Below are 124855 nucleotides of genomic sequence, written 5' to 3'. Positions count from 1 at the left end.
TCCCTTCGCACCCCCTCCCCTCCTCAGCCCTCAACACCCATCGCTCAGAACTCAGAATCCTTAACTTACGGAATCTTGCACGTTGCAACTCAGACTAAGGGGAGAGCAGGTCTGTGCAGTCTGGATGGCGGGCTCTGCCTCCCAGCTCCTTGCAGTTCCTGCCCTTTCTGAGCCTCAGTTTCCTCCACTGGAAAATCAGATGAAAAGCCATTGGCCTGGCAAAAATTCAAATTTTGGGGTACGCCAAGTGTTGACGAGGAGCCGATGGGAGCGTGAACGGACAAATGATGTTGGAGAGCAGTTTGACCGCATCCGTCGAATCTTCGACGGGGCAAGCCCATTGCCAGCTCCATCCTTCAGAGCCGTGGCCTGTAAACACTTCAGCTCGCATTGGAACTTCATGCACCCAGAACAAAGTTTCCCAGGGCAATCCTTACCCCGACTATACGCATGCGCTCTAATATCTCCTGTCTAATAGGGTTTCATTGAAGGGAAGAATATGCTTGCAACCTCGAAATTGATTTCACAACCCGCTAATGGACGTTCGGACAGTTTGAAGAATACTCCGGGACACGTTTAGGGATGTGAAGTGCAGCCTTGTCGGAAAGGGACAAACCTGGAAACAAGGTGAGCGTCCATTAGCAGGAAGAGGGATGAATAAATTGCGGTCTTCCCTCAGCAAGGACGCCCACGCAGCAGTTCAAATGAATGAACTGGAGGAACATACCAAGGGCGTGAATGGTGAAAACGTGATGATGAGTCTGCTGGGTTCAACAGTGCCTCCTTCCACCCCCCGCCCCATTCATGTGTGCTGCACCTGTGAATGTGGCCTTATTTAGAAATAGTTTCACAGGTGTGACCAAGTTAAGATGAGGTCATGCCGAAGGAGGGTGGGCCCTAAATTCAATAGGAATGGGAATTTGGACACAGATGCAGGAACGCCCACAGGGGAGAAAGCCATGTGATGGCGGAGGCAGCGACGGGAGTGATGCCTCCGGAAGCTGAGGAGTGCCAAGGATTCCTGGCAAAGCCTGGAAGCTGGGAGAAGCGAGGAAGGATTCTCTCCCAGAGCCTTCCAGGAGAGCACAGCCCTGCCCACACTTTGTGGTTGGGCTCCTAGTCTCCAGGGTTGTGAGAAAGAATTTTCTTTGTTTTAAGCCACTCGGTTTGTGGTCCTTGGTTACATCAGCCACAAGAAACAAACACAATGAGCTCAAAAGGCAAGGACAGAAGGATTAGAACAGCACAAAGCCGTTTATACCAAGTTTGCAAACCTGCAGACCCAATGCTCTGTTATTTGGGGATGCATCTGCATAGGATAATAGGATAAACACACGGGTGGTCATGCTGAGGGTTAAATGCGGATGTGGAGGAGGAAAAGGACTCTGAAGAGGATACACTGGGACTTAATGCTTTAATTTTAAAAATCTGGATCAAATACAGCAAAATGGTTAAAAGTTCCAATAGTTGCATACAAAAGAAGTGGATGAGGCCAGCCCTGGTGGCCTAGTGGTTAAGTTCAGTGTGCTCCACTCCCACAGCCTGGGTTCAGTTCCCGGGTGTGGACCTGCACCGCTCATCTGTCAGGGGTCATGCTGCGGTGGTGGCTCACATACAAAAAGAGGAAGATTAGCAGTGGATGTTAGCTCAGGGCGAATCTTCCTCAGCAAAAAAAAAAAAAAAAAAAAAAAAAGTGGATAATCTGAAAAGATACTCAACATCATTATCAGATAGGGAAATGAAAATCAAAACCACAATAAGACCTTACTTCACACCCACTAGGATGGCTATAACCAAAAAGAGAGACAATAACAAGTGCTGGAGAGGCTGTGGAGAAATTGGAACCCTCATACACTGCTGGTGGGAATGTGAAATGGTGCAGCTGCTTTGGAAAACAGTGTCCAGGTCCTCGAAATGTTAAACATAGAGTTGCCATATGACCCAGCAATTCCACTCCTATGAATGGATATCCCAGAGAATTGAAAACATATATCCATGCAAATAGTTGTGGAAAAAACCTAAATGTCCATCAGTTGATGAATGGATAAATTCAATGCAGTATGCCCAGACAGTGGAATATTATTCAGCCACAAAAAGGAATGCAGTACTAGGGCTGCCCCACATCTGAGTGGGTTAAGTTTGCACGTTCCGCTTTGGTGGCCCAGGGGTTCACAGGTTCGGATCCTGGGCGTGGACCTAGCACTGCTCATTAGGCCATGCTGTGGTGGCATCCCACACAGCTGAGCCAGAAGGACCTACAACTAGAATATACAACTATGGACTGGGGGGTCTGGGGAGAAGAAGAAAAAAACAAAAGATTGGCAACAGATGTTAGCTCAGGGCCGATCTTTAAAAAAAAAAATGAAGTACTGATCCATGCTGTGACTGAGTGAACCCCAAAAACATTATGCTGAGTGAAAGAAGCCAGTCACAAAAGACCACATATTGTAAGATTCCATTTATAAAAAATGTCCAGAATTGGGGCTGGCCCCGTGGCCAAGTGGTTAAGTTCGCGCGCTCCGCTGCAGGTGGCCCACTGTCTCGTTGGTTCGAATCCTGGGCGCGGACATGGCACTGCTCATCAAGCCACGCTGGGGCAGCGTCCCACATGCCACAACTAGAAGGACCCACACGAAGAATATACAACTATGTACCAGGGGGCTTTGGGGAGAAAAAGGAAAAAAATAAAATCTTAAAAAAAAAAAAAGTCCAGAATAGGCAAATCTATAGAGATAGAAAGTATATTAGGGATTATCTAGGGTTGAAGGGAGCTGGAACAAAATAGAAGTGGCTGCTAATGGGTAGAGGGTTTCTTTTTGGGGTTAGGGAATTTTTTTAAGCTGTTTTGGTTTTATTGTCACTCAGGGTTTTTTGTTTTTGTTTTTAATTTTTTCCCGCCAAGGAAGATTCGCCCTGAGCTTACGTCCCTTGCGAATCCTCCTTTTTTTGCTGAGGAAGACTGGCCCTGAGCTAACACCCATGCCCATCTTCCTCTATTTTATATGTGGGACACCTACCACAGCCTGGCTTGATAAGCAGTGCATAGGTCCGTGCCCGGGATCCAAACTGCTGAAACCCTGGGCCGCGAAAGCAGAGCGTGCGAACTTAACCACTACGCCACTGGGGCCGGCCCCGTGAAATGTTTTAAAATTGACTATGGCGATGATTGCACTTTGAATTTAATAAAACCGTTGAATGACACACTAAATAGTTGAATTGTAGGATATATGCATTATAACTCAATAGAGCTATTTTTTTAAAAAGAAAGTGGACGCCAGGCCCCAGGGTGACCACGAGAGGGCGCTCTAAGCACAGACTTACCTCCTCCCTTGGGAACAGAATTTCTCAGGCCCCGTCCCAGACCCTGGCCACGCCCCAGGCTCTGACCACGCCCCCAGAACCTGGCCACGCCCCGGCTCTGACCACGCCCCCACACCCTGGCCACGCCCCCGGCGCTGGCCACGCCCCCAGAACCTGGCCACGCCCAGGACATGGCCTGCCCCTCATCCCAGCCACGCCTCTAAGACTCCGGCCACACCCCCAAGGCCCCTGGCCTCTCTCCTGGGCCTTTACGACACCCTAGGGCCCTGGTCACACCCTGAGGCAGCGTCCTCAGCCGCTTCCCAACTTCCCAAACTCTGACTTCAGCGGCATGCACAGACTGACACCCTTACAGACACAGGGCCTCAAACCCATAGACTTTGAAACCACGCTTTTCGTTTGCAATCGTTTTTTTTCTTTTTTGAAATCCTTTTAAACTTACAGAAAAGGTGCAAGAATAGGACACAGACTTCTTGGATACCCCTCATGCGGGTTCCCCAACTGTGAAGCAAATCTCCCAATTGGCTTTACTGGGGGCTCTCTCTGGCTTCCACTCTCCCCCAACCCTCTGACAGTAGGTTCCAGACATTATGCTCCTGCGCCCCCGAACGTTTTGGTGTGTATCTCCACATAGAAGGACAGTGTCTTACTCGGTCACAGGACAGGCATCAAAATCAGGACATTTAGCAGTGACACAAAACTAGTATCCAACAGTGCAGTCTATAGTCAAATCACGCACTGTCTCCAAACTACTTTTAAAATTTTTTTTGGTGAGGAAGATTGGCCGTGAGCTGTCATCTGTTGCCAATCCTCCTCTTTTTGCTTGAGGAAAATTGGCCCTGAGCTAACCTCTGTGCCAGTCCTCCTCTGATTTGTATGTGGGACGTGTCCACGGCGTGGCATTCTGAGCCGTGTGAAGGTCTGTACCTGGGATGGGAACCAGCAAACCCCAGTACTCTTGCTCACCCTTTCTTTGCGTCTCACGAAGTTGACATATTTGAACCTCCCAGGCCAGTTCCTTTGTAAGACGTCCCCCTAGATTTGGGTTTGTCTGAGATTTCCTTGAGATTGGATCCCGGTGGAGGAATATCACAGAAGTGATGTCTTGTCCTTCTCGGTGCATCGGATCAGAAGTCGCACGATGGTGGTCGTCCCGTCGTTGCTGAATTCCATCCTGGGGTTCAGGTCCGTCATGGAATCCCGGACTCAGAGACTCACCAGGTGAGTTTCTTCCCTTTCTGGGTCTCAGTCTCCCTGTCTGTAAAATGGGGGCGTGGCTCTCATGAGGGTGCGCAAACACACTTAACCGGGGGGTGTGTCCTGTGTGGGACTCATACTTTTAAAACCATTTTTTTGGGGGGGAGGAAGGGCACCCATGGTTACGACTGGGCGGGTTCTGTGCGTGCACCTGGGAGAGAGGTTCTCTGACTGGGTGTCTGGTTCACCCAGGGCGGTGAGGACTAGGGAAACTTTGCAACGGGGGCGGGGGCCCCGAGAAATGCAATGGGAGGGTGACTTCTGGCTTCAGAGCACCAGGACTGTTGCAAACGAGGCAGTGGGGGAGAGATACGTGTTGAATCTGCAAGGCCTTGTTGGGTGGGGGGGGGGGGGGCGGAGACCCTGTGGCTGGCCCTCCTCCCCCTCCTCGGAGTCTGTCTCTCCGGGGGGAGGGGTGCGTGTGGAGGCGCACGCGCCCAGTCCCAAGGTCAGGAGGCTGAGAGGGGATTTCCATGTGTGGAGAAGCCAGATCCTTTGTTTTAGAGAAGTGACTTACCAGGGTCAGGGCCGCGTTCAGCTCTCGAACTCGGCGGTAGTTTCTCACACACGGAGAGGGACATCACCCACGGCCTGGACCCACAGGTCTGAGAAGACCCCCAGCACACACTCCAGCCTGCTAAGGGGCCAGGCCCGGTGCTCAGCGCCCGACACTGACACTCTCATTAAACCCTCATCAACCCCAAGAGGTGGGTATTATTCCCATTATACAGATGGGGAAACTGAGGCTCAGGGCGGCAACATCACTTTGCACAAGGATCACCTAGCCATTTGGCAACAGAGCCCCGGTGTGACAGATATACTCATTGCCCCACAATAACCTTTCCCACCTCCTACTTTTGTAGTGGAACCTTAGAGTTTTAGCTGGGTACGTGCTGCCCAGATCAAACTACATTTTCCAGCCTCCCTCATGGCAGGTGTGGCCACATGACTAAATTCCAACCAACTGAATGTGATGGATAGGACTTCTGAGTTGTAGCCTTAAAGGGCAGAGGCACACATTTGACTCTTACATTTTGTCTTCTTCCCAGTGGTTGCAAGGTGGATGTGATGGTGGGAGCTGGAGCAGCCATTTTGGACCATGTGGCAAGAGCAAAAGGCAACAGAGCAACTAGGTAGAAGGAACCTGGGTCTCTGACATTTTTAAGCTGTTGTTCTAGTCCTGAGCGTTAACTGGACCATTTTTACCGATGAAAAAACTGAGGCTCAGGGCCGTGAAGTCACTGGATCAAAGTCACACAGCTAGGAAGCGGAAGGGCAGGACTCGAACTCAGTTCTGATGCCAGGGCCGTGCTCTTAATGACACACCCGTTGTCTTACACCCTCTCCAGAAGCACACATGTGTGCACACGCACACACTCAAAATAACAGACACAACCACACATGACTTTCCTGCGAGGTAAGAGGGGGCCCCGCAATTATGAGCACGGGCTTTGGGAACAGCAGACCTGGGCTAGGACAGGAGACCCGCTCCCTCTGAGGCTCAGTTTTCTCATCCGGAATATGGGCGCCGTCATGTCGATAAATGACTGCTAAAATTTGTATCTCTCTTCATACCTTCCAGTCGCTCAGGCAGTGTAACACGAGACCAGACGCAGCCACAACGAATCGCAGACACCCTAACACAAGGGGGAGTAGCGAGGCTCCCTCACTCCCCCATCACTTCTCGGCGGTCTGCTCCGTGCCAGGTGGCGCGCTGGCTGCTGTGGGAAGGGTGGTGAGGGGGCCTGGCCGTCCCTGAGCTCTCAATCCACTGGGGAGACAGTCATCGTACACGACCTCACACGTGTGGCAGGATTTTCACATGGGAGGTTAGTACACAAGGCCGATTGCAGTGCCCAACGGTCACCCTCTGTAGAGGGTTGAACGGTGGCCCCCCAATGAAGACACATCCCCATCTGAACCCCCAGAACCAGTGAATGTGGCCTTATTTGGAAAAAGGGTCTTTGCACGTGTGATTAAGTTAAGGATCTTGAGATGAGGTCATCCTGGTCTATTTGGAGGGCCCTAAACCCGACGACTATTGTCCTTATAAGAGACAGAAGAGAAGAAATGGACACACAGAAGAGAAGGTGAAGACAGGCAGAGATCGGAGCGAGGCAGCCGGGGCCAAGTGCCACCAGAAGGTGGGAGAGGAAGGGAAGAGTTGTCCCTTAGAGGCTTCAGAGCGAGTGTGGCCCTGTCGACACCTTGCTGTGGATTTCCAGCCTCCAGAGCTGGAGAGTACACATTTCTGCCTTAAGCCACCTCATTTGTGGCTGTCGATGATGGCAGCTTTCGGAAACCAACGTCCTCTTCATGTCAGGCAGCTACAGGGACTCCGTAGCCCAGAGGCAGGTCAGAAACACTGGCACACGGTCACAGACATGCACAAAGACACATGGCCGCCTTGGAGGATGGCCAGGCGAAGACGGGTCACCCAGTCCGAGGTCGCAGGAAGAGCGTGTGCATGGATGTGTGCACGTGCACACGCACGCCTAGACCCCCAGCCATTCACGGAACCAACAGTGTCCCCCAGGAAGACATTAAGGCAGTGGCCCCACAGGCACAACATGTCACGGAGTGGTGGCAGCAGAAACGACCCCAATTGCCAAGACATTCGAAGACCCAGAGGCCGAGGGAGGCACACACAGATTCAGAAACCAGCCTTTACTTACCGTCCCTCAGAAACACAGGAACACGTGGTCCCTCATGAGGACCTGTAGTATGGAACCAAGGTCGCCAGCTGCTCCCGCAGGACGCCCTTCCGTCACGGCTGGAGGCGATGGGCACCGACGTGGGTCCCAGTCCTTCCTCGGGGGTTCCAGCTTGTCCTTGCTCTCCTGCACTCCGCCCATCATCCCTTCCTGAGACTCAAGTCCCTGTGACATCTCTCTTCTCCATGCGCCTCCTCCTAGTGCTGTTGCTTCTTGGATGGAAGCCTGGGGTGGGCTGAACAGAGGCTCCCACGGGTACCCGCATCCTCGTCTCCAGAACTCGAGAATGTTACTTTGTATGGCAAAGGGGACTTTGCAGCTGTGATGAAGGCAAGCATCTTGAGATGGACAGATGGTGCTGGATTATCCAGGTGGGCCCTGTGTGACCTCAGGGTCCTTCCAGGAGGGAGGCAAGAGATGAGAATAGGAGATGAGCAGATGGAAGAGGTTGGAGAGATGATACAGGGGCCACGAGCCAAGGGATACAGGCGGCCTCTAGAAGCTGGAAAGTCCAAGGGAACAGATGCTCCACCAGAGCTTCCAGAAGGAACCAGCCCTGCTGACGCCTTGACTTTGGCCCCAGGGAAACTGATTTCAGACTTCTGATCTCCAGAACTATAACAGGATAAAACAGGTCGCTTTAAGCCATTGACTTTCTAGAGCTTTGTTACAGTGGCAATAGGAAGGGAATGCAAACCCTGATCCATACATAAGAGTCAAAACACAGACGTTGTTTGTCAGGGGAACCTGGAGGCACTGAGTAAAATGTGACACCCTGGGGCCGGCCCGGTGGTGTAGTGGTTAAGTTTGGGCACGCTGCTTCAGTGGCCCAGGGTTCGTGGGTTTGCATCCTGGTTGTGAACCTACACACTGCTCATCAAACTATGCTGTGTCGGCCTCCCATATATGAAATAGAGGAAGATTGGCACACATGTTAGCTCAGGGCCAATCTTCCTCACCAAAAAAAAAAAAGGGGGACATGCCAAGTGAGACAGTCACAAAGAAACAATCACAATGACTGTGGGTCTCCATATTAGGAACACTCACAAGTGTTATCCACACATTGACCCAGAGACAATCGCAGCCACACATCGGTCAGCCATGGTACCACAGGGACCCAAACACCACAGAACCCCCCAGAAACACACACACAGGTGCACACACTCAGGGTCACTAGGGAATCCCACAGGGCCCCCTGGAAAGATGTCATACACCACGTCATCCCTGGGAACAACAGCACGGTGACACAGTGACAGAACATTTATCACCAAACACAGTGGAAGTCCCAGGGTCACCCACACGTCCTTGTCAGTGTGAGACCCTCAGGCCACTCATGGAGTCAGCTGGATACAGCGTACAGGTGTGCACACGCGCGTGCACACACACACACACGAACACGCTCCCTCCAGGACTCACGAAAGAGATGCAGCCAAGCCAGGAATATGGTACAAAAATAGTTTATTACAAAAGAAATCCAACCAAAATGCCAATAATTTACATTGTTTTCAGTGTCCGGCTACAGCCGTCTCTCCCCGCTCGGCGATGGGGCAGAGGGAATGGCTATTTCCTGGTTCCACCTGCTCCGGCAGAGGAGAAGGAAGGAGACATTGGGGGACAATTCCAGACAGGGACCGGGGCCTGAGGGTAACGAGAGGAAGAGCCCTGCGTGGGGCTGAGGGGGGGGCCTATCTGTTCCGAAGAGGGGACTTCTTGGGGGACTTGTGCGCGGCTGTGCAAATCCTGGTCCCAAAGATTTGGGGGGGGGGCAGAGTGAGGTCTTCACAGTTTCCAGGAGGGCTGACCCCACAGGGCAGGGAGGTCCCTCCTCATGAGTCCAAGATCTGCCCCCCCCATCCCTCTCAGCTGCCTCCTGGAGCTGGAGAGGGGGGCACGGGCCGGCCAGGGGCTCGGAGGACCCCCGCAAAGGGCAGGAAGGCAGGTGGAGAGGAGGGAGGAAGGAAGAAACTGGGGGGAGCCATGGGGAATCCTGGGGGGTCCTTGGGGGGAGATTGGGAGGGTGAGGAGGATGGCGATGCAGAAAGAAGACCTGTGGAAAAAGAGGGAGGAGGGCGGAGCAGTGAGGGGCCAGATCTCGAGATGGGGGGTGGGGGGGCTGGGGGCTCCCCTTGGCCCCTCCCCTTGGCCCCGAGGGGATCTGACGGAGGAGAGGGCTGAGAGCCAGCTTCTCACCATTGGAGCTGAGGCGGCTGCTGCTTTCGGGGGACGTGGTGGCACTCCGGTCCGGGGAGGGCTCTGGCTGGGACGCAGGAGCAGGCCGCGTGGCCTTGCCCCTCAGGATGTCGATGACCTGGAGGAAGATTGCGGGGGTGGGGGGGGCTCACCAGAGGCCACTAGGGCCCACACCGGCCTCCCTCTCTCCATCTCTCCTTGCTCATGGGGTCTGTCTCAGTGTGTGAAGGTGGGCGAGTCACTTCCTTTCTCTGTGCCTCAGTTTCTCCTCCTGTCTAGAATCCACGCACCCGGAGGCTCACCCGCTCCCCTCCCCGCCCTGGCACAGACACGCACGCCCTCACCTGTCACACCCCAGCGCGCCGGCGGTCCAGGACCGCCCCCATCCCCACAGCCCGCGCGCGCGCGCACACTCACCCGGCGGCTGCGCGCCACCATGAGCGGCGTGTCGTTGTGACAGTTCTTGAGGCCGCTGTCGGCGCCGCTGCGGACCAGCGTGCGCACGAGCGGGAGGAGCCCGCGGCCCGACGCCGAGTGCAGCGCCGAGCTGCCTGAGTACATCTGGGCGTTCACGTTGGCGCCGTGCTGAGGGGCGGGAGGGCGGGTCAGGGCCGGACCGGGGCAAGGTCCGGGGGATGGGGGTGGGGGGGCCCGCGGGACAGAGGCCAGAAGCTGGGACGGGACCAGATCCCGCCTCTGGGGTGGGGTGATCGAAGGGTGGGAGCTAGAACCAAGGGCGGGCGGCGTAGAAGCCACGGGACCTGGACTCCACGGCCCCGGCTGGAGCAGGGGCAGAGCCAGACAAGGGGAGGGTCCGGGGTCGCGTGGGGCGGAAGGCCAGCGCCGGGACAGGGCCAAAGCCGGAAGGCAGAGTCAGCCAGGCTATCTTGGGGCGGGAAAGGAATGGGAGAGGGCCCTGGATGAGTTCGAAGCCTGGAGGGTGAAGTCACAAAAGGGGTCAGAGCTGGAAGAGGGGCGAGAGCTGGAAGGCAGCGTCCGAGCCAGGGCCGGCGGGAGGTAGCTGGTTGGTGCCAGGGGCCAGGGTGGGCGAGAGGCGGGGGGCAGGGGTCGGACCCACCTGCAGCAGCAGCTGCACCATGCTGAGACTGTTGCTTTCCACGGCGTGGATGAGCGGGGAGCGGCCACTCTTGATGTCCTGCGGCAGCGAGGCAAGGGCTTGGGTCTCCCCGCTGGGCCCAAACAGCCGGCGCCCGCATCGCATCCCGCGGGATACCTCAAGCCCCACCCACTTGCCCATCCCGCAGGGCCCGCCCTCTTTGGCCCCCCGCCGCTCACCACCGCGTCGATGTCGGCACCGCGCTCCAGCAGGAGCAGCACGGCCTCGTGGCACTCGGTGTTCACGGCCACGTGCAGGGCAGTGAGCCCTGGAGGGAGAGAGCTCAGTTAGACCCGGGCCCGGGGCGCTGCAGCCCCAGAAGGATCCAGGTCCCGCCAAACAACCCCGCCCTGGGCCCGGACAGGTGCTCACCGTCGTAATTGCGGGCCTCCAGGTCCACCGTGCCAGGGGCCGCGCTGTCCAGCAGGGCCCGCAGGCAGGTGGGGCTGCGGTGCTCGCACGCCAGGTGGGCTGCCGTCTGGCCATGGCGGTCCAGGGCCATGGGGCTGGCACCAGCCATCACCAGGAGACGGACCACAGAAGGCAATGTGGTGATCACGGCCAGGTGGAGCGGGGTCTGGGGAACAGAGACCTTGAGGGACCCTGCTCTGTGTCCCAGTCCTGCCTCCCTCGGAGATTCCCACTCCTGACCCCCGCTGCAGTCCAACTCAAGAACCGGAAATCTGGGTCACCTCCTCCCTCAGATTCAGGAGTCCAGGCCCCCAGCCCCTCCTCCCTCAGACCCAGGGGTCCAGGCCCAGCCCCTCCTCCCTCAGACTCAGGAGTCCAGGCTCCCAGCCCCTCCTCCCTCAGACCAGGGGTCCAGGCTCCCAGCCCCTCCTCCCTCAGACCCAGGGGTCCAGGCCCAGCCCCTCCTCCCTCAGACTCAGGGGTCCAGGCTCCCAGCCCCTCCTCCCTCAGACTCAGGGGTCCAGGCTCCCAGCCCCTCCTCCCTCAGATCCAGGGATCCAGGCTCCCAGCTCCTCCTCCCTCAGACCAGGAGTCCAGGCCCCCAGCCCCTCCTCCCCCAGACCCAGGAGCCCAGCCCCTCCTCCCTCAGACCCAGGGGTCCAGGCCCCCAGCCCCTCCTCCCTCAGACCCAGGGGTCCAGGCCCCCAGCCCCTCCTCCCTCAGACCAGGGGTCCAGGCTCCCAGCCCCTCCTCCCTCAGACCCAGGGATCCAGGCTCCCAGCTCCTCCTCCCTCAGACCCAGGGGTCCAGGCTCCCAGCCCCTCCTCCCTCAGACCCAGGGGTCCAGGCCCCCAGCCCCTCCTCCCTCAGACCCAGGGGTCCAGGCCCCCAGCCCCTCCTCCCTCAGACCAGGAGTCCAGGCTCCCAGCCCCTCCTCCCTCAGACCCAGGGGTCCAGGCTCCCAGCCCCTCCTCCCTCAGATCCAGGGATCCAGGCTCCCAGCTCCTCCTCCCTCAGACCCAGGGGTCCAGGCCCCCAGCCCCTCCTCCCTCAGTCCCAGGGCTCCTGGCGCCTAGGCCCAGCCTCACCTGCCGGAGGTTGTTGTAGATGTCCAGCTCCCGGCCCCCATGCTGGAAGAGGTTGACTAGCCGATGCACAGCGGGCAGGTTGGCCTGCACCACGGCGATGTGGAGTGGCCTGGGGATGGGGGTCAGAGGCATTAGGGGCTGGTCACCTCTCACGCACTCTCTTAGCATCCCTAACTCCCATATGTGCTGGATACTCTGGAAGGATCTCCAGGATCCAGCCACTTCTCCCCACCCCCACTCCTTCCCTCCTGGTTCGGCCACCATCACCTCCCTCCTGGACTGTGTCCTCTCCGCTGGCCTGCTTGCTCCCACCCCCACCCCACTCTCTCCCCGCCCCACAGCAGCCTGAAGGACTCCTCAGGGCCAAAGTCCTCCCCACAGCTCACGGGCCCTAGGGGACCTTGTCTCCCCCTCTTCCACCCCTTTTGACCTCATCCCCGCCTACTCTCCTCACTCCGCTCTGGCCACTGGCCTCCTTGCTGTTCCTTGCACATACAGAGCCTGCTTGCCGCCTGTGCATGGGCTGTTCCCTGGGCCTGGAACAGCCTCCCGCCAGATGGCTGTGGGGCTCGCTCCCCTCACCCAGGCGCTGCGAAAGTGGTACTGCCTCCCCTGCTCCTCCCCCTGCTTTCTTTCCCTCCACATCATCACCTGATGTCATGCAGTTACTTGTTTCCTGTCTGAATCTCCCTGCTAGCACATAGTCTCCACCAGGGCAGGGCATTTGTCTGACTGACCACTGCCCCGTGTGTGGACAGGGCTGGCGCTGGGCAAGCACTCCCCAAATATACACCGAATAAATGACGCCATCTCTATGATCCCTGGCCATCCTTGAAGCTGGTGACCATGTCACCCACCCCCCCCCCCCCGGCCCCGCCACGGGCCAGTTTCTTATCTGTGGCATGAGGGGGCATGAACTAGATGCCCTTAGGCTCTCCATCCATTATGACTGTACGTCACGTTCAGCCTCTAACCCCAGAGAGCCACGGGTGGGGTACCTACGTGGAGAGAGTTTTGCCTGAAGGCAGGCGGGATAACCTGGAATGGGGGTCATTGTTCTGGACAACACAGATCCCCCTGCTCCCAGACTGGAGGACACATTCCCCCAGCTTCTGGGGAGGTTGCCAGCCCTCAGCTCTCTCTGGGGATCACCCTCGCTGAAAAGAGCAGCTGGTCCAGGTCATGAGCGGGGCCGTCGCCAACCAACCAACGGCAGCCAGTGACTGGTCAGGATGGGCATCGAAGGCCCAGCCTTCTGGCCCCAACTCTGAAGGCCACTGCAGCTTCAAGGTTCCCCGTGGGACAGCTGAGGCCCTGCAGAGACCACCCAGCAGCCCAGCTCCTCCCTCTGCCTGGTCCTGCTTCCTCCGTCCCCACAGGCCTTGATCCCAGAGCACACTGCAATAAACTTCCTGCCTGCTTCCCAGGGCCCCTAACCTGGAGGAGCCACTTAGAGCTCAGGGCCACGTGGGGTGACTGTCCCGGGTCAGGGGACTTTAGCACTGAGCACAAAGTTGACTGCATGGACCCAGGCGGCACAACCTTTCCTTCAATCCATTTATTTGCAAGGGCAACCAGGTTCCCACCCACGCCCGTCTGCTCGAAAACTGGGCCTTGCTAAGGCAGGCGAACAGCAGGTCTCCCAATCCTGGAATGTGCATCAGAATCCACATTTTAAACCAGCTCCCTAAGTGCTGCGGGCGGAGGCAGAGAAATCCTGCAGCCCACGAGGCTTTGGGGGCGCTGAGCAGGCCAGGGTTGCAAATTGGGCTGCAATCCCGCTAGCGGTGCGCGCCAGGGCAAAGTCATGTGGCCCCCTCGGGGCCTCGGTTTTTTCCTTTATAGTGCCCCCAATAACGCCCACCTCCCAGGAGGAGACTATGCAGGCGAAACCCGGCTCCTGAGCCGCGAAAGCCCAATTTAAAAAGCCAGTGTTGGGGGAGGGGAGGGACCTGGGCAGGAGGCCCCTGAGACGGGCTCCCCTCTCGCCCCGCGCCTCTCTGGACGCCCAGCCCAGGTCCCTCTCTCAGGCCGAGCGGGGTTAAGTGAGGGCAGAGGGAGCGATGATTTCAGAGAAACCGTCCAGGCCTGAGTTCCCATAAACGCGCGGGCCGCAGGGGGTGGGGCGGGGCTGGAGGAAGTGGGGACGGGAGGGGCGGCCCAGCCCTCGGACTTCCAGTAACAGGTCTGCGGGGCGGGGCTCCGCTTCCTGCTCCCGGGGGAGGGAAGCCGGTCCCGCCGGGGATCTACCCCGGCCACCCCCGGCACCCCAACTTCCATCCTCGAATGGGGCGGGGGAGGAGGGAGCCCAGCGCCAGAAGACCTAGCTTTCCTGGGAGGAGGGGGCGGGGGCGGGAAGGACCCCAAGTCCTCCAGCCCGGGGCCCCTCTGGAACTCCACGGCGCAGACTCCAGCTGGCTCCCTATCCACCCCCCATATCCCGGCATCCACTCCCAGGATCTCATGGGACCCACGAATACGGTGCCCTAACTCTGCACAGAGCGACCTCTCCGGTCCCTCTAAGTTCTAGATCCCCAAACGGCCCTGCGCCCTGTTCCTTACCCCCTCGTGGGTCAAGGAATGCAGGACCCCAACGTCTGCTCTCTGGGAGCCAGAATACGTTCCCCCCTCTCTTAGAGACCCAGATTCCAGCTCCCCAGTGCCCGAACTCTTGGGGGAGAGGGGGTCCAGGTGCCCTGGGGTTCTTGCTCCCCTGGGACCCTAGAAGTCCAGCCTCCCCACCCAGCTTTGCTGCTCTGGGGACTTGGCGTGTCCCCCTCCCCCGCCCCCAGGCTGCGCCGCTGCCCCATTCCGGTAAAGTCGGCCCCCAGCGGAAGGGGTTAAGGTTGGAGGGAGCGCCAGGAGGGGGAGGCTGCGAGTGAGTGACGGCTGCTGACGTGGGGGAGGCAGAGCAGCTGGGCTGCGGTCAAGTTTTGCGGGAAGGGATTTCCCCCACAGGCAGCTGAGGCAGAAGTGTTTGCTTTGGGGGAGAGGGGGGCGGCGCGGGGGAGGGCGGGTGGGGCGCGGGGCTGGAGGCCGGGGTGCCGCGTCGCCTTCTGCACCCTGCTCGCACAGGCTGCAAACAGCTCACCCCTGGGGACAGACACAAATGAAATCGATTTCACAGATGACCCCGGAGCTACCCAGGGCGGGAGGGAACTAGCTCGATCGAGCCTTTTAGACGTCTCGGGCACTTTCTCCTGTTTGGGCTCACACCCGTGGCCCATAACCACTCGGGAGGCAAGCTCTGTTCCAACACCGCCCCCCCCCCATTCCTGTGTATTGAGCACCGACTATATGCCCAGCCCTGTTCTAGGCACCATATGTGTGCAGATCATTGCACTGAATCCTCATTGTGATAGGTGCTATTCCAAGCCTCGATTTCCATATAGGGAAACTGAGGCTCGGGGATGCGAAGTCATCCAGCTGGTGGTCAGGCCTGTTTATCCCACCCCTCCCTGTGCTTTCCAGTCCCCAGTCCCGCAGATAAGCGCTTTACGGAAATCATCTCATTTCTGCCTCAGAGACCCTGGCAAACTGTGTGGTTCCTGTTTTTACAGGGGAAACTGAGGCAGAGAGGGGTGAGAAGCTGGCCAGCTGAGAGTCAGACCGAGGTGGACAGAATCATCGTAATCGTGATGGTCCAGCGTGTTGAGCGCTTCCCCACGTGCTGGACACGGGGCTAGACCCCTGGGGCAGGATTTCTCAGCAGCTTCAAGAGAATTTTCTTCAAACTGCAGATCAACCGTCGGATTTGCGAAATCAATTTACGGGATCCTGAAATTAACTGAGTGTGCTATGATCATGGAACGAGGAAACAGGCTCGAAAACACCAAAGTGGACCCCAGGTAGTAAGGATATTGTTTTGTTATGTGCAATTTTTATTTAAAGTTTCTAACTCTGTCTATGTGCTGGGCTTAATATAAAGTAGTAATGATAATAGTTAATCCTTATTGAGCACTTATAATCTGCCAGGCTCAGGGTTAGGAGCTTAGCGTGTATCATTCATATAATCAACCAATCAATGAAATTGGTTGCTCATTTTGGGATTGTGAGAAAAAACTTGAAGCCCCCAAAACAGTCCTAGGAGGTAGGTTCTCTCAGGGTGCCCATTTTTCAGAAGAGGAAACTGAGGCTCAGAGAGGGAAAGGACCTTGCTCAAAGTCACACAGCTGGCGGTGGAGACAGGATTCTAACTGGGGTGGATGGAACTCAAAAGCCCAAGCTGAGTGCCCCTGTGTGGTGGTGGGCGAGGTGGGGGGAGGGCTGGCTTCCCCACCCGCCATCAGTGGGGGCCTGTTACTCACGTGTCTCCGTCCTCATCTGCACGGGTTGCCATGGCGATGTCAGCCGACAGGGGATGTTCCATGGGGCACACCATGGGGTACAGGGGTGTAGGCAGGTTCAGCAGAGGAAAGGGGGGGCCCATGGCTTGGGTGGGGTACAGGGGCAGTATAGGTCCTAGGCAGAGAAAGGACACGGGTGAGGCCAAGCCCACAGACCCTCAACCCGCCCACCCTGCCTCCAGGTCTTTGCTCCTGCCGTGTCACCTGCTCTTTTTCCACGTCCCTTTTGCATCTCATACTGGGTCCTCAAGGGCCAGGATAATCTCCCTTCCACATCTATCATCTGGGCTCTAGCAGCTTCCCCCCCACCCCATCCCCTGCAGCCCTGGTCACTCTCACTGTCATTTAGCTTTTCTTGCATCCGACCCCATCTCCTACCAGGCCAAGAGACCCCCATTATCCCGCAGCAGGGGACCCCAGGGCCTGTTTGCTGAGTGAATTTGTGGCTGAGCGAGGTAAGAATGGATGAAGCACTGGGTGTAGGGTGTGGGGTGCATGCATAGAGAGTCCAGGGCGAAGGGTGGGACAGAAGGTGAGCGGGGCTAGTGCCAGGAACCTGCTCAGATCAAACTGCTGGAGGAGACCCTGGCGGCCATCCCATTCGTATCCACCCATCACAGGGATGGGAAAACTGAGGCCAGGTTCTCACCCAGGGAACGGGAGGGGGAGGAGGCAGTGGCAGCCCCTGATGCACAGCTCGGGGGCTCTCCAGCTCTGCTCTGATGGGCTGGAAGGGGCAGAAACTGAGCAGGGGTCTGCAGGCCCTGGGCATGGGCGCTCTGCAGCTCTGCAGCTCTGGGGGTCACTCGGGGTTGGTGAGGTGGGCACAACTGTGGGATGGAATGCCCCCTCCTTGAGATCAGGGGTGAAGATAGGATGGCAGGAGGTGTTTGGCCTTTGCTGTCATCTCCTGATCTTTGGGGGACCCCCTTCCTGAACCCCCAAGTTGCCAGGTCCCTGGATGGGCCTTCTGTTTGGAGACCCCTGAATCCTTCATCCTGGCCCCAAATCCTTGAGTCCTAGAACCCCCTAGTCCTGGCCACCATCCCTTTAACCCTCGGTCCCCAAGCCCCCTAGGGCCACCCGAGTTTGTGACCTCAGATGAGACCCTGACCCCCTGGGGCCACACATAGCCAGCTCTGTCCCGCTGGCTCCTCAGGACTCCCAGTACCTGGGTCTATTTCCTTGGATCCTGTGACCCTGGATATTGGGGTGCTCAGAACTCCAACTCTGTTCTCATTCCCACTGTTCCCCAATATCTTGGTTCCTGAGATCTTGACATCCTGAGGTCCCTATTATCTATCTCCTTAGAACCCCGGTCTCTCTTCCCCTGTCTCCTTGACCCCTCATATCTGGATGCCGAGAACCCCAGTTTCTTGGGCCCAAGTGCTAATTGCTCATAACCCTGGATATCTGGGTCCTTAGGAGCTTATAATTCTGGGTTCCTGGACTACGGCCTCTGCTCCCTTAATCCCATGAGACCCCATATCTATCCTGCTGGGCACTGACCCCTGGGTCCTCATATCTGTGGCATTCGGACCCTGGGCTCTGTCCCCACGGCCTCCTAATGCCCACTGCCTAGGACCCCCATCCCAAGACACCACTCTCCTCAATGCTCCCATATCTGGGCCCCTGGGACCTCAGCCTCTGCCCCTAGCTCCCCAGGAACCCCATATCTGTGTCCTTGGGACCTTGGATTCTGTCCCCGTGCCCCTCAGCTCCCTGTGACACCATATATTTGTGTCTGATCTTTGCCCCGGGCACTGGTAACCCTGTGCCCTGTCCGGCCCCCACCTGGCCCTGACCCGCAGGAGCCACTCACCCTGGTAGTAAAGCGCCTCTGGCCGGGCCAGGCCATGCGGGGGCGCGGGGACGGCCGGCGCGTCGGAGCCGCCGCGCAGGGGATCCGGGGGATCGAGCGGGCCCGCGGCGCCGCTGGGGGCGGCGGGCTCCGGGGAGGGCGCGCGGAGCGGGCGCTTGCGGAGCGGCAGCGCGGCGCCCGGGGGTGCGGCGGCCTTGGGCCGGGTGCGCAGGTCCACGGGCCCCTCGTCCATGGCCCCCGCGGGGCATCGGGGCATGGGGCCGCCGGGGACGGCGGCCGAGCGGGCGGCCGGAGCGCGGCTCGGCTCGGCGCACGGGCGGGTGGTTGCGCAGGGCGCCGGGACTTCCCCTGCCGCCGGCTGAACTGAAGGGACTTTTGTCGGCCGGGGCGGTGCCGGCCGCCCGCCTCCCCGCCCCCGGCCCCCCCGGGGCCACCCGTCCGCCCCAGGGGTTTCCTGGACCCGCCGCCGCTGCCGCCGCCGTGCGCCCCGCCCGCCCCGCGCCCCGCGCGCCCCCTCCCGCCCCGAGCGCCCGGGCGCCTGGGCCTCTGCGGGGGGCGGGGGCGGGGTGGGAAGGAGGCGGGGTCGGGGAGGGGGTCCCACCCCTGCGGTGCGGCCTCTCTCGGTCGCTGTCTGTTTTTCTGGCTCTGTCTCTACCTCTGAGTTTCCAACTTTGTCTCTGAGCCTGCTGTCTGGATGGATGTCTCTCTGAACCTGTCTCTGTGTCTCTGTTCTCACGGTCTCTGTATTGTCTCTGTGTGTCTCTCCATGTCTCTGTCTCTCGAATGCTGTCTGCTTCTCAGCCTCTCCCCCAGGGAGGCACTTCCAGGAAGCCCTGGGGTCGCTGGGACGCGGGGTCGAGTCCCGACTCCCACTTCCTCGCCGGGTGACCTTGACCAGGCACTTCCCTTCTCGGAGCCGCTTCCTCCAGTGCGAGGGCAGGGACTGCCCTGGCAGGCGCCCTGGCACCGTCCCTCTGCCTGCCCTGCCCCCACCTCTGCCCCCTCCGTGTGCCTCCAGCGTGGCCCGAACTTCGCTGGGGTGGGGGGCGGTGGGGAGTGCGCGGAGGAGCCGAGCGTGTCTCCCCGCGCGGGGTCCCTGCGCCACCGGGTGGGTGCTCTGTGCATCTTGGATGCACCGAGAGAAAGAGACGTGGCGACACAGCCATGCAGATCGTGAGAGACCAAGGACAAGAGAGACGGAGAGATAGCAAGAGACGCAGAGACACAGATCAGAGCCGGGCGACAGGAGCCTGGGCCGGGGGGGGGGGGGGTGCGCAGTGTGGCTCCCCCCGCTTCCCCCTCCCGTCCCGGGCGGGGTTGAGGGTGGGGAACAGGCCGGGCGGGTTAGGGGCATGACTCAGAGGCGGGCTGGAGCTGGAGTGGGGCGGCTGGAGGGGCAGAGGCGGGCCTCTCGCCGGCCCCTCCCCTCGCGCCCCTCTCCCCGCCCCGGGGAGGGGCGCCGGCGCGCGGGGCTTTCCCGGATTTCCCTGGAGGCGGGGCCGTCGCTGGGGTTGAGTCCCGGTCACCGAGTTACCGGAGGCGGAGGGGGAGGCTTTGGGGCCCTCGGGGATCGGGGGCTTGGGGGCTGCACCCCGGGTCTGTCCAGGCGGCGCGCAGCGTCTCCCTGGTCCTCTCTCTGCGTCGCCCCGGCCTCTGTCCCTCCATCCCTGGCCTCCCTCTCGTCGTCTCCGGCCCCGCCCCCTTTCTCGTTGGTCTCCCGCTCTCTGTGTGTCTGTCTCCCCGGCAGCGTCTCTCCGGGACCCTGAAAGTGGGTGTGGGACCCAGGTCCCCAGGAAGGGACTTTGCCCCGGGCTCGGGCCCCACCCCAGTGGATCGTTAACCCGGGATGTGGGCAGAAAGAGGCCTTACCCCTTTCCCCCCAAGCTCTCCTTTCTGCCTCTCCCCTGCAGCCCCCTGGATGGGGAAGTCGCTGGGGGCACACCCGGGTTCGAGTCCCGCCTGCACCCCTTGCTCCCTGCGGGACCTCAGACAAGTCTTCTCTCTGGAGACTCAGTTTGTTCTTCTGGCCAGTGGGGCTGCTGTCCACCCGTGTCCCAGCGCCGTGAGGAAGACGAGCAGGAATCCGGGTGGGAAGTCTGGGTGCCTGGCCTCTGGGGACAGTGACCACAGGGGAGGGGAGGGGTGGGACGCCGAGCGCCCGCTGTACAGAGAAGGAAGCTGAGCCTCAGGGGCTTGTCCAGGCCGGGACCCTGGGAGGTAGCGTTGGGAGGACACCGAGGTCCTCCCTCTCCCCATCTCCTCGTGGCGGGTGGAGCAATGGCTGTGGGCCCGGGCAGCACCAGGGAGGGGGAGTCTGCACTTGGCCCAGAGGGGACTTGGAAGGACTGAGGGAGAGGGCATGGTGGTTCCAAGTCCGAGCATGGAGGAGGGATGAAATTCTGAAGGAGGAGGATCTGAAAGAGGAAGACAGGTCTGAGAGGGAAGTAGACGGTCTGAGGGAGGAGGTGAGGGCCTGAGGGAGGAGGTGAAGGCCTGAGGGAGGAGGTGAGGGTCTGAGACAGAAGTAGATAGTCTGAGGGAAGGAAGAAGGTCTGAGGGAGATGAACAGGTCTGAGGAAGGAGGTGGGGGCCTGAGGGAGGAGGTGAGGGTCTGAGGGTGGAGGTGAGGGCCTGAGGGAGGAGAGAGGGCCTGAGGGAGGAGGTGAGGGCCTGAGGGAGGAGAGAGGGTCTGAGGGAGGAGGTGAGGGTCTGAGGGAGGAGAGAGGGCCTGAGGGAGGAGGTGAGGGCCTGAGGGAGGAGGTGAGGGCCTGAGGGAGGAGGTGAGGGTCTGAGGGAGGAGAGAGGGTCTGAGGGAGGAGGAGAGGGCCTGAGGGAGGAGGTGAGGGCCTGAGGGAGGAGGTGAGGGCCTGAGGGAGGAGAGAGGGTCTGAGGGTGGAGGTGAGGGCCTGAGGGAGGAGGTGAGGGCCTGAGGGAGGAGGTGAGGGTCTGAGGGAGGAGAGAGGGTCTGAGGGAGGAGGAGAGGGCCTGAGGGAGGAGGTGAGGGCCTGAGGGAGGAGGTGAGGGCCTGAGGGAGGAGGTGAGGGTCTGAGGGAGGAGAGAGGGTCTGAGGGAGGAGGAGAGGGCCTGAGGGAGGAGGTGAGGGCCTGAGGGAGGAGGTGAGGGCCTGAGGGAGGAGAGAGGGTCTGAGGGAGGAGGAGAGGGCCTGAGGGAGGAGGTGAGGGCCTGAGGGAGGAGGTGAGGGCCTGAGGGAGGAGGTGAGGGTCTGAGGGAGGAGAGAGGGTCTGAGGGAGGAGGAGAGGGCCTGAGGGAGGAGGTGAGGGCCTGAGGGAGGAGGTGAGGGCCTGAGGGAAGAGGTGAGGGTCTGAGGGAGGAGGAGAGGGCCTGAGGGAGGAGGTGAGGGCCTGAGGGAGGAGGTGAGGGCCTGAGGGAGGAGGTGAGGGTCTGAGGGAGGAGAGAGGGTCTGAGGGAGGAGGAGAGGGCCTGAGGGAGGAGGTGAGGGCCTGAGGGAGGAGGTGAGGGTCTGAGGGTGGAGGTGAGGGCCTGAGGGAGGAGGTGAGGGCCTGAGGGAGGAGGTGAGGGTCTGAGGGAGGAGGTGAGGGCGGAGTTGAGCATCTGAGGGTGGAGGTGAGGATCTGAGGGAGGAGGTGAGGGCCTGAGGGAGGATGTGAGGGCTTGAGGGAGGAGGTGAGCATCTGAGGGAGGGAGGAGAAAGTTGGGGGGAAAAGAAGGGCCTGAGGGAAGAGGAATTTTGGAAAGGGTCTGAGAGTGGGGGTGAATTCTGAGGGGGGAGGAGACTTGAGGGAGAAGATCCGAGGGTCTGAGGGCGGAGGGCATGGTCTGAGGGAGGAGGAGCAGTGGGAGGAGGCTTCCTTGGGGTTGAGGGGAGAGAGGCTGCCAGGGAAGCAGCGGGGCCTGAGGGAGGGGAGAGAAGGGAGGCCTGGAGTCAGCCCCGCCCCACAGCTGCCTCTAATTTCCCAGAATCTCCTGCTGCCCAGGAAAGTCCCAGCTCCCACAGCCGCCTCCCTCGAGTGTCGGGAACGGAGGATGTGGAACCAGGATGGCTGCCCCCTCCCTCCCCCCGGCTCCCTGTGCCCCGGCCAGGAGCACCAGGGTCTCTCCTCTCTGGGCCCTGAGCGCTGGAGGCCCCTGCCGGCCGGGGCAGCCCCTGGATGAGTCCCAGAAACTTCCCAGAGAAGGCCCGGAAGGCCTGCCTGGTGTCTAGCCACTTTCCCTCGCGCAGGCCGCCCTTGGTACCTGCTCACGTCTTCTCCCTTCCACTGCTTCTCCCCCCCTCACCCCCAAACCCCCTGGGGAAGGAAGGGCCAAGATTGGACCCGTTCAAGGTCCTGAGAGGGAAATGGAGTCCTGGCTAGAAGGCTGTGGGCCTCCGGCAGCTTTCTTGCTTTGGGGGGCCTCAGTTTCCCCTTCTTAGAGATGATAGGGCTGGTCAGACCCTGAGCCCCATCGGCTTCACTCCTGGTTCCTCGTCCTGCTTTGCTTCCGGCTGAGGCCTCCGTGCCATCCTGTCTCCCGCTTTGTGACTTGCAGGCAGGTTTCTTAACTTCGTGGATCCCCAGCTTCCTCACAGATGAAACAGACTAAATCAAGAACATCACGCTTCCAGCACAGAGGGGCCTGCTGTATAGAAAGTGCCCGATGCAATGTGGCTGCTATTATTAGCATTCCTATTATAACCATAGGAATCATCATAATTACCATGGTCATCAATTAACCCCAATTTCCAGCAGTGGGACCCATTTCATTGAGGAAATTAGGATTCGACATGCTGGGCTTAGAGATGTGGCTTTGAGCCCTGGCTCTGCCGTGTGTTAGCTGTGTGACACTGGGGAGGTGGCTTTCCCTCTCTGTGCCTTGGTTGCAACATTAGCGTTGGGGATGGTGACAGCTCCTGCCTCGCAGCGTTGCTGAGCAGATTAAGTGAGAAGTGTGCAGAACGAAAGAAGGAAGGAATGAATGATGCCCATTCTTGTCTCCATAATGCCTGCTTTAACCCATCAGGCCAGGCCGTCCTCGTCACTCTTTTCCCCACAGGCACGAGACGGGACAGGCCCATTCACTCCGAGCCGAGCTTCCACTGGAAATTAGCCCACTTGATGCTCTTGACACCTTGTGAGGAAAAATTCAACTAAAAATCCCCATTTTACAGAGAAGGAAATAGGCACAGAGGAGTGGGGTCACTGCCCAGGGTCATATGATGAGGAACAGTGGGAGTCAAGATTTTAACCCAGGTCCCCTGGTTGCTGGACCCACTGCCCTGGGAAGGGTGGTCATCAGTCCCAGAGACCCCAGACCCCCCCTCAGCTCTAAGCTAGACCCTTACTCCCTGGGAAGGAATGGTGTTGATGGGGAAACTGAGGCACAGAGTCGCAAAGTCCTGCAGCCAAGGGCACCCGGGCGGATGAGCACAGTTTCCACTCTCTGCCATTCTCCAGCACAGGGAGGGTGGAGCCGATGGAGAGAAGGTCGCCTTGCAGCAGGAAGGAATCAAGTTAGCTTTCAAAGAGGCTCAGGGAGAGCGAGTGAATTTTGCAGACGGAGGAAAACAGGCTGTGAGCACGAGAAGGGACTTGCCCAAGGTCACGCCGCCTGGCGGGGCTCTGGGCTGGAAGTCCATGCTGGGTCTGCAGACGGCTCTGCTCCCCGAGGCTGCCCGGCCCCCCCCCCCAACCCCAGGGCTGAATGCAGGCCAGCTTCCTGAAGCACGGTTGGCACCTCTTTGTCCCTCCCCACCCTGGAGCCTTGGCAGCTGCTGGAACCCCTGGCACCGGGCGGGATCAGCCCATCCGGGGCCTAGGCCAAGACTTAATCTTCCCTTTTCTCCCTCTTGCTGGGTCTGCACGCACGACGCTGAGTCAGAGGATTGCGACATTCCCTCTTGGCAGGCTGGACAGCCTCCCCCCAGCCCCGTGCCCTGCCTTCACCAGACGGCCTGAGTGGCTGGGAGGGCTCTGTGGACGTCAGCATCTGCCCTGGGGTATCTGGGAAGGTCAGGTGTAGGGCAGAGGGGCCCTAGCGAGGTGATGGGGGATGGTCAGGCAGTGCATTGCTGAGCTTCAGTGTCCTCATCTGTAAATGGAGCTCACTGTCTGGTTGTTTGAGGTTGCATCCCAGCTTTGCCACTTAGAGGCTGTGTGACCCTGAGCAAGTGACTTACCGTCTCTGAGCCTCAGTTTCCTCCTATATAAAATGGGGGCCAAAAAAGTGCCTGGCACACGGGATGGTTGTGAGGGTCGAAGGAGCCAACGCATGTTGGCACAGGCCAGCACAGAGCAAGTTCCCAGTAAATGCAAGATATTATTTTTAAGTGACAGCTATTATTAATAGAGATTATGGGAGTGGCTGCCACAGAGACATGCTGCCTGGATCCCCCTTCAAGAGAAGACCAGTGGCCCAGCTGGGGATGGCGGACAGCCGCCCACGGTTGTCTCCATCGAGGTCCCTCTCAGCTTGCCAGTCGGGGACACGGCCTCCTGGGCAGCCTCCAGCCATTGACCGAGCAGGCGGGGTGGGAGGTTCTGGCCATTTCTGGCCACTGTGGGATCCCTCTCATGGGCAGTCTTTGCTTCAGGGGCTCCCCCTGGGGCTGGCATCATGGCCGAATGGTTCCCCCTACCCAATCCTGCCCCCTTTCTCATGTGTGGTCCCCCCTAAACCTTTTGCCCTCCTGACTCAAAGTTTCTGCTTTCTGGGGGACCCACTGCGTGACACCGGGCTCTGGAATCAGACGCCCTGAGTGTGGGTCTCTCGGCTCTGCCTTTGTGGCTTTGGAGTGGCCTCTGATCTCTCTGGGCCTCGGTTTCCCCCTGTGAGTCATGAGAGGCAGAAAGGACCCGATGAGTCAGCTGTGAAGCCTCTGGCACAGTTGCCTGGCATGGGTCCCTCGTCCTCATCCATCAGGAGCGAGTCGAATCTGGGTCTACCTGCCAGGGGGCCAGTTTCCGGCTGTGTGGCCGCCAGCAAGAGCTTTGCCCCAGGGGAGCCTGGGCTGTAAGGTGGGGACGCGCCCCTCCCTCCTTCCTAGGGTGGGGCCCTGGTGAGGTCAGGCCTGGAAAATCCCCCAGGAGCCTGGCACCCAGGGATGCTCAGGAGCCAGGTTTGTCACCACTGTGACCTCCTGGTCAGGGGTGGGAGGTGAGCCTGGGGGTGGGGGGGTGGGGTGGGATCTGCAGGGCAGGAGCGAGGCTGCATGTGTCCCTGGTCTTGAGCGGACAAAGAAAGGGAAGTCCTGGGCTGGGAAACCGTGGTGCCCTGTAGCAGTTGCCTGATTCTAGAACGCACCGCAGAGGTGCCCGGGGAAGCCCCTCGTCCTGCTCGCTCAGTCAGCAGGAAGGAGGGAGGATGGGCGAGAAAGAAGGCTGGTGGTCCGGGGCGGGGCGGGGGGAGGGGCGACGCGCGTGGGGGGCTGCCTCCCTCATCAGACTAGAGGCCCCAAGAGTGTGAAGAAGGCCTCTGCCATCAGACTGGGAGGTCCCCAGGGGTGGGAACAGGTTCTCCATCCGTGTGGGAGTGCCTTGCGGGTTTGAACGGCACACTTCCTCCTCCATCAGATCAGGGTGTCCCTGGGAACCAGGGTGTGACTTGTTCGCAGACGCTGTCTCTCCAAGAGTGGGCGAAGCCTCTCCCGTCAGACTCGGAACTCCGTCCCGGGGTGAGTGGCTGGGGCGCACCTCCTGTGAGACTAGGAGTTCCCTGGAGGTGAGGTGGGCGTGCCTCCCTCCTCTGCGTAGGACAGGGGTTCTCCATCGGGCTGGGGGGCGGTTTTGCCCCCTCCCAGGGGACCCTTGGATGAATATTAGACTGAAGATAGTGGGCATGCCTCCACCATCAGACTAGAGCTCCCCGAGGCTGGGGCTGGGTCCGCCCTCCTCCATCAGACCAGCTCACCGAGTTGGGTACCTTGAATGGGTCATGGTGCTGGAAGTGCGTGTGAGTGAGATTGTCTTGTCCCCAGAATTAAACTACGACTTATGAGTTACCATAACTGCCTCCGCCATCAGCCTAGCCACTCCTGGAGGTGGATGAGCTAGGAGGCCCCCTTCCCAGGCAGCCCCCTGCTCCGGGCAGCGCCCTGAGCCCAGCCAGCAGGACACGGGGACAGCCCCTTCCCTGAAAAGCCAACCTTATCCCTGGAAGTCGGCACCTCCCTAGCTTGAGGCCACCACATCCCCTGCAACCACCGGGACCTCAAAATACAGATGCAAAAGTCCCCAGGGCTCCTGGGAAAGCTGAGGTCAAGCCAAGCCCTTCCTCCTTGAGCCGTGGATTCACCTCCCTTGTCCCCAACCGCCGTCCCAGTCGGGGCCACCCCAGCCCTCCCACACTTTCCCAGGAGAGTCAGGACTGGGAGGGTGTGTCCCCACCACCGCACCCCATGGAATCAGGTCACCAGGGAGCAGAGCCCTCCGCTGCAGCGTGCCAGCTGTGCAACCCTGGGCAGGCCAGTTTCCACCTCTGAGAACCGTGGGGCTGGGGAGAGCCGGGAGAAATGGGACGGCTTACTGTCACACTCTGCAGGAGGTGGGGGTGGGGAGGGGGTTGGCTGGTGGCACTTACTTTGGACATTACCCACCTCTGGACTTGTCACTTCAGTCTCCTGTGGTCACACACAGTCACAGTACTTTTTTCTTTTTGCTGAGGAAGATTAGCCCTGAGCTAACATCCACCGCCAATCCTCCTCTTTTTGCTGAGGAAGACTGGCCCTGAGCTAACATCCGTGCCTATCTTCCTCTACTTTATATCTGGGACGCCTACCACAGCATGGCTTGATGAGCAATGCATTGGCACCCAGATCCAAACCGAACTTAACCGCTGCGCCACTGGGCCGGCCCCTCTTACACTCAATTTTAAGTCTGCGAGGTTCGTTCATATTCTTACGTCTATTGGCATGCCTTCATTTGCATTGCTGTGTACTATTCTCTTGAGTGGATATACCACAATTCATTAATCCATTCTCCTGTTGGTGGGCCTGCGAGTGGTCTTCAGTTTCCTACTCTTTTTTTTAATGCTTTTTGTTGAGGAAGATTGGCTCTGAGCTAACATCTGTTGCCAATCTTCCTCTTTTTTTTTCCTCCCCAAAGCCCCAGTACATAGTTGTATATTCTAGTTGTAGATCCTTCTAGTTCTTCTATGTGAGACGCCACCACAGCATGGCTTGATGAGTAGTGTGTAGGTCCACACCCAGGATCTGAACCAGTGAACCCCAGGCCACTGAAGCGGAGCTTGCAAACTCAACCACTCGGCCGCGGGGCTGGCCCCCCTCTGGCTCTTTTGACCAATGCTACATGCGTCTCCCGGTGCCCATGAGCACACGTGTTTTTGCCTTATCCAAGAGTGGGGTGGTCGGGGCGGGGGGTGTGCCTACGTCCAGCCCTGGATCCCGCCAGACTCATAAAATACAAATCATCCTGGTGTGCGTCTGTGTGTGCACGTGTGTGCGTGTGTGAATCTCACAGTGGTCCTCATTTGCGGTTCCCGGCTCAATAACCAGGTTGAGCACTTTTTCCCGTGTCCATTGTGCACTTGAGTCCTGGCAGAACAGAATCTTCAGGACAGAATATTCTAGAGCCCTAGAATCTTAGGGACAATCAGTTCTAGAGTCCCAGACTTTTAGGAACGAGGTGTTCCAGGATCTGGGCCCCGGCTTCCTCAGTTTGCACTGGCGATCCCGCAGGTCTCTAACTCCCAGGGTTGCTGGCCCGACGGCATGAAACCGCCTGTTCACAGTGAGCGCTCAGTAAGTGTGCTTTCCCCTAAGGCAGGAATTTCATCCATTTTGTTGCCTTCTGTGCCCTTGGCACCTCCAACAGGATAGAGGCTTAATAAATATTTACTGAACGAATGAATTCTAGACTCAAAGGATCAAAGGATCAAAGAACTTGCAATTGTATGACTTTAGGAGCAACGACGAACAGAATGGCAGGGATGAAGTTTAGCAGAGCATCTTAGGGAGTCAAGAAGGAGGACAATGCCTCCTTGGCAAAGCCGAGACCCACTGGCTTCAAGTTTTAGAGACAAGGAAGCTCCATGGGCAAAGGCCTCCTCGCTCAGGGTCCGAAAGGTCCCTCCCTCTGCTTGTTGCCCCTTCGCCACGTGCCTCTCACCACCATCCCTTGCTCCCCTTGCTTTCCCTCGGCCTCCTGGCCTCCTCCCATCTCATCCTCCCCGCACCGCAGATGGATGCTGAGGAAGCCACTCCCGCCAGGGTCATCAGCAGGAGAAAGTCCAGGGTCCCGCCGTGAAGGCCCCGCCACCAGGCACCACCTCCCTCCCGCCTTATCTTCCACCACTCTGCCCTTCCTCCCCACACCCCTGCTTTTAGTGGCCTCTCCCTCCTCCTTCCTGCCCACACAGGTCCCTTTCACAACGGCCTCAAGCGTGTGCTTCTTCCTCTAAGATTCAAACCAGGGCACACAGTAGGCATTCAATAAACACATCAGGGGTCAGCGCCTGCAACCTCTCCTCCAGGAAGCCCTCTCTGATTTCTCTCCATAGGCTGGGTCAGAAGCCCCTACCAAAGCCCCAACCATCCTGGGATGTCACTGTCTGGGGGCAGCCTAGTCCCCCTCTGGGAGTGTGCTTTGTGGACCCCAACGCTGTCCCCAACAGCCGAGACTTCAGGGAGCAGGTCTGCCAGGCCCACATGACTGTTGAAAAAGACTTTTAACAAACTCTGAATTGTGTCCCTGTGATGCCATCGCTCTGGGCCCTGGGGATGGCTCTACTCACTTTTCTAGGTCAACAAAGGAGTGTCCAGTGGTTCAAAGGGACTCAGGTAAGGCCTGACAGTGCAGCCAGGACCTGGCCTCCCGGGACACAGCAGCCATTGTCACCCGCCCAGGTCTCTGTTGCCAGTTCCACCCTAAAGGCTCATAAAGCCCTTCTGTTTTGTTTGTAAACGTTTCTTGCGTGTACCCAACGGTGAGATCTGAGGCCTCAGCATCCACCCCGGGCGCGCTTTCCTCTGTTCCCCATCTCCCTCTTCCTCCACTGGAAGCACAGAGAGGTTAGGGACTTTCCCTGAGGTCACACAGCCAGGGAAGGCGAAGGGAAGATAAGGTGTTTAAAATCAACTTTATTGAGGTGTAGTTTACACACAATAAAACGCACCCATTTTAAGTGTACACACTGGATGGCTTCTGATTAAAGTTTATAGCCGTATAATCATATCACCATCAGGATATAGAAGATTGCCAGTGACCTCAGACTATCCCTGTGCCCCTTTGCCATCATTCCTCCCTTCATCCCCAGGCCCCGGCAGCCACTGATGTGTTTTTAATCCCAATCGTTTTGCTTTCCCAGAGCGTCGTATCAGTGGGATCCTACAACATGTAGCCTTTAACAAAAATTCATTGAAAATTTGCACACGGTGAAATTCGCTCGCTTGGGTGCACGGTCCTAGAAGCTTTGTGACATGCATGTAGTCGGGTGGCCGCCACCAGAATGGAAAATACAGATGATTTCCATCAGCCCCAGGTCCCCTCATGCTGGCCCTCTGTGATCACACCCTCCCCCCACAACGCCCCCGGCAGCCACCTGTCTGTTTTCTGTCCCCATTGTGCAGCCTTTTTCATAAAGTCTTAAAAATGGAATCACAGAGCCTTTGGCTCTAGCTTCGTCCCCTCCGCTCAATGCCGTTTGAGATTCACTCGTGGAACGTGTCGCCCTTCTGAGCCGCGTGCTACTCCACGGCGTGGCTGGACCACAGGTTGCTTTTCCATCTCCGGCGAAGGCCATCTGGGTTGTGTCCCGTCGCCGGCGGTCGTAAACCGAGCTGCTATAAACAGGCACAGACAGGTTTGGGAGCGACCGTCGGTTTCCATTTCTCTTGGGTAAACACTCAGGACTGAAATCGCTGGGTCATCTCCGAAGTGTGTACTTAGCCTCAGGGCGAGATGGGCCGACAGTTTTCTGAGGTGGCCGCTGGGGCCGCCTTCCCACCAGCGCGACCCAGCAAATCCGGGGCTGGGAGACGAGGCCGCTCTTGAGCACCGAGCCACCAGCCTCCCGAAAAGTCACGATGGCGCCCAAAGTCCTCTCTGCCTTGGGCACCGTGCATATAGGGGCTTAAAAAAAAAAAAAAAGAACCAGGAAGCCTTTTCTGAGCGGATGCGGTGTGACCTCCCAGCTGTATCGCTCGGGGGAAAACAGAACCGGGATCGGTGCTCGCGCCCTGGGCGCGGAGAGGGGACGGGGAGAGACATGTAGGTACATATTTTCTTGGCGCACAGACTATCAAAGAAACTGGTAAAAGCGAAACTGGGAGGCGGGAACAAGACTCGGGGAAGGGGACGGGGTCACGGTGGGTGAGCGACTTCTCACTTCCATCTTGTGCCTTTTGGATTTTGAAACTTGGAATGTCTTACCTTTTGAAAACAAACACACGCAGCACATTCACTCCACCAACAGGTATTTTGGGCCTTGCTCGGGTCCGAAGCAAATAACTTCCAGGCCTTGGGGAGTCAGTCTAGGCCCCAAGATGGAGTGTCAATAAGACAGGGAGGATAGAGGCAATGGCAGGTATTTGCTGTAGAGAAAAATAAAGCTGGCAAGGGCTGGGGGGAGGTTAGGGGGTGGTTTAAAGTGTTTTTAAGTCCAGAGGCCAAGGGAGGCCCCTATAAGGACTGATATTTGGGCAACGACCTGAAGGAGCCACGTGGGAACATCTGGGGAAGAGTGTTCCAGGCCGAGGGCACAGCTAGTGCAAAGGCCCTGAGGTAGTCTGTACTGTGTTTGAGACCAGAGAGGCTGGAGCAGAGTGAGCGAGGGCGAGACAGTGGAAGTGAGTGGCGGGGGCTGGGGAGACAGGGGCATGTCAAGCAGGTGGCTTGGGTCTGGTGGGCGACGACAAGGACTCTGGCTTTTACTCAGAGGGAGATGGGAGCCGTGGGAGGGTTCTGAGCAGGTGGGACGTGAACTGACTTAGGTTTCAACAGGGTCCCTCTGGCTGCATGTTGGGGCGAAGGACGGAGGCAGGGAGCCCAGCAAGGTGTAGACTGTGATGGTCCAGGCGGGAGGTGATGCGATAGAGGCTGGACCAGGAAGGGGGCGTCGAGATGGGGAGAAGGGGCGGGAGTCAGAGGCTGTTTTGAAGGTGCCCCCCCCCACCCCCGTCCATCCTACTTCTCCCTGTGGTCGGGGCTGTGCAGAGCGGTACAGGGAACCGTGAGAGGGAGGAAGAGCACATTCTGGGGCCTGGATGTTTCAGCTGAGACCTTAAGCGGGTGGGGAGATGTCTGGAGGAAAAGAGCACAAGGATCTTTTAGAGAAACAGACAGGAGAGCGGAGATGAGCAGAGGTCAGGTCACACAGCGCCCAGTGGGCCTGTAGCCCTGGTGCAGCCCTGGGGCATTCTCCCGAGGGCACTGGGGAGCCATAGCAGGTTCTGAGCAGGGGGCAGCATTGGGTTTGGAAAGACCCCTCTGGCGGCGGTGGGGACCAGCCCTGGCTGTGGGGAGACAGCTGTGCTGCTGAACAGCAGGTGGCTGGGGTTAGGAGGGCGGGTGAGAGAGGAGCGAAGAGGATCAAGTCCACAGATTTAGGAGGAAACCTGGCAAAGAGGGATGGGGGGGGGGGCATCCAGGCTGCCTTCCGGTGCCACTCTTGGCCACAGTGGCAGAGGTTTCTCGGGCATGAACTCAAGAGTCTTCACCACCACCCAGACAAGGCTCCCCTTTCACAGCTGGGGAAACTGAGGCTGGGAGAGGCTGCAAAGGTCCCGGGCCGAGGTCGCCTGGTCGGAAACTACAGCGGAGAGATTTGAACCCACCGCCCACCTCCCTCTGCGAGGACGGACGCAGCCCTGTCCATCCCCCACCCTCCCCGCCTGAGGTCTCGACCTCCCGGGGAGTCCCGGGGTGGGGCCAGCCGCCATCCCTCCCTCTGGACTTTAACCCCAGGCCGCCACCCTGCCGATTAAGGCTGGCCGGCGGGCGAAATTCCCCTGCTCCCTGTGCCAGGGGAGTTACCCAGGGCGCGGGGAGGGCGGAGGGCGGGTGTGGAGAAGGGGGCAGACGGGGGAGGGAGCATCCGCAGCCCCACAGGGCCGTGCTGCTCCGTGCCTCAGTTTCCCCCTTGGTAAAACTGGCGCAGCTGCTTCTAGGCACGGAAGAAGGGCCTTCGAAAGCTTTGCAAGGGCCGAGGAATCTTCCCCTCGGGTCTGATGGGGAGACAAAGGTTCCCCCAGGCTGAGGGGGAGACAAGGGGCTCCAGCCCGACGGGGAAAGTAAGGACCCCTCCTCAAGTCTGAGGAGGGAGGCAGGATTTCCCGCATCCCGTAGAGATGATGCATGCGGGTTCCGCGGATGGAGGACCAGTGTCTGGTCTGGACTTCCGGTCTGTTGGGGGAGGTGCAAAGGAACCAGGCCGGGGTGTGAGATGAGTTTCTGATCTGACGGAGGAGACAGTGGCCCCAGTCTGTTGGTGGAGGTCAGACACACACACACACACACACACACACGTGCGCGCACACACACACCCCAGCTTCCGATGGGATGGGAGAGCTCAGCCGGCTCTTTCCCGAGCCTGGGAGTCTGAGCAAGCCCCGTCCCCTTGAAACCCCACCGTTGCATGTTCCAGCCCTGGAGGGGCCGGGACCCAGGGACAGAGGGCACAGGGCGCTGGGACGTGCATCCGGGCCCAGGGGCAGCTCTGCGGAGCTCCGTCCAGCCTGCCTCCCCTTGGCCGGCTCAGCCCGGGCTGGCGGTGTGTGGGCACCACCTAGCGGTGGCTCTGGATCAGGCCTCCCATCCGGGGCTGGAGGAGAGCTGAGATCCGCCCCGGACAATCTGGACCCTCTCTCCAGGACCTGGGCACCAGTCCCAAGCCCTCCCACCAAAAAAAAAAAAAAAAAAAAAAAAAATCCACAAAAACCAAAGCCTGTGCTTCTGTGGCTTCACTACGTTCATCCTTCATGTGGCAGCCAGGAGAGATCCTCGTGACTTCCAAGCCCACCCCTGCCTCTCCTCTGCTCACAACTTTTCCGTGGCTCCCCAGTGCCTTGGAAGGAAGGCACACATGGGCTGCCAGGCTGGCCTCTCCAGGCTCTCCACAACCGCCCTATGCTTCACGAGCCATGAGCAGCTTCTGGAGCATGTCATACTCAGAACATACCTCCTGGCCTTTGCACAGGCTGTTCCCTCTGCCTGGAACACTGTTCCCTGCCTCTTGCCTAGCATCTCTCGTACTCCTCCTTCAGGTCGTGGAGCTGATGTCTCCTCCTCCAGGAGCCCCTCGCCAACCTCCTAGGTCACGGTTGCAGTCCCGCGGGGTTGTGTGGTCCCTGCTATGTCCCCACAGGGCCTGACACTAACTACATCCCCTTGGGAATGTTTGAATGAATGAATGAATGAATGAATGAATGAATGCCAGGCTAAAGAGTTGGCGAGGGCAGCCACAGGAAAGTTTGCTCAGGGGAGGGACACAGTCACATTTGGAAGCCTGCAGGTTCTCTCTTCACCCCGGGCCTTTGCACATGCTGTTCCTGCTCCCTGGAATATTTGCACCGTTGCCTCCTGCTCATCCTTCAGGTCTCGATGAGCTGCCCCTCCTGCAGGAAGCCCTTCTTAACCCCCACTGGGTCGGGCCTCCTGGGGTCCCCCATCGCAGCCCTGACCAGTGCTGGGATGTCACCGTCTGTGACAGCTCCGTCTCCACCACTGGGCCCTGGAGGACGGGGCTGGGTTCTGTTCGCCCTTCGCCGTCTCCTCAGACCTTTCAACAGAGACGTCCTTCTGTCAGGACCTGGGTTTAAGGCCCGGCTCCCCGGTTCTCGGAGGTGAGAGTTCTTAGGGGAGCGGGGTCTCTCCTGGACCCTCGGTTTTCTCCTGTGAACCGTGGCGAGAGTTGGTGGTTCCTCCCCCAGCCTCCCAGGGCCGCGGTGTGGGGCATCAGGGAGATGAGCGCCTGGAGTGCTGAGGGGACCGCATGCCGGGTGACTGCGGGTGACCCACTTCCCCTTTCGGGGCCCATCTGGGCTGGATGAATGGGTGGCAGGGGCCCCGTCCTGCCGGGACATTTTAGGAGGCTGGCCCGGGGCTTCCCGAGGCGGGAGGGTCAGGGACGGGCAGAGGGAAGAGGTGTCTGCTGGGTTCGGGGAAAACCAGGCTTCCCCATCCTCTAACGGATGACAAGAGGGAAACAAACACGGCTGGCTCCACCCGGGCGTGAGGGGAAGTTGGGGAGAGGATGAGGGCCCCTCGAGGCGGGTGGAAACCACAGTCCGCAACTGGTTCCGACTTCCCTCCCGGGGCCTCCGGGCCTCGGGGTCCAGGCCGGCTCCCCACGCGCTGGCCTCTTTCCAGCCTCCCATCCCACTCCCCCCGCGGCCTTCCAGCCTTGAGCCCGGCAGATCCGTCCTCCGCCTGCTCGGGCCCCGAGCTCCGAGACCCCTCAGGTCCTCGCTTCCCTCACCCCATGTCCAGTCCCTCGGCAAATGCTGCCCCTGCCACTTTCAATGTCTCTCCCCACCTCCACGGCCACCACCCTGGTCCAGCTGCCATCACCTCCCGTCATCACTATCTGCCTCCAACCGTCTCTTCTAACATGTGGCCAGAGGGACTCAGCTAGGACCGAGACAGAGTCTGTCCAGCCTCTGCTCAGCGCCCTCCTGGGGCTCCTACCTCGCTCAAGGTGCCAGGCGAAGTCCTGGCTGTGGCCCACAAGGCCCTGCGCCATCCCTGTTCCCCTTCCACCGTCTCCTCCTCCGCTCTCCCCTCACTTACTCCGCTCCCGCCACGCTGGCCTGAACCCGCTCTCCTGCCTCCTGGCCTTTGCACGTTCTGTGCCCTCTGTTGGAAATGCTTTTCCCTGCCAACTTTGCATGCAGCTCCTCTGATGTTTCAGGTCTCACTCCCACCCCCCAAAGGTATCCAGGTCTGAATTCCTGGAAACTGCGGCTGTTACAACGTATGACGAAAGGGACCTCACAGCCATGATGAAGTTCTGGATCGCGTGACTGGGAGATCAACCTGCATGATCTGGGTGGGCCCTATGGGGGTCGCGGCATCCTTACGAGGAGGCAGAGGGAGGTCTGACTGCTCAAGACAAGGGGAGGTGAAGATAGAAGCAGAGCCCAGAGATGCGGCCCCGAGCAAGGAAGGCTGGCAGCCACCAGAAACCGGAGGAGGCAAGGGATGGATTTTTTCCTGGAGCCTCCGGAAGGAACCAGCCCTGTTGACACCTGAGTTTAGCCCTGTAAGACTCATTTCAGACTTCCGACCTCCAGAACAGAGAATGCATTTCTGCTGTTTTAAGCTGCTAAATTTGTGGCAATTTGTTATAGCAGCTGCAGGAAACTAATACACACTGTAAATGTCACCCCTCCGGGAGGCTGGTTGGAGCCTCCACCAAAATTACAGCCTCTGGTGTTTCTCTCCCAGAACGCACACTTTTCTGTCAGAGCTGCATGACACTTTTTTTTTTTTTTTTTTTGGTGAGGAAGATTGGCCCTGAGCTAACATCTGTGCCAATCTTCCTCTCTTTTGTATGTGGGATGCTGCCACAGCCTGGCTGGACAAGCGGTATGTAGGTTCATACCAGGATCTGAATCTGCCAATCCCGGACCGCCAAAGTATTCTGGCAAATAGAATATGGCAGAAGGGACGGCGTGTGATTTCCGAGACCAAGTCATAACAGGGATGTGGCTTCCTCCTTGCCCCCCCCCCCATTGGATCCCCTGCTCTGGGACGACCCAGCCACCACGTCATGAGTTCTCCGTGGAGGGGTCCATGTGGAAGGAGCTGAGGCCTCCTGCCAACAGCCACGTGAGCGAGCCGGGAAGCAGACCCTCCAGCCCCAGTCGAGCCCTCGGATGACTGAAGCCCAGACAACGTCTGAACGGTACCCTCACGAGACCCTGAGGCAGAACCGTCCGGCCGAGCCACCCGCAGCGTCTCGACTCACAGAAGTTGTGAGATAATAAAGCTGCTGAGTGTTGGGGCCGTTTCTTACACAGCGATGAATGTGTAGTACAGGTCTCCTTATCATTACTACCACGGCTCCTGTTTATTGAGCACCCACTGTATGCCAAGCACTGACTGAGGTGACAGACACACCATAGTGAACAAAAGAGAGAAAGTTCTTGCCTCCTAGAGCTCACAGTCTGCTGGGGAAGACAGATAGTGAACAAGATAATGAACAAAGAAATACGTAGCATAAAGTTGGGTGTGTGTGTCGTAAAGGCCATGGAGAACAAAGCTAGACAACACCGGGTGTTCTGGGGGTCCCTCTGAGGAGGAGACATTTGAGCAGACACCTGCGTGGAGTGTGATTCAGGTATCTGGGGGGAAGAACATTCCTGGGCGGGGGCAAGGCCAGTGCAAAGGCCCTGAGGCAGGATGTTGTATGGTTTGTTCAAACAATAGCCAGGAGGCCAGAATGGCCAGAGCGGAGTGAGAGGCGGAGGGACTGTGATCCCAAGGGGAGATGATTCCAGAAATGTGACCTTACCTCTAGGGGCCCCTGTTTCCTCTTCTGAGGAATGGGCCGGCTGACACCTGCTTCTGACGGTCCCTGTGGGAGCTCAGGGAGCTCCTGCCTGTGGCTGCTCTGATCCTGTGCAACCTCGGAGGGCCAGAATGCCCTCTCTAGACTTTGCATTGGGCTTCAGGATGGGCTGGAGCCGACCAGACCTTTTGCTCAGTTCCCAAAGTCGGGGTGCCGAGGCACCCCCCCTTCCTCCTCCCCCTCTCCCTCCTCCCCCCTCCCTCTCACCCACCTCCCCTCTCTCCATCCAGAGTCAACATTCCAGCCCAGGGGAGAAAAATAGGGCAGGTTTCCTTCCTCCCCCTGGCGGGCCTCCAGGCAGTGACTGGGCCATTGTGTGTTCTGGCCTCAAGGTCATTCCGCCCCCACCCCTGCCCTCCCCACCGCAGAAAGGTTACTTGAGAAAAGGCTTCTTGGGGGATGGGAGAGGAATTCAGGCAGAGAAAGGCCGAGGCTGCCCTGGAGGCCGGCCCTGGCCCTCCACCACCCCCCCACCCCCCCCCACCCCCCCCCACCCCCCCCACCCCCCCCACCCCCCCCACCCCCCCTCCCGTCCGCGGCTGGTGGAGCACTGTCCACCCCATCCGGGATTTGTGGCTCTGTTGGGGAGCTGGGGAGCCGCATTCAACCTCCTGGGGCAAAGGAGGGCCCCAGCCTCAGCCTTCAGTCTGAAACCTGCTGTGTGATCCTGGGCTGGTTCCTGCCCCTCTCTGGGCCAATTCCTGGCCCTGCTCCTGGAGTAACTTTGAGCAAATCTCCTCCATCTCTTGGTGCCTCGCTTCCTTTTTTTGGTCAAACAGTCCTCGCATCTGGATCCCCCAACTTCCCAGCTGACAAAAATCACCCCGGCTATTGATTTAAAAAATTCAGCTTCCAGGTCCCTTTCCCGGAGACGCAGATTTCCCGGGCCCAGGCGGGGGCCTGGGATGTGTATTTTTAACAAACAGCCAGGAGATTGGGGAAACGTGGTCCCATTTCCAAGGGGGCCTGTGAGGAGCGGATCGGAGAACCTGTGCTGAGGGCATGTCACCCCGGAACCCACGACCACCAGCGTCGCGACTCTCCAAGCTCATACGCATTTAGGATATTTTCTTATAAGCCATTTTCAGTGCTTCCAGTTTTCAAGAGCATCACGTGGAACAAGGCAAACCCGTGCAGCAGGGTGACTTAAGTGCCCCACGACGAAGGCATTGCAGAAAAACGGCTATTGGCGGCTTTTCCAACTGCCTCTTGCCAAAAGCTAACACCTTCGTGGGGGCCGAAAGTATTGATCAAGAACTTACGTACCACAGGCTGAAATCCTATCGACTCATTTAATCTTTTCAGCCATCCGAGGAGGGGGACACTGTTATTTTCTCCATTTTACACGGCGGGAGAAGCAACGTGCCCACAGCCCGCAGCTCAAAGCGGCCGACTGACTCTGTTCGAGCCCTCGACCTGCTGAGGACGGGAGGGGACTCACCAGCCAGCGCCCCCACCCCGCAGCCATGGGAACTGCAGGACCCCAAGCCGGGTTTCCGGTTGTCTCCCTGCCTCAGTTTCCCCACCTGTAAACTGGAGGGACTGGCAGGCACCCCTCATCAGGGTTGTCGGAGGAATTCATCGGGCGTGCATGCAAAAGGGCAAAAACGGGAGCTATTATTATTTTCTGGTCATCGTTGTTGTTGGTCTTTCTCTGGCTGTTAAAGAAGGCAATTGGACTGCGTAGAGGATGCAGTCAGTGAGCCCAGAGATGCCGAAAAGGACGAAAGACTTGGTCCTGGGGACATCTGAGCCCCCACGCCCTGAGGATATGGGATCTGGCTTGACCTAAAAACCTGAGCTGCCTCCTCCCCACCTACCCCTCCCGCTGGCCTCATTCTGCTTCGCACAAAGGCAGCCCGAGTGGAACACAACCCCAGTCTTTCCCAAACTCTTGCTACTGTGGCTCTTTCCTTTGGGGGCTTAAGTGAGAGAGGCCATTCTGTCCAGCTCGGGCGGTCGTAGTTCCAAGTCCTGGTGTGGCAGAGCCCGCCAGCTGCCCACCTGGAACCCACTCTCCCTCTCTTCCTTGAGACCAGAAGCCTGATGTTCTCTCTGGGGCAGCAATATGCCGGGGAAAAGACTACGCATCCCAGCGTCCCTTGCAGCTAGAGTGGTCACATGACTAAGAGCCAGCCAATCAGCTATATGTGAAAGTCACAGGATGGGACTTTGGGGGAGGCTTCCTTAAAAAGGGACACAATCCATTAAGTGGTATGGGGCTGTTTTTGCCCTTTGTCCCCTTCTTTCTGCTTCCTGCCTGGAAGATGGATGAGGCAGCTGCTGCTCCAGCAGCCATCTTGGACCACGAGGTGATTGAGAGGATGGAAGCCCCAAGCTGAGAATGATGGAGCAGAAAGAGCTGTGTCCCTGAAGACACGTGGAGCCACCATTGCAGCTCTGAACAATCTGCTAATGGGCGCTTTTGATGTGAGAGAGAAATAATCTTCTCTCCGTGTAAGCTACTCTTACACATGCCAGTTTCTCTATCACATATGTTAGGCTCTTCTCTCTTTGTTTTTTTGTATTTTTTATGTTATTTCTGGTCTCTCTTACTAGCCTCTGAAGAGAAATTCTAACCAATATACTGAAGCTCTAACCCTATCTATGTCACTGACTCTTATGTGACTTGGAGGGGTGGGGAGAATATGGATGCCATTTCTCCTTTTGGGGCTGGATAGTGTTGGGGTTAACAGTATGGGCTCAAATCCACCCTCACTTCCTAGCTGTGCCATTGCCCAGAAATCTCGTACTGATGCCGCTGATTTAGGTAATGGCTTTGAAACTCTATGGAGCTCTCTGAGCAGCCCCTCAGGTGGGGCGGAGTCAGTGGCCACGACTTTTGGGTTATATCTTTGGTTCATTGGCGAGAATGGGTCGCAGGGCCACCTGTAGCTGCAAAGCAGTCTGGGAAAGTGATTACTTGACATTTTCAGCTCCTTTCCTGGGAGGCATTTCCCACCACCATGGAAGAGGAGAGGGGAGTGGCTGCTGACGAGCTATCCACAGGGTCCACCACACCCTCTTCCCTCAAAATAGAAATTTATTGAGCATCTGACTCAGGATGAACCCTCTACTTCAATCGGACCAGTTTCTCTTTTATTTTATATATTGGTCTCCTCTGTCACTCGTTTGCAAAAACTTATCTATTTCATTGGCATTTTCAAAGAGCCAGCTTTAGGTTTTATCGACTAACTCTATTTTTGTTTTGTATTTCATCTATTTCTGCTTTTACCTTTCTTAATTCCTTACCTTTTTCCTTTAGTTTATTTTGTGGGCTTTTTCTAGTTTCTTGAGTGGAAAGCTGGTTTTGCTCATCTTCAGATCTTTTCTTTCCCTACTTTCAATGCGTCTAAGCCTTTAAGGCTATTATTCTCCCTTCAAGTGCGGCTTTGGCCATATCCCGCAGATTTCTATACATGGTGTTTTCATTTTCCTTTGATTCTGGTTGGTATTTTGCATTTTCATTGCCTCTGTAATCCAAGCATTATTTAAATTTAAGGAATTTTTTTTTTCAAGTGTGTAGACATATCGGGGGAGAGAAGGCTATAGCTTTTTTTTGAATTGATATCTACTTTGGTTGCATCGCTATTTAAAATAATACATTGGCCTGCCACATAAGCTTGCATTTGAAGAAAAGGGCTCTGAGGCTAATGAAACTGAGGCTGGGTACCTGAGGGTTACAGTAAATATTCAATAAGATTACCTTTCAACCTTGTTATGAAAAGAAGTTGATCTTGTGGATTTGCTATTTTCCTGTTCAACCTGAGGGGTGACTCAAGAGTCACAAGGGTTTAAGAGCTTGTTTCACAGAAAAAAGAGAACGCCTTCAAGGAAGTCACCATCAACAGACAACCAGCCCCCAGCTGCCCTTGACGCCCAGAAGTCAGACTGCCCGGGGACTTACCAGGAGTGAGAGAAACATGGATTATGCCTTTGTTTCTCAGAAACTCCTCCTGCCACACCCCTTAGCTTTATAAAACCCCCTGCTTTCTTCTCTTGTTAAGGCAGGTTGGAGAGAAACCATGCTGCCACCTTCTCGTCTTGGCCAATCCAAATAAACTTCTTGCCATCTGCAAGCGCTGATGTCTCAGTGTTTGGCTCACTGGGCACTGGGCACACAAACTTGAGATTAAGAGGTTTGGTATCAAAATGGTTTGGAAAACTCTAGTCTACTCTAAATCCAAACCTTGTTACCGAAGGTCTAGTCAATCCAAGGCAAATATAGGATTATAACCCAGCTTTTATAACCTTTCACCACCCATCAATCCCAACTCAACATGGCCATGCCAAGGAAGGCTCTATGTTGAAAGTTTCTGGGAAATCTCTCTTTCTACCCCAAGCCTGGAGTTTGCCATCACCACTGCTGACCAACACCAAGAGTCTCTCTCTGGTAGGGTACCTGGGCTGGGTGGGGCCTGTGGCTCAGACTCTGCTAGTGAGAGGAATTAGAAGACTCATTCTCTCTGAGTCCCACCCCTCCGCTCTCCACCCCTCACCCACACCCCTGCTCCATTTGCATTCATTTATTCCCAGGGCCTTTTCTGTGGCCAGAGGAGGAGGGAGATATTTTTAAGGTTGTGCAGATCATGTTTGCGAGAGACCCAGGCTAGGGGGGAAATCCCAGGACAGTGGAGGACACACAGGGGCATCTGTGGTTAAATGGATGAGGGCCAGAAGTGCTGGAACTCTTCTTGAGAAATTTGGTCATTCCCTGTCCTATGTACAAGCAACTTTGCTTCAGGGCTCCAGGGATGGCATGAGGGGCTGCGTAGGGGTGGGCCACGTCCCACAGCTGTTTGGTGCCCCAGGGAGGGCACCACTTGACCCACTGGAATCAGGACCTCAGATGTAAGCTGGGGAGACGTGGGAGGGTCCAGGCCCTGACATTAGGCAGTGGGGGCTTGCAGCACTGTGATTTGGGTGTCCCTGTGCATGCTCGCACCCAGACTGAGAATAGCCTTGGGTGGGAAATGAAGCCAACGTGGCCGCTAGGAAACGGCAGGGCTGGCGGTCGGGGAAGGAGAGGCTGACACACAGGTGTGTTAACCAGGATGTTTATGGCCTCTGACGCTCCGACAGCTCAGCCAAGCAGTAGGGCCCTGTCATCTCTAAGTCTAGCGAGGAAGCAGGAGCACAGCAGACCACGGTCCAGCATCCTCGCCGGAAGCCAGTGGTCCTCCACTCGGGAGGAGGAGACGGGGAGGAGGGCGTGAAGAGCTCGTCTCTCTGGAGGGCTCCGGGGCACGCTGCTGCTCCAGGGCTGTGGGGAGGATGGGGCAGAGGGGCGGGGGAGGCCGTCAGGCAGGTGGAGGACCAACTCCCCAGTACCCCCACCCCTTCTGCTCCCCCACCCACCCCCGGCCTCCAGGCGGGCCCACCCGCCCCACGCTCAGCCTGTGCCAGGGTCAGGATCAGGAAGCTGGCGTTCGTCCTCACGCGAGGGAGGGAGCTGGACTGTGAGAAGAGAGACAGGGTGAAAAGGAATTCCGAGGGGTCTTCGGGGGCGGCCTGCTGTCATTGAACACCCCTCTCCCCCCGACGCTGACCCAGAAAACCAGGGTTTGATGAGTGAAGAGCTGAAGGACAGTATCTAGGGGTGGCTGGCAGTGATAGGGCCCCTGATTCTGGAAGCTTCAAGTCTGAGGGAGGAGGACACTGTCCTTGCCTCAGGGACATGACCTCTCAGATCTCTGGGGATGCTCAGTCTGATGGAGGAGACATGGTCCCTGACTCTGGGCACCCCCAGTCTGATGGAGGAGACATGGTCCCTGACTCTGGGAGCTCCCAGTCTGATGGAGGAGACATGGTCCCTGACTCTGGGAGCTCCCAGTCTGATGGAGGAGACATGGTCCCTGACTCTGGGAGCTCCCAGTCTGATGGAGGAGACATGGTCCCTGACTCTGGGAGCCCCCAGTCTGATGGAGGAGACATGGTCCCTGACTCTGGGCACCCCCAGTCTGATGGAGGAGACATGGTCCCTGACTCTGGGAGCTCCCAGTCTGATGGAGGAGACATGGTCCCTGACTCTGGGAGCTCCCAGTCTGGTGGAGGAGACATGGTCCCTGACTCTGGGAGCTCCCAGTCTGATGGAGGAGACATGGTCCCTGACTCTGGGAGCTCCCAGTCTGATGGAGGAGACATGGTCCCTGACTCTGGGAGCTCCCAGTCTGGTGGAGGAGACATGGTCCCTGACTCTGGGAGCTCCCAGTCTGATGGAGGAGACATGGTCCCTGACTCTGGGAGTTCCCAGTCTGATGGAGGAGACATGGTCCCTGACTCTGGGAGCTCCCAGTCTGGTGGAGGAGACATGGTCCCTGACTCTGGGAGCTCCCAATCTGGTGGAGGAGACATGGTCCCTGACTCTGGGAGCTCCCAGTCTGGTGGAGGAGACACAATTCCCACCACCTAGAAACCTTCATCCTATTGGAGGAGATTGTCTCTATTTCAATTTGAGAGAGAAATTACAGCCTCTGATGGTAGAAATTCTGTCCTCACTCTTACTGGGATGCACCCCCATTGTCTGGGATGACAGTGTGAAGAGAGGGGAGTGATCCACCCTCACTCTATACCTCTAGTCTGATGGGGGAGGTCAGCTCCCCTCGTTAGCCCATTCCCCCAATATGGTAGCAGGGGGAAATCTCCTGCGTCTCAGGGTCCACCCATCTGCATGGAAAAGGATGCCCTACCCTCACACTATGTGTCCTTGTCTAAAATGTTCAGTCTGGTGGACCCCATATGGTCCCATCTTGGGACCCCCTAGTCAGATGGAGGAGGCAAGGCTGATGGGTAGGCATATCCATCCTTGATCTGTGTCTCCTGGGAGGAGGCAGAGCCCCTTGGGGAGCCCCTGTCTGAACCAAGGCGCACGCCCCCGGCCCCTGCATACTCACGGGCCACCTGCAGCTCCACTTCCAGCGTCTCGGTCTTTCCCTGCAGGGTGACCGTCTTGAGAGTGTAGCGGCCGGCGTCGGTGACATTCAGCTTCTGCACCAGCAGCGAGCAGTTGGGGAAGCCCGCCTCCCGGCCTGTGTGTGCCGGGCCTGCAATCCAGGTCCCCGATGGCAGCTGGCTCAGCAGCCGGTTGGGCTCGGAGGCGGGCCCGCGGTACCAGGCATAGACCAGCAGATCCTTGGGGTAGCCCAGGACGGTCAGTGTCACGTCCTGGCCCTCCATTGGCCTGGCAGGCACGGGCACGATGGTCATGGCCACAGCTGCCGCTGGGGAGAGCATGAGGGAGCTGGGTCAGCTGGACCTGCCTGGGGCATAGCGTCCCCCTGCCACCCCCAGCCAGCTTGTCTATGCCTCCCACCAACCGGCTGGTGCTCCCCTGTGCAGGCTGCTGGGGAGGAGACAGAGGAAGGAGGTGACTTGAGTGGCCGTGGACGTGGGTTTTGTGTCCTGACAATACTTGCCAGAGAGCTGTGTGTCCCCCTGTTAGACGGGGAGATCCCAGGGGCTGGGGGCCATCTCTCCCCCACTAGACTAGGAATTTCCAGCTGTCGGGGGCTATCTCTCTCATGAAACTGGAAGACCCTAGAGAGTCAAGTCATGTCTCCTCCATCAGATTGGAAATTTCCAAAATATAGGGGCAATGTCTCCCCCATCAGATTGGAAATTCTACAATATGGGGGCCTTGTTTCCCCCATCAGATTGGAAATTCTGGATAATTGGGCTGGGTCTTTCCAATCAGGCTTGGGACCTCAGAAGTTGGATGGGGGCGTGTTTAACCCATCAGACTGGAAATTCCTAGAAAGTAGGGGGCTGGTACTCCCCCATCAGATTGGGAGTACTCCAAAGGTGGTAACTGTGTCTCCCCCATTAGGCTAGGAATTCTCAAAAAAAAAAATGGGGGGGCCATATCTCCTGAAGACCATGTCTCCTCCATCAGAACAGAAATCTCCCCAAGTATAGCCGGAGGCTCCTCCATCTGACTGGAAGCTCTCTAAGGGTGGGTGTCATGTCTCCTCCATCACTGCTTGGAAGTCCATGGAGTAGGAGGTGTTGCCTCTTCTCTCTGACTGGCAGCTCCTTGAGTAAGGGGGCCAGGCTTCCCTGTTCCAGGACCCTCTCTCCAAGGGCAGAGACGTATCTACACCATCGGATCAGAGTCTCCCCTGGGGGGGGGGTGTCTCCTTTTCCTCTGTCTCTCCCCTGACACCTGCCCCAGGGTTGCTGACAGTTCAGGAGGCCCTGGGGGGCGCTGTCCGCACTCTCTGCACATACCTGCAGACCTCGGACACCCCCCATGTCGGCCTGCACAGGCAGTGGGTCACCTGGTCCACTCCCGCGTCTCCTGCCAAGACCAGCTGCCACGGCCCCCGGTGGGGTGGGGCAGGAGGTACACTTACCTCTGGGCATGCCATTTCTGCTTTGGGTGAAAGAGTGTCCACCCTTTTAGGATGAGACCCAGCCTGTTAGTAGGAGGGAGGGTGGAGGAGGGGAGGGAAGGACTGATGCCTCTGTCCCCAGGGGATGGTGACCACTTGGGAAGAAACCAAGGCAGAGTTAATGAGGCCCTCATGTTCAAAGCCACCATCCCCAGGGGACCAGAGAATGTCCCCTGAGGATCCTGACGGCTCTGAAAACACCAGCTGTGTCTGCACTGCCCCCGCCCCTGGGTCGTTCAAGGACAGAGGCAAGACAATGCTTTCCTGGCTGTGTTTTTCCACTTGCCAAAAATTGGCTGTGGTTTCCCGCGTATGTGTGCACTCGTGTGTGCGCAGGGACACGCCGTCATCCGGGCCAGATAACCGGGTAATCTAGTGGGTGGCACAGAAGCTCAGCTGTCTGCGTGGCAAGGAACGGGTCAAGCCCCTGGGCAGCTGGTGACCGAATTTAGAACAGGGGCACCCACGTGGAGGACCATCTCAACGCTCTCCCACTCTGCTGCCACACGACGTGGGACACGGGACCCGTTTCTCACTCTGCCACCCCTCAAGGAAGAGAGTCTGATTTGTTGTTTGTTTTCCAGGTGACATGGTATGGACTGTCTCCCTTTGCCACCCGGATGAAGAGGGGTCCACCCAATATGCCATTGGCCCTTGGCCGATCAATGGATCGAGAATCTTTGACCTTCCCCTTATCTGTTGGGCAGAGGGTGACCTAACTGGTGATGGAGCAGCCAAACCATCACGGTCCGACTGGGCCTCCAAGGGGAGGGGGTGGTGGCCAGGGTCGGGGCAACTCACCAGAGAGCTTGACCACCACTGAGGCGGACCCAGAAAGCAGGGTCTTGGGGTTCTTAGCAATACACGTGTACGTGCCCTCCTGGGCCGCCGTCATGCTGCTGATGTTTAGGTGGTCTTGCCCGTTCTTTAGGGCCCGCCCGTTGAAGGCCCACATGTACTCGGGCTCCGGGCAGGAGCGGGACGCGCACCACAGGGTGAGGGACGTGTTGAAGTCCACTTTGATGGTGCAGCCCGTGCGGGTGGTGGAATCCTGGAGGATGGCCACGCGTTCTGGGCCAACTGTGGGGCAGGAGGGAGAGAAGCGGGGTGGTCGAGGGAGAGGAGAGGCGAGGTGGGGGGGAACCCCGGGCTTTCTCTCCATCAGGCTGGGGGCCCTGAGAACATCTGGACCCAGCAGAGGGAGAGACAGCTCTGGCCTTTTCGAATCCCACATGGATCTCTAACTCGATCTAAGATCTTGAGAGTCACTTTCCCTTCTCACGGGATCTGTTTTTCTCTTCTGCAAAAAGAGGGTGTTGGGCCAGACAAGACTTCAAGCTATTTTTGAAATCTATGGCCCCGTTAAAGAAAAAGAAAAAAGAAGTCTAAACGATTGGTTTCTAACAAGCTGTTCTAAGAGTCTAGAATTCTAGGGCTCCGAGAGTCTAGGTTCTAGGAGTCTAAGATTCTAGAAAGCTATGGTTCTAAGATTCTAGAGTTGAGCAGCTCTAAGAGTTTAGAATTACATTCTAGGATTCTAAGAATCTCTGCTTCTAGAGCTCCTAGGATTCTCAGTCTAGAATTCGGTGCTTCCTAAAGCCAGAATTCTCTGGCGGGAGGATTCTAGGCTCTAAGTTTTTCTACGTTGCCAGCCCTCGCGTACCTCTGCTTTATTTCCCCGGCTTCCACACTGCGTGTCTGCTGCCCCTGGGAGTGACTCCACGCTTTGGTTAATGGCTTTTATTGTGTCTCCCCTCCCAGTCCGCCTCTCGCTTCCAGCCAGTCCCGTGTCCCTTCCCTGTAGGTTTTGCTTCAAACCGAAGGATTATTCCATTTCGAAGGTGGTCTTTAGTCCTTAGGAGATGGGCCCCGTGCATTTAAAGAGGGATCCCTGGTTCCTAACCCCAGCTCGCCTATGATTCCCTGGGTGCCCTTGGGTGACCTCTCCCGGCCTCAGTTTCCCCATCTATGAGGTTTGGGCGCTGAGTATCTGGCGGGACCAGGAGGACTCACAGTACACCGTCAGGTTGACGGGCTCGCTGCGGCTGACACTGACCGGGTTCCAGACCTCACACTGGTAGGCTCCGGCCTCTTCCCTACGGATGCCGTGCCGGGTCAGCACCCGGCCGTCGGGGGACAGGCCGAGGCGCACGGCGATGGGCAGTGCATTGCCGTTGAAGAACCAGCGGACCTCGGCGGGGCTGGGGCTGCTGCACGTCAGGCGCAGAGTGTCCCGTCGCTCCACCAGCGCCGTGTCATTGGCCATGACCACAGGCTGGGTCAGGATCTCTGTGGGGCAAGAGGCAGAGGGGAGGGGGCCGGGCACCACCTGCTCCCGGGGCCTCCCTCTCCCCAGGCCAGGGGCACGGCTGGATCGTGGCGGTGCCCTTGTACCCTCAGCCGGAGGGGCTAACGAATGGAATAGGAGGCAGGTCTAATCCTGGAAGCCACCCTGAAGGAGGTGACCCCTTTAATGTTATTTTAGGTCTTTTGGAGGATGGTTTCAAAATATTTTAGTTGTTTTTTTTTAAGAGGGATGGGAAGGGAGGTGGAACAGCCCAACTGGGGTCGAGGGGGTTTCAGGGGGTTCTCTCACCATAGACCTGCAGGTGTCCGTAGCCCACCTCCGTCTGGAACTGCCTGTTGAGAGTCTGCAGGATGTAGGTGCCCGAGTGCCCGGGCACGACGCCCCAGATGTCCAGGCTGCCGTCGGGGCGCACAGCCTCCCGTCCCGAGTGGGCCGGGCCGGGGGTCTCGTCACCCGTGCTGACGATGTAGCTGACCACCAGGTAAGTCAGGCTGAGCGTGGGCCCCGCGTACCAGTTGTAAGCAAGCAGCTCCCCCGCGAGCCCCTGGACAGCCAGGGTGACGTTGTCGCCCTCGGCGGGCTTGGCGGGCTGGGGGGTGATGGAGATCTCGGCCCCTGCGCTCAGGAACGTGGCTGAGGACAAGGAGCCAGAGTGGGTGGGATGAGTAGGGCCTGACTGCTGCCCCCACTGGTGGAGGGGAATACGTGGGCCCCTGGCATACGTGTTCCTGGTATACAGTAAGTTCTCAATACATGTTAGCCAGGTGCAGGGTCTCAGTCTGGGGAGGGCAGGGGGTGTTCCAAGGGTCAAATCAGTGGGCTGTGCCAAAGATCTACATAAGGCCTTGCACGTAAGGTCCCGTGGGACCTCGGGATTTCGTGGGACCTGGAGGGTTTTCTGTGTGTTATAGTCACCAATCGACGCTCACAGAGCAGGCTGGCCCGTCCAGCCCCTGAGCCCGGCTCCCAGTCCAGTGCTCCTCCTCGGCCCCCGCAGCTCGACCACAGCAGTGAGGAGCATCATGACTAAGACACCCTACCCCTTTTCTTTGCAACCCCACAGATGAGCCCCAAACCTGATGAGCTGGTCGGGGCTGCCGGGGTTGACTCGAGTGTGGTTGCCTAGAATGGGTGGCCGTGGCCGCGCTCACGTAAGAAGCACTTACATGCCTGGCCCAGTTTCCGGTACTTTCCAGGCTGACAGAGCACCGCCGGGAGTGAGGGCTCTGGGGCTAGCCCTCAGCCCTGCCACTTTCTGGCTGTGTGACCCAGGCCAGAGACTTCACCTCTCTGGGCCTCAGGTTTCTCGTCTATGAAGTGGGGGTCGGGAGTGGTGGGTGACACACAGAGAGCACTAAGGCCGGCTCCCGGGGCACAGGAAGAGCTGCTTATTACTGGCTTTCCGACAGCCGTGGGGGTTCGGCCCATTTCATAGATGAGGAAACTGAGGCTGAGAAGGGGGAGGTCAAGACGTGGCCCTAGGCCACATCCTCAGGGAGGGGGAGAGCTGCTGGTCAGAATGAAGGAGCAGCAGTGGCTCCCTCGCCCCAGCCCACACCCTGGTCTTAGAAATCTCTGCGGTCTACCCCACAGAACTTTCTGGAAGGCTGTCCCCAGCCCGACACACGCTGGTACCTCTTGCAGGAGCAAACGATGTCAGCGTGAGACACATCTGCCCTCTCTACACAGCCTGCTGGACCTCTGGCTCACACCTTCCCTCCCCGGGCTGGGGGGTCCCCCTTCCCTGCGGCCATGGGGGGCTGAGGTTCCCAGGGGGGCACCATTCTCGCTCACCGCTGAGGAGGAGCCAGCCGCACCGGGTCAGTGCCATCTTTCGCCCCAAGCCCGGGTCTCGGGGACAGCGGCGTTGGCGTCCCGACGCTCCGAGGCGCTCCCTGGTCGGGACCCGGCTCTGTCTGGCGCGGGAACTGAGAGGGTTCAGCGATCTGGAGCGGGGGGAGATCACCTGAATTTGGAGGGATCGGGTCACCGAGGATCTGGGGCCCAGAGCGGGTGTGGCAGGCACGGGCCAGGGGCCACGACCCGGTCAGGCCTCCTGGGGCGCTGCCTAACCTTCTTTGTGCCGAGGGCCCAGGTTTGGTACCAGGAGGAGAACCAGGTCGCGGGGGAGGAGGGAGGAGGGCGGGGGGAGGTTCGAGGGCTTGGGCCCCCTGGTCAGCTTGGGGTCACGGAGGAATAAAACCCATAAGCAACCATCGCCCTTTCCCAGCCTCAACGAGGGGGGTGACCTTCGGGTGTCATCTCCATGGACGTCCTGTGAGGTGGGCACTGTCAGAACCCCTGTTCGCAGATGGGGAAACTGAGGCACCAGCAGGAGCTCTGACTTGCCCGAGTTCCTGCAGTGGGAGGGGATCCCCAGACCTGTTTCCAGAGCCACAGGGAAGGGAAGGAGGCAGGGGCTGCACGCCTTCATCGGGCTCCGCTCCTTGTTGGCCCCGTGCACCGGCCAAGAAAGCCACGATCTCTGTCGTGCCCTCTCAAGGCCTCGTTTCTCCCGTCTGCCAAATGGGCGCGTGCGAACAGTTCGCGGCCAGAGGGAGTCCAGCGTGGACCTTGGCTCTGCACTGCCCCGCAGTGGGGCCGGGGACGGCTCCTTGCTGAGTCTCCATTCACTGCTCTGGAGAACCCAGATGGTGTAGACCTACCCTGGGTCGTGAGGCAGGGGGATGCCACGTGTTAGGAACCCAGACAGCGCCGGGCAGAGCTGGGCCCCAAAAGCCCGGCCTGGTGGGTGTTACTCTTGTTAAAAGTGAAAGCACCGGACCGCGCTCCACTGTTCCTTACTTCCGTGACCCTGGGCAAGGGTCGGAGCCCGCTGGGCCACCGTTTCCTCATTTGCGAAATGGAAACGATGGGGGTACCCACCTCGTGGGGCTGTTGTAAGGCTTAAATGAGTAACTTGTGTGACATTCTTACAACAATGCCTGGCACGGAGTGAAGGCTCCGTAAGTCACTCATTCATCTATTCAACAAGTAGGGAATGAGCATCTACTACCTGCCAGGTGCGGTTCTCGGGGCTGGTAAATAAAATCCGTGCTCTTGAGGGGCTGACAGCTGACATTCAGAGGGAGATAAATACTGTTGGAGGGAAAAAATAAAGCCAGGAAGGGCGTTTGGGAATTTTAAATTGGGGGTGGGGGAGGGCCTCAGGGGAGGCGAGGGGGGCTCTGGGTGAACAATGGTCCTGACAGACGTGTGATTCTCGCCTTCTTACTGGTTTCTGGGTCCTGGTCCCTGTGAGGCCCTGGCAGCCTGCTTCTGGGCAGGAAGCCATAGCTGTGGCTCACCTGTCCTCGTTTGCTCCTCAGCACCGTGTCCTGAGCTGCCCTGGCAGGGCGGGGCTCTGAGCGGGGGTGGTGAGGAGGGGCTCAGGTGGCCTGGGGCTTGCTGCTCCCCACACCCCGCTTTCGACCTCACCTCACTCTCCTCCATCCTGGCCCAGCCCTCCCCTGGGAGCCCTGGGACCTTGCCCAGTGTCAGCAGGATGCCACCCCGGATGGCCCTGCTCAATCACCTCGTCCCAAACTGACCTGGGCATCTTCCCCCAGCCCCGCTCCTCCTCCTGGTCCTCTTATCAGGGATGGCACCACCATCCACCCGTCACTGAGACTGAGAGACCCAGGCCTCGTCCCCGACTGACGCCTCCCCGGCTCCCAGCACACAGCACCCGGTGGCGTCTGCCTCTTAGCTGTCTCTTCTGCGAGTGCCTTTCTCTCCCTCCCTGGGGCCCCCACCGTGGTCCAGGTGCCCCCCTGCCCCATGTCTAGATGCTCTCACAACTCCTCCTGGTCTCTGGCCCTGGTCTCGTCCCTCCGCCACTCATGGCATCCAGAACCTGCCATGGCTCCCAAGTGCCCTCAGGAGACAGCCCAGCTCCCCACAGTTGGCCCACGAGGCCCTGCCGGCTGGCCCGGCCTCAACGACTCCCTTTCCTCCTGGGAACCCTCGGCTCCAGTCATTCTGTCTCCCTTACGCTCACTCCGCCCAGCGTATCCCCTGCTCCCCTCTGCTCTGTTTCATCACCGGTCCAACAACTCCTCCTCCTTTAGGAAGCCCTCCTGGACTCTCAGGCTGGGTTCGACGTGCCCTGGGGTCCCCAGTCCCAGCCCTGGCCACCCTGGGTCCTCACTGGCAGGGAGTGGGTCTGTCTCCCCGTGACCATGAGTCCTGGGAGGGCAGCACCAGGGCATCTGTGGTCACCACCGTGTCCCCAGCACCGGGGCCCAGAGGGTGTTTGTGGAACTGGACACCGGGTGTGGATGACACAGAAAGAGGAGTCTCCAGGGAGGGCCTGTGATTTGCTGTCCGGCTGAGGAGCGGGCTGGGCTGGGGCTCCAAGGGGTGTAGGGGTGGGGGTGGGGGCAGATCCCGGCTCTTGTCCGGACCCCGAGGGGGCTCCACCCCCACAGTGTCACACTGTCCCTTCTCTGTTGTCCTTGCGCTTCCCCGTCCGCCCCCATCCCTCCCGCCCCTCCTCTGGTGCTCCCCGATCCTGGGTCCCATCGACACCTCCAGTTCCTCAAGCACCTACTGTGCGCTGAGCGCTGTGCTCGGTGCTGGGTGACCACCGTGAATGGGACAAAACCCCCTGCCCCAGGGAGCTGGCCTTTCATTTGGGGAGACGGTCAATAGGCGCATGAACACAGACACGCACAGTATGACAGCAGGTGGACAATGCTGGGGGAAGATAAAGCAGGGGAGGAACGGAGGCCCCGGGGCGGCGACAGTGGAGTAGAGACTCAGGAAGGGAGCTGTGCTGACTCCGGGGGAAGAGTATTCCAGGAGAGGGAACAGAGAGTGCAGAGGCCCCGAGGCAGCCGTGTTTTGGTGAATTAGAGAAGGAGCAAAGGGGCCAGCGTGGCCGGAACAGAGTCAGCGAGGGCAGAGAGGGGAGAGGGGCGGGTCCAGCAGGGCCTCCTGGTCCTCGGAGGGCTGTGGCTTTTCCTCTGAGAGGGGAGCCAGGGGTGGGCCTCGCTCGAGCTGAGACTGGATGGGATCTGACAGTGTTAACAGGATCTCCTGGCCGCGGGTGGGGAACAGACGTGGGAAGGGAGGGTAGATGCTGGGCGGCTGTGAGGAGGCGGCTGCGATGGCTTACTGTGCTGCCCAGCACGGTCGCCGCGAGCCACTGGCGTGTCCGAACTGAGATGAGCTGTGAGGGAAAAACACACCAAATATTGAAGACTGACTGCAGCCCCCCAAAAAGAATGCAAAACAGGTCATTCATCTTTTCTATCAATTCCACGTTGAGACAGCATGTGTGGGGTTAGACACATTCCTTGCACCTGCTTCTCTTTACTTTTCTCCATGTGATTCTAGAACATTTGGAACTGTAGACACAGCTCCCATCACATTTTTACGGGCTGGCGCTGGGCCCACAGGAGGGGGCGGTGGCTGGACCAGGGAGGAGAGAAGACCTTGGACGGGGGATGTATTTTACCAATGATGCTGCGATGCATTTTGACATTGTCGGCTTTACCTGTTTTCTCATCCAGCACCACCTCCCTCCCCGAGGACCCATTTTGCAGACGGGGAAACTGAGGCACGGGGCCATTGTCTGGGGAGGTAAGAGGGGGTGAGTCTTATCTTCTCTGCACAGCTAGCCGAGGGCAGGGGTCTCTGATCTTGTTTTGTCTGCTCTGTCCCCCACCGCCAGCCCTGTTATTTCACCAGCCACGTGGTTTGCCACTAGGGAGCAGCTCTTTCTGTCTCATTGCTAAGACCCTGCCCGCTACTGACCTAATGGGCATTTGTTAGATGGGAACCTTGGCCTGGGCCCCGTGGCTGAGACCTCGAAGCTGAGGGGCTGGCCAGAGGGAATTGCTTCCTGGGCTGAAGCAGGTTTGTGACCGACCCCCCTCCCCGCCCCCCACCACCACCCTGACCTTTATCTCGCTGGGCGAGGCCAAGGGTGCTGCAGTATTTACTCATGGGATCAGCAGGGTGTGGCTTCCTGTGGCAGTGTGGCCAGCCCTGGGCTCGGCCCTGGGAAGGCTGTTCCTGGGGAGAAAGTACCCCGTGTCCCCTTAATGCCTCACCCTGGGAAGAGGACCTGGGCTACCGTGCAGGAGGGGACGGCCGATCGGAGGAGGGAGCCTCAGACCTTCACACAGCCTGTTCCCTTTGCCTGGATACTCCACCCCACTCATTCATCTGGGTTTTTCCAAGCCATTGAGTCATTTAACAAATATTTGTTGAGCACTGACTATCTGCCAGGCTACGTTGGGGATACAGGCAACGTCCCTTCCCTGGTGGGGCTAAATCCTGTTGGAGGGAGATGAGCTGTAATCAAAAAACTGATATAGCAGGAGAGATAAGTGCTACCAAAACCCAAAACAGCGTGAGAGGAGAGGGAGGGACAGGGGCTTCAGCTGGGGAGGTCGAGGAGGGTCTTTCTGACAAGGTGACGTTGGGGCTGAGACCTGAAGGAGGCGACCCAGGGGGTGTGTGAACATCTGAGGGAGGAGTGTTTTTTGCAGAAGGCACAGCAAGTGCAAAGGCCCTGAGGCAGGAAGATCTTTGATGAGTGCGAGGACAGCAAGGAGGCTGGTGTGGCTGGAACCAAGTGAGGGAGGGGATGGGGGAGGAGGTGGTCGCAGAGGGGTCAGAGGACCCAGAGGGCAGGGCTTTGGAGACAAGATGACCCATTATAGACATTCGGGTGATAGTAAGGCCAAGCTTGGGGGAGCCAGTGAGGGAGAGAAAGGAAGGGTCTAGATAGGAGCTGCAGGGGCTGGGTTGGTGAGTGTGAGGGGCTGGGCTTTTTCTGGAAAGTGGTCCACGGGCAGGAATTGAAGGGAGCTAGGGAGATGGAGGGGCACAGAGAGAGTGCCAGGCTTCTTTGGGGACCCCAGGAGGTCCAGAAGGGTCTGGGAGGGGGGACCTGGCTAAGTGCCCTTCCTTCTCTGGGCCCCTTTTTATCCATCAGGAATATGCAAAGGGGTTAGACTTGGATTTAGAACTATGGTTCAAAACAATTCAAAACCTGCTTTGCCTTCGGGGAAACTGGCAAATTTCACACACTGGTCAAAAGCAGAGGGAAAAGCAGCGTCCTCTCCCGTCCCCACCGCCCAGCTTGGGGCCCCCCAAGCCCTCTCCCATATCATTTGAAAGCAAATTCCAGCCACCATATCACTGTGTTCATAGATGCTTCAGCCTGTCTTTCCCAAAGACGAGGACTCATTAAAAAAAGTACAATGTCATTATTTCACAGTTAATGAGAGTAAAATGAACAACCAAAAATTCCTCAGTATCTTCAAACACCCAGTGTTCAAATTCCCCATCATCCCAGAAATGTCATAAGCTCTTTCTCAGCTCCACTGGGGCATACAGTGGTCCCTCGGGATCCGGGGCATTGGCTCCAGGACCCCCTTCTATCAAGTCCCTTATAGAAAATGGCCTAGGATTTGCATATAACCTATACATCTCTTTCCGTATTCTTTTTTTTTTTTTGAGGAAGGTTAGCCCTGAGCTAACATCTGCTGCCAATCCTCCTCTTTTTGCTGAGGAAGACTGGCCCTGAGCTAACATCCGTGCCCATCTTCCTCTGCTTTATACATGGGACGCCTCCCACAGCATGGCTTTTGCCAAGGGGTGCCATGAAATTTTTGCTGTGACGGTGGACCGCTTTCCTACAGCTGAATCTCCCGTGACACCGCGCTGCAGACTCGTCCCCTCCTGCAGGCTCGGGCAAACGCCTGCACCCCGTCAATGGCATGGAGGGGTGGGGAGGGAGCACCTCCACCTCTCCTGCCCATCTACCCTGCGACCTGCCACTTTTCGGGAGAGTGAAGACCTTTGGTGCGTCAAGGAGCTGCAGTGCGGAGGGAAGGGTTTTCCCCATGAATCATAATCACTCTTGGTCGCGGCCCAGCACACTTCCTTCCACGGGCAGCCACTTCCTCGTTGGCGCTGCAGGCAGCCCTGAGAACCCGGGGTGGGGGGGCGGTGCTGGGCTGGACTGTAGGGAGCAGGTGGTGGTGGCAGGCAGTGACCCCTGCTGAGCAGAGTTTAGGACGATAGAGCAACGGAGCCTGGGGGGCCTCCTCCCAAGGATATTAGTCTCTTCCAAATTGGGCTGAACACTGGACCTGGTGCCCAAGATTCCACCATCAGCAACACTCGGGTGATAGTAAGGCGGAGCTTGATAGTAAGGCAGACCCCTCTGTTTGACTGCACAGACCCCACCATCCTCGTCAGCGTGGATTTCATCTCCTTCTTCCTTTCAGACTGGAACGAGCAGAGGAGAAAGTCTGGCTGTTGGAAAGACTTCGGTTCCTTTCCCAGTGGCCCATTTAGGCCCCGTGTGACCCGACCGGTCTTAGTCTCGGGTTCCTCATCTGTAAACCGGATGTAACCACAGAACTCCCCTCACGACACTGTTGTGAGGATGAAAGAAGTGAATAAATGCAAACTTCTGGTTTATCTTCCCGTCTCCGGTGCCCAGTTGAGTTCATTCAATGGAGCTTGGTATACAGTAGTTGCTCAATAAATGTCTGTCAATGGATGAATGGAGACTGTTAGTACAGGAAGGGGAGGATACGTATTATGAGAATCCGCATACATTCCCTGAGCCCCTGCCCTGTGCCTGCCCCATGCTGGGTGGTGGTGGGACCTGTCGGTGACCAAGACAGCCCGCGTCCTGCCCTCCTGGGGCTCAGGGTCCAGCGGGGAGAGAAACCCGTCTCCAGACAGTGATGACCCAGAGTGGGCAGGGCTGAGGTGGATGAAGCCAGAGGGGGACATGACCCAGCTTGAGGTCAGGGAGGGCTTCCTGGAGGAAGAGGTGTGTGAGCTGAGACCCGGAGGGTGGATGCGGGTGAGGGAGGTACAGTGAGGCATGCTCCAGGCAGAGAGAACAGAACGTGCAAGGGCCTGGCAGAAGTTCAGGCCAGTGGACCATAGACCACGGGGGGCAGGGGCGGGGGAGGGGGGACTGCTGAGAGACCCTCAGGAGCCAGACCTCTCAGGGTATTGAAGACTATGGTGAGGAGCCTGGACGTCAAGGGCACTAGGGAGCCATAGATGGTTTTGAGCAGGGAGAGGCAGCATGAGTCTGGGCTTCGGAAGCTCCCTTGGGCTGTCTTTTGGTGGGAGGATGGGAGGGGGTTGGAGAGCAGGTGGGAGGCTGGGGAGGCAGGGGGAGAAAAAGCCCAGCTGGGACCCAGGGCTGGGCTGTAGAGACCAGGCAAGGGGGAGCTCAAGAGACCTAGGCGGCGGGTTCCTGAGCCTGCCCCAGTGAGGCCGGGGCGGGGGGAGAGGCACCCACGGACACTCTGGGTGCCCCGAATGGTAACGACAGGGGCAGGTGCAGAGGCAGGTGCATGAGGCAGGTGCACGGAGCAGGTGCAGTGCGCAGCCCGGGCGCCTGCCGGCGGGTCTGCGCGGTCCTCTGCTGCCCCCTGCTGGCGCCGCGTTGACTCCCGTCCAGCCTGCGAGTCTGGTCAAAAGGTCGGACCGGAGAAGCCCAACCCCAACCAGGGATAAAAGATGACATTTCTGGGGCGACCACTCTGCAGGGGGCACTCACGTTCGCTGTCCCCACTCCCTTACCCCCGACAGGGGTCTCCAGCCGCCTTCTCCTGCCAACGCGGCTGAACCCAACTCAAGACTGGCCTCCCAAACTCTACCCTCTTCTTTCTTTTCTTTCTTTTTTTTTCCCCCATTAATGGGAATTTCTTTAAAAATTTTTTTAAATTAATTTATTTTATCAAAAAAATTTTTTATTGAGATAACATTGGTTTATAACATATATAAATTTCGGGTGTAGATCATATATATTTCAGTTGCTGTGTGGATTACATCATGTTCACCACCCAAAGTCCAATTACAGCCCATCACCACACACGTGTGCTGATCACCCCTTTCCCCCTCCTCCCTTCCCCTCTGGGAACCACCAATCCAATCTCTGTTGCTATGTGTTTGTGCGTCATTGTTTCCATCTTCTACTTGTGAGTGAGATCATACGGTATTAGACACTCTCCCTCTGACTTATTTCACTTAGCATAATCCCCTCAAGGTCCAGCCATGTTGTCACAAATGGCTGGATTTCATCATTTCTTATGGCTGGGTAGTATTCCGTTGTGTATAGACACCACATCTTCTTTATCCATTCGTCCCTTGATGGGCACCTAGGTTGCTTCCAAGTCTTGGCTATTGTGGATAATGCTGCGATGAACATAGGGGTGCAGGTATCTTTATGCCTTTGTGTTTTCAAGTTCTTTGGAGAAATACCCAGCAGTGGGATAGCTGGATCATATGGTAGATCTATCCTTAATTTTCTGAGGAAACGCCATACTGTTTTTCGCAGTGGCTGCACCAGTTTACACTCCCACCAGCAGTGTATGAGGGTTCCCTTCCCTCCACATCCTCTCCAACATTTGTTGTTTCCTGTCTTGTTATTTATAGCCATTCTGATGTGAGGGAGGTGATATCTCATTGTAGTTTTGATTTGCGTTTCCCTGATAGTTAATCATGTTGAGCATCTTTTCATGTGCCTGTTGGCCATCTGTATATCTTCTTTGGAGAAACGTCTGTTCAGACCTTTTGCCCATTTTTTAAATTGGGTTGTTAGCTTTTTTGCTGTTGAGATGTATGAATTCTTTATGTATTTTGGATATTAACCCCTTATCAGATATATGGTTTGCAAATATCTTCTCCCAATTGCTAGATTGTCTTTTCATCTTGTGATGGTTTTCTTTGCTGTGCAGAAGATTTTTAGTTTGATGTAGTCCCATTAGTTTATCTTTTCTATTGTTTCCCTTGCCTGGTCAGACATGGGACTTGAAAATATGCTGCTAAGAGAGATGTCAAAAAGCGTGCTGCCTATGTTTTCTTCTAGAAGTTTCATGGTTTCAGGTCTTACATTCAAGTCTGTAATGTATTCTGAGCTAATTTTTGTGCATGGTGTAAGATGACGGTCTCCTTTCATTCTTTGGCATGTGGCTGTCCGGTTTTCCCAACGCCATTTACTGAGGAGACTTTCCTTTCTCCATTTTATGCTCTTGGATCTCTTGTTGAAAATTAACTGTCCATCGATGGGTGGGTTTTTTCTTGCTTTTTTACAAAACAGCTTTATTGAGATACAATTCACATACCATACAACTCAGCCATTGAAGTGCACAATTCACTGGTTTTTAGTATATTCACAGAGTTGTGCGGCCATCACCTCCACCAATTTTAGAGCCTATTCTTCATTCCTAAAAGAAACCCTGCATCTTTTGGCCGTCGCTCCTTAATTCCTCTCTCCAGCCCCCGGCAACCACGAATCTGCTTTCCGTCTCTATGAGAGTGCGGGCTCTGGTCTGAATCTTGGTGTGTCGATGGAGCTGTTCATACATATTTCGGTTCTCTCTAGTCTGGGTACCTGGTGGGATTGGACCCACGCAGCCCTCTTGACATCAGATTGTGCCATGTGACTTGCTTTGACCAATGAAACACAAGTGGGAGTGTCACGTCCCAGCCGAAGTCTTTAAAAGCCAGAGCTGGCTTTGCCCTGTTGCCTCCCTTTGCCCTGACAGTGACCGGCTCTGTCAGCCCGGCTCCTGAATGAGGAGATGTGAAGCAGAGCTCTCCTGACATTGGCCTGGAACTAGTCACCCGACCACACCCAGCTGCAAGGGAAGCTGGGAAATGTAGTTTTTTATGCAGGGCAGCCATATGCCTGGTTAAAAATCCTATTACTGAAAAAAAGGACAGGATGGATATTAGGGTTTGACAAGCAGTCGCTGGTATAGAGGAGAAGAAGGCAGGCTTGTGGGTCCTCCTCGTCTAAGTTGGGGATGCCTAACTGAGATGGACATGTAGCATGAACAAGAAATAAACCTTTCGAGGTTTTAAGACACCAAGACTGTGGGGTTGTTTGTTACTGCAGCACAACCCAGCCCATCCTGACCACGACGTTGGCCCTTCCTTGTACTTGGTGTGTGACCCTGGGACAGTCACTTCTAAATGGGAGATGATAGTTCCAGGCTCCAAGGCTATTCTGAGACTTCAGGAAGTTCACATGTGCAAAGGCACAAAGAACAGCCTCTATTCACTGGAGCTCCTGTTATTATTACTATATCATCTTGTGCCGCACAACAACGTTTCAGTCAACGATGGATGGCATATACAACTGTGGCCCCAAAGGATCAGTACCACAGAGGCGTGCAGTGGGCTCTACCATCCAGCTTTGTGTAAGTACGCTCTATGACATTTGCACAACAAAATCGCCTAATGACGCATTTCTCAGAATATATCCCCATCATTAAGCAATGCACGACCGTATTCGAATCTGGTTTTGTCGTGGTGGAGGGAGAAGACCCCTTTGGCACCCCCATTTCCTAGGGCTGGAGTAGGAGGAGCCTATATTAACGCGCTGGGGCTGCCATAACAAAATACCACACACTGGGTGTCTCAAACAACAGAAATTCATTTCTCACGGTTCTGGAGGCGGGAAGCCCAAGATCAAGGTCTCGGCAGGGCTGGTTTCTCCTGAGGCCTCTCTCTTCGGCTTTAAGACGGCTGCCTCCTCTTTGTGTCTTCCTGTGACTTCTTCCCCGTGCACGTGCATCCCTGGTGTCTCTTCCTCTTCTTATAAGGACACCAGTCCTATGGGATTAGGGCCCCACCTTTGAGCTCATTTAATCCCATTACCCCTTTAAGGGCCCTGCCTCTGAAGACAGACACATGGGGGGCCAGACTTCAACAGACAACAGTGGAGGGACACAATTCAGTCTGTATCGGTCACAGCCGGTGTCAGGTGAGCTAGAAAGCGTGCCTCTCTCTAACCTGGCTCTGTGCTGCCCTCCTCGGCGTAAGCCCACATGGCTCCCGCCACCACATCTTTTCTCCAGCCCAAGGGGAGGGCGAACCAGAAGAAGGAGGATCCTTCCCCTTTAAGGGCGTGACCTGAGGGTTGTGTCTATCACTTCTGCTCACACCCATTGGCCAGGAATCAGTCACATGACCATACCCAGCTGCAAAGGCAGCTGGGAAATGTAGTTTTTATGCTGGGTAGCCATATGGTTGGTTCAAAATCGTGTTACTAAGGAAAAGGAGAGAATGGATATTGGGGGTTGAACAGAGTCCCCCCCACCCTGCACTCTGCAGCCAGTGCTGGGGCTGAGCCCTGCCCATGTGGCTGGCCTGATTGACTTTCTCGGCAGGCAGGAGGTCAGAGGACCCTGGCCTGGGGTGTCCTGAGAGGTCTGGGGATGGCCAAATCCCTCACAGTGAGTATTTGCATCCTGAATTTCGAGAGAGGCAACTTCTCTTCCTGCCAATTCTTCCTCAGCCTCTCTAATAATTTCCTTTGGCTGCTGTAACAAATGGTCACGAACTGAGTGGCTTAAAACAACACGGATTTATTCTCTTACATGCTGGAGGTCAGAAGTCCCAAATAGGTCTCCCCGGGCCCACATCAAGGTGTCAGCCGGGCTGCATGGCTTTCTGGAGGTTCCCTGGGGACAATCTGTTTTCTTGCCTTCTCCAGCTTCTAGAAGCTTCTGCTCCTGGCCCCTTTCTGTCTTCAAAGCCAGCGAGGGCCAGTGGAATCTCTCTCACACCAGATCCCTCTGACTCTGTGCTGCCTCTGCTTCTGGTCCCTTCCTCCATCCACCCCGCCCCATCTCCCTCCCTTTCCCCTTTCCTTCCTCTGCTCTCTACCACCTTGGCCTCCTTGAACACACCAGGCACACCCCTACCCCAGGGCCTTTGCACTTGCCATTCTCTTTGCCCAGAATGCTCTCCCTGGATCCCCACATGGCTTCCTCCTCTCCTCCTTCAGGTCTTGGCTCATTGTCCCCTTCTCAGTGAGGCCTTCTCTGCCCTCCCTATTTAATAACCTCCATCCCCCAACACTCCCACCCACCTCCTCTCTTTATTTGCCCAGTGCACTTATCACTACACAACACACCACGAAGGTTATTGATTTATTTCGTTTCCTGACTCTCTCTCCTGCCAGAGTGTCCGTCTGGGAGAGCAGGAGGTTTTGTCCATTTCCTTCCCCGGCTAAGCTGTGGGATCTAGAATAGTGTGTGGCCCACAGCCTCTTTGTTGCTGACTGAATGAATAAAGTAAGGGGTGGCAGACTGGGCCCGCATTTGGGAGCAGGGGTGGGGGGAGTAGAGAAGGGATGGATCTGCCCAAGAGGGGAAGGGGTCTGGCAGCCGGGGTCACTGGCGGACCTTGACCTCTGGGGCGTGTGTGGTGGGGGCGGGGGCTGCCTCGTCCCTGGGGAAGGGGCTCTGAGGGCAACCGGCAGAGTCGGGGTGGAGTGTTGTGGGCCAACAGTCGGGAGCCCAGCCAGGTGGGCGCCTGTGAGGCCCGGCTGGAGGCAGGCCCAAGACTACCCTCCCCGCCCCGAAATAGCTGGATGCGGGGCTTTGGGGCGGGGGCGGTAAGAGCTGGCTTTTTGCAGGCACGCGGCCCAGGCCAGGGTGCTGGCAGGACCAGTCTGAAGGGCGAGTCGCACACTCAGAGGGGGAGCGAGGAGCTGGGCCCGTCACGGTCTCCTGTCCCTCACCCAGGATGCCTGCCCAGTGCCACACTGAGTCTCTGGCCGGGTCCACCTTGTCAGCCCCACAGCCCCGATGGCCTGGTCCTGTTGGGTCTGCAGTGTCACTTTTCTGCAGGTACGAGGCCACCAGGGGATGGCCGAGGCTTTGCCTGGCCCGGGACCCCTTCAGGGGGCTGGCACCAGCTGGCAGTAAGGGGCAGGGTCGGGGTTCAGCAGGTCCTGGGGGGAGAGGGAGGGGAAAGAGAGAGAGGGATTGTTACTGCGAGGGGAGAGACGGAGAGGACCCAGGTAGAGACAGGGAGAGAAACACACACCGAGGGAATGGAAGATCCAGGTGGAAAGCGAGAGGGACACTCGGAAGGACCGACAAGCCAGACAAAGGGGTGGACGCAGAGGGACAGAGATGAAGAGACAGCAGAGACAGAGACACAGAAAGGGAGACAGGATGAGAGAGACAAAGAAACAGAGATGGGAAGAGATGCAGAGAAAGAGAGAGAGAGAGAGGCGAGAGGACCTAGGGAGCCAGAGAGAGAGAGAGACCCCAGAGGGGAAGAGAGACCCACAGAGACAGGTGGACAGTGACAGACAGGGACACTGAGAGGGAGGCAGAGATCCAGGGGCAGACAGGAGGGGCGAAGCAGGGCTGAGACCCAGGCCCAGGAACGGGCCCCTGTGGTGTGATGGGGTTCAACTCGGGCCCTGACCTGCTGTGTGACCCTGGGCCCCCCCCCTCTGGGCTTCGTTTCCTGCTGTGCAAATGCACAGCCTTGGCATCCCTTTACGAGGAGGAAAGTGCATCCCCAAGAGGGGAAAGGACTTGCCCAGGGTCCCTCAGCGAGGCTGGGATGGCTCCCCGGGGAGCTGCAGACCCCGAGGGGGGTCAGTGACGACCCCTCCCGCCCCGGCTCCAAGGGGTCCCCCACCCGCCCTCCCGCCTCCCAGCTCCACACCTGGTAGTGGTGGCTCTCTGGCTCCGGTGGTGGGGGCAGGGGGACGGCTGGGGGCTGTAAAGGAAAAACACAGGTGAGCCAGGCCCCTGGCACCCCGACAACCGCCAACCTTTGACCTTTGAGGTCAGGACAGACCCGCACTCCAAGTCCCCATGGTCCATCCCTGCCCGGGAGGCCTCTGGTCAAAGGGACTTAACCTCCCTGTGCCTCAGTTTTCTCTTCCGAGAAATGGGTCTGCGGGCGCTGCATTGTGGGAGGCGCGGCCCAGGGTCAGACAGTCACTCCATTATCGCCCCACCTGCCGTCAACGCCTGTGGCTCTAAGCTTGTAGTCTCAGCTTCTTAAATTTCTCTTCTGATTTAATTCTTATTTTTATCCACCCTTGATATTATCCCCTGATGATAAGAGGAATATCTGCTCAATGCAGAACGTGCGGACACGGACAAGAGGGAAATTAAAGCCGAGATGCCTGCCGCCGCACCCAGACACAAAGGCTCTTCCTGGTGTGCTGGTCCCTTCCAGATCTTTTCCTGATGGTTTTTTGAAATAGAGAGCATCCTCGAGAGACAGTCGGTTCCCAAACTGTGTGACAAGGCACCCTGGGGCGCCCCAGCCACCTCGGAGGGGAGGCCCAGGGTGGAAGTGGGATGTAGGGCAGAGGGCCGGGGGCTCACCGTGGCCATGTTCATGAGCCCCGTGTCACTGAGGGGGGACACCAGGAGGACCGGAGACGGCATCACTTCATAGATGTTGTTGTCACCTGAAGCAGAGGACAGGAACCGGCTGACAGGTGGCTCACCGGCCCACTCTGGCTGCTGTCAACATTCACTTATTCATTCAACTAACATTTGTGCAAAGCCCTCTTCTCGGCCAGCCCCATGCTGGGCACACAGCAGGGACTGAGGGGGCGCTGGCCCTGTCATCCTGGGGCTTGCCGTCCAGGGGGGAGACAGACCCATCCCCAGGTAGGGACGGCCCAGAGTGGGCAGGGCTGGGACGGGGGAGCCCAGGAGGCTGCTGGAGAGAGTCAGGGAGGGCTTTCTGGAGGAGGGGACATCTGAGACTGGAAGGAAGTGAGAGCTGTGCAAAAGCAGGAGTGGGTGCATCCAGGGGCCTGGCGGCGGGAGAGCCGGCCGCATTTGAGGAACCATAACTTGTCGTCTGGTCTGTCCGAATCTCGTATATATAAAAGTTTCGTTTCCCAGGGTGGGAGTGTTACGTGGGAGAGATGAAGCCGGGAAAGACAGTGGGGACTAGCGGACGGGGGGGCCCTCAAGAGCCGCGTTAAGGAGCCTGCACTTTGTCCTAAGGGCGCTGGGAAGCCATGGAGGGCCTTTGAGCAGAGGAGGGCCAGGGTCAGAGCTTTAGAAGCACCGTGCCCAGGGATGGGTGGGAGGCCAGCCTGGGGGCTGAGAGATGGGCAGGCAGCTGGGTGTGGGGATCCAGCTGAGATGGAGCCCGGGGTGGGTTGTGGCCTGTTGGTGGACAAATGTCACCTGTGACTGGGGACGGGAGTGCCAGCCACTGAGAAAAGGAGGAACTGTAGGTTTGGGGTAAGCGCTGACATGCCCGCAATCTGTGGGCAAGGCCTGGGTGGGGCGGGAGATGGGGAGGCCCGGAGTGGGAGGCACCAGGGGGTCTGTGGCTTGTGGGGGGAAGAGGAGGGAGCCCCCGGGGAGGGGGCTGGGTAGTGAGACGGGGAGCGCAGGCTTACCAGGGTTACGACGGGGGCCCAGCTCCCGCTTCTCCGTTGTCGTCATCCTGGGGGCAGATGGAGGGGCCGACGTCAGGCGGGTGGAGAGAGACCGGAGCAGCTGAAAGCCCCTCAGACCCCAGAGCAAGAGATGGCCCCTGCCCTCCCATCTCCGCCTCTTCTCCCATCACGCCAGCCAGACGGCCCTTCCTCAGTTTCCCCGGCCGTCGCCTTACGCCACCTTACGTTTCCCTGCCATCACCGTTTACACAGACCATCCAGATTCTGCTCCATCCACCCGTTTCATGATTCCCTTCCTATTTCTCTTCAAGTCGGCTCTTTTGAACCCTTATTTTAAAAGGACAGAACAGCACTACAGCAAATTCGTTAATTCAGTAAATAAATATTTACAGAACCCCGACCGTGGGCATCGTTGAAGGCACTGGGGGCACAGCCGGGAACAAGGCCGACAAAGACCCCTGGGCTCCAGGAGCGGATGCTCTACTGGGGGGAGACAGAGAGAATTCGAATAAACGATGGGATGTTTATTCGAGCTTCCCCGGGAAGGTGATGTTCAAGCAAAGGCCAGAAGCAGCCAAGGGGACCAGCCGTGCAGAAATCATGGAAGAGAATTCCAGACAGAGGGAACAGCCTGTGCAAAGGCCCTGAGGCAGGAGTGGGAATAGCAAGGAGAGGAGTGTGGCTGAGGCGGAGAGTGTGAGGGGGAGAGTGGGAAGAGGTGAGGTCAGGCAGGTGGAGGGGGCAGTAGACTGAGCCGGGTCTGGTGTCCACGGTGAGGACCGTGCCCTTGACTCGGAGGGACCTGAGCTGACTGATTTTCACAGGATCTCTCCGGCTGCTGAACAGGGAAAGACTGTGGGGGCAGGAGCTGAATCCGGAGACCCGCCGGAAGCTGTTACATTGTAAATGGAAAGAGGACTCCTTCCTACAAGACATAAGCAGAAAGTCTCCGGGAAATTCAAGGAAAGTCAAACAATGGTTTCAATTTGTAACTCGATACTCTTGCCGATTTTCTCTTGGCAAAAGCTGGCGAGTCTTCAAACCTCCTTACAGGCTGGCTAGGACCAGCTGGAGACTTTCGTTTGCCACAATCAGCATAATACCAAGAGAATAAAAAAAAGGAATTTTTGCATCAGGTGATTCAAAGACTTGAAAAATATCATAACCATTAAAAAAACCTTTCTATTTGGAAGTAATTCAAACTTATAGAAACATTGCCAAAATGGTACAAAGAACATCTGTATAATATTTACTCATTGTTTTTCTTGCCCATCGTTTTTATTCCATTTACTTTATCGTTTGCTGGCTCGCTCCTTCTTTCTTTCTCCCATGCATATGTATTATTATGATTATGATTATGATTATGATTATTGTTTCGTGTGTGAGGAAGATTGTCCCTAGCTAACATCTGTGCCCATCTTTCTCTATTTTACGTGGGACGCCGACACAGCATGGCTTGATGAGCGGTGCCAGGTCCGCGCCCAGGATCTGAACCCGTGAACCCTGGGTGGCTGAAGTGGAGCCCACGAACTGAACCATTGCACCACAGGGCCGGCCCCCATATTGTTTTCCCTGAACCGTGTGAGGGTAAGTTGTGCGCATCACGGCCCTTCACCCCTAAATACTCCCACAGATTTAAATACTTCCATTTTGTGTTTTTTACACCCCAGGGCCCAGAATGCCACAGCAGGTGGCCTCCGGCTCCATCCGTGCTCGAGAATCTTCGAGATTCTTGGAGAACCCCTGGCTGCAGTGGGAAGGAAGCTGGTCAGAGGGGCGGGACACATGGAGTCTAGCTCTGGCTCTGGAGCTTACAAGTCACTCAGGTCTGGGCTTCTATCCCGGGAACCCCTTGCCATTCACGGGCCAGTTCTATGCCATCTGGCAAATGACTTCATGTCTCTAAGCCTTAGTTTTTTCTAGAGACCATGGCAAACTATGGCCCGAGGGCCAAATCCACCCCAGCACCTCTTGTTGCACCACCTGTGAGCTAAGAAGGACGTCTACCAGGGATGGCTTACGTGCCTCCACTACCTTTGATATGACCATGGCAGACATTACTAATCAATCACAGCATCTTCTCCCACCGAACTTGGACGTGACCTCCAACTCCTTTCTCACCAAGCTCTCTAGTGCCTAGAACGGTGCCTGGCACATAGTAGGCCCTCAACCAAGATGTGTTGACTGCTTTACTGATCAGAATTGGGCTGGGAGGAGGAAGCTGTTTGCCACCCCTACAATAATAGAGCATGTCAGGAGAAAGACAAGGAGAATGATGAAGGTCAAGAAACCACCGCACAAGAGCTGAAGGAGGAGACAGGATTGCTGCCTTCATTTTCCGGGGATGATGGAGTGGCAGAAAAATTAGACATCTTTTTTGCAACAGGCTCCGAACCAAGGTCAGGAGAGAACGTTCTGAAGAGGCTGGTCTCATGAGGAAGGAATTTTTCTTGAGTGGACTGTCCCTTGGGGAAACAGAGCCCCCCAATCTCCCCCCACACAGAAGTGGGCACCATCTGATGGCTCTGCCTGCCCACCATCCACCCCACTTCTTTGGGAATAGCATCTGGCTTTCCTTTGGGGAATCCCTCCCCACTCTCAATCCCTTTGGTCATGAGGAGCTGGGTCTATTTCTAGCCCCGGGGCTGCACAAATAGCCCAAGTTTGGCCAATCAGAGAATCCCAGCACCCAGCCACAGTGATTGATCCATGTGAGGACATGTGATTTAAGTTAATCCAGGGAGAGGCAGCCCCTGGGCTTTTGTTGGAATGATCAGGAACAAGGTGTAGTCTTTCCTCTGCTGTGGTAAGCTGGTGGGATAGAAGCCTGGAGGCCCTGGGAGCTATCTTGTCATATCACAAGGGGAGAACCTGCCCAAGGATGAAGCCACCATAGAGAAAAGCAGAGTTGAGAGGTGCATGGAGGACTTTCTTTATAAAATCGAGTCCCTGGATCCAGCCATACCTGAAGCTCATGCAGGATCAAAAGAACTTCCTAATTTTTTTGTCAGCCAGGTCATGGGTAGGGTTTCTGTCCCTTGAAATGCAGAATGCTGTCTAATACAGGACAGAAGTATTCTTTTCATCTCAGGAGTTCCAAGATTTGATGAGATTGTGTATGAATCAGATGATGTGACTCGTGGAAGAATCAATCAAGGAGACCCAAGACAGGAGGCGGAGGAGAAAGAAGGGAAGGAGAGAGAGGCCTGGGGCCCCTGTACCTGTGGCTCTGGCTCCTCCAGCCTCTTGTCACCAGGATGTAGGCAATGATGCCAATGAAGAGGGACCCGGCAGCAAGAGATCCAATGATGATGGCGGCCATGATCCCAGCACTCATAGGCAGTTGTGTAATGGGCAGCTCCTGATGCTTTTCTGAGGGGTACGAAAGAGAGAGAGAGAGGACTATGTGATGTCTTGGGGGCCTTGGTGAGGAAGACTGGCTCTGAGCTAACACTTTTGTTGCCAATTTTCCTCTTTTTGCTTGAGGACGACTGGCCCTGAGCTAACATCTATGCCCATCTTCCTCTATTTTGTATGTGGGACGCCTACCACAGCGTGGCTTGATGAGCGGTGTGTAGGTCCACACCCGGGATCCAAACCCGCAAACCCCGGGCCGCCAAAGCAGAGTGCACAAACTTAACCACTGCACCCCCAGGCCCGCCCCTCAATATATCTTTTTTGAGGGGACACCATTCAACATACAACACCTCCCAGGCCTGGTTCCCTGTCGTCCTGGAGAGTCTTTGAGCTCCTCAGCATCCTTTGGTCTGTTCCTTTTCTGCTTAAATCAGCCAGAACCAGCTTCTGCTGTGGCAGCAAGAACTCTTCCAATTTACATGATTAAGCATCCTCTTTTGAGGACTTGTTACATTTTCTGCTCCTTATGATAGACGGCGAGCTTGTAAAGATGGGGCCTGTCAGTCACTGCATTTTGCAAAGTTGACCTCAACAGAATCTCCCTCCCCACACGCTCCTCTGTGACGTGATCTGTCCTTCTCTGATCCAGCAGACGGGTCCGGTCCCCTCCATCGAACCTGGGCCAACCTTACTGACTCACTTGTAATCCAAAGAATGCAGTGTAGGCGACACGATGTGATGTCCAAGACCAGGTCGGGAGAAGCCATACAGTTTTTGCCTTGGTCTTTTGGGACATTCGCTCTCCACCGGCTCTCCCTCGGAACCCGGCCGCCACGTTGCGAGGAAGCCCAAACGGTCCCACTGGCGAGGCCATGTGACAATGGTCCCGTCACAGCGCCGGCCGACAGCCAGCACGAGCCGCCGGACGTGTGAGCGGAGACGCCTCTGGACGTCTGCAGCCTCCGGCATTCGAGCCAAACTCAGCCTTTCAGTCTTCTCCTCGGGGACCCCAGACATCACGAAACAGGCCAACCATCCCTGCCGTGCCCTGTCTGAATTCCTGATCCCAGAAATCCTGAATGGAGTAAAAATGGTTGTTTTCTATCACCGAGTTTGTTCCGCGGCAAGAAGTGACTAGAACAGAGCCCCAGCTTCTGTTTCTTCTTCCAGGATTGACGGTTTTCTTTCTGGCTCTTCTCTTCGCCCGTCTCTGGGGCTGCCGACACTCAGTTCGACTAATAAGCCATCCTCCGGGCTTGACCAGATTTATCCCTGTGGATCTTTGATGGGACGCAGCCACATGTGAAAAGTGCCAGACCGTGTACAAAAATAGAATTCTGACCCGCGGCCTGCAGCCAGCTGCCTGGGAAACCAACCCTCCGACACAGCGCAGGAAGCCAGGCTGCTGTAGGAAGCCGGGTGTATTTCTAGTTCAACCCAGGAAGCTAAAGGGTAATTTTGGTGACAATCAGCACCAAATGGCCAGGACTTGGTTAATAACTGATAGCTCCCCTAATTCTTGTCCCTGCTTCTAACTTAGGGCCAACCAGAGGCGGCTAAACGTGGACCCTCACGGATCACACAGGACGCCCGGCTTCTAGGCAGCCCACCTGCCCCTTCCCCACGCCGACAGCCTCCGATCAGGGCACATCTGAGCCTCCCCTTTCCCACCGTGATGATCCCATTCCCCTGCCTGCATTTAAGTCTCTCGACAACCTGCTTTGCTTTTCTCATTTGCTCGTCTTTGTCCATCTCCACAGCTTCAAAGGCAGCAGCTCCCACAGATTTGTCAAAGCCACGTGCACAACGAGCCTGTGGTGGGAGGTGTCGCTGGGGCCCCCATTTCACAGACGTGGAAACGGGGGCTCTGGGAGGTGTGGTCTTCTGCTGAAGGTTGTATTGCTGGCAAGGATGAAACCCCGCGACACCATCTGGGATGAGTTACTTAAACGCTCTGTGCCTCAGTTTCCCCACCTGTATAGTGGGGATCGTCACGCCGTGGCTGGTAGGATGCAGAAGGTAAATGCGTGTGAAGCATTCCGCACATGGTCAGTAAAGGGGAGTCGGGCTCTGTAATTAGCCGCCTCGGGTGTCAGAGGGCCCAGAAGGATTTGAGGAGCCCGTGCAGGTTGCTTGAAGGCCCCAAATCTCCCAGACCAGATTTACAGGACAATAGCCACCCGCTGTGAATGACTGCCAGGGCAGTTCCCCGCCCCCATAGCTTGCTGTTCTCCACGGGGACCCCTCGGTGCTTCCCTGGGCGTCCCTGTGAGGATCTGAGGAACAGCAAGGTGGCAGAGGGGCCAGGGGCCCAGTCCCGGCTGGAGCCTCGGCTCCCCCGGCCCAGCGGCTGCCTGCAGGGTTCCTGTGGGGATGGAACGAGGTGAGGTTGGCAAGGTGCGTAGCCTGGAGGTGCCTGGCATGTCATTCGTGCTCCCCGGATGGGAGACGGCGGGACGGACACTTAGGACGAGCACCCTGCACCGGGCACCAGGGGATTCCTGGTGAACAAAATGAGAATGAAGATCTGTTGTGGTTATAAAATAGAGACGGCAGGTGCTGAGTGCTGGCTCGTCTTCCCAGCCCTGATCCCCAGGCCCCAGCTCCCCATCCTGTGTGTCCTGCGTCCCATCCCAGTGGACAAGGGGTGGACGCTTGACACCAGGGGAGGCAAACCTCAGGCCAGGCTGGGCCAACCGGATCCTCTCTCCTTCTGTCTGTCTGTCTGCCTCTCTCTCCCTCCAGCTCCCTTTCTTTCTGTCTCTGCCTTTGGAAGAAGACATTCAGAATAGGCAAAGAATCAGCAACAATCTTCCTCAAGGACAAAGAGGAAGATTGGCAATGGATGTTAGCTCAGGGCCAATCTTCCTCACCAAGAAAAAAAGAAAAAAAAAGGAATATGCAAAGAAGCCTTGGCTGGCACCCTGCTTAGTATGGGCCTCTGAGGGTCCACAAGGTGCCCCCCACTTGGAGCCAGTTGTAAGCCAGTCCTTACAGTCTGAGCCTGTGGTGCCGGCCTCCTGGGGTGCTCCTGCTTGCTCTCCTGCCTCACTCACGCTGGCCTCCTACCAGCTCAGCTCATAGGCCCCACAGCTTCCTGCCACAGGCCCTTTGCACAGGCTGGGCCCTCAGCCCGAACACCTCCCAGACCTCCTTTCCCCTCAACTTAGCACTGCTGTCATTCAGGCTCGGTTGAAGGATCGCTTTTCCAGGGCACCCTCCCTGATTCCCCGGACGGCTCTGCTATTTACAATCTCATAATCCTGTGCTTTCCTTTCCTCCACAGTCCTGTCACTGGTCACAGTGATCTATTTTTGCGTGTGTGGTTATTTAGTTAATATCCATCTCCCCCCCTGGGCCGTGAGCCCCTGGAGGGCAGAGTCAGGGCTGCCTGGGTCCCCGCTGTGTCCCCAGCCCTGCTCAGTCCAGGCCGGACTCAGAGGAGGCTTGAGGAGGAGGCCCTTGGGGAGCATTTGCTGAAAAAATGAGTAAATGAGCAATTTAGCACCTGCAGAGCCCAGCTCTGCCACAGGTCGATGAGGCGCCGCCTGACATTCAGGAGGTGCCTTAACCACCGAGCCTCAGGTTCCTCCTGGATAAAATGGAGACTCTGCCCGTCCTGCGCCCCGTGGGTGTTAGGCTGTGAATCAGATCCTGCCCCGTTTTAAACCCTCTAGTGCCTTCTTGTTAGCTTCTCCACAGCCTACAGGCCTGGCCCCTGTGTGCCTCTCAGACCCTCCTCCTAATACCCACCTTGCTCACTGCCTGACAGCCATGGCGTCCTTCTTTCTACGCTTTGAACACATCGAGCTAATCCTGCCTCAGGGCCTTTGCACTTGCTATTTCCTCTGAAAGGAGCTCTTGCCTCACTGAAATCTGCAGGGCTCCCTTCCCTCCCTCGGCTCAGATGTCACTTCTTCAGCGAGGCCTCCTTGATGACCTTCCATCCCAGATCACATCATCCTGGTTAAATTTTTTTTTTTACTGGGCAAGTCATAACCTTCCTGTGCCTCAGTTTCCTCATCTGTAAAATGGGTCTAATAATATCACTCACCCCCGCCAAGCCTGCAATAAGGATTAAATGAGTCACTATAGGTAAAGCTGGCACATGACAAGCAGTGAATAATGTTAGCTATGACTATTATTGTCACTGTCTCTCTCTCTGAAACACGGTCTTAATTTATGATCTGCATGTTCATTGTCAGCAGCCCACATCGGAATGAAGGGAGGGAGATTTTTTCCCCCTTTCTCTGCTTTGAAAGGAAGTGGTCAAGCTCCCAGACTCTGGCACGGTGATTTCATGGCTCAAATCCCAGCTCTACCCCTTCCTTTGCCTCAGTTTCCCAATCTGTAAAATGGGGATGATGATGGCGTTTGTGTCGTGGAGCGTTTTTGTTTTTTTTAAGTTTTCATTATTTACAGTATTTGTTTATTCAACAAACATGGCTTGAGAATGTATCATGTCTCACACTGTGGCTGATGAAAGGATGTCGTTAGTTCCATGGAGTCAATTCCGACTCCTGGTGACCCGTGGACAGCAGAGCTGAGCCTGCCTGGTCCTTCTGGGCCACCCTCTCCCCTTCCAGCGCTCGATCAGACACTCCCTGCTGCTGTTTATAGGGTTTTCATGGTCAATTTTTTCGGGAGTGAGTGGCCAGGTCCTTCTTCCTGGTCCATCTTAGTCTGGAAGCTCCACTGAGACCTGTTACCACGGGGGACCCTGCTGGTGTTTGAAATCCTGGTGACACAGCTTCCAGCATCGCAGCCACACGCGGCTGCCACAGCGTGACAACCGACCGACAGAAGGGTGGTGTGGTTCCCTGACCGGGAGACGAACCCAGGTCGTGGTGGTGAGAGCCCCAAATCTGAACCATGAGCCCCCCAGGGCTGGTGATAAAAGGATGACCATGTTCTATTTCTCTCACTTTGAAGAAATACTGTTCTCATGAGACCGAACTGTGAACTGATGACTTAGATCACACTGTGGACATCACACAGGTCAAGGGCGAACAGAGTCCTCGGGGCACAGACGCGCTGAGTGACAGGTCAGCGGGGGGCGTTGAGAAGTGATGGCTCCCCCCTCGGCTTATCAAGATATAATTGGCACATAACGTTTCATGGAGTTTGTAAAGATACAGATGAGTTCACAGAGGGCAGGGGTGACATTTGGCAACGTCTGGAGACATTTTTAGTTGTCACGACTGGGAGGGACCCTGCCAGCCTCTAGAGGGCAGAGGCCAAGGATGCCGCTAAACATCCCACGGTGCACGGAACGGCCCCCTACTCAGAGGATGAGCCAGTCCAAAACGTCAATAGTGCCCGGTGGAGAAACTATGCTCCAGGGCCAGTGTTCAGAACACTTGCTAGGGGGGCCAGCCCGGTGGTACAGCAGTTAAGTTTGCACACTCTGCTTCGGTGGCTCAGGGTTCACCGGTTTGGATCCTGGGTGGGGACTACACAACGCTCATCAGGCCATGCTGTGGTGGCGTCCCACATAGAAGAACTAGAATGACCTACAACTAGAATATACAACTATGTACTGGGACTTCGGGGAGAAAAAAAAAAAAAGGAAGACCATTGGCAATTGATGTTAGCTCAGAGCCAATCTTCCTCAGCAAAAAACAAAAACAAACAAAAAAAACCACTCCCTGGTCCAAGAGATGTTGACTATTGTTCTTGTCCACCCCCTCATCTCTAGTTTCTGCCCAAAGTGGATTCATCAATAAATACTTGACTTATGAACATAAAGATTGAATGATGCAGGACCAGGCACAGCATAGGGGCTCAATAAATATTTCATTAATTAATGCAGGCAAGGAGTAAATGAGACGGCGCCTTCTCCAGGGCCGGTTTGGTGTCTGGCTCAAGGTAGGCATTCAATAACATATCATGAGTTAATGCCGGTGAGGAGTAAATGATGTCCCCGGGGCCGGCACGCAGGAAGTCCTCAAGCAAGGTGTGTTGGGGGGACGAAGGAGAGGATGGAATGGGGTGTTTGCACAGGGTCCGGCATGTCGTAGCTGCTTGCGATACGTCAGCCGCCCCACTGCCTCCCCCAGCGCCCACACTCACCGGCCACCTGAACCTCAGTCTTGGCCCGCATGGTCCAGGCGGGGTTGACGGTGACAGCGACCTGGTAGGTGCCGCTGTCACCGGGCTGGGTGCGACGCAGCAGCATGGAGCCGTTGGGGAAGCCGACGATGTCTCGTTGCCCCATGGCGCTGCCGTCCCTCTGGGGCCGCTGCAGCCCCGGGATGTAGGTGAAGAGCCTCGTGCCGCCGTAGGCGTCCTCCCCCAGGTACCAGTTGAAGTCCTGGAAGGTTTCTGGGACGCCCTGGACAGACAGGAGAAGATCCTGGTTCTTTTGAGGGTGCTCTGGAATCTTCTGGATGTGGAGGGCAGCCCAGGAGCCTTGGGGGGCCCAGAGGACCAAGATGGAGGCTGCGAGGAGTTACAGGGGAGGCCTGAGATCAGAGATGTCAGACGGGGACCACGGTGTTCTCCTCCCTATAGGTTCTCATCTGGGGGCAAGGACTCTGCATGCTGAGATTGATTAGTGATGTCTGCCCTGGGTACAGGAGTGGGAACCCAGGCACAAATGCCACAGATTTGCCATCCCCTTCCTTCAGAAGGTTTTTCTGCCCTGAGATGCCATGTGGCCCGCTTCTAAATACATGGACTCTCTGAATTCATCCATCCATTCATTCATCTAACCAACGATTATATGCATATTTATTATTTATGCCATAATATCAATTGTGTATATGATATGTCTAAAGTTTTCCAGATTTCTAGGCACTGGGGATACAGCAGGCAATCAAATACAAATAAATTCCTGCCCTCATGGTCCTTACATTCTAGAACATTCCGTAGGTAAAATGGGGATGGGATTGTGATTCTGCTGCCCCCCCTCCCCCCGCCATCTTACTCTCATAATTTTGTCTTTCCTGACAGTCCCTCTCCTCTTCCAAGAGGAGACCTCAGCGTCCTGGCTAAGTCCCACCTTCTCTCGGAGGGTAGGTTTCCTCCTTACCTGAGAGCAGGAGGCCCTTTGAGAAGCAGCACTGGGCCCCCACGGGAGTCTCCATCTTGGCGTCCTGTGGAGATACCAAGGGGTCACCTGCTGGGCACGGAGGGGGCCCGAGGGCTGGGCCCTGGCTGTCTGCAGTGGGCCAGCTCAGCGGGAACCTTGGGGGTCCCTTGGAGACATGGCCGAGGCCGGCCGAGCCCCAGCGCCCACTTTCCACAGGCTCCCGAGCTTCGCCCGTGCTGCCCGGGACGGACTCAGACACCGGCTGGACCAGTTTTCCAGGGTGGCTGTGAACTCCTTGGGGCTTCCTGGACTCCCTCAGCCTCTCCTTCCCACTCGGATGACTGGCAGTAGCAACAGCAGTAATTAGGACAACAGTCCGGGCGGCGTCTGGTTGAGCAACCCCCACAGGGCAGGCAGGCCCGACACGTGCCACCTTGTCCAGCATCCACCGTGCAGAACTGTTCCCACTTCACAGATGGGGAAGCTGAGGCTCAAGGAAAGAGGCAAGTCTCCCAGTAGGTGGAGATGGAAGTTGACCTGCGGTGGGCTCCCTCCAAAGCCCTTAGCATAGTTTTTCAAAAGCATCCCTTCATTCATTCATTCATTCATTCAGTCAGTCATTTCAACACACACTCCCTATGCGTAGCCCTGAGCTGGGAGGTGCTGGGGAGACAGTGATGATTGGGACAGCTCCATCTGGGCCCTCAGGACACAGTGGGGCTCACAGTTCTCTGTGCGGTGGTGGGGGACAGACCCATCCCCAGATAATGATGATCCAGGGTGACCAGCGCTGGGAGGGAGGAGGTGGGGGGGGCGGGGCCTGGGAGGTGTCTCACTCAGCCTGAGGGCAGGGAGGGCTTCCTGGAGGAGGGGATGTCTGAGACCTGGAGTAGGATGAGGCAGATGGTGGGGTGGGGTGGGGTGGGGTGTTCCGGGCAGCGTCAGCAGCACATGCAAAGGCCTGGAGGCAGAGACGGCCATCGAGGGGCGTTGAAGAAGCTGCAAACTCCTGGCCGAGTGGGAGGGGATGTGCGGGGGTGAGGCTGGAGAAGCAGGAGGGCTCCATTGCGGTTTTGTTGAGCCGGGGCCTGGGTGATGGAGGGTCCAAGGTTTTGCCAGTACCATAGCCATGAGCCATGTACGCCTATTAAAATACAAATTTAAGTTAATTAAAAGTCAATGCCTTAAAAACACTGACTTCCTCAAACTAGCCACTTGTGAGTGCTCAATGGGCCCCCCGTCTCGGGACCCTGCTCGAGGTTATTTTCCCTGGAGGTGTTTCCCATCCCCCACTTCCGAATGGTCCCTAACGCCTGGAAGGTTCCATGGCGGTGTTCACGGGGTCAGAATCCCTCCAGGATCTACCCTCAGTCCTTCTTGCTGCAGTTTTCAGACTTCCTCTGTCTGTCTGCCGAAGAGAGGCTGTTGCCAACCCTGCAATTATTTCCAAGAGTAGCCGCCCAGGGGAGAGAGCCTCAGTTTCCCCACACGGTCCTCGTTCTGATGGGAATTCCGTATGCGGCAGGAGCGGAGTTCAGCCCTCAAAGGGATTCTGATGGGATTCTGATGAACCCCAGGAGCAAAGGCTTTGCCAGCAGCGCGAGGCAGGGCATGGAGCAAAGCCGGTTATTCTGGATTTTCCAGTTCCTAAAGCTTCTCTCCCCCTCTCTCAAATAATGACTGATTCCTTTTGCGTTACTAAAAGAAAAGTCGAGGTTTATTAGAGAAAATTTAGACAGTGTGGACTCAAAGTAAGAGCGTAAAATTCAACCCTGTTCCAACCACGCAGAGAGAGTCACGGCTCATACCAGAGAGCCGGGCTCGCATCCTCCGACCTGCAGCCTTCATCCTCCCCAGCCCCAGAGGGCAGCCCTGATTGGTCCAGGCCTCCCAGGCGGTCCCACTCTTCTGGCCAGGGATTGGTTGAGCGATGGGCGGTGCTGGCCAATGAGACGCGAGGAGAGGCTGCTGGGGAAGCTCCCCGGGGATGCAGCGGGCTGTTTCTCTAGGTCTGGATCCGGCTGTGATGCTCAGCACGCAGCAGCCGTCTTGGCACCAGCCTGAGGAGGATGCCAACCTGTGGAGGAAAACAGAACAGCAGAGAACCAGAACCAGACCATCCAGTTTTTGGTTTTTAATCCCAGCCTGGGGAGTGGGGGTGGGAGGGGCTTTCTGCTCTTGGCCCCTGAAGCATCCTCGCCACCACGTTTTTATATACTGACGGATTCTCTCATTGACTGGACCCTGCTCAGGTTCTTCTGAATTGTTTTCCCACTACCCCCGCCTTTGAGATTTCTGTGCTCACCTCTGCGTTGTTCGATTTTAGCAAGAATCCTCCTGAGCCAGTTTAACCAGAACCCCCTACCCTTGATATGGAATCATCCTCCATATCTGATGGGATTCCTGACCCTCCACCAGGCCCCGGATGATGTCTGATCACCCTGGCCTGCCTCCAGCAAGATCCTGTTAGGTTGGTTTAGCCAGAATCCCCCCTTATCTTTGATGTGTCATCTTAGTAATTTTCCATCGACTGACTCCACTCTGCTCCTTGGCTAGACATCCCCACGCGCCCGTGCCTCTTCAGAGCTGAGCCCCAGCTCGCTCCCTCGCCCCAAGACCCCACTGCGGTGGTCCCTATACTCTGGCAATGCCCCTCCCCTCGAATAAAGCCTGCCGTCTCGTGCTTCAACAGGTGCCATTGAGTAATTTTTGTCTTTACCACTTAGAATATTATTTTTTCCTTTAACAATTCACCCATTCGTCCCTTCATGAATTTAACTGGTTCCTGAAAATCCTGCCACAGAGAGTTGGGGAAATGAAAACACTTTTTTTCTATAAAAATCTTAAATTATTTTTTTTCGTGGTGAAACACACATGCATTTACCATTTCAACCATTTTAAAGTGCACGGTTTAGTGACATTTAATACGCTCATGGTGTTGTGCAACCATCACCTCTGTCTAGTTCCAGAACATTCTTATCACGCCAAAGGGAACTTTGAACCCATTAAACAGTCACTCCCCACTCCCCCTCCCCCCAGGCCCTGGCCACGACTAGTCTGCTTTCTGTTCTATGGATTTACCTATTCTGGACATTTCATGTAAATGGACTCCTACAGTATGTGGTCTTTTGTGTCTGGCTTCTTTCACTCAGCAAAATGTTTTCAAGGCTCTTCCACATTGGAGCCTGGAGCAGCACCTCGTTCCTTTTTATGGCTGTATAATATTCCATTGTATGCACACACCCCATTTGATTTATCCGTTCACAGTGGATGGACATTTGGGTTGTTCCCACTTTTTGGTGAATTGGGCTGCCCTGAGCATTCGGGTCAAGTCTGTCCGAGTTCCTGTTTTCTGATTATCTACCAGGGAGGGGACTCCTGGGCCACTTCTTCATTTTTTACTAAGCTGGATTTCAGTAGCACAGGCATCTCCACCCCCCCAGAGCAATCTGTGGCCCGGAGGTTTCTGAGATGTTGCAGCAACTCAAGGCGGCTTGCGCCCCCCTTACTCTGGACAGCAGTGCAGGGGGAGGGTTTGGGGTGGTTTTAGCCCCTCCACCGTCTCCATCAGAGCCTCCCTCCCCATTCTCCCATATGGGTAATGGTGGTTTTCTCCACCTTATGTGAAATTTATACAACACTTGTACCAAAACTCTGTCTCCTCGCTTGGCTCCCAGCGCCATGGAATTCACAGATCCGTCCCCCCCAGACAGCTCGTCGCACCCATGGCTGGTAGGAACCGAGATGGCCAGGACTTCTCTGGGGGACCGTCTGTCAATATCCACCACAACAACAGGGGAACACGCTCTCTGATCCAGCGGCTGCACCTCCAGAGTGTGTCCCGATACCGAGGCTGGGTGTGCAAGGTCATTCACCATCACACCGTCACAGGAAAAGGGCAGAAACGGTACAGAAGTGCGTCCACAGGGACCTGGTCAAAAACGTCCTGGACGTCCCCCTCTGGAGTACCACGTGGCTCTAAAAAGACTAAAGAGACTCTCTCTGAATTTCCAGAAACCTTCAGTAACGAAAGCAAGGTGCAGAACAGTGTGTATATGTTACCTACCATGGGAGAAAAAAAATATATATATATATTTGGTGTCTGCGTCAATAAACTTGCCCGAAAGTAGTGCCACGGTTCTCCTCGGTGGAGCAGGAGCCCAGGATGGGAGAGGCAGGTGGAAGAATGGGTCCCCTAAGACATCCAGGTCCTACTCCTGGAACCTGTGAATATGTTCCCTTACATGGCAAAAGGGACTTTGCAGACATGGTTAAGTTAAGGATCTTGAGTTGGGAGGTTACCCTGCACGGTCCCGGTGGGCCCTAAATGTAATCACGTGTCCTCAAAAGGGAAAGAGGGAGGCAAGGAGGTCAAAGGAGGAACGAGGCCCTGGGATGCTGGGCTGTGAGCCAAGCAATGCAGGCAGCTTCGAGAAGCTGGAAAAGGCCAGAAAGGATTTTCCGCTGGGGCCTCCAGAAGGAACACAGTCCTGCCCACACCTTAAGTTTAGCCCTGGAAGACTCACTTCAGATTTCTTTCTTTCTTTTTTGGTGAGGAAGATTGGCCCTGAGTGACCATCTGTGCCCATCTTCTTCTATTTTGTATGTGGGATGCGACCACAGCGTGGCTTGATGAGCCGTGTGTAGGTCCGCGCTCGAGATTTGAACCCGCAAACCCCAGCCCGTGGGAGCGGAGGGCGAGAACTTAACCACCACGCCACTGGGTGGGCCCCTCACTTCCGATTTCTGATCTCCAGAACTGGAAGAGATTAATTTTGTGTTTTTCAAGCCACTAAGTTCGTGGTAGTACAATTCCCCCATCGAAAGCGTACCTTCTAATGGTTTTTGGTGTATTACATTATTAATTTTTAAAAATTGTGGGGAAACAGAGATGACAAAAAATTTGCCATCTTAGCCCATTTTTAAGTGCACAACCTAGTGGCATTAATTCCACTCAGATGCTGTGCAATTATCCCCTTGCAAAAGAACGGCGCTGGACCCTTAGCTCATATCCGATGTGCAAAGCAACTCAAAATGGGCCCCTGACAATTTTTCCTAACTTTTGACTCGGGGATGCTTATCTATTACCTAGTTAAAAAAATGAAAAAGAGAGAGAAAAATAAGATGCGCTGGGGACTCGTGTTCTCCTTGCCTTCTTGATTCAGGTTCCTGCCTCCACGGCTCTGATTCTGACCCATGAGGTGGCCAATCAGCCTCTCCCCAATTCCCCCCAAAAGACCCCCTCGCACGCAACCACTGGAGGTGTAATAAATAAAGTTTAATGGGGCGTTTGGGGGCTGAGAACAGACAAACGGTCGATGCGGCAGCTATGGTAAGTAGTACCCCCACTCATCTCCCTTGGCCTCCCGACCCCGAGGAGACCCACCGGCCTTGGCGCCCCTCCCTCCTCCTTCCCATCTCTTCCCTGTCCTTTCTGGGATCCGCAGTCTCTCATCTCTGTCCAGAGCGCATCCCAAATCCTTCTTTTTCTTGCAGAACAGCTCCTGCCTGGCTCTCCTGTCTGGCATCGTGGCCACAGCTCTTATCTTCCTAAGGCATTTCCTCCAGCAGACAGCTGTGTGAGCGGAATTCTGGCGCCTGCCCCCAAGCTCGCAGGCCGTCTTAAAGGGAACACATCAGGTGTATCTGAGCGGCTCAGCCTCCGGGTCCGGGGCCGCACCCATCCTGGTCTGAGGGCACCGTGTCCCCCACACAGCATCGCTTCCTCCTTGTTTCGGAGACGACGTCTTCCTTTCCTTGGCAGGTCCCGGCCCCCACTCTCCAGCATCGTCTCGGTCCCAGGACACTGCAGATGCTCTCCTGGGGCCCCGAGTCTCGGTGGGAGGAGGTGTCTGGAACTGACAGCCTCCAGGAGCTGCTCCTGTTCCTCCGATGGCCCTAGGCAGCTGAGTTCCAGCCTCTGGTTCTCTTTTAGTGACAAATCTCGTGACCACAGAGATTTGACAGATACAGAGATTTAGACGCTCGAAGGCCAGAGCTCAAATTCTTACAAAACTTCTCCGGCAGTTGGAACATCCCGTGTGGCCCCCACTATGCAGGAGAGGATTAACTTTTGCCCAAAGAGAGATTTCGTCCTTTGCCCCTGGCTCCCGGGAAGTAACCTTGAAGTCCCTAGAATGTTCTGGCTGCCGGGAGTCTTTGTTTACTGGGGCCATGGACCACACCAAACAGTTTACACCAACAGTGCAATTGATGGTGGTGACCTTGGGCCACACAATATCGGCTCAACCCCTGGAGATGCCGGACACTAAGGTCAGCTACGTGAATGGTCAGCCGAGTCTACCTGATTGACCCCAATGACAACTCCCGAGACTGAGGCTCAGCGGGGCTTCCCTGGCCGCTAGCAAGTCGGCAATACTCTGTGTGCTGTCACACGTCACTGCCGGGAGAAGTGAGCGCTGCCCGTATGACACCACTGGGAGTGGACACCTGGGAGCTCACGCCAGTGTCTCCTGGACCCTGCGGCCCTATGTTGGGGCCAATGAGTCGTTTTCCCCTTGCCGATCTTAATCTCATCCTTTCATTTTAATAAACCTAAATGTGTGTGTAACAGCTTTTCTGAATTCTGGGAGGCCTTCTAAGGAGGGACAGAAGCCGAGGGTGGTCTTGGGGACCCCTGAACTTGCACCCGCTCACTGCGTCGTGAGGTAGAGGGGACGTTCCTGAGGTCTGGCACTGGGAGAGTGGCCAGTGTCTTTCAAGGGAGTGAGGCTGCATCCACTGGCGTGGGGGGGTGGGTTCTCCAGCTGTGAGGCCCACGTCCCCACCAGCTCCAGTCTCTCTCCCACTCAGGCCCGATGCTGTCACCTTGTGCCCTCTGTCGGGGTTTCCTGGGGAGAGCTGGCACCACAGTTCACAGCTGAATAGGAGACAGTCTGGAAGGGGGACATTCAAACCTTAGCCTCCGGATCCTTTGGAACACAATCTTCCTGAGAAGCCCAGGGTGCAGAGAGCGCAGGCCCGGCCCCTCCCCGTCCCTAGAAGCCAAGGCAGCACTTCCCAAGGTGGGGGGGGGCGTGAGTGGGGGGAATGCAGACCCCCAGGCCCCAGGGCGGACTCCCCCCCACCCCACACACCCTCCTCAGCTCCACCATCACACTTACGCCATTAGCGGAAGGGTTGTAACTGGCCTGACCTGCGGAGACAGGAGGAGGCGTTGTCAGGAATGATGACAATACTCAGAGGCACAGGAGGAAGACACACGGGGGTGTCAGGGCCCCTCGAGCTCTAAGTCCCCACTCTGCTCCCGACGTGGGGAGCCACTTCCCTTGGTGGTTTATACACGTGTCAGACAGGACCGGGGTCTCTTCTTCCCCCACTTATTCATTCAGTTATTAAGTATAAATAAATAGTTATTGGGCACAGGCTTTGGAACCAGATGGAAGGGTTCAGGTCCCAGCTCTGTCTTTCGGGAGCTGTGTGACCTTGGCCAACTGACTTAACCTCTCTGTGCCTCAGTTTCCTCAACCATCAAACAGGGATTGATTCAGCAAACAGGGAATGTCTACTTGGCCCCGGGGGCGTTCTACGTGCTGTGGACACAGCTGTGAACACGACAGACGCAGACTCTGCTCTCATGGAGCTCATGTTCATCATCATCATCATCGTCGTCATCGTAACAACAGCAATAATAATTACAGCTGATATAGATCCAGCAAGTGTGGCTTAGAAGGTGCCAAAGGCTGCACCTGTATCACCAGGCACAGTTATTCCCCTTGCACAGATGGGGAAACTGAGTCACAGAGCGTAAGTCACCCGCCCATAGCGACATAATTAATAAGGCAGCAGAGCAGGGGCCCACATCCCCCGGAGATGACACATTCAGCAAACACTTCCTCCAGCGCCTCCTTCGAGACCGGCCCAGCGCCCCATGGTGCTGGGGACGCAGCTGTGACTGTGACGGCCGCAGCTGTACCCTCCTGGGGCTCCCAGCCCACTCGGGAGACGGGCAAGTCCCCACGTGGTGACGACCCAGAGTGGGCAAGGCTGGGGTGGGGGAGCCCAGAGTGGGCGCTTGGCTCATCCTGGGGGGTCGGGGTGGGCTTCCTGGAGGAAGGGGTCTGCAGCTGGGATGTGATGGGGCAGTTCCGTGTAGCAGGTGAGGGAACAAGCTTTGAGGTCAACAGAACTGCCTTCCACTTCTGCCTGCCCAGCTGTGCACTGGCAGGCAGGGAACTTCACCTCTCTGAGCACACACTTCCTCATGTGTAAAATGGGGTCATGTCGGGACCCGCCTTGCAGGGGGGCTAGGAGCCTTGGAAGAGCTGTGCACAGACCGTGCTGGCCTGCAGGAAGGGCTCAGCAAAATACGGCTCTTTGGGTTACAGAATGAGCCGGATGACTTCGCCAGAAGGAGCCACGGGAAGGGTGTTCCAGGCAGGGGAACAGCCTGTGCAAAGCCCCAGAGATAAGAGACCATCAGGCTCTTTTCGAGTCGGGGATCAGGGTCCCAGTCCCCACCCCGTCCTCCTTCCCGTGAGAGCAGCTGAGCGGTTACTCCCGAGCCGGGCAGGCGGAGGAGGGCTGGGCGGCTACGCTCACTCCGCCCTCCATCCATCCCGCGGGGGCATCTGTGTCGCCTGAATTAAAAGCCAAAGTCCCCACTGTGCCCTTAAGCCCTGCAGGATCCGCCCCCACTCCCTAAATATTTATAAAATGAATCAAGGATCCAAAGGACAAGACTCCCCGGTCTTGGTGTCCTCGTCTGTGAACGGGGAACCTCATGGTGTGGGGGTGAGGAGGTGGGGAGAGGCTGCCACCTGAAGGGCTTGGCACAGAGCCTGGCGCATAGTAGGTGTTCAATGATGGCGACTGTGGGGATGCTCATTCAGGACAGCCACGGGGGTGGGGGGAGATGTGCCAAAGAGGAGGGGACTCACGGGAGTTTCTGGACCACAGGAAATAAATGAGGAATGCGAGCAGGGCCACCCCAGCCACGATTACCACAGTCAGGACGGCGATTGTCGTTGGGGACCAGCTTGCTGCTGACGGCTCCCCGGAAGGTCCTGCTGGAAGAGAGGGAAGCAGGACTCAGGTTCTGAGACTTTTGGGGTTTTTCACCTGCCTCACAAACATTATCCCTCATTCCTTTACGAAGCTGCCATTCTGCCTCCCTTAGTCCCTGTGATGGACGTGTCCCCACTCTCTGGTTCCTCAGATGGGACTTTGACCCGGGTGTGGCCAGTCGGAGCACTCCATTCTCCCCGGCTGCTGTGATTGGTTCATAAGGGGCTGTGACCTAAGTTGAGCCAATGAGAGCCAGCCTTGGGACTTTGGCTAGAGCTTTTGAAAGTGGTATATTCTTTCCCCTCGGATTACTAAACTGGTGGGATGTGAGTCTGCAGATGTGGAGGGCTAGCCTGCCTTCCTGAGGGGAGAGTCTGCCTGAGAAGAAAGGCAGCTTAGAGAAAAGCAAAGACAAGAGAGGTAAAGAAAAGTTCTCGGGTTACACAGTCGGAGCACCTGGATCTAACCATACCTGAAGGTGAATTTTCAATAAAATATTGCTCTTGCTTGGACTATTTTGAGTTGTGTTTCTATCAATTGCAACTGACAGAGTTCTGTCTAATGCACTTAGAAAGGCCTTTCTGAGTCCCAGGGAAAGAGGCATTGCACAACTACCCCAGCCTGGCTTTGCAGGGGGGTGCATCCAGGCAGCTGTTCCAATGGTACAGATGTTGAGTTAACAGAGAGTAAAGCTGACCCCATGGGTCCTTTCATGAGGGGGCCTAGGGGAAGGATGGGAGTAGAGAGCATTCCTGTGGCTGAGGGACCTCCTTCACCAGGGACCTCAGACGAAATCCTGCTGCGACCTCCTCCTTTGGTCCCTCTGTTCTCCCCACCCAGGTGGCTCCTCACCTCTAACCAGGACAGTCAGTTCTGCCTGGCTAGTCCCCAGGGTGTTGGTGACACGGCAGATGAAAGTCGTGTTGATCAAATCATCCACTGTATGAATCAGGAGCCGGCTGCCCTGGGCCACAGCAGAGGGTGGCAGGGGACCCCTGGTCCTGAAAGAGACAAATGGGTGAGAAGTATCCTCTGCTGGAGGCCTAGAGTGACAGGGGGGTTGAGCAGTCACCAGATGCCAGGAACTCAGGCACCCTCACAGCACTTGCTCCATCAGAGACGACTGAGCAGGTTGTGCAAGGTGACCAAGGAGGCGGCACAGCCCAGAGGTTAAGGGGACCCAGTGTGGGGCCAGATGCTGATTCGAGAGCTGCCTGTGTGGCCTCGTGTGACCTGGGAAAATGACGGCACCTGTGTGGGCCCAACTGATCTTTGACCCGGGTGTGGCGAGAATGTTGACTGTGCCCAAGTGTGGGGACCACACGGGATGAAGGTAAGTCCTGGGCACTCAGCAGGCACATTGCAAAGAGCAGGCGTGGGCACTCGGACTAAACCACCTTGGAAACCATGTGTGCGGGTTGGGAATTTTGCTGGAGCCCAAAGACGACTACTCTCTTTCTTTCCACTTTCCTGTGCACCCCTCCTCCCTCAGACCCAGGGGTCCAGCCCCCAGCCCCTCCTCCCTCAGACCCAGGGGTCCAGGCCCCCAGCCCCTCCTCCCTCAGACCCAGGGGTCCAGGCCCCCAGCCCCTCCTCCCTCAGACCCAGGAGTCCAGGCCCCCAGCCCCTCCTCCCTCAGACCCAGGGGTCCAGGCCCCCAGCCCCTCCTCCCTCAGACCCAGGAGTCCAGGTCCACCCGGGACTCACGTGCTCCAGTCATAGCCTGTGGGCTCCGGGTTGCTGCGGACGTCACAGCTCAGGGTGGCCTCACTACGGCCGAGGTACCAGTTGTCATCATAGCCAGAGATGGAGACTTCAGGGGGGTCTGGGGGAAACAGATGCAGGGGCTCAGAGACTGGGAGCCTTCAGAGCCACCTAAAGATGTGTGAGATTCCTGTCACAGCAGGGAAAGGCCTCAGCGGGTTTCTGGAACAGCCTGAGCTGGAGAGGCCTGTGCGGCGTCTGCAGCAACGGGTTCACTCCAGGAACAGAAGCCTGGGCAGCTCGGCAGAGTGGGAGACAGCGGGGCAGAGACGGCTTCTCAGGACCTGGCTCTCTCTACTTTTCCCGGGTAGCCAGGGCCTGGTGTTCTGGGAATGTCCTCTGAGAAAAGGCCTCTTGGACCCCCGTAACACACAGGAGAACATTCAAGGCTCTTACAAGTCCCGCAGGAAAGAATTCCTGATGACCCCGCCTCAGCCTGCTGCTTAGCCATCCCAAACATGATTGACAAGGAAGACTTTCCAAAGCCCAGAGGGGGAAGGCCAGTGAGACAGTGTTTTTTTGTGGGGGGGAACCAGTGTACATCCCCTCCTCCCTCAGACCCACTGGCAATGTTGAGGGGGTCCAGTGTAGACAGTGCCTGAGGGGATCAGGGAGGGAGTATTCAGTACAGACAATGATAGGAGGACAGAGCCCCAGACAAGCCAGAGTAGACAATATTGTGGCAGAGGGGGGTGTAGACTGCATGGTGGGGACAGTGTAGACAGTTCTCCAGGGGGATCAGTGTAGACAATGAGGGGCGGAGGCAGTCTAGGAGCGGGTCCCGTCCTCGCTCACACTTTGGCACACTCACGGAGCACGGTGAGTTTCACCGGCAGCTGGACGGGCTCCTCGAAACTCTCGTGTTCCACCTGGCAGGTGACATTCTTGCCGTCCTCCTGGCTTGAGGATGTCAGGGTTAAGAGGCTGATGACAGTGGTTGTGCCGGGCAGGGGTCCCGGCACCTGGCTCTCGTTGGCCTTCTCGTTGAGGGGTGAGGGCCAGGAGATGCGGGCGGGCGGGCGGCCCCCTTTGGAGATGCAACGGGCCACGGGCACGGGCTCCGGGCTGAGCCACCGGCTGAGGGGGACCTCCAGGCTCTCAGCCTCGTTCTGGGGCTGGGCTGGGAGAGGAGCAAAAGGGACGGGTCACTCCTGGCCTGCAGTCACTCAACAAACATCTTGGCAGCCGAGGAAGGCAGCGAACGGAGGGGATGGGACGGCTAGGTTCAAACCCCAGCTCCGTCCCTGAGTGGTGGGGTGGCCTTGGGCAAGTCCGTGCCTCGGTCTCCTTGTCTATCCACTGGGGATCATGAGAGGATCCCAGGCAACGAGAAGATGCAGGCAAAGCTCTGAAAATGGGACTTGGCACAAAATAAGTCCTCACTAAATATTAGTCTTATTGGTTAATTGACAACATTGCCTGGCTCTGGGATGGGCAACGTGGGGGACCCAGGGAGGACTGAGACAGCCCAGCCCTGCCTTCACGGGGTGCACAGGCCAAGCGGAAGACAGACTTCCCCAAACAGTGATGACCCAGAGTGGGCGAGGCTGGGATGGGGGAACCCAGATGGGGTGCCTGAGTCTGGGGGTGTCAGGGAGGGCTTCACGGAGGAGAGGATGGCCGAGCCATGCCCCGGAGGTTGAGGGGGAAGTGACGGGCTCAAGGTCACAGTCATAGACGATGGAGTTGGGTTTTCACACAAGATCTGTCTGACTCCAAAACCATCTTGAGGGGCCGACACCGTGGCCGAGTGGTTAAGTTTGCCCGCTCCGCTTTGGGGGCCCAGGGTTTCACCGGTTCAGATCCTAGGCGCGGACATGGCACCGCTCGCCAGGCCATGCTGAGGTGGCGTCCCACATGCCACAACTAGAAGGACCTACAACTAAAATATACAACTATGCACTGGGGGGCTTTGGGGAGGAAAAAAAAGGAGGAGGATTGGCAACAGATTTTAGCTCGGGGCCAATCTTTCTCACCAAAAAGCACACTTTAAAAAAAAAAAAAAAAGATGATGTAATCTAATTCTTAAAGAAAAAAAAAAAACCAAAACCATCTTGACCATCTCTTGTCCACCATTCTGGGGATTCCCTTCCCCGTTATCACCTGGGCTACCGTTTACTGAAGATTTCTCTGTAACTTGACTCACTCCTTCTGTTTTCCTCTCACCCTAAACCGGAAGTCCCAGATTTGCCGAAATGACAAGAGCCGCCTCTGCTTGGGCCCCAGGTGCCCGGCACCAACCCAAGGATCCAACGTTGCGCGAGTGCCTCCCGCAGGGCCTGGAGTAGCTCTGGGCACAAGAGCAAAAGATAGATGCCAGCTCTCAGGAATCCTCGGAGTGGTCTCCATTTCACAGATGAGGAAACTGAGGCACAGAGACTTCTTAGTCTCCCAGAGGAGGGCCTGTCCCGTTCTGCCAGGATTCCGTGACAACGCCAGAGCGCATCTGGGCTCCCGGGGATCAGCGCGGCTCTCCTTCCAGCCTCAACTCTCGCTTCCTCCCCGAGGTCCCACCGACAGCCCACAGCTAGGAGGAGCCCACGCGCCCTCTGCTCCAGGCGCGTCCCCTGGATCAACCCCAGGGAGGCCCCGGACCACGTTCCCAGGGCTGCAGGTTCTTCCTGACGCTCTGATGGAGATGGGGGAACGCGGATCCGAAATGAAGCCACCTGCCCGAGCTGGGAGTGAGTGGCGGAGCTGGGATGCAAACTGCGGTGGCCCCACTTTCCAGGCGCCCCCTCATACTCAGCGCCCCCCTCGCCCCCGGGATGTCCTGCCCTCGGGCTCCAGGGTCTTTACCTCCCTCCACCATCTTCCGGGCCTCCAGCCCCTCCTCCTCTGCACCCCACGCCCCATCACTGCTCTCCCTCCTTCTTTCGTCCCCATCTCTGCAGGGCGCCCCCTCTCTCCCTCCCGGGCGCGCCCCCCTCTCGGCTCGCCCGTCCTCCCCCCACCCCCTGCGCCCTCCCCGCGCCCTCCCCGCCCCCTAGCTCACCGAGTACGCGGAGCCGGGTGCTCGCGCTCCGGCTGCCCTCCGGGAACATCGCGAACTGGCAGGTGTAGTTGGCCTCGTCCTCCGCGCGCAAGTCGCGCACGGCCAGCGACGCGTTCCGCAGCTTCTCGCCCGGCCTGGCGGCCACGAACTCCAGCCGCCCGGGCTCGGGGAAGCTGGGGCCCTGCGTGGGGTGGAAGACGGCCACGCTGCGCGCGCCCCCCGCCGGCTCCCGCCGCAGCCACGTCACCAGCGTCACCAGCGCGTCCTGCTCGGGCGGCGGCTGCAGGTGGCACGGCAGCGTCGCGGTGTCGCCCAGGAAACCGCGCACCTGCGCCGGGGCCAGCACGCCCACCGTCCCGGTCCCTGCGGGGAAGGCGAGGCCGGTCACCCCCGGGCGTCCCCGGGGCGGATGGGGCTGGGCTGGGTCTGCACTGGGGTCGCCCCCCTTCACTGGCCTGTTAGCACCCTATTTCCTCCATCTCAGCATCATCGATTTTTTTTTTTTTTTACGCGGTGGTAAATATTGTGGTTAAAAAAAAAGGAATTTGCCATTTGAACCATTTTAAAGTGCGCGGTTCAGTGGCATTAAGGACATTCACGAGGCTGTGCAACCATCTGTCTAGTTCCAGAACTTTTTCATCACAGTGGGGAGGGGGGGAGATTATAGCTCAAGGATTTTGGGTCCCTTCGGCTCTGCTGTGAAGCGTCAGGCAGGCTCCTTAACCTCTCTGATTCTTGTTCCTAGTTTGTAAAATCACACATCTCTCAGCATCTGGTCCTTAAACAGCTCCTGAAGGCCTCACTTTATAGACGGGGAAACTGAGGCACAGAGTCGTTCGCTCCAGGTCACCCAGAGGGGAAATGGCAGAGGTGGCATTTGAACCCCGGGCAGTCTGCAGCCCAGAGTCCTGACATCGGCTCCACCGGCTCCACGTGAAATCCTCCTGCCTAGAGCCCAGGCGCAGAGTAGGCCTCCATACGGGTTGGCTCTTAGTGGCGTCAATAAACACGATGCTGTGCACCCCTATTAGTAACAATAAGGGTAATGGAGAAGGTGGGAGGGGCCAAGCTCATTGAACCCAGGCCTGCCACTCACTGGCTGTGTGCCTTCAGGCAGGTGGCTTCACCCCTCTGAGCCTCAGTTTCCTCATCTGTAAAGTGGGGTGGTTGTAATTTAACAGCGTTGTTGGGAGGACTAAATGATGAAATCTAGGTGAACAGATTCCCACACGCCAGGCACTCGATATAGACGAATGATTCCTGTCCTTACGGGGAAGAGGAAGCTGGGGGGCAGCGGGCAGGGGTGCCGCGTGGCAGGAAGGCACAGTCGGCACAGGGGACTGGGGAATGGTGAACGGTGTAATCTGGGTTCGAATGCCACCTCTACCGTTGATGTGCTGTGCAGCTCTGGGCAAGTGAATCTCCTTCTCTGGTGGTTTCCTCCACAGAGGGCAAGGTCCCCTCCCAGGCAAGGCTGCCATGAGGATGAAATTGGATGAAGTGGCCTTTCTCTTGGTGGCGTGTTCCCCATGGAATAACCACACCAGGCACTGAGCTGTCCCTTATGTGTGGCCTCCTCCGACCCTCCCCACGGCCCCATGAGATCTGCACCCACATTTTCATCCCCCTTGGACACAGGGGCCAAGGGAGCCTCGGAGGGGCAAGCCACCGGCCTGGGCTAACCAGCAAGCGAGCGGCAGAGCCCGGGGTGAGCCCCAGGCCTGAGCCACTCTGTGCCCAGGCTCTCCTGCCCTGGTAGAGGGCGCTCTGCTACCGCTTCCTGCTGGGCGCCCTGGGCCAGTTACTTCCCCTCTCTGTGCCTCGGTCTCCTGGTCTGTCACAATCGGACCCAGGATGGGGATGTCCTTAAAGGGCTTTAGATTGGTGGCTCTCGGTGACCTCCTCAGCCTCGGCACCCTCTTTTCTGGAGAAGTGCCCAGCGTTCTGATGATGGCCTTTGGGGGAAGGCTGAGATGAGGGGCTCTGGCTTCATCTGGTATGGTTATCGCTCCCTTGAATTAGCACTATTATCGTCGTTGCCAAGGGCATCTGACGTTACTCAGCATCTTCCCAAGACACGGTCTTCCAAGGTAGGCAGGATCCCCACCCCCACCCCCACCCCCAGCACTTGTTACAGAACAGAGAGTTTAGGGAACTTTCCTGACCTCACACAGGAATTACAGGCTGAAAGCAGTTCTGAACCCCGGGGCCTTCTGACCTCAGAGCTGGATCCCCAGTACTCAGAACCCTGCCTGACACACAGAAGATGCTCCACAAAGTGTCTGGGATGAATGCATGCATGAATGAATAAATGAATGAATGAATGACCACGCCCTTAGGGCCAGACATTTGGGGTCAGCAGGTGAGCTGGGTTTTGTACCACTGCCCCCTTTTCCCCCCCATCCAGCACCCTCCGTGCCACAGCAGGAGGACGAGGGGAGCAGCATGAGTCAGCCTCCGCGACGTTTTTCTTGGAGCCTGACTCATCCTTCGAAAATGTCCCCAGAGAGGTTTCCAGGAGACCGACGGGAGAGTCGGTGTCCCAGATCCTTCAACCCTGGGGCGGGGTGGGGGGGGGGGGGCAGTGGGGGAGCGAAGGGCAGTGCGCCCGGCCTTGGGGAGGCCGAGGCCGAGCACGCGGCTGGCGGGGAGGGAGCGGCGAGCAGGGGCCGCCCTGGGGCGCGGGGTCACTCACCGGCTCCCGGGGTCGCCCAGCACAGCGGCGACAGCAGCGACAGCAGCAGCGGCGGCCACGCCGGGCGAGCGCGCAGGGCCATGCTCGCGGTGCTCCGCGCGCTGGGCGGCCGGGCAGGGGCGCGCCGCCGCCGCCTCCTCTTGGCTCCTGAACTTGGCTGCACGAATCCCTGTCCCCCCGGGGGCCGCGCGCCGCCGCCGCCAGAGCCCGAGGGCGGGGAGGGGACGCCCAGCTCCTCCGCCTCCTGGCTGATGGCGAAGCAGGAAGGCACCCGGCGGGAGTCCCCGGTGGTGTCTGCGCGCCCTCTGCGCCTGCGCTGGCACCTGCCTCTGACGCCGCCGCCGCCGCCGCCCCGCAGAGCTTTGTGTGTGGGCATCCCGGTTTGATGGGCGAGGAAACTGAGGCACGCGACTGAGAGAGGCGGCGACTTTCTAAAGCTCGCGGCTGGGAAGTGACAGAGGTGAGATTCGAACCCAGGATGGGGGACAGATGCTGCGTTCTCAGCCACCGGGCTGTCCTTCCCCTCAGTTTAAACCTCCGGGCTCGCCATAAGAAATGACGAAATCCGGCTATTTGTGACAACATGGACTGACCTGGAGGGGATTATGTTGAGTGAAATAAGTCAGAGGGAGAGAGTCAAATACCATATGATCTCAATCATAAGTAGAAGATAAAAAACAATGACAAAAAAAACCACACATAGCATTGGAGATTGGAGTGGTGGTTACCATAGGGGAAGGGGGGAGGGGGGAGGGCAAGGGGTGATTAGGGTCACATGCGAGGGGATGCACTATAATTAGTGTTCGGGTGGTGAACATGATGTAATGTACACAGAATTCAAAATATGATGTACATCCGGGAAAAAAAACAAAAAACAAAAAACCTCCGGACTTTGGAGCCAGACAACGGCTGGACTCATATGGGGCAAGTTGCTCATCCTCTTGGGGGGGAGCTCAGTTTCCTCATCTGAAGAAGAGACGTAATCATAGAACTCACCTCACAGGCTTAAACAAGCCGCCGCTTAGCCAATGCTGGGTGTACGGTTTCTACTCAATAAACAACAGCTGCGACAATAACAACACTAACAGCTACTATGGCGGCTTTACAGTTATCATCAAGTAAGGAGGTTGATGAGAATGGTGGTCCATTCAGTCTTCATTCAACACACAGTTAGGGAGCCAGGTGGTATCGCAGGCACAGGGGGTGCGGCAGAAAATAATACAGACAGAGGTCCCTGCCTTCATGAAGCGGTGTTCTATCCAAGGGAGATGGGCCATGAATAGATTAATACGCAGAATGCCATCGTGTTGGGAGGTGATAATGGTTAGGGAGCAACATAGAGCAGCAAGAAGGATGAGAGACAGAGAGAGACAGAGAAATGAGAGAGCAATGGAGAGAGACACACACTCAGAGATAGTGCCTGGGAGATAGAGAGAAATAGACACCAAGATGAGAGAGACAGAAACACAAAGATAGAGCGAGATGAGAGGGACACGAGAAGTGACAGATCCGGAGAACTGTAGGCTCAGGTATAAGCCTGGGAGACTTCCTGGTCCCCAGCCTTGGCCATCCTGGCTGTGCCCCCCACCTCGACCCACTAGTAGCATCCCCCTATCTTTCTAGAAAATTCCTCCTTTGGATACTGGCCAGTTTGGAGCGTCCTGTGCCCTGCTGCCCCCTCTGACATGGACCCGAGGCCCACTCAAGGCACACAGCATGGGTGCCCTGCTCTGATCTTGGCGTCTCTTGTCCTGGGTGTGTGTAGGTGGATTTCTGAATGGAAACATGGAGGCCGGTCTCTGGGAAACCTCAGAATTTTCTGGCACCCTTGTTCTGGGCAACTGAGTTCTCTGTAAATCTGGAACCTGCGGTTGCTGCTATGTTCCTCTTCTGGACCATGCCGTCACCCTCCGGGGTTTCCCCCTCTTCCCAGGGCTTCCCAGCCTCCGTGACTCCAGCAGCCTCCTCTGAGAGCTCTGGATGGTCAGAGGCTGCCCCCCTTCCCTGTTGATGCTTGGGCTTCAGATTTGGGGTCCGCCTCACCCCATACTCTGGGCATCTGACTCCTCGGTGATGGGAACAGAGCCTCTGTCTGAAAACAAACCATTGGAGCCTTGGCCCTGAACAATTTCACGTCACGGGAATGATACAGGCTGCCTGCCGCTGAAGCTCCAAAGCGGGGGTCAAGGCAGGGCCAAGGGTCAGGGATGGGGTGAAGGTTAGGGATGGAGACTGAGATGGGATTCAGAAAAGGGAGGGTCTCAGAGATGGAGCTAGGATGAGGAGAGGGTCAGAGGGAGGGGAAGGACTTCAGTGGTTGGCATTCCCGGGCCAAAAAAACCCCAAAGTTGAGTCAATAAATACTTGGGATGCTGTCAAAATTGCTGAATTAAACAAAGTGTCTTCACTCAGGTCTGCTGAGGCTGGGTGAGGACGCGATGGAAGGAGATTGGTGCCAGCTGGAAGAGGTGGGTTGAGCCAAGGTGTTGTCTGGTTCCCCTGGCATCCCCTCCGCCGGCCCTCCCCGCCTCTGAGCCCTGCTGGGTGGCCTGGGGTCTCATTGAAACCGCCCTCCTCTGGTTCCCACAGCTCCCCGGGCTCCTGCACGTGGCCCTTCGCTGCTTGTATTCATTCCATCCATGTTGAGGGGCGTTGAGCGCCCACGAGGGTCTAGGCTCTGTCCCTGGTGCTGAAGATACAGCCATGAGCCAGAGAAAAGTTCCCTTCCCGCCTGGGGGTCCTGTGCGGGATGGGAGTTGGGGAGAGAAAGATAACAAACACGTAGACAGGTGCGATGCCGGGGGATGGTAAGAGCTAGGGAGAAAAATAAGACAGGGCGAGGAGACGAGGAAGAATTTCTCCAAAATCCCACCTTTGGGGCTGCCCAACACTTCTGACTCTCCCTCTCTTTCTTCCCCAAGGCAGAAACCAAAAAACTCACCATCTTAGGGTTTCTTGCAGCACGTGCAAGAACTGGGTTTCACTAACCGACTTGCATTTGGAGGGGACAATGCGTCTGAGCAGATGTTTTACAACGGTGGCCTGGTTCATCCCATTGTTCTTCGTCTTTGGTCCCCATAACTTCCCGTCCCAGATGGAGCTGCTCCTTCAGCCATGATCGCAAAATGAAGATGATGTGTGAAGAAGAGCCACAGCCGACCTGTGGTCAATGTGTAAGGTGAGTGAGAAATTGACTATGCGAGTCCCCAAGATTGGGGGGTTGTTTGTTATCAGAGCAAAATCTACTGAAAGCTGACTGATAGAAGAATCATCTCTGAGGTGGTGAGTTTCAGCAGGGACCTAAATGAAGGCAGCTCTGCAAATGCATGGGGATACATCTTTCGGGCATGGGGAAACAGCAGTGCAAAGGCCCTGAGGCAGAAACCTGCTTGATGACTTGAGGACCAGCAAAGGGGCCAGTGTGGCTAGAGTGGAGTGATGGGATGTATAAGGAATAGTTCAGAGAGGCGTGAAGGGGCCAGATATCATTGGGACATGGTTAAGTTTCCATCTTATGGAGATGGGAAGACTTTAGAGGGTTTCCAGCTGAGGATGTGACTGGACTTGTGTTGAACAGGATCCCTCTGGCTGCCGCGGGGGAACAAGCTATAGGGGGGCGAGGGTTGACGCAGGGAGCACAGTGATGAGTGACTGTAGTGAGCCAGGGGAGGTGACAGAGAAACGTTCCAGGGTGGTGGGAGGGGAGGAGAGAGCAAGTGGTTGGATTTGAATGCATTTTGAAGGTTGGATGTGGGGCATGAGAGAAACTTCTCTTTCTCCCCGATGACCCCAAGGACCTGGCCTGAGGGAAGGAGGAGGCACCTTTGACTGAAACAGGACCAACTGCAGGAGCAGCAGGTTTGGATGGAGAAGCAAGTCTGGGTCCGGACCTAATTGCTCGCTTCTGTGTGTCTCGCGGTCAACACACTAAATTTCTTGAGAGTTGGGACCAGTTCTAGGCACTTTTTTTCACTCAAGGGCTGAAATATCTGTTGAAAGAATAAATAAGTGAATGGATAACTCCAGTAGGCCTGTTACATTTCCTTGGAGTTCATCCCATTGATGCTACGGTTTTCCAACTTCTGGATCCAAAAGAATCACCCGGAAGCTGGTATAATTCAGCCAATCTGAGTCTGTTCCTTGTTCTTCCCTCCCCCACTGAAAACATAAATAGTAGCATTGTTCTGCCTCCTTCCTGTTTTTTTTACTTTGCAAGATATCCTGGTGATCTTTCCACAGAAGGACATAGCAAGCTTCCCCACTCATTCATTCATTCATTCATTCATTCCTTCATTTATTCACAGCCGCGCAGCATTCCATTGCATGCACACACCATGAATTTTGAACCTGTCCTCAGGGCATGGGCCTTTACAGTGTTTTCACCTCTTTCTTGCAAACTGTACTGCCCTGAGTGGCTGTGTCCGTGCCACTCCCCACGTCTGTGATGGTATCAGTTCCATACATTCCTAGAAGCTGACGTGCGAGGCCAAAGGGCATGCACATTTGTGCTTTTAGGGGATGTTGCCAAATGGTCATCCAGCGCTCTTGCCAGCAAAGGAGGGTGGTGGCCGTGCTTCCTGCCCACAGACGTTCGTGGTAGTGACCTGAAGCCTTTAACATTTCAGATGCGAAGCTTTGTCCAAAAGGGTCTGATGTAGGAACCTGGGGTCTGGGGGTGGGGTGGGGAGAGGAGGGAGGGAGGGAGGGAGGGAGGTAGAAAGAGGGAGAGAGAGAAAGAAGAAGAAGCAGGAGGAGAAAAAAGAAGAGGAGAGGAGAGAAGACAGAGAGGCGAGAGGGAGGGAGAGGGAGGTTGGGAATGGTGGGGTGGGGGTGGGGGCTCCATCGTGTGACTCCCTTGGGTCAAATTCCAGTTTCACCAATTAATAGCTGGTGATTCTCAGCAACCTGCATGGATACTCTTGCCTCCTTCTTCTCATCTGTAAGATGAGGGATCATAAAAACGTGGTGATGGTTACACAAGTTATTTAGAAATAAGTTATATGGCTAAAAGTTATTTATTTTGCTACTCAACAAATGGTAGCTATTATTATTATTATTATTATCATTTTTTGGTGAGGAAGATTGGCCCTGAGCTAACATCTGTGCCCATCTTCCTCTATTTTGTATGTGGGATGCCGCCACAGCATGGCTTGATGCGTGATGTGTAGGTCTGTGCCCAGGATCCGAACCTGCAAACCCCAGGCTGCCAAAGTGGAGCACGCAAACTTACCCACTATGCCACCAGGTCCGCCCCTATTATTACTTTTTTATTGAATAAATTTGATGTGTAACATTGTGTAAGTTTAAGGTGTATAACGTGTTACTTTGATACATTGATATATTGTAATATAATTGCCGATGTAGCGAACTTTATCACATTACATCATTGTAATACAATATTATGTCTATATTCATTATACTGTGTGTTAGAGCTCTGTGGCTCATTTACTACTTGTTACAAGTTGTACCCTTAAACACCATCACTCCTATCCCCTCCCCCATCCCCTGGTGACCCCCATTTTACTCTCTGTTTTTCATAGATTTAACTTCTTTAGATTTCACATATAAGTGAGATCACACAGTACTAGTCATTCTCTCTCTGACTTATCTGGCTTAGCAGAAAGCACTCAACGTCCATCCCTCTTGTCACAAATGGGAGGATATCTTCCTTTCTCATGGCTGAATAATATTCCATTGTATATATATATAGACCACATCTTCTTTATCCATTCCTCCGTTGATGGACACGTAGGTTGTTTCCATATCTTGGCTATTGGGAATAATGCTGCGATGAACGTGGGGGTCCAGGGATCTCATTGAAATCCTGTTTTCATTTGCTTTGGATATAAACCCAGAAGTGGAATTGCTGGATCGTATGGTAGATCTATTTTTAATTTTCTGAGGAGCCTCCATATTGTTTTCCATAGCAGTTGGACCAATTTACAGTCCCACCAACAGTGCACAAGTGTTCCCCTTTCTGGACATCCTCGCCAGCCCCTGTCGTCTCTTGTCTTCCTGATGGCAGTCATTCTAACCGGTGTGAGGTGGTTTCACTGTGGTTTTGATTTGCATGTCCCTGATGATTAGCGGTGTCGAGCATCTTTTCCTGTGTCTGTTGGCCATTTCCATGTCCTCTTTGGAGAAATGTCTATTCAGGCAGTGATGTCTAATGGGCAGAGAATGCGGTGGGGGTGCTGGTGAGGGCTGAGCTCTCGTGTTCTGTGTTCTGAAGCCAGGCGGGAAAAGGCTGACGAAGAAAATCCCCGAGGCCCCACCCCAACTGCCTGTCCTTCCCTCGTAACTGCCGGGGGGGCACTTCCTCTGTCTCCTCTCCCTCCAGCCCCCACCCCACATCCCCAGTCCCACCCCTGGTGCTTCACACAGTTGTTCCCCTCCTCTAACCCCCCACTCCCAAATCCCCAGTCCTCTCAAAGCCCAAGAAAGGAAACGAAACCTGCCCTCTCCGGCCCACGTCTACACACCCAGGACTAATCAGGGAGCCACTTCCTTCTGCGGGTCCAGATTCCAGAGCCCGGTTTACCAGCTCCTGGGTGTGTCCGCCCCTGACGGCAGCACCAACCTCTCTTCCTCTCCAGCTTTGCAAGTCAGCAGACGGAAAGCCTTGCAGTCTCCCCAAACAGACCATGTTTGGTCATCTTCTGGCCAGAACACTTTTCCTCTGTTCTTTTTCTGGCTAATGACTGCTCACGCTTTGGTTCTTGGCTCAGCCATCCCCTCCTCCAGGAAGCCTTCCCAGACTCCCAGGCTGGGCCACCTTCCTCTGGTCCCCCCTGGAGCGCCCTAGGCTCTCCTGTCCCGGCCCTGCCCACTCTGCGTTGTCACACCCTCTTACACACGCCGCGCTGTGAGTTCCAATGGGCCCCGGGGCCGTGCAACTCACAGCTAGGCAGGGACAGTTCAATTTCCTCATTTGTAAAATGGAGCTAAAAATAGCTTCCACTTACCAGGGTTTGGGGAAATAAATGGAAATGATGCATTAAAGCCCTTTGATGCAACGTCTGGGAAATCTCACCTGCCAGAGACATAGCTGCTCCCCTTGTTAATCGTCTTACTGTGTTCTCCGGTTCAGTGCACCCCTCCCCCAGGAAGGCCTCCTGGACTCTCCCAGGTGGATCGAGAGCCCCCTCTGGGCTCCTACATCCGAGGTATGACTACTCCGGGTCGTCCCTATTTGGGGATGAGCCTGTCTCTCCAACTGGACCGTGAGCCCTGGGACGGCAGGGCTGCAGCTGTCATGTCACCTCTGGGTCTCTGGTACCACCCAGCAGAGGGCTCCACACAGACCAGGCGCCGGAGGAAGGCATGTTGAATGAATGAATGAATGATGAACGAATGACTTCAGCGATTATTCGATCTCTGGTTGTTATCTGTTCATTAGTCATCCTGCCCGCTCCAGCATATACTTATTACATATTTTATTATAGCATAAACGTGGATTGTTTTCTGTAAATACTGGAATTTAGAGAAAACTTACTCATGAAGCTGTGTGTGTGTGTCTATGAGAGAGAGAGAGCAAGCTCGAGAGGCAGCCTGAGAGTTTGAGGTTTGTTTGAAAGGGGTAAGAGGGGCTGCCCCATGGCCATGGTTAAGTTCACGTGCTCCACTTTGGTGGCCCAGGGTTCACTGATTCGGATCCTGGGTGGACCAGAGCACCGCTCATCAAACCATGCTATGGCGGCCTCCCATGTAGAAGAACTAGAATGACACAACTAGGATATACAACTATGTAGTGGGGCTTTGGGGAGAAAAAAAAAAGAGGAAGATTGGCAACAGATGTTAGCTCAGGGCCAATCTTCCTCATCAAAAAAAAGAAAAAGAAAGAAAGAGGGAGGAGTTGGGGGCAGGTGGGAAGCGGGGAGGGCAGAGGCCTTGGGCAAGGAACAAGCTACCCCCTGTACATGGAGTCTGTAGGCTCGGTGAGGGCAGAGACCATGTCTGTCTGGTTCACGGCTGCGTCTCCAGCATCTAGCACAGAGCCTGCCACCCAGAAGGTTCTCTGGGAATAGCTGTTGGGTGAATGAATGAACCAGACAGTGCTAAAGTAGCCCAGGGATCTTGCTGGGCCTCTATGACTGTGGATCACAGGACACTCTGAGCAGGCCTTGGACCTGGAGTAAAGTCCTTTTGGTCCCTCTCAGGGAGTAGAGAGAGAATGACACTTGGCTAATGAACAGGGGAAGCAAGTATCTGACTGTCTGGCCACCACTCTCCATTCCAAGCTCTCAGCAGACATCAATAATCGATGCAGGTGCTCCTTCCCAGCAAGAAGGCCAGCAGACATCAACAATGGATGCAGGTGCTCCTTCCCGGCAAGAAGGCCAGCAGACATCAACAATGGATGCAGGTGCTCCTTCCCGGCAAGAAGGCCAGCAGACATCAACAATGGATGCAGGTGCTCCTTCCCGGCAAGAAGGCCAGCAGACATCAATAATCGATGCAGGTGCTCCTTCCCGGCAAGAAGGCCAGCAGACATCAACAATTGATGCAGGCGCTCCTTCCTGGCAATAAGGTCAGCAGACATCCACAGTTGGTCAGGCGCTCCCTCCCGGGGAGGAGCATGGATGGGGTCCCCGAGCTCTCAATACAGCTCTTGGAGCCACGGCCAATTTATCACAAATGGCGGCTGAGAAGAAATGTATTGGTCAACCCTGGACAATGGATGTGAAAGACAAGAGTTGGGGAGAGAAATTATGGCCAGAGGTTATAGCTGGAAATCCGCTGTGCATTTGGCTTTTTGCTTATTCACCTGCCCTTAGGTTCTCGAGGCCTTGGCTCGCCCACGAGGACAGAGGGAACTAGGTCAGTGTTCCACTCCATGCTGCAGAGCTTCCAGAGCTCAGAAAGTGTTTCACTTTCTCTCTCTCTTCCATTCATTCAGTCATTCAACAAGTGTTTGTTGAGTGCACTGTTGTGGAAGGAAGACACAGTTCCTGCCCTTTGAGACGCAGAGCCTATCGGAGAGACAGACATTATCAAAAGATCACCCCAGCACTTCAAAATGCAATTTTTGATGCCTAATGAGAAGGAGAGGTTTGCTGGCTGATGAAACTCAGGCAGGTGTTCACTGAGTTGGGACTTTTAAATGAGTAGGAATTAACTGGGTGAAGAGAGGAGAGGAAAGCATTCTGGCCACAGGGGATGGCATGTGCAAATGCCCGGTGGCAGCAGAGAACTGGGTAAGCACAAAAGAACGAGGGAGACTGGCTAGCTGTTCACTAAACCCATTTCCTCTTATTTCCAGGAACTCCGCTAGATTACATTTCTTAGAAGTTCTCATATCACTGGTGATCCTGTCACCCAGAGCAGGGCAGAGACACAGGCGAGAAAGAGCGTGGGTGCCTGAATGACGACACAGAACAGAGTCTGGGTCCCCAGTGACCTCCACTGGACTGTACATGGGTGAGAAACACACTTTTACTGGGTTAAAGGTATTTATTGCAGCCGTTAGCCAACTCTGACTAAAGTGAGAGTGGCTGCCCAGGGGCAGCACGAAGCCAAATCCCCCCCCTTCTTTGCTTCCACCTGTGGTCGCCGAGCGCCTCACGACAGATACGGCCACCGGGGAGGCACAGAATGCCCGCGTGATGTAGGGAAGTTCCAGTTTTTCTTTACTTTTGTCTCCTATCTGGGTACACAGTGTGTGATGTCTGCGTGGTCACAGAACCACCAGAACAGCTGCAGGGCTCTCGGTTTTCTTATCTAATGTCTCTTACTTTTGACAAATTGGTGGAAGTTTCCCTTTTTCCCCGTGGGGGATGCTGGGACATTATTTTGTCTGTTCCCAGCTCACGCTTTCTCGGTGGTCCCATTCGTTCACGCCCACCTGTGGTCACAGGCTCCCTCCTCGCCATTGGGCCTTGGTTTGGCCAAGCGGCCTTTAAATCTTTGACTTTATGGCTTAAATCTCGGGGTTCGCTATCTCCATCAGGGCTGCAGGGAAAGCAGAACTAAGACAACAGGGGTTTAAGTAAGACAGAGCTTTGTTTCTCCTTTCATCTCGAAGGAATCCAGTGGTATTTAAGACAGGGCTGGTTGGATGGCTTCACGGAGCCTCCAGGCTCCCATTTGCCAGCGGTAAATCAGCTCTACCCCCAAAATTCCTGACTTGTAGCGTTTTCCAATGTTCACAGTGTAGACGTCACTACCACAGGTGGTTTCCAGCTATCAGTGTGTCATCATTACACGCAGACTTGGGAGAAGATGTGCACAGTGAGCTCTTGTGAGCCGGCACAAGCCGAGTGCAGCACACCTCTGTCCTCCTCCACGTGCGACGTTCACCTCATGATCTAACATGGCTGCTCAGCTCCAGCCATCACATTCCCATTCCCACCGAGAGGAAAGGACCCCCCCTCCTTTTGAGGGTACATTCTGCAAGTCACACATGGCACTTCTCACATCTTATGACGATATAGGACTTTTCCCCTTTGGACATCAGGTGCCCAGCTAAAAATCGAGGATCCGGTTACTATGGAGGGAGGAGAGAATGAGTTCTGGGGCCCTGAGGGCAATCTCTACCCCAGCTGCCGTCCACACTGGGCTGTTCTCCCGTGGTGAGATGACCATTTATCCACCAGAGGTCAGGCCAGGGGCCCCCGACGCCTGTTTTGCTGACCGAGAGAGTGAGGGGAGCTTGGGTCGAGTTATTCCAGTGAAACTCCAGCTCAGAGAAGAGTCTGGGCCGTGGCCAACGCCTCCACTTCGGACCCTCTGAGTTTTCCCCGTGGTGTGGTTTTCGTCTCTCATTCATTCACTCAACAAACATTTCTGGAGCACCTACCGTATGGCAGAGACGGGTCTTGCGCTCACGGAGCTGACAGTCTAACGGATGCGATAAAAGTTAAAATAACCCCAAATGTGAGATATTTAGGGACACGACGTGACAAGTGCTGCAAGCCTGGCAGCACCCCGACAGCGCTCAGCCCGGGGCTGGACTTGTAACCAGAGGGGCAGGAGGCATCTGGGAGGAAGTCGGCCCGGTTTACTGGAGGAGGAATATCGCGAGAATTCTCAGCCGTCCCGAAGGACGGGGGTTGCGGCTGGAGCCTCGGCCGGAGGACAGCTGGACGCTGGTTGGTGGCCGAGGCGGTGGCTGCAGTGTCACCTCTGACCCCTCTGACTGCAGGAGCCGGCTCCTCTCCTGTCACTCCCCAGGTAGAAGCGACTCACTTCCCCCAGGAGGAAAGGGCACAGCAGGACATCTCGGGGGGGGAAGGAGCTGGTTAGATATTAGGGCCTTCCGAGCAAATTGGGAGCCTTGGACAGACCAGGGCGAGGACCCCAGGACAGCCACAGAGTCAGCGATCTACACTTGGGGGTCTTTTATAATTATTATTTTTGAGAAAGATTAGCTCCAAGCTAACATCTGCTGCCAACCTCCTTTTTTTTTTTTTTTTTTTTTTTTTTTTGCTGAGGAAGATTGGCCCTGAGCTAACATCTGTGCCCATCTTCCTCTATTTTGTATACGGGACGCCTGCCACAGCATGGTGTGATGAGCAGTACGTAGGTCCGCGCCTGGGATCCGAACAAGTGAACTCCAGGCTGCCAAAGCGGAGCACGCAAACTTAACCACTGTGCCACCAGGCCAGCCCTGGGATTTATTATTTTTAACAATTTAACAATTAGGATTTAGAGTTGCACTGTCTGGTACAATAGCCTCTAGTCGCAGGTGGCAATATATATTCAAATTAATTAACTAAATTAAAAATTCAGTTCCTCAGTTACACTCTCCACATTTCAAGGACTCAAGAGCCACAGGCACTGGACGGAGCTGAGAGAGCACATTTCCACCACCACAGAGAGTTCTGCGGGACACGCTGGTCTAAGGGGTAGGCTTGGGAATTGGGCAGACTGGAGTTGGCATCACATGTGGCTGTGTGACCTTGGGCAAGTCGCTTGCCATCTCTGAGCCTCACCTGCTTCGTCTCTAAGGTGGGGCTGGCTTCTCTTTCCCTCAGTGGGTACAGTGAGGATACAACATATGAGTCCCATAAGGAACGTAGGGAGGTGGCTGGGACGCAGACAGCCCTCAGCTGAAACCTGAAGTCGGTCTACTGCTATTATTACTAATCACAGTGACGTGGTCGGTGGCTTTGTGTCAGTCACAGCAGCACTGACCGTTCCTCAACTGTTGCATAGATTCACACGGGGGTTTCATCCACGCTCGTTTCCCCATTGCCTGCCGCCCATCAGGATTCTCCAGGGAGAGGAAGCTGTTGATTTCCGGGGGTCGTGACCGCTTCTGCCACTTCTCTGTGTGTGGAAGTTCCTTTTTTTAAAGCAGCAAAACCAAGCTGCATGTGTAGAAGACATATTTTTGGGGTGTCTTCCCAGCAGGTAAGGCAAAACCTGCCCCCTGTTTTCTGAGCACTGAGCCCCCCCAGACAGGTCCGAGGCCCCCGGAGATTTGAGCAAGGGGACTGAGGCCGACACCAGACCCACTGGACGCCTTCTCCAGGGTCATCGGAAATCCAGCCACAAGGCAAAGGATTCTGGGCCAGTTGGCAGGTCCCTCGAACAGAGGTGCGGTGGACGCGGAAGCCACGGGATGGTGGACGGAGAAGCGGTGAGCGCCCATTGGCATGGAGACAGAGGGAGAGAACGGTGGGTCCCACGACCCTGGAGAAGAGGATTCCAAGGGGTGAGGGATGGGGCTGAGGGTCAGCGAGCAGGTGCCCTGGGCCCAGCAGCTTTCCTGCTCTCCGACCACACATCCAGCCTTTGGTGCCAGATGGCAGAACCAGCCATGGGTTCTTCCCCTCCCGTCCGTGGGTGCAGTCAGCGTCCCTACCCCCTTGCCTCTGGCTGGCCGTGTGACACACTTTGGCCGACTGAATGTGGCAGAAGTGATCACGACCTTGGCTCTGCGAGGCGTGTCGACTTCTGCCCTCACTCTTGGAATCCAGCCTCTGTCATGAGAAGAGGCCCGGGGCCGCCGGCTAGAGGATGATCGATGACGTGGAGGAGAGGCCACTCGTCCCAGCTGAGGCTGTAGAAGCCCACTCAGGGCCCGGAGGACCTGCCGGCTGACCACAGACACGTGAGGGAGTCCAGCAGGGAGCAGAAGAGCTGCCTGGCTGAGCCTGGCCCCAGTGGATAACCCGCAGAATTGCAAACTAAATGAACAGCTGTGGGTTCAAGTCATGAAGTTTTGGGGGGTAGTTTGTCAGGCAGCAAATGCTAACTGATACACCCTTGGGTTCCCAGATCCTCATATTAAATTCTTCCTTTTGTTTTTTATTGAGCCAGTTTGGTATGTCTCTTTTGCTTATAGCCCAAGAGTTTGGTGAAAAATAGGCTGCTCGTTTAGGTGGCTTCCAGGGACCTAGTGAGCTGGGCGATGGGGTGTTGGCAGCTGGTGAGAGGAGAGGAACGCAGGCCCCAGGGCTCACAGCAAGATGGGAGCATCCCGCAGACGAATGATCAGGAAACTAGGAGGGAGGAGGTCTCAAGGGAGCCCCTAGGAGCTTCCTCTTCTGCCCAGCCCCATCATTCTCTTCCCGCCCTTCCAGGTATCACCTCTTGGACTGACAGATAGGTGCCCACACAGAGAATATCCATATTCTCTGTCAGTCCTACAATGAAAGAGAGAGAGAGAAATCATCATCATCACCATCATCATCATCATAATCCATGTGGCTGACATTTATCAAAGGCTCACCACGTGCCAGGCACTATTCACAGTGCTGCACTCCCGCCATCTTGTGTAACCCTCACACCTACCCCTTGAGGTCGGTGTGACCATTGACCCTGTGCCAGGTGGGCACAGAGCCATTCAAGGACTCACCCAAAGTCCCACAGCCCCCAGGGTATGGCCGAGCTCGGATGAACATAAGTAGCCCGGCTGTGGGATCCATGGCCTTAACTGCAAACAACAGGGGTCCCCCTTGGCCCTTGGCGGGTGTGGCAGATGTGCATAGGGCCCCCCTCAGCCCATACCCACCAGGAGGGTCAAGACAGCCATGCCTGTCCTCATGACCTCATCTCCAAGGTCACAGCCAACTGCACAAGGCTGGTTCCTTGGCTGACGTCGGCATTGGTCTGTCTTGAGAATCTGTTGTCTTGGCCAAGATAGTGGGAAGACAAGAAGTGACTCCCCCCATCCGCTCATGGAGGTAAGGACTCGGAGCGGGCTGGACGATGACTTTCACGCCAGCCTGATTTCTCACACTTCCTCTCTATCACCTGGCATTGGAATTGAGTTTGCTTCAGGCTCAGCCATTTGTCAGCTGTGTGTCCTCGGGCAAGTTGATGAGTTTCTCTGAGCTCTGGTTCTACACACTTGGAAGATGAGGACGAGAACAGGACCCAGCCCTGGGAGCTTTGAGACTCGAAGGTCCCGGCACGGATGGAGGGCCCAGGAAATTGGAGCTGCCCCAGTGATGAAGAGGACGCGGGTGACTCAGGTGGCAGCCTGGCCCTCCCCGGGCCCTAGAAGGTTCCACGTGGGACTTACGGACTGGAGACCCTTCCCTGGTCCCTCCCAGCTGGTCCACCAGGCCCTTCCAAACCACTTCAACCCGCAGATTCCTCATCCTCCGTGCATAAGGCTGGTATTGTTAATGGTGGAAAGAGGCAGTGTAGGTTGGGGGCTGAACAAGGAGGGAGGCAGGGTTATGGGTTCGAATCCCTCCTCTTAACTGTGATGTCTGAGGGCAGTCACTTCTCTCTGAGCTTTAGTTTCCTTTATTTTTTTTTTTGAGGAAGATTGGCCCTGAGATAACATCCATGCCCATCTTCCTCTATTTTATGTGGGACACCTACCACAGCATGGTGTGACTGATATGGAACCTGAAGTGAGTTCGCTCACCCGTTGCACAGCAAGCCGATCTCTGACACCGGGTGTGGTGGAAGAAAGTAGGAACTTTATTTTTGCACAGCACTGAGCAAGGAGAGAGGGCAGCTAATGCTGAAATCCCAAACTCCCCGAAAAAGCTAAAAGGAAGGGTTTTTATTTGGGGCTTTAGGTAGGGGAGGGGGAGCATATGGCCTTGCTGGTCGGAGCTTTCCCACCAGCCTGTCTCTGGCCTTGAGACACTTGCAGACAGGAGGGAGTTCATGACCTTGCTGGTCAGAAGCTTTCCCACCAGTCTGTATCTCTTTGTGGGGAGGAGATGGTCCAGGTGCTTGTCCTTGACGGTGTCTGTCTCCATGGAGGATAGTGGATTCTGGAGCCAGGAAGCCAGAGAGTAAGCAGGGAATGAGTGTTTGGGTTTTAACCCCATATATGCTGGGTTTAATGTGGGGAAACTGATATCAGGGTCGATATCAACTCCCCCCTATTTTATGTCCGTCCCTCAATCTTGAGGGATTTGGGGTGGCGACCGATCTAGCTACTTCCTGCTGAAATGGGGCATAGGTCGTTTCATCTCATTGAACCAGTCTTTTAATAAGGCGGTGATGCTGGTGGGCTCCTGAAGTTAGGCCTGTATCATGTAAGTAAGTAACCAGGTATTTAATAAGAAGTTTTTCTGTAGAAACAAAAAGAGAAAAACAAAGTTAACAGTTGGAGCAAATTATAAACCAGTTTCTGAGCCCACGGGGCAGCCAATCAAGATTCCTAGAAGTCAGGGTCGAAGCATCTTTTGCAGTTTGAAATGTCTCTGATGGTGTCATCAGGCACTCAGGTAGCTTTCTGAGTGGCTTACACAGCAACAGACATGAATCTCTCTTAAGTTTATATTGGGTCCTCCAGCTTCAGTTTGCAAGGCTTCAGGAAAAAGGGCAGATTTAGTTTTCAATGACTCCAAATGAAAATGATGGGGGGAAAAAGCCCTGAAAATGTTAGTTTGGAGGTTTGTAGCCAGATAGTTCATGAGACTAGAAGAATTCAGGATCCAGCCCAGTTAACAGATGTAACAAAAATCTTAAAGACAATTGACACAACCAAAATCCAGTATCCACAAATGTGTATTATAGTCTCTATTGAAACACCATCTTTCTCTCTAAAATCACCCTCATTTTTATAAAGATAGCTAAATTAAGACTAACTGGTTTGCAAAATCAGTCTAGTTTTAACAAATTTGTGCATAAGTACAGCAAGAATAGTAATTGATTACATAGGCTCTTTTAAATCTGCTTTGCTGGAACCTTATAAGGAATCTCAGGTTGAACTTTAAAGGCCTCTCTAGCCCAGGAAAGCCAGACTAAGAGCTTGTCATCAGATTCCACCTGCAATACCCAAAGATTTGGGTGACTTCCTCTCTTCATGAGGTCCCCGAAATATTGGGGTTCCTTGTACCTGCCAGAGGGAGCGACATTCTTTGCTCAACCTTACCAGGTTACTGAACCCATAAGCACAGTACCAGGCCAATATTTCCAAGTGGCTTTATTCCAGAAAGTCAACCTTGGTTCCTCAAAAGCTGTCTCATCATATCCGAGCTTGTGTGTTTTTCTCAAATATGATGTCCCAGTCAAAGCCTTGGTGTTATAACGAGTGTTTCCAATTGTGTCCTGTTATAAGAAAACAGATTCTTATCGGACTTATGCAAACAACCATATTGCCGTGAGAATAAGAATACTTACTCATCATGAGTTTTTATGTTTTGGAGGGGTCAGATAGGGAGAAAAAGATGAATGATTCAATTTTGTTTACATTTGTTATATATCATAGTTCTTAAGAGAATAGAGAAAAAGGTTTTCTTAAAACTGGAAAAAAACAAAACATCAAAAATCAGCAATATCTCAATGAAAAAGCCATAAAAATTATAATCATCCCTATGTGTAATTGGTTCTTGACTTAATCTTGTGTCAGCAGTTTGCGAGGTCATCAGTTCCTCTGTTAGGGTTCTGTAATTTCTACCCAGTTTAGTTTTACAGTCCAAACGTTTATCAGAACCTGCACTCTAGAGTAAGCGCCAGGGTCCTCTCCATGAATTTCTCTAAAGGTGAAACACATTTGCAAAAACGTCAAATAGCTGTCTGCAAACAACAAAACATCCAAAAGTGGCAATTGACAAAGACATCTGACCATGTCTGTGACATATAATACTTTGAGATAATAACCAGAATTATGGCTGACAATCAGAACAGATCAGAATTTTAGATAATTGTTTAAATACTTGTATCAATAACACTCACTCACATAATACCATTTAAGAAAGTTTATTATTACTTTATTTGACAATGCTTCCCATATAGTCTAATACGTCAAACAAGCCTAATTAGTTTAGCATTTTTTTCTTATAGAAAGAGAGCAAATATTTCTGAGAAGTCCCAGGGGCCCTCTGAAAATCCCCAGAGAAACTCTCCCTCCTTTTCCAGGTCAAAAGAAAGCTTTTATTCAGGACTTGAATATTTTTTCGGGGGGGGGGGGAAGATTGTCAAAAATATTAAAAGCTTTAAAATATTTGTTCAGATAGGAAACAAAACTCACTGCGAAACCATGTTCAGGTATCTATTCAAAGTGACAACAGAAACAGTCAAGGGGAAACAGTGTTACAATAGTGAAAAAAACCCCTTTTAATAATCTTTTTATCAAAAGCAGATTAAAAGTTTAGGAAAATTATCCTTTTAAGAAAGGGGAAACCAAGTTTTAATTTTGTACCAGTTGACTTTTGACATATAAGTTTATTTACTTAATTGGATTCATTTTAGTCTTAGCCAACTTGACCATGCACAAAATTCCACAGGGTTTCACTTTCACAAACCTTTCGTTACTTTCTTTACATTCGGAATTTGTCCCAGTACTTTAGGACAAATTATCTTTCTGAACTCAAGAAACAAAAATATTTTCATTTTTTATATTTTTATACTGAAAACATATATTTTAACTTCCTTGTATACAGACCTTTTAGAAATATGTTTTCTCATAGAAAATGCCTCAGCATACATAAAACGTTTATCAATAAACCTAAGCACTTTTCAGTTTCTTTGATATAAGAAACCAAAGGCAGACAAATCTATGCTTAGTAGTTAACCTTTAATATTTTATCTTATGTGGAAATGACCTAGATACCCAATAAACTGTTATTATTTAACTTAACTTAGTAAAGCTATAAAGTTGAAGTTTCCAAAAAGATTTTTGGAAGCTGTTTTTTAAGTATGTAGTCTCTAAAACATAATTATTGTACTTCAAACTCTTACCCAGTTTTAACAATTATGTTTAAATTACTCTTAAAAACTTCATGTGACATGACAGCATTAACCATCATCTTCAGTTGTTTTAAGCATATACATCATAATACATATAATTATTATTAAAAAGTTTTTCCAAAAACTTTTATCCTTTTATATTTATTTATCTGTCTTTAACAATTATATTTAGATCATGTACAAGAACCTCATGAGACATTAAACAAAATTAGCTATTATACTGAGTCGTTAGTTTTGCTGATAAATTTCGTGGCAGAGATGACATGAGCTCATTTGACCAGTAAACCCAGGCTGTGTGTCTGCATCATAGCCAACGCGGGTAAATCTGAGAACGTGTCTATTTTAAATCAAACCAGCAAACTTCAACAGGCTTATTCATCAAAGATCATTTTATATCATGTTAAATAACTTGGTCTTTTAGAAGTTTTGACTTGTTAATCCAAGACTGCATTCCATTATGAGAGTTTTTGAATTCTCTCTTTTCTGAAACAGGTTTTCAGAATGACCATTACAATTCCACATTATCTCAAAAGTTGATTTCTTTTTACTTGTTCAATTTTAGATCAGGAATTTCGGGGGAGTTGAAGCGAAGCTCAGCTTGCTGGGAAGGTCAGCAAGAGAGAAGAGAAAAGCCCCAGATTTGGGTTTGGCTGCTGGCATGTTTCTTTCTTTAATTATTTTCTCTTAAAGAGGCAGTAAAGTATTTCTGATTTTATTTAGAAGCCTCAAAAGATGAAAACAGTCTTCCCGTCGTAGCTGGCTTTTCCAATTGCATACATCAGTTTGGGTAAACTGAAATTGGCCCATTTTGGCCATTTTAAAGTGGGCTCTCCTTTAGCATGTTTAATTAACATAGCCTGAAAGGTAGATTTCTATGTTCTTACAATACCAGGCAGGAAAAATGTTCCCCAGTGAGACATAATGTTTATCCCCGTAACGTAATTTACAATACAATCAGACAAAAGAGATGCAATCATTTTACATAAAGCCCATTTAAATATACCAATTTCTACAAATTTTTATCTTAATTTTTCAACTCTTATACCCCTAATTATAACTTATATTAGAATTCCATTCACAAGCTTTGGGATGACAATATTATGTAGGGAAAGCATTCCCAGTTAGACATAACATTTATTCCCCCTAAAAAATCCAGGCAAAGTTGGCACAACCTCTTCATCTAATATTAGTTTAAACACTTTAATTTTTATAGTCTTATCAACCTTAGTAGCCTAACTGTTGCCCCAAACAGTTGCTGGTCAGGTTTCTCACTCTGATTTCTGCCTCCTGAACTTTTAAAATTTTTCAAACTGGGGTGAATAGGACAGGTTTGTCCTTTAATGTTGGGGGGCCAACAGAGGGGTCCCTTTAGCCCATCTGACCTTAAGCAGTGTTTTATTAAAACTTTGGTTTAGTTTTATTTATGTCTGTTCCATTTATCCCATTTTTTTAAATAACTAGCTAAAGATTTCCATCCTCTTGGGATGGGTCCTCTGGCTCTTCCCGTTCTGATTTCTCTGTGTTAACGTTTTCATTAGCGTCTGTAAGACCAGAGGAAGAAGCTGAGACTTCAAGTTTGATTAGGTTCTCAAGACTAGTCATTATAGTTTCCTTTTAATTTGATCTTTTCATAGGTACCCATAAAACAGCTGTTGATGATGAGAGCTCTCTGAAAAGTTTCCCCACTTAAAGATCCATTGTTTGGCCATTTTCTCTCTGGAGTCTAAAGAATATTGTGGCCGTGTGGTGTTAGAAAAGAAAATCATCCCTCTTTAGACATTGGCTTATAACTATAGGTCGACCAGTCAGCCAGAGTTTTTCCCAAGGGGCTCTTAGGTGGAATAGATGAGGCACCTCCCATGTTAACACTTTTAAAAGGAAAGACAAACAACAAATACCAAACGAATGTGCTGTCCCCAAAACCCTCGGCCACAAATGGAAGCCAAAACAAAAAACCAAAAACCAAAGTGCTTCCAGTCGCAGCTTAGTCCGTGTCCTACACTCGGGGGCGCCCAACAAATGAGGATCCACCATGCAGGTCTTCCCAGATGAGCAAGGACAAGGGACCTCGGTTGTGCACACCCGGGGGACTTACCAAAATTTGGCTAGGGCGTGGCGGCAACTTCCAAACAAACGGAGCCCAGAGGGCTGCCAGGTACCCATTATTTCCAGCCAGTCCTGTTGGAAAAGTCAACACAAAGACAAAAACAAAAACTGCCGGCGACTTACAAGAGACGTCTTCTCGGATCCCGAACCTAGTTTCTTCCACCACCATAGCAAAAGCGCTGTGGGCCAACGACGTCTGGTCAGCAGCCAGTTGCCTGGGGCTGTCCCTGAGACCAGGGGCTCAGGCAGCTGCAGGACAGCTTCCAAGAGAGGCCTTTAGCTGGAGGCCAGTGTGCCACAGGCGAGACATCCACTTAGGACATTGTCCCATCTGGGTCACCAAATTGATAGCAAACCTGAAGTGAGTTCGCTCACCCGTTGTGCAGCAAGCCAATCTCTGACACCAGGTGTAGTGGAAGTAGGATTTTATTATTGCACAGCGCTGAGTAAGGAGAGACGGCAGCTAACGCTCAAATCCCAAACTCCTTGAAAAGCTAAAAGGAAGGGTTTTTATTTGGGCTTTTAGTAGGGGAGGGGGAGTATATGGCCTTGCTGGTCGCAGCTTTCCCACCAGCCTGTATCTCTTTGCGGGGAGGAGATAATGAATCCAGGTGCTTGTCCTTGACGGTGTCTGTCTCCATGGAGGATGGTGGATTCTGGAGCCAGGAATCCAGGGATTAAGCAGGGAATGAGTGTTTTGGTTTTAACCCCATAGATGCTGGGTTTAACGTGGGAAAGCTGATCTCAGGGCTGGCATCATGACGAGCAGCACTAGGTCCATGCCTGGGATCTGAACTGGCGAACCCCAGGCCGCCAAAGTGGAGCGTACAAACTTAACCAGTACGCCACTGGGCCGGCCCCTAGTTTCCTTTTAGACAAAAACGAGATCTTCGTCCTTGCCTACTCCCCCCACCCCACCGACTCTTATGGAGATTAAATAGAATAATATTTAGCAGGTGCATAACAGGCACTCAATGCATAGTAAGGTATTATAGTGTTAGAATAATAGGTAACATTTAGGAAGAAAATGTAAGTCAGATCCGCCCCCCCCCCCCCAGCTCTAAACCCTCCATGGCTCCCATCTCACTCAGAACAAAAGCCAAGTCCTTCCACTGCCCACAAGACCTTATACCGTCTGTTCTCCCCACCACTCCCCCTCCCGCCAGCCCTGTTCCCTCTCTCAGCTCATTTCTTACTTCTCTCCCCAGTCTTCACACCACTCCAGCCAGCCACACTGGCCTCTTTGCTGTTTCTTGAACACACCAGGCAAGTCCCACCTCAGGGCCTTTGCATGGGCTGTTCCCTTGGCCAGGTATGCCCTTTGGCCAGATGGCCACTGGCTCCCTCCCTCCTTTCCTCTGTTCAAATGTCACTTTCTCAGGGAGGCCTTGGGTGACTTGGTTAAATTGCACCCCATTCCCACACTCCCTGTCCCCCTTCCTGGCCTTACTCCTCTGCTTGGCACTCATCATGACCCAATGTACTATGTCTACTGTACCCGGCCATCCCGTGGATCGTCGGTATCTCTGACTAGGATCCAAGTTCTTGAGGACAGGCACTTTCCGTCTTTGTCCCCCAGTAGCCCCAGTGCTCAACCGATCTGTGTAGGAGGAATGCATATGGCGCTCACCACGTCCCAGACACCACTTTAGGACTATTAGTCCATTTAATCCTCAGGACAGCCCTGTGGGCCAGGGGCCAGTGTGATCACCCCCATTTTGCAGACGGGCAAACCGAGGCACAGAGAGAGGAAGGGACTTGCCCAGGGCCTCCTGGTGGGTGAGTAACAGAGCCAGGATTTGAACTCACGCAGACCGGCTCCAGACACTCCTCTGTCTCATTGCTCCCCTAGGGTCATTTTGGGAACCGATGAGTTGGACAGGTACATCAGGGGCCGATGTTGTCCTTCTGGAATGAGCCTGAGGCTCCTTGGGATGAGGCTGTTGGTCTGGCTGCTGTCTTGCCACCGAGTGAGCTCTGTGTCCCGTGGGGGCCGAGGGGACGTCGGTCAGTGGACGGGGCTGAGGGACAGGACGTACCTCTGGCTCCAGACGATGGTGAAGCCCACACCTCCGGGCAGCCCACGACCCCCACAGGTCCGGCCAGGAGGAGGCCAATGGCTGATCCTCCTGACAGGGGGAGGATGGGGGCTGGCTCAACGGGCTCAGCGCCTGTGGGACCCACGGTGACTTCTGGAGAACAAGGCGGGGCGAGATGGGCCGAGCCATCCTCCTTCCACACCCCTACTCCCGCCATTCCACCTCCTGAACGTCTGTTCCATGCATCCCCTCCTCCCCTTCCTCGGGGTCTCCGCCCCAGCCCCCTCGCTCTACTCCTGCCTCAGTCTCCCCCACCCATCTCCCCACCACATGGGAACCAGGTCTTTCTAAAGCTCAAACTTGACCCTGTTCCTCCCCCTGCTCAGAGCCTTGCCATGGCTCCCCAGGACCTGGCGAGGAAGCATCACTCATCTTGGCCTTCAAGGCCCTGCCACCTGGTCAGCCCCATCGCTCACCTCTCTCTCTCTCTCCTGCTTTCTGGTTTTTGTCTGTGCCCCTGGAATCCCACTTAGGCCATTTTCTCTCCTTGGCCCAGATAATTCTATGTATCCTGGTACCAGCTCAGATGTCCCCTCCTCCAGGAAGCCCTTCCTGACTCCCTTGCTGGGTCAGGCACCCCCTTCGGTCCCACGGCCCTCTGGGCCCCCTGTCCCATCCCTGCCCACTCTGGTCATTACTGTTTGGGGACATGTCTGTCCCCTACTGCACTGGGAGTCCCATGAGGGCAGGGCCAGGGCTGCCCCCGTCACCAGAGTGTCCCCAGCACAGCCCAGCACGGGTCGGTCACCTAGAGGATGATCAATAAACATTTCCGGAATAATTGACGAATGAGTAAAGGGGGTCTTGGAAGTATTGTCACTCTCAGTGAACACATCAGAGTCACCAGGTGCTACAAGATTTAGTTTTTTTTCCCTCGCACTGAGAGGAGGCAGCTCTCTGGGACCCAGTGAACCAGTTTCCCCCTCACCCTGCCCTCTCTGTGCTCTGGACCTTTGCACATGCGTGCCCTGCTCCCCAAACACCTCCCCCTTCCCACCAGCCAGCTCCTCCGCGTCCCTCTAGCCCACTCCAAGCCACCGGTCCTCCGAGAATAAAAACGTGACAAATCACATTCACGGCCATCACTGCTACTTAAAGCATCTGCCGGCCTCACACACGTACCATCTCAGTTCCTTACAACGGTCCTGCAGAGGGGGACGCCATCACCCCCGCTACACAGAGGAGGAAACCGAGGCTCAGAGAGGGTGAGTCCCTTGTCCTAAGCCACCCAGCCAGGAAGGCACGGGGCAGAAATTGAACACAGCTTCAGCTGGCTCCTCTTTTTATCCCCAAAGCTGGCTGTTCTTGTTATTGTCGCCCGGGCTCCAGAATCCACTATGCGCCATGGGGACAGACAGCCAGGGTCGCCCACCAGCAAATTCCCTTATCATCTCCTCTTCGTAAGCAGCCTCCTGAGGCCGAAAACGCAGGCCTGTGGGAAAGCGCCAGACCAGCCAGGCCGCGGACTCGCTCCCCATCCCCTGCTACAGGCAGCCACATTCCTTGCAACCTTTAATACCCCTCGCCTCCCATCTTTCGGGGAGACGAGACGAAATGAATCGGAGGGCTCACTCTCGTCTCCTGGCTGATGTCACCCAAAATAAAAACCCTTTACTTGCCATAAGCCTGGAGTCCCAGTTTTTATTTGGCCCCTCTTGTGTGGCAGATAAGGAACCTATGTTTGTAGCCGATAGCAGTAATCGTCACAAAATTAATAATAATATGGATAATGCCAATCGCAGCAATGATGCTGGCTTATGTTTGTCCAGCACTCGCTTGGGTTCAGAAGTGCTGCTATTGTGAGCTGCCCATCTGCTTATATCTCATTGAATGCTCACAATTACACTTTGGGGTGGGCACTATTATTTTCCTAATTTTATAAAGGAGGAAACTGAGGCACAGAGAAGTCAAGGCACTGGGCCAAAGTCACACAGCCAGGAAGTGGTGGAGCCAGAATTCAAATTCCAAAGCCCACGCTCAGAACTGCTGGTTATATCATCACCTGCACTTTTTTGCAGGCATGTGCTGAGACTCAGAGAGGCAGAGATGCTAGCCGAGGTCACACAGTCAGCACATGGTTGGAGCCGGGGCCCAGGCAGCTGGCTCCAGATGCTGGGCTGAGCTTTCGAGTTCATCTCTTTGAGCTGCAGCCTCTCAGGTGTAAAATGGGTTAGAATCCCCACTCTGCAGGTGGATGGAAGAACGGGATGGCGTCTTGGCTCTGAAAGGTCTTAGAGGGCACTGCTCGTAGAAGGTGGCTCCAAGGAACCAGGAAAGCCGGCCTCTGACCGGCAAGGGTGCAGGGGTCTGGGGTGGGGGGCCGCGGGGCTCACATGGCAGCGAGGTGGTCACAGGCTGAGAGAAATACTGTCCCTGGCTGTTCCTGGTCGTGCACACCCAGGGGTCCAGGTGCTCCCAGGACAACTCCCGGATGATCAGCTTGTCCCCGGTCCCACGGGGCTCCCCGTTGAGGGTCCAGTGCAGCGCAGGGCTGGGGTTGATGGAAACCACCTATGACAGGACCCCGAGTGGTTGAGGCCACTCTGGACGAGGCGCTGGATTGTCCCCAGGAGTGTCAGCAGCAGCATCCAGTGAGAGCTGGCTGTGCGAGCAGGGAGCAAGGCCACATGGATGGAGACCACTCAGAGAGGCTGAGCACTTCCCTCCACCACAGAGGCATTCATTCGTTCACTCCTTCATTCATTCACTCACCAACAGATGTGTGTGGCACGCCTGGTCTGGGCCCGGTGCTGCTCAGACACCGGGTGTAGACACGGTGGGTGCGCCCACCCCAGCCCCTATCCTCACCACGTCCAGCTGCCAGCATCTGTTGTCCAAGGGCCTTCACTGGCTCCTCTGCCCTTGGAGGTGCAGGCCAGAGCGCCGGAGGGTGGGGACACTCGAGCACAGCCTCCCACAACGACTGACCTGGGCCTGTATATAAAGCCCCCAGCGCCCCCGCCCTCGGCTGGACCAGGGTGAGGCTGAGGAGCTGGAAGGAGCGGTTGGATTCTGGATTATTCTGAAAGCAGAGCCCGCAGGATTTGCTGATGGATTGGACGTGGCAGGGAGAGAAAGGGAGGCATCAGGGGGCCTCGAAAGCTTGGGGCCGAGTCACCGGCTTCGGGAATCGCTCTTTACCGAGACGGGGCAGACACACCCCCACCACGCTTCTCTTTCCAGGTTTCTTTCGGGTGAAAGACTCTGAGGCCTGGGGTTTCTCAGGGCCAGGCCTCGTGGTCAGAGGCAGACACGGTGGGAAGTTGAACTTGCAAAAACTGACATCGGGGCCGGGAACCTCCATGCCAAGCGGATTTCCGATTTCGGTGCAATATAAGCGAAAAGAACTTTAGCCCAACCAGAGAGGTCACGGAAGGCTTCCTGGAGGAGGCGGTGCCTGAGCTAAGCTTCAGGAGGAGCAAGACTGGACCAGGTGTAGAAACAAGAGTCAACGTAACAGCCACCTGGATTGGCCTCTTCCTACGAGCCGAGGACCATGCTGAACACACGTTAACTCAAAGCTTTTAGACTGTGTGAGACCCGCGCCTGGCGAAACCATTTAGAAGGTTGTAATCAGCATTTACACACGAAATGAAATGTGATAGAAAACATCAGAACGCCTCCCTCAGAGCAACAACTGCTCTCTCATGACATCCGTCCCTCGGTTCCTCGTGGCGCGTGTGTGACACGCTGGCTCATGACGTGGAATGCGTTTCTCACTGTGGGTCATGACGGAAAAAGCTCGAAAAAGCTACCGGATTTCCTCACCTCATCCTCACAACCACCCTATGTGTTGGTTCTCCTGTGACCCTGCTTTGCGGACAAGGACACCGAGGCACAGAGATGGGGGCGGGGGGGTGACTTTTCAAGGACACGCAGCTGGGAGGCGATGGAGCAGGACTTTGCACACTGGGGGCTCTGGTTTCAGAGGCTGCACAAGCTCCAGGCTGAGAGACAGCCCGGCGGACGGGTGGAGGTAGGACTTCAGAAGAAGAATGGGCCCTCCAGTCGAGAATGAACCGTGAGTGCCCTGGGGGGGGGGGGAGGACCGAGCTTTCCTCCTCCACAGGCCAAGTGAGGGAGGCTCCAAGGGAGTCCATGGGAATTAGACCGGTAAGTCCCCAGGTGAGGGATGGAGGGAAGAGGTCCGTACACCTCCAGGGTCTGGTGGGACGGCAAAGATGTGCACGTGTTTCCCATGAGCCAGTGGGGGATGCCTCTGAAGGGAGCCAGTGGAGGCCGTCCTGGCGAAGAGGCTCCTGGGAGAGGGCTTTCTGGGTGCAAAGAGGCTGGAGGGGCCGGGAGATGGCGGGCGAGTCTTCAGTGGGCTCACTTCATGGAAGCTTCGGGAATACACTCTCCAGTGACAGGGGTCCCCAAAGAATCACCCCACCCAGAAAGATGCAGCAACTGGGCCTCAGCCACACGGAAGGCCTTGTCCCCACCTTACAACTATAGGGGCCAAGGAGATATTGTCCTGCCGGCTTCCTTGCCTTCCTGTGGACCACAGCTCTGGGCGGGGAGAAAGGATCCAAAGAGAGAAATAGGGATGAGGCCCACGTGCCCCAACATGGCCTCACTGCACTCTGACCCAGGCTTGAGCTGGCGTTGAGGCAAAGCTTGAAACTGGGTGGAGCTGGGGGTTTTGAAATCACAGAGAACTGGATTTTTTAAGACCTGGAAAAGGAGGCAATTCATTTACTCTCAGAGAAGCGGATGTGTGTGGTCTCAGTAGCCAGACCATCTGGGTTCAAATTCTCATTCTGCCACTTCCAAGCTGTGTGGCCTGCAGAGGGCACATAACCGCTCTGTGCCTCAGTTTCCCCCTCTGAGAAATGGGGATCTTATAGCCCTTGTCTCATAGGGTAAGGAGGAAATGTTGCTACGTGAAAGCACTTAGAACAGACTGGCTTGCGGAAGTAACAATGACCTTTTCTAAAAAAAATTAGGATTGTTGTTATTATTCATTATTATTATTGTTTATATTTTTATTAGGTGTGCATAGCTGGGGTGAGACAGGGTGCTCTGGTGGAAGCTCCGCTGGGGTCCTGAATTCTGATTCTGCCCTTGTGGTCCCTACGATCTCGGGCAGGTAACCCCGCCTTCCTCTGCGCCTCCCCTTCCTTCTCTGTAACAGGGTCAAGAGCAGAGCGTCTTCGAGATGCCAAGAGCTCCCGGGCGTCGGGTGCCTGTGCTGCACGGGCTCCATACTGACCAGAGTCGGGGCTCTGAGTGGGGGGCCCTAGATACAGACTCTCCCCGGCTGTGTCCTCTCCTTGTCCCCAACCGGTGGGTGAAGCCCCTGGCTCTCATGCACCTGGTAGGAGCAGCCTATGCCAGGCAGGGCTGTGGCCGGAGCGGGTCCTCACGCCAAGGTGCGTCCAGGGGATGCGCATGGGAGCTCGCTCTGTGAGGAGGGGGGGTCTTCTAGACCAGCACTGACAAGCACGTAGGCTTGGCCCCGCCCACCCCGCCCTGGCCCCGCCCACCCCGCCCTGGCCACGCCCCCAGGCCTGGCCCCGCCCAGGCCTGGCCCCACCCCACCCCCAGCCTGGCCCCGCCCCCAGCGGTGGCGGGCCGGGAAGTCACCCCCAGACCTGCCCTGTTCTCTCCCACGGGTTGGTGGTAGTGGTGGGTGGGGAGCCGGCGGGAGCTGGGTTCCTGGAGAAGGGGCTCAGGGTTTTGCTCTCTTCCCTCTCTGCCCCTCTCCCGGCGCCCCACACCGGAAGAATGAAGAAGATGGTGGGGAGCAGAATTGTCTGGCCTCTGTCACCCCACGTTGGGGGCAAGGAATGGCCGAAGGTTATTGGGCAGGAGGTGGCGGGGCCTCGTGCTGGCTTCCTCACTTTCCTCCAGACTCCCTGACTACCAGCTCAGAGCCTGAGTTTTTCTCCTCTGTAAAAGGGGCATGTTAATAACAGCGCCTCCTGCAGAGTCAGAGAGGCCTCTGGACAGGAAGTGCCCAGCACAGGGCCTTGCATATAGGAGGCGCTCCATGAATGGCGGTAGCTGTTAGAATAATGCTAATTATTTTTACAGAGATCCAGGGTGTCCTGGGTGCATGCTCAGAAGCCCTTTCTTAGGGCCTTGCTCACGCTATCTTCTGAATTTTGGATTCACCCAGCTATTCACAGTGGCTTTTGTCAGTTCTTGGAGGGAGCCACCTCAGGGCCTTTGCACTTGCTGCTCCCTCTTCTTAGAACCTTACACAAGTCGTCTCATGGCTGACTGCATCTCATTATTCCCGTCTCAAGTGACATATCACCTCCTCTAAAAGGCCTTCCCTAATGCCTGCTGCATGTCAGGCCCCCGCTCCTTGCTAGCATGTCACACGGTTTTGTTTTCTTTCCAATATTTCCTACTATCTGAAATTATTTATTTCTTTGTCCACTTGTTTATTATCGGCCTCCCCTCCCCCACGCCCACCTCCCTAACTAGAATGTCAGATCCAGGAGGGTAGGACTGTGTACCAGTGATTAGAACTGTGCCTGGCACGTCACAGGGACTCAATAAATGTCTTTTTAGTGAATGAATGAATAAGTGAATGAGTATAATGGAAGCGTTGGGATTTGAACTCAGATCTGTCTGACTCGGAAGCTCACGCTTTTCCCTCCCAGGGAGGTCCAGGTTCCACCCTGGGGCAAAGTGTCACCCATGAGTTTCTAAAAATAGTCCTTATCGAGTGACTCTTTGTGACTTTATTAGCGTTAGCCATACAGCCTCTTTTATGATTTTTCTGAAGGCCGCTGCTAGGGCGACTCGCCAGGCCCAGGGACCACTGATGGGTGATAAGCAATATTTGCGACTCGATTGACGACCATCGTGTGGACGGGGACCCTGTGGTGTCCGCTCGTCCAGCATCATTCCCTCTCTTTCCTTTGGGTACCAGCATCTGGGGTCCCCTTTGAGAAACCGGCCTCCTCCTGCTCCCGGGGCAGTGGGAGGGGCCCAGGGCTGGCCAATCAGAGCACTTCATCCTCCAACCACAGTGATTGGGTGAGGGCTGAACATGTGACCCAAGCCTGGCCAATCCGAGCATTTCAACCTTACGTCCCGGTGATTGCTCCAGAGCTGGCACGTGACCCAAAGCAGGCCCTAGGGAATAAAGCGTCTCCTTTCCGTTGGGCTTGCTAAACTGAGAGGATCTGAGTGTGAAGCTGCTGGGGGCCCTGTTTCTACCATGAGCCAACAGGCTGCCTATGAATGATGCCAACACATAGGAAAGTATAGCTAGTCGATGGACAGAGATTTCTGATGACATCATTCACACACCTAGATTCAGCTGTGCCTGAAGTGGGCTCTAGTCCTTCAGATTCTGTGTTAGGTGAGCCTGTATTTTGTTTTTCCCAAACCAGTTTGATTTGGGATTCAGTTACTTGCCTCTCAGAGAACTTTGATGGAAAGGAACAGTGAAAAACGTTCAGAGCCTATGACTTGCAAGCTAGCCTAGTCTGAGGACAGAGGGGAAAGAAGCCCCATGGGGAAGAGATGGTTAAACGGAGTCCTGGGGGAGGAGGAGGATGTAGCAGGTTGGTATGTCCCCAAACCTCAGACTTTCTTGTACTACGTCATAATTCCATCCGTATGCATACTCCACCTACACTTTTATTTACTTAATATTTTTCCTTAAAACGACTCATCTAAGATAAGCTCAACTCCGTTTTTAAATAATAACATCCACGAAATTGTATACCAACATGCTAATTATATCAATACGGATGAAAATAAAAATACAATGAGGAAAATGAAACATATCCAGGGTCAGCCCTGGTGGCCTAGTGGTTAAGTTCAGCATGCTCCACTTCGATGGCCTGGGTTCAGTTCCTGGGTGCGGGCCTACACCATTGGTTGGCCACCATGCTGTGGCAGTGACCCACATACAAAATAGAGGAAGATTGGCACAGTTGTTAGCTCAGGGCCAATCTTCTGCAGCAAAAGAAGAAGAAGCAGCAGCAGCAGAAGAAGAACTTTCTGTCCACGTAACTGCAAAAACTTTTGTTTCTGTCACCAAAAGGACATGAGCCCCAGTCTGTTGCAAAACAGTGTGAAGATACCAAACACAACTAGATTGTAGCTTAAAAAATGGTTAAAATGGTCAATTTTATGTCATGAGTTTTTTTAACCACAATTAAACAATTTTTAAATTATTTTAAAAATGAGAGGGAGGACAGGAACAGGAGCAAGTGTGTCCACAGCTCGCCTTCACAGTCCGACCGAGGTAGGATGAAGATGAAATTAACCCTTGCTTATACTCCAAGACAGATGTAAGTCACGGACGCGGAAATCCTAACAACCTTCATTGAGTGCAGGGACACTGGGGAAGGGACAGACTGCTTAAGGAGGAAGAAGGCAAGCCAATGGCCCATGTGACATCTAAGGAGTCACTTCTCTTTCATTTGGCTCAGAAAACTTAACCAACTGAGGAAGTTTAACATCGCTAGTGACGTCCTGTGGGTAGTATGTAGCCCCTGAGATCATGTGACAAGCAGGCACCTCATCTCTGTGGTATTTTTTCCCTCAAAACCCAGAAGCCCAGTCTAAAGATGAGAAAAACTAGGACAAAACCCAAATGGAGAAACGTTCTACAAAATACCTGACCAGTATTCCTCAAAATTGTCCCAGCCATGAAACACAAGTTTCTCACCGAGAAATTGTCACCAAGGAGACTCAGGACACATGACAACTAAATGCAACGTGGCATCCTGGAAGGGATCCTGGAACAGAAGGAAATTAGTGGAAAAATTGGTGAAATTTGAATAAAGTCTAGAGTTTCATTAAAAACAAACCAACGTGAGTCCCACTTGGAAGAAATAGTCGTGACGATTGCTGGCATTTACAGAGACCTCGACTCTGAGTGGGGACTGCTCTAAACACTTTGCGTATATTAGCTCATTTATCCCTCAACAGCTGTGTGAAGCAGATGCCGCTATTCTCCTATTCCAGAGGAGGAAAACGAGGCACAGAGAGGGTAAGTGACTTATCTGAGGCCACACAGCTCGTGAATGGCTAGGCAGACCCAGGCACCGAGCTCTGGAGTCTGTGGTCTTAAGCATTACATGCAACAACCTTTTAAAGTCATTTGGGCTTTCCTTTTTGTAGTTTTTTTTTCTTGTTTTTTTAAATTGTGGTAACATTGTTTTATAACGTTATAGAAATTTAAGGTGTACATCATTATATTTGGAAATCTGCGTAGATTACATCATGTTCACCACGCAAAGGCTAATTACTATGCATCACCACACACGTGTGCCTAGTCACCCCTTTTTCCCTCCTCCCTCCCCCCTCCCCTCTGGTAACCACCAATCCAAACTCCATTGCTATGTGTTTGTTTGTCGTTGTTTTTATCTTCTACTTATGAGTGAGATCATATGGTATTTGACTTTCTCCCTCTGACTTATTTCACTCAGCAAAATACCCTCAAGGTCCATCCATGTTGTCACAAATGGCCAAATTTCATTCTTTCTCATGGCTGAGCAGCATTCCATTGTGTATAAATACCACATCTTCTTTATCCATTCGTCCCTTGATGGGCACCTAGGGTGCTTCTTGGTCTTGGCTATTGTGAATAATACTGCGATGAACATAGGGGTGCAGGTATCTTTATGCCTTTGCATTATCAAGTTCTTTGGATAAATACACAGCAGTGAAATAGCTGAATCATATGGCAGCTCTATTCTTAATTTTCTGGGGATACTCCACAGCTTTCCACAGTGGCTGCACCGGTTTGCACTCCCACCAGCAGTGTACGAGGGTTCCCATCTCTCCACATCCTCTCCAACATTTGTTGTTTCCTGTCTTGTTAATTATAGCCATTCTGACCGGAGTGAGGTGATATCTCATTATAGTTTTGATTTGCATTTCCCTGATAGCTAATGATGTTGAGCATCTTTTCATATGCCTGTTGGCCATCTGTATATCTTCTTTGGAGAAATCTCTGTTCAGATCTTCTGCCCATTTTTTTATTGGGTTGTTAGTTGTTTTGTTGTTGAGATGTATGAGTTCTTTCTATATTTTAGGTATTAATCTCTTATCAGATATATGGTTTGCAAATATCTTCCCCCAATTGTTAGGTTGTCTTTTCGTTTTGTTGATGGTTTCCTTTGCTGTGCAGAAGCTTTTTAGTTTGATGTAGTCCCATTTGTTTATTTTTTCTATTGTTTCCCTTGCCTGGTCAGTCATGGGACTTGAAAATATGCTGCTAAGACCAATATCAAGGAGTGTACTACCTATGTTTTATTCTGGAAGTTTCATGGTTTCAGGTCTTCACATTCTGTCTTTGATCCATTTAGAGTTAACTTTTGTGTATGCTGTAAGATAATGGTCTACTTGCATCCTTTTGCATGTGGCTGTCCAGTTTTCCCAGCACCATTTATTGAGGAGAATTTCCTTTCTCCATTGTATGTCCTTGGCTCCCTTGTCAAAAATTAGCTGTGCGTAGATGTGTGGGTATATTTCTGGGCTCTTGATTCTGTTCCATTGATATGTGTGTCTGTTTTTGTGCCAGTACCATGCTGTTTTAATTACTATGGCTTTGTAGTATATTTTGAAATCTGGGAGTCTGATCCCTGCACTTTGTTCTTTTTTCTCAGGATTCCTTCAGCTATTCAGGGTCTTTTGTTGTTCTATAGAAATTTTAGAATTCCTTGTTCTATTTCTGTGAAAAATGTCATTGGAACTTTGATAGGGATTGCATTGAATCTGTGGACTGCTTTAGGAATTATGGATGTTTTAACTATTTAATTCTTCCAGTCCAGGAGCACGGAATAGCTTTCCATTTCTTTGTGTCTTCCATTTCTTTCAGCAATATTTTGTAGTTTCCAGTGTACAGATCTTTCACCTCTTGGTTAAGTTTATTCCTAGATATTTTATTCTTTTTGTTGCAATTGTAAATGGGATTGTATTCGTAATTTCTCTCTCTGCTACTTCATTGTTACTGTATGGAAATGCAACTGATTTCTCTCTGTTGATTTTGTATCCTGTGACTTTATTGTATACATTTATTATTTCTCAAAGCTTTTTGGTGGGTTCTTTAGGGT

The 124855-nt window shown here is 55.1% G+C and overlaps 4 protein-coding genes and 4 long non-coding RNA genes across 17 annotated transcripts; 3 read left to right on the top strand and 5 right to left on the bottom strand.

Moving 5' to 3' along the window:
- Positions 1 to 8733: 8733 nt before the first annotated feature.
- Positions 8734 to 18757, bottom strand: BCL3 (BCL3 transcription coactivator). The gene is made up of 9 exons (XM_070632901.1): positions 18267 to 18757; positions 16406 to 16559; positions 12099 to 12207; positions 10972 to 11176; positions 10779 to 10867; positions 10561 to 10638; positions 9900 to 10067; positions 9483 to 9600; positions 8734 to 9339 (listed from the first exon to the last, which is right to left on the bottom strand). Exons 1-9 carry the CDS (start codon positions 18520 to 18522, stop codon positions 9152 to 9154), a joined length of 1365 nt encoding a protein of 454 aa, XP_070489002.1. The 5' UTR covers positions 18523 to 18757; the 3' UTR covers positions 8734 to 9151.
- A 23034-nt stretch (positions 18758 to 41791) lies between these two features.
- CEACAM16 (CEA cell adhesion molecule 16, tectorial membrane component) lies at positions 41792 to 49407 on the bottom strand. 2 transcript variants are annotated; one of them, XM_070632900.1, is made up of 7 exons: positions 49242 to 49407; positions 47736 to 48080; positions 47153 to 47428; positions 45941 to 46219; positions 43643 to 43969; positions 42108 to 42206; positions 41792 to 42012 (listed from the first exon to the last, which is right to left on the bottom strand). In XM_070632900.1, the coding sequence occupies exons 1-6, from the start codon at positions 49276 to 49278 to the stop codon at positions 42142 to 42144; spliced, it is 1329 nt and encodes a 442-aa protein (XP_070489001.1). In that variant the 5' UTR covers positions 49279 to 49407; the 3' UTR covers positions 41792 to 42012; positions 42108 to 42141. The 2 variants fall into 2 exon arrangements, with proteins under 2 accessions (XP_070489001.1, XP_008538422.2); XM_008540200.2 differs by lacking the exons at positions 41792 to 42012; positions 42108 to 42206 and having other exon boundaries at positions 43378 to 43969; positions 49242 to 49382.
- A 2882-nt stretch (positions 49408 to 52289) lies between these two features.
- LOC139085475 (uncharacterized) lies at positions 52290 to 55891 on the top strand. The gene is made up of 3 exons (XR_011543791.1): positions 52290 to 52686; positions 52964 to 53033; positions 55697 to 55891. It is a non-coding gene; the product is annotated as an uncharacterized lncRNA (long non-coding RNA).
- A 4903-nt stretch (positions 55892 to 60794) lies between these two features.
- On the bottom strand, positions 60795 to 75507 carry CEACAM19 (CEA cell adhesion molecule 19). Of its 3 annotated transcripts, XM_008540196.2 has the most exons (8): positions 75023 to 75501; positions 74062 to 74430; positions 67854 to 68004; positions 65435 to 65557; positions 64633 to 64679; positions 63593 to 63678; positions 62919 to 62972; positions 60795 to 62187 (listed from the first exon to the last, which is right to left on the bottom strand). In XM_008540196.2, the coding sequence occupies exons 1-8, from the start codon at positions 75465 to 75467 to the stop codon at positions 62134 to 62136; spliced, it is 1329 nt and encodes a 442-aa protein (XP_008538418.2). In that variant the 5' UTR covers positions 75468 to 75501; the 3' UTR covers positions 60795 to 62133. The 3 variants fall into 3 exon arrangements, with proteins under 3 accessions (XP_008538418.2, XP_008538420.2, XP_008538417.2); XM_008540198.2 differs by lacking the exon at positions 65435 to 65557 and having other exon boundaries at positions 75023 to 75490; XM_008540195.2 differs by lacking the exons at positions 60795 to 62187; positions 62919 to 62972; positions 63593 to 63678; positions 64633 to 64679 and having other exon boundaries at positions 64995 to 65557; positions 75023 to 75507.
- A 1203-nt stretch (positions 75508 to 76710) lies between these two features.
- On the bottom strand, positions 76711 to 91879 carry LOC103564444 (PVR cell adhesion molecule). Of its 6 annotated transcripts, none has more exons than XM_070558014.1 (8): positions 91504 to 91879; positions 88809 to 89171; positions 86625 to 86933; positions 85757 to 85874; positions 84902 to 85050; positions 83923 to 84051; positions 82147 to 82178; positions 76711 to 77099 (listed from the first exon to the last, which is right to left on the bottom strand). In XM_070558014.1, the coding sequence occupies exons 1-8, from the start codon at positions 91877 to 91879 to the stop codon at positions 77028 to 77030; spliced, it is 1548 nt and encodes a 515-aa protein (XP_070414115.1). In that variant the 3' UTR covers positions 76711 to 77027. The 6 variants fall into 6 exon arrangements, with proteins under 6 accessions (XP_070414115.1, XP_070414117.1, XP_070414119.1 ...); XM_070558016.1 differs by having other exon boundaries at positions 83923 to 84048; XM_070558019.1 differs by lacking the exon at positions 76711 to 77099 and adding an exon at positions 80280 to 81918.
- LOC103564439 (uncharacterized) lies at positions 91826 to 96913 on the top strand. Of its 2 annotated transcripts, XR_011522338.1 has the most exons (5): positions 91826 to 91963; positions 93916 to 93971; positions 94598 to 94681; positions 95298 to 95361; positions 96648 to 96913. It is a non-coding gene; the product is annotated as an uncharacterized lncRNA (long non-coding RNA). The 2 variants fall into 2 exon arrangements; XR_548062.2 differs by lacking the exon at positions 96648 to 96913 and having other exon boundaries at positions 95298 to 95528.
- A 2483-nt stretch (positions 96914 to 99396) lies between these two features.
- LOC139073513 (uncharacterized) lies at positions 99397 to 105174 on the top strand. The gene is made up of 2 exons (XR_011522331.1): positions 99397 to 100033; positions 100766 to 105174. It is a non-coding gene; the product is annotated as an uncharacterized lncRNA (long non-coding RNA).
- Positions 105175 to 106365: 1191 nt separating this feature from the next.
- On the bottom strand, positions 106366 to 107981 carry LOC139073517 (uncharacterized). Its single transcript, XR_011522336.1, has 2 exons — positions 107798 to 107981; positions 106366 to 106991 (listed from the first exon to the last, which is right to left on the bottom strand). It is a non-coding gene; the product is annotated as an uncharacterized lncRNA (long non-coding RNA).
- Between the last annotated feature and the right edge of the window lie 16874 nt (positions 107982 to 124855).

This window comes from Equus przewalskii, chromosome 9 (assembly GCF_037783145.1).
Source record: "Equus przewalskii isolate Varuska chromosome 9, EquPr2, whole genome shotgun sequence".
In the NCBI taxonomy this organism is placed as follows: domain Eukaryota; kingdom Metazoa; phylum Chordata; class Mammalia; order Perissodactyla; family Equidae; genus Equus; species Equus przewalskii.
Note: the sequence above shows the minus strand (reverse complement) of the source record. Positions and strands in the feature narration are given on the sequence as shown.

What these genes read in the sequence shown, in the direction of transcription:
- BCL3 (XM_070632901.1), bottom strand. Translation starts at nt 18,522, where the DNA reads ATGCCCCGATGCCCCGCGGGGGCCATGGACGAGGGGCCCGTGGACCTG. An exon ending in GGAGGCCCGCAATTACGACG is followed by an intron (nt 10,868 to 10,971) that starts GTGAGCACCTGT and finishes CTCTCCCTCCAG; the next exon opens with GGCTCACTGCCCTGCACGTG. An exon ending in TGGTGGCGCGCAGCCGCCGG is followed by an intron (nt 9,601 to 9,899) that starts GTGAGTGTGCGC and finishes ATCTTCCTCCAG; the next exon opens with GTCATCGACATCCTGAGGGG.
- CEACAM16 (XM_008540200.2), bottom strand. Translation starts at nt 49,278, where the DNA reads ATGGCACTGACCCGGTGCGGCTGGCTCCTCCTCAGCG. An exon ending in CGGACACCTGCAGGTCTATG is followed by an intron (nt 47,429 to 47,735) that starts GTGAGAGAACCC and finishes CTTGCCCCACAG; the next exon opens with AGATCCTGACCCAGCCTGTG. An exon ending in AGTGGTGGTCAAGCTCTCTG is followed by an intron (nt 43,970 to 45,940) that starts GTGAGTTGCCCC and finishes TGCTCTCCCCAG; the next exon opens with CGGCAGCTGTGGCCATGACC.
- LOC103564444 (XM_070558014.1), bottom strand. Translation starts at nt 91,879, where the DNA reads ATGCCCACACACAAAGCTCTGCGGGGCGGCGGCGGCGGCGGCGTCAGA. An exon ending in GGTGAAACTCACCGTGCTCC is followed by an intron (nt 85,875 to 86,624) that starts GTGAGTGTGCCA and finishes TGTTTCCCCCAG; the next exon opens with ACCCCCCTGAAGTCTCCATC. An exon ending in ACAACCCTTCCGCTAATGGC is followed by an intron (nt 77,100 to 82,146) that starts GTAAGTGTGATG and finishes TTTCCTCCACAG; the next exon opens with GTTGGCATCCTCCTCAGGCT.
- CEACAM19 (XM_008540195.2), bottom strand. Translation starts at nt 75,467, where the DNA reads ATGCTGGACAAGGTGGCACGTGTCGGGCCTGCCTGCCCTGTGGGGGTT. An exon ending in AAAGGGCCTCCTGCTCTCAG is followed by an intron (nt 74,431 to 75,022) that starts GTAAGGAGGAAA and finishes AACTCCTCGCAG; the next exon opens with CCTCCATCTTGGTCCTCTGG. An exon ending in GACTGAGGTTCAGGTGGCCG is followed by an intron (nt 68,005 to 74,061) that starts GTGAGTGTGGGC and finishes CGTACCCCTCAG; the next exon opens with AAAAGCATCAGGAGCTGCCC.